This window comes from Hemicordylus capensis, chromosome 2 (genome assembly GCF_027244095.1).
Source record: "Hemicordylus capensis ecotype Gifberg chromosome 2, rHemCap1.1.pri, whole genome shotgun sequence".
NCBI lineage: Eukaryota > Metazoa > Chordata > Lepidosauria > Squamata > Cordylidae > Hemicordylus > Hemicordylus capensis.
In genome coordinates, this window is record NC_069658.1 from 156,371,549 (window position 1) to 156,513,248 (window position 141,700).

The 141,700-nt window shown below is 47.8% G+C and overlaps 4 protein-coding genes and 2 long non-coding RNA genes across 16 annotated transcripts in view; 3 read left to right on the forward strand and 3 right to left on the reverse strand.

The window, feature by feature from the left end:
- Positions 1-3,288: 3,288 nt before the first annotated feature.
- On the reverse strand, positions 3,289-13,311 carry LOC128345376 (uncharacterized). 3 transcript variants are annotated; one of them, XR_008316406.1, is made up of 12 exons: positions 12,956-13,311; positions 10,618-10,827; positions 10,431-10,471; positions 10,058-10,150; positions 9,833-9,912; positions 9,229-9,336; positions 8,986-9,072; positions 8,387-8,491; positions 8,158-8,200; positions 7,758-7,869; positions 5,781-5,936; positions 3,289-5,214 (listed from the first exon to the last, which is right to left on the reverse strand). XR_008316406.1 is itself a non-coding variant. In XM_053297243.1 (8 exons), the coding sequence occupies exons 1-7, from the start codon at positions 12,960-12,962 to the stop codon at positions 8,988-8,990; spliced, it is 624 nt and encodes a 207-aa protein (XP_053153218.1). In that variant the 5' UTR covers positions 12,963-13,311; the 3' UTR covers positions 8,352-8,491; positions 8,986-8,987. The 3 variants fall into 3 exon arrangements, 1 of the variants encoding a protein (XP_053153218.1); XR_008316405.1 differs by lacking the exon at positions 5,781-5,936; XM_053297243.1 differs by lacking the exons at positions 3,289-5,214; positions 5,781-5,936; positions 7,758-7,869; positions 8,158-8,200 and having other exon boundaries at positions 8,352-8,491.
- A 1,718-nt stretch (positions 13,312-15,029) lies between these two features.
- Positions 15,030-31,312, reverse strand: LOC128345367 (uncharacterized). Of its 5 annotated transcripts, none has more exons than XM_053297224.1 (4): positions 31,018-31,312; positions 26,733-26,794; positions 22,827-22,901; positions 15,030-18,014 (listed from the first exon to the last, which is right to left on the reverse strand). In XM_053297224.1, the coding sequence occupies exon 4, from the start codon at positions 17,394-17,396 to the stop codon at positions 16,047-16,049; it is 1,350 nt and encodes a 449-aa protein (XP_053153199.1). In that variant the 5' UTR covers positions 17,397-18,014; positions 22,827-22,901; positions 26,733-26,794; positions 31,018-31,312; the 3' UTR covers positions 15,030-16,046. The 5 variants fall into 5 exon arrangements, with proteins under 5 accessions (XP_053153199.1, XP_053153197.1, XP_053153200.1 ...); XM_053297222.1 differs by lacking the exon at positions 31,018-31,312 and adding an exon at positions 28,757-30,128; XM_053297225.1 differs by lacking the exons at positions 22,827-22,901; positions 26,733-26,794; positions 31,018-31,312 and adding exons at positions 19,167-19,416; positions 20,256-21,474.
- Positions 31,313-52,404: 21,092 nt separating this feature from the next.
- LOC128343690 (rap1 GTPase-activating protein 1-like) lies at positions 52,405-81,871 on the forward strand. The gene is made up of 8 exons (XM_053293125.1): positions 52,405-52,540; positions 53,476-55,493; positions 64,659-64,716; positions 68,497-68,626; positions 68,874-69,029; positions 72,740-72,874; positions 80,310-80,607; positions 81,840-81,871. The coding sequence occupies exons 2-8, from the start codon at positions 55,472-55,474 to the stop codon at positions 81,869-81,871; spliced, it is 831 nt and encodes a 276-aa protein (XP_053149100.1). The 5' UTR covers positions 52,405-52,540; positions 53,476-55,471.
- A 3,250-nt stretch (positions 81,872-85,121) lies between these two features.
- Positions 85,122-87,764, forward strand: LOC128345389 (uncharacterized). 2 transcript variants are annotated; one of them, XR_008316428.1, is made up of 5 exons: positions 85,122-85,317; positions 86,162-86,249; positions 86,424-86,525; positions 87,220-87,305; positions 87,429-87,764. It is a non-coding gene; the product is annotated as an uncharacterized LOC128345389 (long non-coding RNA). The 2 variants fall into 2 exon arrangements; XR_008316427.1 differs by lacking the exons at positions 85,122-85,317; positions 86,162-86,249 and having other exon boundaries at positions 86,272-86,525.
- A 19,142-nt stretch (positions 87,765-106,906) lies between these two features.
- LOC128345369 (uncharacterized) lies at positions 106,907-117,894 on the reverse strand. Of its 2 annotated transcripts, none has more exons than XM_053297229.1 (3): positions 117,790-117,894; positions 109,397-109,470; positions 106,907-108,959 (listed from the first exon to the last, which is right to left on the reverse strand). In XM_053297229.1, exon 3 carries the CDS (start codon positions 108,116-108,118, stop codon positions 107,087-107,089), a length of 1,032 nt encoding a protein of 343 aa, XP_053153204.1. In that variant the 5' UTR covers positions 108,119-108,959; positions 109,397-109,470; positions 117,790-117,894; the 3' UTR covers positions 106,907-107,086. The 2 variants fall into 2 exon arrangements, with proteins under 2 accessions (XP_053153204.1, XP_053153205.1); XM_053297230.1 differs by lacking the exon at positions 117,790-117,894 and adding an exon at positions 114,393-114,682.
- Positions 117,895-139,558: 21,664 nt separating this feature from the next.
- Positions 139,559-141,700, forward strand: part of LOC128345382 (uncharacterized) — a 15,297-nt gene continuing 13,155 nt past the window's right edge. The window contains exons 1-2 of one of the 3 annotated variants that reach the window (XR_008316414.1): positions 139,559-139,830; positions 141,381-141,540. This is a non-coding gene — a long non-coding RNA (uncharacterized LOC128345382). The other 2 variants (XR_008316415.1, XR_008316413.1) reach the window with 2 other exon arrangements.

The following is a 141,700-nucleotide window of genomic DNA, read 5'->3' on the forward strand; positions in this document are numbered from 1 at the left end:
TGGCAGGCCGAGAAGAAGCAAGGAGCCAAGAAGAGGCAGCGGCGGCCGGGGCCATCCATCCAAGGGCCCAGACTGGTGGCGGAGGCCGGCGGCGGAGTAGAGGCCAGCGGCAGTAGGGAGACCTGGACCTCGGCCTCCCCGTCACCCTCACCCCGCCCGCCTCCCCCGCAATTGCCGGCTGGCTCTAGCAGCCGAGTCACTCCCTGGAGTGTCCTGGGCATCTGCCGCTGCTGGCGCCCTTGGTGATTGCCTGGCAATGCCCATTCCTCGGGAAAGCAACAGGGAGGGATGGAGGGTGGTTGTGCAAGGCAGACTTCCCCCTTCCCGGTCCCTGGATGCCGAGGAGGAGGAGAATGAGGGGCCACGAGAGGAGCCACAGCGGCGCCGTCTCCTGGGCTCCAGCCGCCTCTGCTTACTAGGCACAGGGCTGCTTTTCCAGACCACACCTGGGGCGGATCACTCACCTTGGTTGCCTTCTGAGGAGGTGCCTCTTTCAAACTTTGTGGGGTCCCGTCAGATTGCAGCCCCGTCCTTGGCTTTCTAAAAGCAAAGCCTACTCAGAAGAAGAACGGGACATGATCCATCCATCAAACAAAAATAAACATAAAACAGAAGCATCCTTCCTGGACCATGAGACCCCTTTCAGGCAACTCGGCATGATTCTAAAGGTCACGGGCGAAGCAGCTTTGTATTCTTTTAAGAGGCACAGGCAGCATTTGCCACGATGGTTTAATCATAATTGATCAGGGAAGCCGTTTCCTCTTCCCATCCCTTCTGTCTGAATATTACTCTGTTGCAGTGGGTGAGAGCAGTGATATCAAGGATAGAGTACAGCGACTAGCATTCATTCATGGAGTGAACCCAAACTTTGAAATCACACAGGAGCTTTCAATCCATGCATGCAGGGGCGTAGCTAGGGGAGAGGGGGCCTGTGTTCACCCCTCTCTCTGGCAGCTCCTCAAAGTAAGGGAGAGAATGAAGAAAATAGGGAAGGGTGGAGCTGAGGGGCCCTCAGGAGCTGGGGGCCCGGGTTCTTTGAACCCTTTCACTCCATTATAGCTACACCCCTGCATGCATGGGCATGCAACCGGTGAGGCAATGGGCAAAGAAATAATTTCAGTTTTGCAGGGATTACAGTTACCTGCAGAGAAACTTGCAGGTGTCTGCACTGATGGTGGACCATGTATGACAGGCCAAAAAAGGGTGCTGTAACTGTCCCACTCTTTTTTTCTGTCCAGTCTCCAACATTAGGCAGTACCACTGCATTATACATCAGGAGTCCCTCTGTAGCCAAGTGCTGAAATTCACTCATGTCATGACTGTTGTGGTGACCACGGTAAACTCCCTCAGAAGCAGAAGCCTTATTGACTGCAAATTTCAGGAATATCTGAGGGAGATTGAGGTGGTGTATCAAGACATTCTATATCACTCTGAGGTGCGCGGGCTCAGTTGGAGCAATGTGTTGCAGCGTTTTGTGGCACTCCGGACAGAGATTTATGTCTTCCTGGAACGTGAAGGCAAACCTGTGCCAGAACTGAAGCAGGAGGAGTGGATCAGTCATTTGGCTTTGGTGACAGACATCACATGCCACTCCAACCGCCTTAATACCAATCTGCAAGGTGCAGATCTACTCTTAACGGGCATGATGACCTCTGTGGCAGCATCTATCTATGTAATTAATTCTCCAAGATGGGCCATGCGGGCCATGCAAGGGGATGGGGTAGAAAGGAGGCGGTTGGCTGACAGAAGGGGAGAGAGCTCTGGAGCAGCAAGGAGTTGGGAGGGCAGCTGGAAAGCAGTTTGATCGTTGGCTCAGGGGGGAGAGGGCACCGTGAAGCGGCAGGGAGTGTTCCTCAATCTTACGTAAGAATGACGTACAGAGTATGCCTGTTTTTGTCAGTCTTGCTTAATGGCCATTGAGATTATCTGCAAGTGGAAGGTCACTACACTCACATCACAGGAATTTGGGATACAATATCTTATTCAGTTCCTTTACATCCTTTTCCAGACCAATCATGTCCATATTTTCAGGCTTTGATGATATTTTTCAAAATATCCAATGGATATTTTCCATTTGCCTTTTGAAGTTTGTAGCCCCAACATGGATGTTTCAGAAAGAACCTCAGTACTTGCTGGTACATTTTATCTCTCCAATGGAAATAGCCAGCTATTTCTAAGTTAGCCCCAGGTTAGATTGGATTCATTTGCCAATATACTTTATGGACATTTTTATACTCAATGCATATAGACAAGACCATCATGAATTGGATTATTGGATGATGATTATGATGATGATGGTGGTGGTGATGATGTAGCTCCAGTTGCTCCTGAGCCCACCTACCAGACGGAACATGCAGCTTAACTCCTGCCCCTTTTAAACATGACATTTAACACATGGAGGAAACCTGTTTTCCCTGGGGTCCATCCCATGGTGCTGCTAATGTAATGAAAGGCCCACAACCAATGGGCAGGGCTCATTGCACAGCAGCTTCACACAAACCTGTTGCCCCCGATCTCAGTCAGGCAGCCATTTTGCATCAGGGAACTGCCCAGCTGGACCTGCTTTGTCCAGCTGGCGGCAGGCTTTTCAACTTGACAGTAGAGCTGAGCCACCAACCCACAGAATTGCAGCACCTACCAGATCAAGATCATTTTGAAAGGGAATCCATTTTACAGTCAACGTGAAGAATCAGGCTTGAAAGAACATTGCTTATTCTCTAGTGTTTGTTGTATATAAGAATGCTCATGTCATCGAATTTGCTAAGACCCCAAGCATCAACATTCACCAGTACTCATTTTGTGCCTGAGGAGATGGCTCAGGCACAAAACGAGCACAAGATTAGAGACTAACAAGACCCTGAGCTTGATAACAGATGCATCCATGGCACTGAGGGCTGGGACACGACGCCTCTGGATAGAAGGGACATTTCCCCTTCAGAGCAATCGCGTTTCCAAGTGCAGCACTGTACATTTGCCCATTGGAGTGGACAGAAATGGTGCATTGATATGGAGGAAAGTGAGGAGGTGCACTCAGGCACGTCAGTGGGGTGACAGCTAAACCAAAACCAAGCCTGCTCCTATCTGCATGGCCCCATCATGGATTCTGCTTCTTAGCATGCTACAGTTCAACAGAAGGTTGAGAAATCAGTAGCTTTATTCGTATGTTATGTTCAATATCTGTACAATGAGGGTACAGTGTACGCAGGTAAAGATCTGTGTACAGTTAGAGTGATACACATATTACATTGAACACAAGGACAGCAGTACACTTCCTATCTGTATCATACATTTGAGGGTCCAGTACCCAGGTTCCCTTTAAAAATGAACCCCATACAGTCATTCACAGAAAACCATCTACAAGTGTACAGAGATCTTGAATGAGTACAACATAATGTCTGAATAGGGCTTCTGAGGTATCTGTGCACATCAATGTTGTGTGAGGACGAGGGCACAAAACATTCTCCCTGTAAGATTTTGTGGTAAATTTGCATTGCAGACACTTTAAAAGGAGGGGTTCCCCAAGAGGAGCAAAAGACTACAGACAAGCAGTTGTATACTATCCACCAGTCTTGCCAAACTTGTGCTTTAGTAGTAATCCTGCCTTCTGAAATACTGGGAAAATATCGGTTGTGTAGTCCTGAACAAAAAACCCCAAGTCCACATCATTGCTGTAATGAATAATATTTGCAGATCCTTGAATCATGAGCTGTACATCGATGGTTTAGATTTGTGATATACTGATGGTTTAGATTTGGGATGTTGGGCTTTTCCCAATGAGTCCTGTCTTTTTTGAAATTCGGAGATCTGAGAAGGATGAAGGGAATGATTGGCCGAGGGAGAGTAGTTGGAAGGACAAAATGATGTTGCAGAAGAAGAGCAGGAATATTTGTTACCCCTTGAAAAATTGTAGGCAGCTTGCTGAGAGTTCATAGATTTCCCTGTCTTTCTCAGTTTGTGTATCCTTTCCAACAAGAGCCTGGCCATCAAGAGGAAAGTTCTCTCTTTGTCGTAAATCTGTCAGGCTAGCCAGACGAAGCACAACAGAGGCAGAAGCAGAAGAGCAAAATATAACAGGAATCCATTCTCCAAACCAGGTCCAGTCTGAATCAATCCAACAGAGTCCAAAGCCAAATCCACAGGCAAGGTCAACACAGTGCAGGCTCCAAACACAGTCCAAATAATACACAAACACAGCCGATTAGCTCGCAGGAAACTCTTGTTGCTATCAGCAGGGTAGCATCTTATGTAGGCTGACCCCCGGTGCTGTTAATTAAGAGTTGCTGAGTCAGCACCTTTGCCTGTTCTTCTACGCACTCGGCTCCTTAACTCTTGCTGTCTCGTGGACCGGCGCATCTCCACAGCTGAGACTGGTCACGCCTCCTCCACAAGAGCTGCCTCACCCAGCTCTCTCATCTTCGACTCCTTGTGCGTCGGACCCACTCTCCTTTGCAACTTCTGGTCCTTGCCTACCCTCCTCTGCTCTCAGCTCTGTCTCCACTTCCAACTCCTCCTTGGAGTCTTCCAGCATGCCCACGACACTATTCTTGTTCTTGTTTCAGGTGCCAAGCTAGTTGAACACATCCATCTGTGCTGGTGCAGAGCTACCACCGCAGATATTGAATGAATCATACTGTCAGTGCCAAAAGCATTCTGTTCTTTGAATGGAACTGAGCAGTTTCAACTGTCATGGAGTTAGGAGTAGGATGGTGCAGAAGGAATTGACTGTCCCTAGCTTGAACCTTGTAAAAACCTTCCAGCTTCCTAGAAGTAGGTGACTACGATGCAGGTTTCCCCCAGCAAGCTTTGACAATGTCCATTCAAGCAGAGTTCAGTGGTAGGAAGTTAGAGTGCCAAGTGTCCACATCAATTGGCCCAAAAATGGGATCAGGAGAAGATTTAGGAGGTTTGTTCATCTGGATATATAAAGAGTTAGCCATATGGACCACTTGGTCTGTGATGTTGGTGTGGCTTCTCTGGTCTCCCTTTTTTGGGACTGGAGTAGTCTCTGGAGGCTCTGTTGAGTTCATAATCATCCATGTCTCGGACTGGAAGTCCCGGTTCAGACTTAGGTAGAAAACACTTTTTTGGAATCAGAGCCGATGACTGAGATTTTTTTGGACTGTAGGCAGTTGAGATATCAGGGTTGGAGTGAAGAGCTGCTCCAGTGTGTGCATTGGCTTAGAAAGGTCTTCATTTTTAATTGGCTGGAAAACTCTGAGAAGAGAAAGAAAGTCAGAAAAAACTATTTAGTTAGGACACGTATTCCAAAGTCCCAGGGCAACCCTTGAAAAGGCCCGATTTCAGGTTGCCACCAACTGAGCCAGTAGCCACTACAACCAGACCTCCCAGATGGTCTTCATAGGCAGCGGGGTTCATGAAGAAGATGGCTTGCTTGTTAATACATTGGGCCGAAGCCATTCAGGGCTTTATAGGTAATAACCAGCACCTTGTATTTATCCTGGAAACTTATGGGCAACCAATGTTGTTATTTTAGAACGGGTGTAATATGATCTCTTTGGGTAACACCAGAGACCAAGCTGGCTGTTGCATTATGTACCAACTGCAATTCTTGGAATACATACAAAGACAGCCCAACATACAGTGCATTAGTCAAGTCTGGATATTACCAGCAAATGCACCACTACTTTAAGGTCATTGATTTCCAGATATGGACGTAGCTGGCATATCAGCTGCACCTGATAGAAAGCCATCCTGGTCACTTCCTCAGCTTGAGAGACCAGGGAGAGGTTTGGGTCCAGAAGTACTCCCAGACTACATACCTACTCTTTCTGGGGGAGTGTAACCCCTTCCAGAACAGACAGATCTAAGCCACTTCCTATATTCCAATCATCTTCCTTTATTCAACCTCAGTTTGTTTTCCCTCATCCAGCCCATTACTGACTCCAGGTAAGCATTTAGGGAAGATAGGCTATTTCCTAATGAAGTTGACATGGAGAAAATAGATTTGGTTATCATCCGCATATGGATAACTCCCTGAACCAAATCCCCCATGATCTCTCCCCGCAGTTTCATGTAGATGTTAAAGAGCATTGGAGATTGAATGGAGCCCTGCGGAACCCCATACAATAGCTTTTGTTTTGAAGAGCAACAATCTCCAAGCAAGACCATCTGGAACCTACAAGAGAGGTAGGAACAGAGCCACTGCAAAGCGCTGCCTCCCACTCCCAACCCCCTTCAGGCACTCCAGGAGGATACCATGATCAATGATATTAAAAACTACCAAGACTCGAAAGATCCAAAAAGATCCACAGAGCCACAAGAGAGGAATTGGTTAAAACAACTATGATAAAGTGGGCTCAAGATGTTGGACATAATATAGAAATCGCAGCCTGGGAAAAGTTATGGAAGAATGATTTAAAATTCACTGCTTGTTATACTTTGAAGGAAAATTATTATAAAATGATGTACAGATGGTATTTGACACCAAAAAAACTGGCATTAATGTAGAAAAATGTTTCAAACAAATGTTGTAAGTGTGGGGATTCTGAAGGTACTTTTTTTCACATGTGGTGGACTTGTGGGAAGGCTAAGGCCTATTGGGACATGATATATAATGAATTAAAGAAAATATGTAAAGTGACATTTCCTAAGAAGCCAGAATCCTTCCTGCTAGGAATAACACAAGGAGAAATTCCTACAAATAGCTTAATTTTTTCCCTGTATGCTTCTACGGCGGCTAGAATAACATATGCACAGAAATGGAAAACTAATGAACTGCCTTCAAAAGAAGATTGGCTGATAAAAACTATGGAATATGCAGAGATGGCAAAACTTACAACACTGATAAAAGATCAAAGCTTAGAACGTTTCAGGGAAGATTGGAAACCTTTTTTGATGTATTTAAAGAATTATTTTCCTAATATGGATCTTACAGCTGGATTTGAACTTTGAAATGCAGGTTGGGTAGACTAATGGTTTTTACTTTTTCTTTATGCTTTAAATTAGTGTTTTTTAAATTTATATTATAATAAGGTAAACTTTATAGTTTTTATTTCACGAAAAGAGGTGCGCAGGAAGTCCAATTGTGTTTATTATGGATGTTATTATTATTGTTAAAAATTAATAAAAATTAAATTTCAAAAAAACAAACAAAAACAAAAACAAAAAGATCCACAGAGCCTATAGATTCCTATTTGGAGATCATCCAACTGGCCGACCAAATTAAAAGAATGCACCCCCCCATCCCCAACAGCAAGCAATATTAAAGGCTAATTCATACACACATATTCATCACTTGATGCAGCTATGACGTGGCTTTTTCCTTGAATTCGAGCCTCAAGAGAGGCCTCATCGGGGTACATCGGAAAGAGAGGGGAAGATTTCTGTGTTTTGTATGTATGTATGTATGTATGTATGTATGTATGTATTAGAAACATTTGATATACTGCCCACTACAAAGACTCCGGGCAGTGCACAAAAACATGCAAGCAAGACAACATTAAACATGACATTCTGAATTAAAAACGAAAGTAACTAACCAAAAGCAAATAGGTCAACTACAGGGCAAAACCCTGGCGAAAAAGAAACGTCTTCAATAGAGATTTGAAGATCAGTAAGGAAGGGGCTAAACGAATCTGCAGGGGAAGAGATTCCCTTTCAAAAGCTGCTTCTTACTACCTCTCTGTGATAGATTTTGATTTTTGAAACTCTCTGGAAGGGTTGTAAAAGTTGTAAAAACCACATTTGCAAGATGCAGTCAACTGGAGAACACATCTTGGACAATTCCCTGCACCAACCTTGGTTTAATTGTTGTGCTGTGGACACAAGTTCTTGTTCTTATGATTCTTCTTATGAAATGTTCTTTTTCTTATGCACAAGTTCTTTTTCTTATGCTTCTTATCTCTCAGCCTACAAAACAGAAAACAAAACATTAAGTCTCTGGCTTATATATCAAATGGCTATTCAATCATTCCCACTCTCTCCTTTCTGATTCTCATACATTTTCCAAACTCCTCCTCCTCATCGAACTCTTCCAACACAAGGTCATCTGAGGTGAAGAGAAGAGGAATTGATTTTCTTATTTGAACTGACTTTGATAAGAGGTAAGGAGGGACTTGTGCATATTGAATCAATGAAGGAGGGTCTACAGGGATACAGTTCCGCCCTCCCCACTTCCCTGGAAATAGCCCATGTTACCTTGGATGTTGCTCTTTATTTCTTTTGGCTTCAGTGTTGTCAGCTGTAGAAATAGAGATGCATTTTATTGATTCAATATCTGGACTTCTTTTTCCATCTCTATGAGTATCAAAAGGCAGCCGCAGGGTGACCAGAGACCAAAGGAGGTCTTCTTCTGAACCTGGAACCTGAGAGGGGTGCCAGAGGATTCTGAAGAAGAGCCAAGTCATGTCCACAGAGGGGGACTTACATGAAAAGCTGGCAGGCTGGCCGCATGTTGCAGGAGACAGCTGCAGGCTTCCTGGGCCAGAGCCTGCAGTTGGGGCTCCTGAGCAGTGCTGTACCTTTGGAGCTCCTGTGGGTTGAAAGAGCAGCTCAGTCATTGCACTGGCCTCAATCATCCCTGGCCATGCTACTGAGAGCTAAGCCTGGAAGGAATTTGCCCCATTACAGGATACCCATTGACTGACTGCCCAAACAAGTTTCAGAGGGATCTATTCCTGTACAAACATCCCCCCCAATTCAGTTCAGTCAAGGATGAAGACAGAAGCCTGATTCACACCTGATCTTCAACATTTGAACGGCGAGTGGACAGTGCACAGCTGCAGAAGTGTACACAGGGACAGCTATACAGACAGGCGGTGGAAGACAGGCACTGCTAGGCACTTTCCATTTGTAGCATGCCTTGGAGGAGCCTCTACCTCGGTTCACTTTTTAAAGGAATGCAACTACAGTCATGCACACAAAATCAGGTCCAAGTGTTCAGACTCCTATGCACACATACTGCCTAATGTCTGAATAGGGCACATTACTCATTCAATTGCACGTTACACATTAAACTGCACTTACCGTCAAGATGCTGGCCAAATTGTGAGCCAAGAGGGCCTCCTCCAGAAACCCCCTAAGCATCCTTTGGAGACATTGAAAAGTATCATTCTAGGGGGAAGAGAGAAGATCAGTCATGAGTAGGAGAGACAACCTGTCTTAAGAACACAATACTGAAAAAGCACTCATACTTACGGCAGTATCGTGTTTGATTCCAGTAGGGCCAAGAAAAAAACAGGATATTTGGAAGTTGGAAAGGCCACTCACAATGATCCCGGAAGAAGAGCTTGCACGTTATATCTCAGAAATGTAAGGAAGAACCTCTGCAGGCAGTCAAACCATTGCATGGACCCCAGGAGTAGAAGCAGCAGGAGCCTGTGCCACAGGAGGAAAAAGCTCAATGAGAATTTACCTGGGTCCCTGGGTCCAGGTAGTTGGCCCCGGACACCGCCACGTGCAGCACTGCTGACCGGAGCGCATGGGGCAACGCCGGCTTGATTGTGCTGGAAGGGGGAGAGGGGAATATAAGATTTCATAGAGTGAGCAGGGCTGGTGATTCAGCCAAGGGAAGCTCATGTAGAGAAGAGGAACAGGGCAACAAAGCAAGTGTCAAGATGATTGTTCTGTAACGGTTTCTCCTCTTTTTTCAAAAATGTCCAATCCACGCCTGGGGAGGCTCTGATGCAGATAAGGCTACCTCTAGCCTTATCTGCCTCTAGCCTTATAACTTAAGAAGATTTTACAAAACCCCTTAGAATTCATTGTCATCTTTTTAGAAGGGGCAGATCCAGTTACAGATCTTGTCTAGTTTGCCACTGCCCTTTCCTGACACAAACCCCTCCGATTTAATCCCTGATGACTATGAGTCTACCTCAGCTCCGTGACGGTGTCCAGGGTTTTCCTGAAGAAGGAGCCAGGGTCCGGATGCGCTGTAACATCCTCCATTATCTCCTGGGAGAAGGTAAAGAGCAGAGGAGAGTTGATCAGTACCCATGGACTTCATTGGGATAGCTCCAACAACAACATTTTCACACTGTTTTTCAACAGAGGTTTCCAAAGTGGTTTACATAGAGAAAACGGCTTTCACAGCCATCACCTTGCCGAATTCCACTGGATACTCCCACCAGGACTCAGCGTCATGCACTCTCTCCACAATGGAATTCAGCAAGGTTGTCCACCAGAGGATGACCTGAAAATTAGAAGCATTGAGCGGTTAGTGATGGAAGGACTTCTCTGTGACTTCCTGGAAATGGACCAGACACCCTTACTTTGTGGGTCGCTTCAAGTCCTTTCTTGAGAACCCACCCCCTCCATGGATTATTCTGCTGCTTCTCAGGGAGACTGCAGCAGAACTGGGAAAGGGATCAGAGCAGAGGGTGGGTGCTCCCAGATCCCCTATGGGGCAAATGCCTCTCACAGAAATGACCTGGGCTCTGTGGAGGACTGCCCTTTACTCCATGATACCCTACCTGATCTCGTTCTCTTATCTTCTCTGCTGCAGGGCTCAAGTCTGGAAGGGAAGAAGACATTCAGGCCCCTCAATTTTAAATGAAGGTTCACAAATCTGCCTGTTTGCTAAGAAATAGCTATCCCACCCTCCTCAAACAGTCACCCCCAGTCCCAACCATTCCCCAGGAGCCTGGGGCACCTCCTCACCGATGGTGACTCCCGAAGATGCCTGGTACCCCCTTGTGGAACTGGAGAAGATGGAGTTGGCGGAGAAGCCAGAGTTGGAGGGGGAGCCGGAGAGGGCCCATCCGGTTCCTCCTCTGCCAGAACCTCCATCTGGGGGACTTGCAGGTGATGGAATCACATGAGGGGGAGGCTTGAAACAGCTCCCTGCAGCAGCTGCAGACCCTTCGCAACCTAGAAGAGAGCGGAGAGAAGGTGAGCAAGAGACCTTTAAGCAGACATTTGGAGGAGAGGGGGCCAATGGGACAGGGAAGGATTGCAGAACAGCCAGGGCAGCAAGACAAGTAGTCTAATATGTTTCCAGCTATTGCATTGTCTTCTTTCCGGCTGAGGAATTAAGTAGAGACAGCTGCCAAAACGCATTGGTGCAGAGACATTGTGTGCGGTTCTGCTCAACCCAACGGACCAAGCTTATGTTAGTGCTTGGAAAGGTATAGTAAAGGACCATGAAAGAGCTCAGGGGTGCAGCTCCTTCCCGGAAGGGAAAAGGTGGAGGCAACTGGGACCTTTTCATTTAGAAAGAAGAAAAGAATGGGGGGGGGGCATGACAGAGGTGCACCATCGTGCATCATGTTTGGGATGGGTTTTTGGAGTATGCCACCACAAGATGAAGTGAAGGCCAGTGCCTTAGCCAGGAGTCACTTTTCACTTGCAACTAACACTGGTGTGCCGGCTGCATTGGCGCTGCTAGGGACACCATGCTGCTGGACTAGGAAGTGGAGATGACACTGCTGCTGGGTGTGGACGGCATACTAGAAGTTGGCACTGCATTGTCAAATCGATTCTGTTTAACCTCAGAGAGCTGGTCTACCCATTAGAACAATTGGTAGAGCAGTTCTTCCCAGAAAAACAGTGCTATGTCAAGGACCATTTTTCTGGGGAGAGCTGGTCTACCAGTTGGGTTAATGGTTAGACTAGTCCTCCCAGAACACCAACTGGTAGACCAGCTCTCCCCACATTGAATTTTATCTTACAGTCTTCACACTTGATGAGACATGATGGGACCCATAGATTGATGGGACCCATGTTGGAAATGTGACTGCATAAGCATCAATTCTCAGCACTCATAGATTAGGAACAGAGGCAGAGAGTGTAGGACTGTCCCCTTGTTCGCTTGCTCTGTCCATCTCTGAGTTTCATCTGATGGGCTGACACTCCTGGTACCCTCCCTCCCTCCCTCCCTCCCCATGAGCTAGTTAGTACAGGGTGCAGGCTTTCTATCTAAGTTTGTAACTTCTTTGAAACAAACCCTTGCTGTTTTAGACTTTAAAAAACACTCATCTCCAGACCTCCTCTCTGAGCTCTGTTCTCATCCAACTGCTAAATGAGGGGTGGAGTCAAATTCTCCCCTAGAATTGGGACATCTGTGGAGCACATCACAATAGGCGTCTTCACGGCTGTTGCCCTTCCTAATTGGGTGGGCAGGGGACTCTAGTCAGACCTGGCCCAGGAACAGAGGGAGACAGGCAAAGCTGTGATGAAATCCAACTTACATTGCAAAGAATTCTTACCTCATCTTCTCCCCCATTTCCTTCCCTATCTAACTCTTCCCCCCTGACTAACTATCCCTCCTGTTACTAAAAGCTGACTATCCCTCCCTCCCCCCCAGACCCCTCCCAAAACCACCCCAAACAAACAAACAAACAACAATATAACACTAACACTAACTGTAACACTGAATAAATAAATAAATTGATAAATAAATGAATGGATGAATAAATAGATGGATAAATAGATGGATGGCTGGATGGATGGATAAATAAATAAATTTGACAAACAGAAACAGACTCTCTAATACTCTCTTTCCTCTCTATCTCTCCAGCTCCTCTCCACCTCGCCTAACTCACCCACAAAGAGCAGCTGAGCCCCGGAAGTGTCATAAAAGAGGATGTGTCACGAGCCTCAGCAATGGCCATTGGTCCTCTTGCCTCTAGAGGTTGCTTCAGGACTTGGGGGCATCTCCTGCCAACTGGGCAAGAGGACCCCAAGTGGAGGGCAAAGTGGGGATTCTCTTCATGGAGCAGGGGAGGGGAGCACTTGGCTCTTTCTACCCCCTGCACAGTAACCCTCCAGTGATGGTTGCTGGTGTCTATTTTATGTTTCTTTTTAGATTGTTCTCTCGCTTTGGGGACTGGGAATCCATCTTTCTTTCTTTATTATTACTCTTTCTTTCTTCTTATTATTACCTTTCTTTATTATTATTACATAAACTATTTTGGAAACTTGTGTCAAAATGTGGAATATATGTAGTAGTAGTAGTAGTAGTAGTAGTAGTAGTAGTAATGGTTCTTTCAAACCTCACCCTTCATGTTCTTCTATCTGTTTGTCTGAGAAATCAGAGGGCTCTCTTGCCCACCCTGTTTAAAGCGACACCACCACCACCACAGGCCCCTCAGAGCAGACACCCACACCTCCATCCACTGCCATTCATCCAAACAGCTACCTTTGTGGCTGGGGTCTGCTCTTAAGTCTCTTAAGTCTTTCTCTCTCTCTCCCCCACCAAGACTGCTCCATTCTCTCTCTCTCTCTCTCTCTCACCCACCAAGACTGTTCCATTCTCTCTCTCTCTCACACACACACACACCAAGACTGTTCCATTCTCTCTCTCTCACACACACACACACACCAAGACTGCTCCATTCTCTCTCTCTCTCTCACCCACCAAGACTGCTCCATTCTCTCTCTCCCTCTCTCCCTCTCTCTCTCTCTCTCTCTCCTAGACTGCTCCATTCTCTCTCTCTCTCCGGCCAAGCCTCCTGCTGCATCCTTTCCATCTTTCTTTCCCTTTCTCCATTCTTTTCCAAAATTATGAGAAGAGGTTCTCTCCCCCCCACCTTAAAAGTGTTCCATGTTTTGTGTGATAATTTGGCAGAGGTGTTCTTCCGAACAATGCATTTTATTATGTATTTTGTACAGATTGTATAATATTTATATTATTAGAATGAATTTTAATTTAACTTATTTCATATTAATTTAAATCAGTCTTGGCCTGCCAGAACATCAAAAGTTAAATATTGATTAAATTAATTTTAAATTCATTTTTAATTCATTTCACTTTAATTCAGTTGATTGGTTGATATTAAGTGTTACTCTAATAATCAGCACCCTCGGAATTTACCTCGGCCCCCATGAAACAAGTCACGGTTGGTTTCGGCCCGCCAGGTCATTTGAGTTGTGCAGGCCTGAACTAGAGTGTGTCAGATAAGATGAAGAAATGTAATTTAATCTCTCTCCCCACCCCGACCAATCTTACTTTAAAAAAACCCAAAAAGAATCTTGTTTTTTTACCTAGGTTCAATGCTGCTCTTACATTTATTTCTCCTTTCAGCAACCTCTAGCTTCTTTTCTGCGTTTGATTGACAGGCTGCCATTTTATGAAGTGTTTCCTAGTTTTGCAGTTCAGCCTGACAAAGATTTTTTTTAAAATCTGGAGTTCTACAAACTTTTTTTTTTTTTAAGTGTGTTTAGTGTTTTGGTGGGAAGGAATTCATAAATGAAGAGATGTTTTAAGTGTAAGGCAGGCAGACATCCAACACAGACATATTTAGTGTAGCTAAAGGTCTTTGTCTAGAAGCATGATTTCTATCCTGTTTTTTCAATAAAATATTCTCAAGCTGGGGCGTGGCTACAATTGAACAATGGGGGACAAAGGTCCCTGAAGCCCAGGGGGAGAGGGACCCACCGGCTTTGGTGACAGCTTGTCCTTTGCTTTCCCACTCATGCCTCTCTGAAGAAGAGGTGGGGTGGGGTGGGGGTAGGGGCAGGGGCCCATATTCACTTTTTAGCCAGGGCCCTCTTCAATTTGCCATGCCCCTGTTCACAGGGCAGCTGGATTTTGCATCTCATTCTCAAACGAATTATTGCACAACATGTTTCTTCATCTGAACTTGATATATCCAGCAGCATAGACAGAATTTTATAGCATTATACGTTGTGTCAATGGAGCAGCTTCTTTCTCGAGCAGATTGAGGTAAGTGAATCTGTGGCAGTGTAGTCTCTGATGGTATATACAGTTCCTACTAACACCCCTCCCTCCCTCCCTCCCTCCCCGAAAACATCAGTGTCTCCAGTCCAGCACAGAAGAGGTTCTCCTAGGTTTCCTTTGCCTTCCTGCTACGATCAGCATGAGCAAACGACCATACATTACAGACGATTTGGAGAATAATTCACCCGAGTCCACCCCACAACAGAGATGAAAGTTCATACATCTCCTCATCCCAGCATTTGTTCCACAAATTGTGTGTGTTTGTGTGGGGGGTACTTTAATATTTGGAATGCATGTAGAGGGGTAGTTAGGAGCTGTTAACTAACATGTTACTATCTACTTGGTAGATGATAGAAAATTTTGTACGTACCAAGGAGGAGAAAACTTTATAGTTCCAAGAAGCTTTATTGAATGCTGCAGAGTTAACAAAGTGGCCATCTAGGGGATAGCTCCCAAAGACAAGACGGACCCAAGATGGTGTCTGTCCAAAGCTTGATACATCTGAACACATCATCATTCACAACAAGCCAGCCAAGTAGTCCGGTAGTACAACTCCATATTAGGCCATCAGGCTTACAATACTTGTTGGAAATTCTCTGTGGTGAGAGAATCCCTTTCTCATTATAGCAGAGTGCACAGAGGCACAACACAGCAGATTTAGTTAAGAATGCGTGTTTGCAGAGAGTAAAATAACTTGGAGCCAATTCATAGTTTCAAATCAATATAAAAGGCATTTATTAAGGAACTCCATTCTAGATAGATTAGAGATCCTAACTCCTCACTTTCCTATCTATCTAGCTAGATGCAGATGGATTCTGCATCTTCTCTGCACATATGGTGCAGGGAGAGAGGCTTGCCATGTTGCAAGGTAGACGGGCAGGTAGGAAGTGGGAGAGAGAGGAAGGAAGTTGAATCCCTAAGAGTAGCAATATACATATTTATTTATTTATTTTTATTTTTACATTTCTATACCGCCTTTCGTTAAAAGAAAACCCCAAGGCGGTTTACAAAAATTAAAACATACAATAAAAGCAATAAAAACATCAGGCAATAAAAACATCAAGCTAAAAACATATAAAACAAGCATAAAAACAAGACAACAGAGGGCCGAGCAGTAGTCCCCCAGCAGCACCTTCTGGACCCTCCCCTCCGATTCCCATGCCTCCGATTCCCATACTCGAGAGGCGGCCCAGAAGGATACCATGGTCGATGGTATCGAACGCCGCCGAGAGGTCCAGCAGAACCAACAGGGACGCACTCCCCCTGTCTAGTTCCCGGCGTAGGTCATCCACTAGAGCGACCAAGGCAGTCTCAGTCCCATACCTGGGGCGGAAGCCAGATTGCAAAGGGTCCAGATAATCCGTATCACCCAAGACCCTCTGCAGCTGGGACGCCACCACACACTCCATCACCTTGCCCAAAAAGGGAAGGTTAGACACAGGTCTATAGTTATCCAGGTTGGAGGGATCAAGGGAGGTCTTACCACCGCCTCCTTGAGGCACGATGGCATCCTGCCCTCCCTTAACGAAGCATTAACGATCACCTCCAACCATCTGCCTGTCCCCTCCCTGGCAGCTTTTATTAGCCATGAAGGCCAAGGGTCAAGAGCGCACGAAGTCGCACGCACACTGCCCAGGATCTTGTCCACATCCTCAGGCCACACCAACTGAAAAGAATCCAACACAATGGGACAAGATGGTACCAAAGGCACGTCTGCCGGAACTGCCAAAACTCTGGAGTCCAGGTCAGCACGGATGCAAGTGACTTTATCTGCAAAGCGACAGGCAAACCGATCACACAGAGCTGTAGATGACTCCTCCCCCATTGTCTGGGGGGATGTGTGGAGCAAGGTTTTCACCACACGAAACAGCTCTGTTTGTCTGCACTGAGCAGATGCAATGGAGGCGGAGAAAAAGCATTTCTTCGCCGCCCCCACCGCCACGGAGTAGTCCCTAAAATGGGCTCTAGCCCGTGTTCGGTCGGATTTGTGACGACTCTTCCTCCAGCGTCGTTCCAGCTGTCGTCCAAGTTGCTTCATCGCCTTAAGCTCTGAGGAAAACCAAGGAGCAGAACGGGCTCCACTAAGCCGGAGAGGTCGTTTAGGAGCAACCGTGTCAACAGCCCGGGCCATCTCTCCATTCCAGAGATCAACCAAGGCCTCGACAGGGTCACCAGCAATGGACACTGGAAACTCCCCAAGGGCCGTCTGGAATCCAAGCGGATCCATAAGCCTCCGGGGTTGGACCATCTTAATCGGCCCACCCCCCCTGCAGAGGGCAGACGGAGCAGTCAAACTAAACCCCACCAGGTGATGATCTGTCCATGACAAGGGAGTGGTCTCAAATTCCCCCACCTCCAGATCATTTATTTCCCGGTCGGCAAAAACCAGATCCAGAGTGTGTCCCGCCACGTGGGTAGGGCCCGATACCAATTGAGACAGGCCCATGGTTGCCATGAAATCCTGAGCCGCACCCACTAGGGGGGCCTTGGTGTGGACATTGAAATCCCCCAAAGCAATAAGCCTGGGGGAACCCAAGGCCACCTCCGAGACCACCCCCGCCAGCTCAGGTAGGGAGACTGAAGTGCAGCAGGGTGGTCGGTACACCAACAGAATCCCCAGCCTATCTCGGCGGCCCACCCTCAAGGACAAACACTCGAAATTCTGAGATTGCCTGACCGGGCATCTGGAAACGGGGAGGGTCTCTCGAAAGATGACTGCAACGCCTCCTCCCCGACCCTCGAGGCGGGGCCGCTGCATGATCTGGAAAGCTGGAGGACAAAGCTGAGAGAGACCAACCCCGCCCAGCGCATCCAACCAGGTCTCCGTCACACATACCAGGTCAGCACGCTCATCCACAATCAAATCGTGGATGAGAGATATTTTTGCGTTAACTGACCTGGCATTCAGCAGCAGCACCCTAATCCTCGAAGGAGTGTTCACAGAGCTCCCTAGGGTCAAAGGGTTGGGAGAAGGGCTGGGAAAAGGAACAGGCCTCAATTGCCTGGACCGTTTCCCCCTGTAATGGCCTGCCCAACTCCCACCGCCATACCTCCCTCTGCCCGCTACCTATGATATTGCTGCCCCCACTCCAGACCCACTTTTTGCTCTCCCAGACACATCTCCCCAGACTAACCCACCATGGATTCTTGGCTTAATTAAAAAAAACAAAACCAGACTTGCATAATCTCCTGCTGACTTCTTAATTGTAGGAAGACGGATCTTCATGGCAGAAGGAGAGAGATCTTCTGGGCCTCAGGCAGTTCGCCCCACGGCAGAGAGCCACAAGGACGAGAGCCCTTGGGCTAGCCTGCCCTATATAGCAGCAGCAGCAGCAGCCAAAGCCCCAGCAGCAGCCCAAGGAGATGTTACACACACCTGAGGAAAGGTGGGGCAGAGGCAAAGACAGCAGTCAGTCAGTGCCCCACCCAAGCTGTTCCATCTGTCTTCTTCCCCTATCAAAGGGATAGCATCAGAGAAGTGGAGAAGTGATGACAAATATCCTGACCCTCTAGCCCTCTAACTTACTAGTCTGTCCTCCACTGTCTGAGGCAAAGAGATAGCGCAAAGTCCTTTAACTTCCAACAATACTACCATTGTTAAAGGAGTGCTTATGCAGCCTCTAGGAGGCAGTTCAGATACCAGCATCATCACCTCTCCTGACCAGCAGGCCAGAACAAAGCAAGGCATAGAGAATACATATTATGTTGCAGCTTGCAAGGTCTGCTTAGTATGAGAACCAAAGCATACTAAGCAGGTTCTTTCCCACTGACATACGTTCAGGAATACAAGATGGAGGGAACTCTCTTCAGCTACCATCAAAATGGTGTAGCAAGAGCTCAGTTCTCCATTAACGACATACCCTAGGATCAATACATAGAGATCAATATGAAATGCTTAGATTCACAGGTTCAAAGGCTGCAGGGTGCCGCTTTAAGAGTGGGGAAGGGTACACTTACCCCTCCCACCACTTCCTCCTGCCGGAGTAGTTTGCTTAGAAAGCTCATCGGGGCAGCAGCGCATCTCCCTGCCACCCCATTGCCCCCATTGGCCGGACGTCCCTGATGTGCCTGCGCGCACCAGCATGCACACACGCCCACGTGTGCAGGCACGTCAGGGACTTCCAGCCATAAACGGCCAACGGGGTGGCAGGGAGGTATGCTGCCGCCTCGATTAGCTTTCTAAACAGAGGACGCCTGCAGGGGGAAGTGGCAGGAAGGGTAAGTGCACCCTCCCCCACTCTTAAAGCGGCACCCCTGCCGCCTTTGAACTGCCCTGCCACAGTTCCATGCGCATCCCCAATCCTAACTGCCCCTCTGCACTCTGGGACAATAAAATCCTAGGGTGCAAATGCTGTGCGTGGGATAAGCTAATCATCTCTAGTTCATTCAATATTCCTGATTCCACTTGACTGCCTTGTCCTTGCATACCACACTTTCCCTTGGATTCTAAAGCACGTACTCTTCCATATCACCCCTCCACACACGCTGCAAAACCCTGTTTAAACATTCAGATGATCACCATTTACACCTGAGTAACGGACGTGGAGAACATGTCTGCATATCCTTGAATGACCTAGAGGTGGGTACATTCGTGACAAGGCTTCGTGACAAGGCTCCAGTCTTATCACATGTAGAAGGGGTGTTGCTGGACTGAGGTTCATCTGAACCAGCTCTGTCTTTTAAATGGATTTTTAGTTCCTTGTTTAGGCATAAAGTGCTCCCACCATAATTTCCCCTGACTCAAATATTTATTTCAGAAATACATATCTGTCTGCAGACTGTAAAATACAACATTAAAAATAAAATTACAATATGGAAATATTTTTAAATAATTGGGTTGGGGGACTATAATTGAAAAGAATCTTAAGCATACCTAAGGTTTTAGGCTACCTTTGATTTAATTACAGTGGTCCCTCGACTTACGAACTTAATCCGTTCCGAATGCATACTCGTAGGTCGAAAAGTTCGTAAGTCGAAAAGCGGTTTCCCATAGGAATGCATTGGAAACGGATTAATTCGTTCTGGAGCGAAAAGGGGGGGGCTTTACTCACCCCTTCCATGAAAGTAAGGCACTGTACTGTACTGTATTCCTTGTAGTAATTGGGCGGCAGGGTGCCGCCCGCTTCAATCTCCCTCAGCGCGGGCTCCCGCTTCTCGTAGCCATAATCGGGGCGGCAGGATCGCTCCCAGTCCCTGCTGCCCCCTTCAAGCTCAGTCCCCCTCGGCTGGCGGCCGCCTCCTGAAGCTCCCCAGAGGTCCCCCGCCGCCCCCTTGTTTCCTTGCAACATGGCAAGTTCCTCTCCCTGGAATCAAATGTTTGATTCCTCTGTGTGTGTGTGTGTCTTTTGGGGGGCAATATATATGAGTGGAGCAGTCACCCACTTCCTTCTCTGGGGTCATCGACCTCCTCCTCCATTGAGCCCTGCAGCTGAGGTTGCTGCTAGGCATGATGGCTGGGCTCTGCCCTCTTCACTGAGCCTGGCAGCTGGGTCGCTGTTGAGCACGAGACCAAGGTTCCAGGTATAGAAAAAGCCAGCCCCCAAATGTGAGGGGAAAAGACAGTGCCCAAATGGGAAGAAGCAGAGAATGGAAGAGGAAATAGAAACATTGGACCTACCGTGAAGGGTTCTTTCTCCTCTGAAGTAGGAGGTCACGGCTCACAAAGGGTTAACTTCCACTCCTTCCTCCCGATAGACAGGAAATCTCAGGTGCTTTTCAAGTAGCTCAAGTCCATCCCCCTTCTCCCAGCATGCTCAGGTGTGATTCCCCAGTTCCGACTGTTGTGTTTCATGATTGGGCTGCAGAACTCCACAGTGTTGTGGAACTAGAGGTTAGCACTCAAAGGGAGTAGGATAGAGGACGGAAGCCCTAAGATATTAATCAAGGTAGAAACGGAGGTTGTTCCAAGGTTAGCATCGGAACAATTAGTCCCAAAGGTTGGCGCAGAGAGGCATGGCCTGACACCACACTAGTCCCTGATCCACGGGTGGGCCGTGTGACCTCCTACTTCAGAGGAGAAAGAACCCTTCACGGTATTGGAAGATAAAGGACTTTGCACTGTCTCTTGCCTCAGACAGTGGAGGACAGACTAGTAAGTCAGAGGGCTAGAGGGTCAAGACATTTGTCATCACTTCTCCACTGCTCTGGTGCTATCCCTTTGAAATGTAGATTGCTAATCTCAGGGGATTCAACTTCCTTCCTCCTTCTCTCTTCTCTTGCTACCTGGCCGTTTACCTTGCAACATGGCAAGTTCCTCTCCCTGCACCAAATGTGCAGAGAGGATGCAGAATCCAACTGCATCCACTTAGATAGATAGATTAGAGATCCTAAATCCTCACTTTCCTATCTAGAATGGAGTTCCTTAATAAATGCCTTTTATATTGATTTGAAACTATAAATTGGCTCCAAGTTACTTTACTCTCAGCACACACGCATGCCTAACTAATCTACCGCTGTGTTGTGCCTCTGTGCACTCTGCTATATTGAGAAAGGAATTCTCTCACCACAGAGAATTTCCAACACACGGTAGGTCCAATGTTTCTTTCTCCCTTGAAGTAGGTGGTCACGGCTCACAAAGGGACTTACCAGAGCAGTTAAAAGTTACCATGGGCGGTGGGGAAGTGGATCAGTTCTGGACCACTTGCTGGAACACCCATCCCCCAATTTTGTAGTGCTTGAGAAAGGGAGAAATGGCGGGCCATGTGGATGCCTGGCATATTTCCCCTAGCAGCGCCTGTGCTGTGAAAGCCACCAAGGTGGCTGCCCTGTGGTAGAGTGTGCTATGATGCCCCATAGAAGCTGTGTTGACGGGGCTTGGTAGGCTGTGGTGATGCATGCCCTCGGCCAACAAGCTAAGGTCACCTTAGGCGCCTTAGAGCCCTGTGAAGTCACGTGGAGTCACGCGGAGGGCCTCGGACCGCCTTAGGTCCTTTGTCCTTTGAATGTAGGTGCGTCAGGCCCTGCAACCCTCCAGGGAATGCCAACTGTTTACAAGCGTACAAGCAAATGTATGGGCTTGGAAGACTTAGTTTGTTAATATATTTAATTATTTATTTTGACCAAGGTAGGGTCGAAGAACCCTACGTCTTAAGGACCACCACGTCTGGCTGGAAGACGCAGAGCTCCCTTCGAACCAAAATCACCCCCTGATTCCGATACTCTGTGTGCCAGAGTGATCATCACTAGAAGAGGACCTTGTTGGATAGATACTTTAGCGGGATAGATGAAATTGGTTCAAAGGGGGCCCATGTGAGGGCATTCAGTACCTTATTGAGGTTCCATGAAGGAAGGCGATCAATCAGTGGAAGAGCGATATTGGTAGCTCCTCGAAAAAACAAGAGAGGTGGGGGTGGAGTTGAATACTCCCTGCTCTCCTCAGGCTCAGGACCGAAGCTAATACTGTCTGTTTCAGAGTAATGGGTCTCAGACCCTGGTCCAGGCCTGCCTGCGGGAAGGGAAGGCCGGGTCTTGGGGGACTTTGGCCAAGCATATCTCAACTTTTTATGCCTAGCCCATCTAAGGCGGCCTTTCTGAGGAAGACGGCCCAAGTCATCTGGTAATTCCTGTTGGTGCTTTGGCGCCAAGTGGCCCAGATTGTGTCTTGCACCATCCTGGAATAGCCCTCTCTTCGCTAACTGCGTGCGGTTAACTCCAAGCATGTAGTAGAGCCATGCCCAGTCTGGCTGAAGCAACAGGCCTTGGGTCAGAAGGTCTGGCCGTTGCAGCAGAGGCATTGAGGCCGTGACAGAGAGGGGTACCAGTCCAGCGAACCATGGTCGCCTTAGAGAGGGGCCCCTAGATTACCTGTGCCCTTCTCTGTCGGAGTTGTGCCATCAGCCTTGGACGACGACCTACCGGGGTGAGGCCGTCCAGGAGACCCTGCGACTAAGGAGAGTCGAGTGCGTCCATGTCCTCCGCGAGGTGGTGGTGAAGCACTGAGTGAACCTGAGACCTAGAGGATTAGCACAGCCACAGGGGTTGAGGCAGGGATCAAGATAAAGGGCCCCACCAGGGGCTGCTGCCTGTTGGAAAGGACAGGGAGAAAACCAGCCCTTTTCCCCCCGAGTGTAAACTTGGGAGGTAGGGGGGAAACCCCTTCATTAAGTGGCTGCTTCCGCGGAATAACAGTGAGGACGATATTAGGCTTGAGCCATTTAGACTTGAGCCATTTATTTATTTACTTACTTACACATTTATATCCCGCTGTTCCTCCAAGGATCCCAGAGCGGTGTATTACATACTTGAGTTTCTCCTCACAACAACCCTGTGAAGTAGGTTAAGCGGAGAGGGAAGTGTGAAGTAGGTTAGGCTGAGAGAGAAGTGACTGTCCCAGAGTCAAACAGCTAGTATCATGGCTGAATGGGGATTTGAACTAGGGTCTCCCTGGTCCTAGTCCAGCACTCTAACCACTGTGCAGGAGGGAGGTGAGGCTGTAGCTGCTGCAGCAGGCAGGAGGAGACCTCACCTCACACTCACCCTCAGAGGAGTTCTCAGGAGCAATCGAGACTCTCAGTCTGAGGAGTGAAAAAAGCAGTTAGGGTCCCTTGTTTCTCCCCCCCCACCGTTTCTTGGGGGGGGTTCTTTTCTTTGGGGGGAATGGGAATCCTGGGGGAATCCCAGGGGAATCGCGGCGGCACTGTTTAAGGGCCTTCTTTTGACCACCCCCGCCCCCATGCTTTCTATGGGAACCTGCTAAGGTGTCCCCAGGTTGCTAGCTGCCCATGCCCAGTTGTAGAAAGGAGAGAGGCCCATCGGTAGTAGGATGAATTTGGTGGCCCGGGTTTTTCTAATCCGTTTGCTCAATGGTGGCTCCGCCCCGATCCAACTAACACTTCCCAACTGCACTGATAGTTAGCTGAGAAGTGGTGTTACCTCTCACTACACTTGTTGGAAGTGAAGGACTTTGTGCTGTCTCTTGTCTCAAAGACAGTGGAGGACAGACTAGTGAGTCAGAAGACTAGAGGGTCAAGACATTGGTCATCCCTTCTCTACTGCTCTGACACTATCACTTTGGAATTGAGATTGCTACTCTCAGGGACACTTCCTGCCTGCCTGTCACTTCCTCTCTCCCTTCCTTCTCCCTTGCAACATGCAAGCTCCTCTCTCCCTCCACCATGTGTGCAGAGATGCAGAATCCATCTGCATCCAGCTAGATAGACAGAGATCCTATCTCTTCACTTTCCTATCTAGAATGGAGTTCTCTAATCAATACTCCTGATATTGGTTTGAAACTATGAACTGGCTCCAAGTTATTTTACTCTCAGCATACACGCATGCCTAAGCAAATTCCGCTGTGTTGTGCCTCTGTGCACTCTGCTGTCATGAATAAGGGTTTCTCTTACCAGAGGGAATTCCGAACAGCACTGGTGATTCCTTGCTGTGTATGTCAGCTTGATTAATTTCATGTGTTACATTATTGTGAAACAGAAAACAATAGAAAACATTACACAATTGAAACAATATAGGTCTCAATATTCTACTACCAGAAATATATGACTACCCCACTTAATATGTCATCCTTTCTTTCTGTCTATAATTCATCATATTTCTGCTTATATTCCAGTCCAAGAGAAATCTATTCAACACATTGAGATTATTTTGTGTTTACAAGGGAAGCAATTTTAAAGTATTTGGTGAATTTTGAGCCAGCTATGCGTGCAAGCCTGAAAAGCTTGTGACTGTCTCTGCATCTTCATTTCATTGCATTACTGGGCCTACATTCCTGAACTACTGCATTCTAATATTGGGAATGCAGGAAATACTCCTGGCACTGCCATATATTTACAAACAGCACAAACGGAGTTAGCTAGATTCAGAAAATGAAGCAACGATCCACAGAGAATCCAATTACGTCCCTAAAACATACATAAATGTAATGTATGCCATCGGGTCGATGCCAGCTCCTGTCGACCACAGAGCCCTGAGGTGGTCTTTGGTAGAATACAGGAGGGGTTTACCATTGCCACCTCTCGCTCACTACGAGATTATGCCTTTCAGCATCTTCCTATATCACTGCTGCCTGATACAGATGTTTCCCATAGCCTGGGAAACATACCAGTGGGGATTAAATACATATAAATTGGCACTTTTATGACAAATTATACTTTATAAAAACAGTTATTAAAAACATAAAACATACACAATTAAACACTAGAAATAAATACAAAGCGTATCTAGAACACAGTCCACCGTATCCAAAGAGAGATCAAATTAGAGTCAACGCTTCTTGAATCCATGAAGAGATATAGCCACAGACTTCCTTATTACTGTTCATGACGATACATTCCAAAGTAAGGTATCGTATTTGTAGTGAGATTTCTAGGCTTTACTTGTTTGTGTTGGATCTTTTTGATAACTGCCATGTTATACTTAGTATTGTTGACTGTGAATAATTCATGGACTGATCCACTAAAACCCTTCATTCTGCGTTCATATTCAGACATCAGACCCATTCACATGTTATGTTCAGCACTTGCACAATGAGTGCTCAAGGAGCACAGGGCAGACACAACTCTGTACAGGGACAGCTATCAAATGTTATGTTGCACATAGGCACAGCAGTACCTTCCTATCTGTAGTATACATTGGAGGGGCCTGTACCCAGGTTCACTTTTTAAATGAATGTGGGCACAGAGCCATTCACACAGACACATGTGGTACGAGTGTACAGACATCTCTAGGCTTCTGCAGCTTAGTGCACTGCACCCTGACTGCATATGGGGATTGTTTTTACTCTGTATTTAAATTTAAAACCATCTTTGAAGAATCAGCTGTAATACTTCACAGGACAGTTTGAAATTATATACATGAAAGGTTAACTGATACTGATGAACAAGAATCCTCAGCAGTATAGTGGCAAGAGTGATTAACCTGGATCAAATCGACCTGGTTTAAGTTGCTGCTCTATCAAGTTGCTTGCTGAGTCACCTTCAGCAAGAGCTTTTTCAGGGAGCATCTTCACTTTGGGAGGGTTGGTGTGCGGCCACATATCGGCCCGATGAACCCAAAGTGCCTGAAATATTTCAGAGAGCACTTCACACACCATTCAGGGGTTTCCCTCCATATTGGAACCTAGCCCGGTTGATGTCCAGGGTTAAAAATTCCTCTTCTTGCATCGGCATATCCGTTATGCCCCAAACTTGCAGCAAAGCCTCGTGGTAAGGCCTGCTGTCTAAAAAGTCTCCCGGATGCTTTCCAGACTGGACACAACAACAGTGTCACTACATGGCCATTAATTGTCCTTCCGCACTGCCTGGGTTTCTACATCGCAGTCCCTGCGCTGTCAGCAAGGTGCCGTCCACATTTCCAATGCCTTCTTTCAGGTTTTCTCTTTGCAATACGGTGCTACAACCTTGTAAATAGATAGCTGTATTTTCCCAATGCAAAAGTTTCATGCAAGCTAGAAAAGACTGCTCCCCTGGTGTTGGATTTGCGCAACAACCGCTATTTACGATTTCAAAACGATTTTGCCAAGCTGAAGTCAACTACCGCTGTTCAGCAGGTAATCTGGAAAATGCCCTGGGAGCTTTCCAGATGACACCTTTCTGACAGCACAGGGTTTGCAATGTCGAAACACAGGCAGTATAGAAGCACACTTGACAGTAGTGACACTTTTGTAGTGTGTACTCTGGAAAGCGCCCTGGTCAATTTCTCTTCCTCTCAGTCTAATCTCTCGTGCAGAATTGTTGTGAGGATAAAGTTGAATAACCCTGTATTCTGCACTGAAGTCCTTAGAGGAAGAGCAGGCTATCAGTATGAGAAATAAAGAAGGAAAAATTAAACATTTTCTTTGAGAAAATGAGTTTTTTCTCTTTTTAAAAACAGGAAGCCAGCACAAATGTAGTGGAACATGAGCATAAAAGAAAGTATCACTAGCATGTTTTTGGAGAAGTTTACCAGGTCTTTACTCCAAAGAAGAGGAACTTGAGCGACTAACTATTTATTCCATGTTATCCATGTTCAAGACCGTGTTCCAAATGACTAGTATATGAATGAGATGAATGAGATTTTCTCAATCAATGTTTGCTGGAGAAAAGTACGTGGATTTTGTCTCTAAAAATAAGAGCTGTACATTGAATAAAGATTAAGCAAGTACCTGGATTATCTGTGCGTCTGAAAGATTTAACAGATTCCATTCAGATTGTCTGCTGCTTCAAACTGTCATCAAGATGCAAACAAAATATGGGAGTTCAGTCAAAGCAGGGTTGTCACAACCAAAAGATGCTTTTCATCTAGAGGTGTTGCTGCAGTTCATATTTCCTTCAGAAATATGGGCCCTGCGAGCTCCTAATGCTCACTTCAAATATTTGAATCGGAGGCAGGCATTTGTATCTGAAGGGGAATTTCCCCCGTCCTTCCAGAATAGGCAACTTCCAACCCCAATTATGGTTGGAATTTGCTCCTGGTTGCGAACCAGCCGCCTCCTCTAGGGGCTCCAGCCCCCTCCTCCTGGCTGCGACCCAGCCTCTTCCCCTTGGCTTGCCTAACACATTCCACCAGGTAGTGTCTCCACCTGGGTGACAGCTTTTCCCTTCAAAGAGACAGGATGGGACATGCCATGCCAATGCAACCAAGAGGTTTGCCATGCCGATGCACCCAAGAGGTGTCTGAGCCCATCCACCACTGCAGTCCTCAGCCTTGTGGCACTTCCAAGAGAGCAGCAAAGGTCCGGAACCAGGGGGTGTCCCAGGGTGGACACTGAGGCTGGCTATGAGCCCCAGCAGGGCCTGTGTGGTGGGAGCCCCCTATTGCACCTGGCCTTTCCCTCCTGGAGGCCAAGCGCATCCTGCACGGCCCGGTGGAAAGTGTGCACAACACCACAGAAGTGCACCAGTTGACCATGCTTTGCAGCCCTGGCTGTGTTGGCTGCATTGTCAGTGAGCAGGAAGCCTTGCTGGAGGGCTGGCTCCCCAGGAACCCTAGAATCCACCTACTGGGCCATGGCTGCTGGCAGCTCATCTGACGTGTGGTCTGTGTCCATAGCCTCCACATGCAGCACAGCCCCCCAGGGTCATGCTGCACGGGAAGAGGTGTCCACGCCACCAGCGCCAGAGGCTCCCCATCTCTCCTGCCCCCACCAGTGCACAGTGAGGGCCTGGAAGGCAGTGTGCAGCCCACTACAACTGGCCCACAGAGCTGCTGCATCACCATCGCCCAAGTCACTCTGGGTCCTTTGCCCTGCTGACCCATGCCCTGCAGTGGGAAGAGTCACTAAGGCAGAGCTCCAAGTGATCTCACACCGTGCTGCCATGATGCTCACCGGCCACCATGCTCACCAGCCCTGCTCACAGCCCTTTTCAGTGGTGGTGGGGCTGCTGCTTCCTTCAGGGACACCTCCATCACCACTCTTGGTCTGGAGCTGAGCAGGTCCAGGAATGAGAAGAATGATGACTTCCTCCTCACCCTCTGACTGGGGGCTTGCACTGCTAAGGGGGATTGGGAGGATGGTGAGACCCATCTGGCTGGGCTAGCAGCCAAACAGTCTGCACCTCCTCCACAGTTGCCACCGGAAGAGCATCTTCCCTGACAGGGTAGGACCTCCCGCCAACTCCTGTTCAGCCAAAACTATTGGCTGTGCTTCTGCTTCATCCGAGTAGATGTGCCTGCATAGAGCCGGCAAAAGCAGGAGCAGGGTTGACTTGGGGAGAAGGCACCTGTCACTGCCCAAGGGGCGTAACGATAGGGGGGGCAGGTGCCCTGGGCGCCACTCTGTTTGATCACGTGGGGGGTGCCAAAAAGTGCCCCCGTCAAGCTCCTGCCTTTCCGGAAATTTTTTTTTTGTTCGGAATTTTTTGTGTGTGCGCGCAGCAGGCAGTGTGGGACGCATTGAGCAGTCCCCCTCCCCCTCCCCGGGTCCCGGTGCCCCCCCCATTGCTCCTGGGCGCCGCAGCGCGGGCGCCTAAAGTTGCACAGCAGTGCCTGCCTGCTTGCTGCTTGCTTCGGCGAATCGGCGTCACCGTCATTTCATTCATCATATATCACTCCGCTCGCTAACGCTCTCACTTCCCGCCCCGCGGCACCACCTCCCCCACCAGTCGCACATGCCTGTCTGGCCCTCCCCTCCCTTACAAAAAGGGCGCTTGGCGCTTGCCTTCGTCACTTGGCTTCGTCCGTTCTAACCTTGTGGAGTGGAGTTTATGATCAGGCCCTCTAGTGGCTTGCCGCTGGCCAGGGTCTCTCTCCCACTCACACATGCACGCAAGCAACTTTCTGAGCATGCGTGAGTCCTCCCAGCTCGCCTTCTGCACGTGGCATCGGCGACGAGGCAGGGTGGGCCTGGGAGAGCGTTGCTGCTGCTGGCTGGGCGCAGGCACAGGAGGACAACAACATTAAGAGGGATGCGAACAAGAAAAGGTTTGTGTGCCTTAAATTAATCTGTATTTGGTGCGGTGGCCTTGGCTGGGGCGGCGGTTGTTCTCCTGGCTGGGGCTCGAAGATGGTCTTAACGCGGCAGGGACAGTGCAGCCCCTGCCGTCATCGGTTGAGCAGCACCAGGCAGGCAGCAGTTCCTGGGTCTCCATCCTTTCCCTCAGGCGGAGGTGCAAACACTTGGGAGCCCCGAGGGAGCGCAGAGGCTGTGTTGGTTTCCCCCACCCCTTCCTCCACGCTGCTTCCCCGTTGCCTTCCTTCTTTATTCCATTTTGAATTAACTGTTGGATGAGGGCTGCGCTCCTTCCTAAGCCCTGTGTGAGTGCGTGTGTGTGTGTGTGTTGGTTGGTTCCCCGCCCCGTCCCTTCCTCCACGCTGCTTCCCGTTGCATTCCTCCTCTAATCCATTTTAAATTAGCTGTAGGATGAGGGGTGCGCTCCTTCCTAAGCCGTGTGTGTGTGTGTGTGTGTGTGTGTGTGTGTGTGTGTGTGTGTTGGTTCCCCCCCCCCAGTTACGCCGTGTTCCCTAGTTACGCCTCTGGGTGTGTTTGTGTGTGTGTGTGTGTGTGTGTGTGTGTAGGAACTTGATTATGGAAGTTGGCTGAGTGTCAGGATGGGACAGGTGTCTTGTGTGTGTGCTGCAGTAGTATTTAGGAACACAGGAAGCTGCCATATACGGAGTCAGACCATTGGTCTATCTAGCTCAGTATTGTCTACCCAGTCTGGCAGCGGCTTCCCCAAGGTTGCAGGCAGGAGTCTCTTGCAGCCCTATCTTGGAGATGCTGCCATGGAGGGAACTTGGGACCTAGATGCTCTTCCCAGAGTGGCTCCATCTCCTGAGGGGAATATCTTCCAGTGCTCACACTTCTAGTCTCCCATTCAAATGCAAACCAGGGTGGACCCTGCTTAGCTAAGGGGGCGGCGGGGGTGGGGTGGGCGCAATTTCAGTGCTTGCCCCGGGCGCCGTTTCCCCTAGTTACGCCTCTGCACTGCCCCCCAACTGCGACCAGCATCACCCCTTCCTCTCCCTGGCAGTCTGCTCATAGATCTTCCTCCTACCCGCCCAGACATCTTTGGGGTGTAAATTGAATCACCAATTCTAGACGGGGGAGGGGGCATCAAAGAAAGGGTGGGGGGCGGTCTATATTTTTGCTGTGTTTGCCACACACATGGTGCTATAGTACTAAAGTGTACACACACACACACACACACACACACGAGTAAAAAAAAACAAAAAAACACCCCACCCCAAATAAAAAGCAGGTCTTATATCCGGGGAGGCCATTTGGGTGGGGACAAATGGTCAAGCAACAACAATGGGCCGAGTCTAGTGGTGGGGTCTCCCACTGAAGTCTCCCCACTGCAAATTAAGCACCATCCCCCTACACACACACAAATTAAGTCCCCCCAAATAAAAAGCAGGCCTTAAATGTGGGGAGGCCATTTCCGTAGGAGGAAAGATCAAGCAACAACTATGGGGTGAGTCCACTGCAAATTCAGCATCATCCCCCTACACTCACACACACAGTATTCTTACGTGGCTTCTAGAGAGAACAAACAAGTATATTTAAGCAAATATGCTTAAATGTGACTGAACAAAAGTGTTTTTAAAAGAAAAATTATGAAGACGATACTTCCCACTGAACTGCACACACCCTATTTTGCATTGAGAGTCCTGTCCTTAAATGAGCTGAATGCACTATTTTTACACCCCCTAAATAATCTCCTCTTTTGAGAGGGAGAAGATGCAGACCACACAGCAGAAACAGAGGCTGAAAAGCAGATCGCAGAAGCAAAGGGAGATGGGAGTCAACCTAGAAAGAAGCATTTTCTTTTTCTTCCTGTTTCTTTGGCAGTTTCCTTCTCCCTCCTCCCATTCCCCGCTAAACAGATGGATCCGAATATGTACCTCCTGAGTGGCATCTCTATAGCTCTTTCCTTGGGATGGAATCCCACCCCCCAATTCTCACACCATCAGGAAGGAAGAGGAAAACACAGGCTCTGCTCTCAAACCTTCAGCAGACGATTGTCTTGTACACCCTTCACCTCAGGGAGAAACAGATCTTATGCAACATGTGTCAAGCTGGAGACGGGTTGAAGCTGTGAAGAGAGAAGAGGAGACCTGAACTTGAAAGCTATGCCCAAAGCAAAAGATGCAGAGCTGACCCTGGGAAGAAGAGAGTGAAACAGCTTCCAAGCAGAGCAGAGCAGGGGCAAGAAGAAGGGCAAAGGCAAAGGCAATCTGGAGCTGCCTGCCTCCCTGGACACTCTCTGCGCCTTCCTCCCTGCTGCAGGGAAGAGAGGAGCTTGCATGTTGCAAGGGAGAAGGGAAGGAGGAGGAAAAGAAGAGGAAGTGGCCAGGCAGGCAGGAAGTGTCCCTGAGAGTAGCAATCTCAATTCCAAAGTGATAGTGTCAGAGCAGTAAAGAAGTGATGGCCAATGTCTTGACCCCTCTTGCCCTCTGACTCACTAGTCTGTGTCCCCCTCTCTCATTGAGACATGAGCCAGTGCAAAGTCCTTCACTTCCAGCACAAAGAAGTCTTTCCTCATCTTCTCCCCCGTTTCCCTCCCTCCTTTTTCTACCTAACTAACTATCCCTCCTCTTACTAAAAGCTGACTGGCCCTCCCCCCAGATCCCCCCAAAATGACCCCAAACAACAAAACAAACACACTCCAACACTAACTGTATCACTGAATAAATAAATAAATAAATGGATGGATGGATAAATAAATATGACACAAGGACAAGACACACACACACAGACAGACAGACAGACAAGAAAAGAGACACACAGACAGACTTTCAAACACACACACACACACACAGACACAAACAGAAATGGACTCCCACACTCTCTTTCCTCTCTATCTCTCCAACTCCTCTCCACCTTGCCTCCTCCCTCCTCGCCTAACTCACCCACAAAGAGCAGCTGAGCCCCGAAGGTGTCATAAAAGAGGATGTGTCACGAGCCTCAGCAATGGCCATTGATCCTCTTGCCTCTAAAGGTCTCTTAACAGGTGCCTCTTTGCCCAGTTGGCAGGAGATGTCTCCAAGTCCTGAAAAGTGGCGATTCTCTTCATTGCACAGAGGTGGGGGTGCAGTTGGCCCTATCCACCCCTGCATAGTAACCCTCCAGTGACAGTTGCTGGTGTCTGTCTTAGGTTTCTTTGTAGATTGTGTGACTTTGGGGGATAGGGATCCATCTTTATTCCTTTATTCTTACTCTGTGCAAACTGCTTTGGAAACTTGTGAGTCAGCGTGGTGTAGTGGCTAGAGTGCTGGACTAGGACCGGGGAGACCCCAGTGCAAAATCCCCATTCAGCCATGAGACTAGCTGGGTGACTCTGGGCCAGTCACTTCTCTCTCAGCCTAACCTACTTCACAGGGTTGTTGTGAGCAAAAACTTCAGTATGTAGTACACCGCTCTGGGCTCCTTGGAGGAAAAGCAGGATATAAAATGTAAAAATAAAAAACAAATTAATCAATAAAGTGGTATATGGCAACTTGTGTCGAAAAGTGGTATATAAATAGTAGTAATGGAAGTTTTTCAAACCTCACCCTTCATGTTCTTCTCTCTGTTTATCTGAGGAATCAGAGGACTCTCTTCACTACCCTGTTTAAAGCGACACCACCACAGGCCCCTCAGAGCAGACCCCTCCACATCTATTCATCCAAGGAGCCACCTTGGTTGCTGCCATGTGCTCTTGTTTCAGCAAGACACGGGGACTCACATTCCTTCAGGGCAATCTTGACACTGCTTCACATCTGAGGGGGCACACATCGGTTTGCTGGCTTTGCCCTCTGGGCACCGCTCTCTGTTCTTCCCAGAGTGTGGCGATGCTGTCACTTGCCTGCCAGAAGGCAGCGTGGAGCAAGTCGGGGGCTGTTTGGCCTCCTCCACTCTGCCTCTTCATCACTGACTCTTCATCATTCTCCAGCTGAGGGTGGCACAAGCAGCAGCAGCAGCAGCAGGATTCTCCATCCTTCCCTTCCTTTGGGTCTCAAAGCAAAGAGCTGATGCCCCAAGTGGAAGGCAACTCAGAGCAGCTGCCTGGTGCCCCCCCCCATCTTGTTTTGGCAACAGCAGGGCTCTCTGTCTCTCACTTACAATGGGGCTCCTTCAGTGGAAGTGAAGGAGGGAGGATGCTGCTGATACTGCAGCAGTCAGCAACAGAGCAGCAGCCACTGGTCTTCTCCATGCTGCCTCTCACCAGGTGCCCCATGCAAAGAGCCAGCACGTTCAGCAGAGCAAAATAGGGTATTTCTTGTATCCCCCATCTAAACCAGCTACCCTCTAACCACCCACTAGTACTAGCTAGCTAACGGGGATCCCCATTTAAACTCTAAAGCTAAACAGAACACCTATTTAAGCTGATTCTAAAGAGCACACAGGCAGGTAGCAGTGATTCTCTCAGCAGTAGCAGGAAGAATGGGCGGGGTGGGGGGGGGGAGGTGGAATCCAATTCTCCTCTCTTCCAATTCTCTCAAAACAAAAACAAACAAAAAGCAAAAAAAGGAAGGAGAGAATCCACCCCAGCCCAGGATGGCATAGTTGGCAGGCTGGCAAGGCAGAACAATGAATGGTTAAAAAAAAGAAGATGGAATTCTCTTCTTCTCGCCCAATTCTCTTTTTGAAGCAGCAGCAGCAGTAGCAGCAGGAGAAAAGGCAGGCTGCCAGCAAGGCTGAACAATGATGGAGGCAAGGCTGAACAATTAGGCAAAACCTCTCTCTTCTCCCATGCACACCCCTGAGAAAAGCCCTCCGAAAATTTCCACCACCCTTGCTGTTCTTTGACCTCCCCCTGGCCAATGGGGGTAAATTTTACTCTTGCAAAGCCTTAAAAGGAAGGAGGAGGCAATTGCCGGCAGATCAGCCCATGCTTTCGCTGACCAATCTGCAGGCTGGAAGGGCGGGAAATTCAAACTGGCATCCAAACCCAAAATGGAGACTGAAGGAGACAGACTACCAGAGATCGCAAAATGGAGATCTGAAGCAACAAATCTTCTGGAACCCAAACAGGGGTGATTTGTTTCAGCTACAAAACTTTCAGATTTGGACATCGGGCAATTCGTTTTGTATACAAATCGCCCGAAACAGCCCATCTCAGGTACAAATTGTTTTGTACCAGAAACCTTTCACATATCCCTGATCACCAGGTAGGGCTGAGAGAGACTCCTGCCTGAAACCTTGGAGTCACTGCCAGTCCGTGTAGACATTACTGAACTAGATGGACCAACGGTCTGACTCGGTATAAGACAGCTTCCGATATTCCTAGGACACTGGACACTTTGCATAGGTCCTGATTCTGTAATATTATTTCAATTGTTATTATTCCAGAGGTTATGATAGCATGCCTTTAAAAAAGAAAAGAAATGAAAAATAGACCATACAGAGTCTCAATCCAACCTGACAAAAAGAACAGCAGAAGGGAGAATTCTCTTTTTCTAATATTGCAGTCTAAAAGATGCAATGTAAGGCATCTCAGCTAAGTACTGTATTAGCACAGGCATTCTCCAAAGAGCTTATGCTTTGATGAAAGATGGAACAATCAGTATGTGAAGAAGTTCCTCGGGAGTGTCTATGACGTTAAGAAAAAAATGATACCAAAATAGAATCCATTGATTTTTTAAAAAAACAACCCTATCAGTATTGTGTTGGGACTCATAATAATGGGTTGTAGAATTCTATTTTTCCTCATGTATGTGCAATGGGAAGGTCATCAGGGGAGGAAAGACATATTGGAGGGGGGAGCAGGTCCCAGGATTCATTACTTGTTTTGTGTGAATCACCATGGAGGCTCAACCATCCTCTCAGGGTTGGAGACCAAGAAGAGAGGCCTGAAGGGCCCATTCCTCCCAGCTATAGCTGTTCATGGCGGCATCTCCCAAAGGAATGTGTGTGAAGAGCGTTGGCTCTCTAAGACGTGCCTTCTTATGTGGGGACAGATGAGCAGCCATTCGACTGGGCTTATCATAGCTGCTGGTGAGGCAGAGCAAGGTGAGGCTGCAGGGCCCTGTAGCAGTCCAAGGGAGCAAGCTGACTCAACAGCAGTCAGAAGCAGATGAAGCCCTCACATCACTCTGAACTCAGACTGCCCCTCCTGGACTCAGCCTCCCTGCCTGGAGAGTGGAAGCCCCAAAGGGGCAGCCTTCTGGGAGCCAGCACTACGACTTCACTCCATCAACACCTGCCAAGCTTGTTGCCAGCACTGACAAGCAGATATTGGGGGGTGCAATGGTGTGGTTGAGGCCAGAGTACTGCCTCAGGTGTCATGATCCCAGGCCCTGGGAAATCCAGGGGAAGAGACCGAGCAGAAGGCACAAGGTGACCTTGTGCCACTAGGACCTCCCAGATGGAGAGAACCAGCGTCCCCACCAAAACCTGAGGGCACAACTCTGCCATCGTCCACCAATTCGGAAGGGACCTACTGGTCATAATGGAGCCCCACACAATCAGAACAAGCACTTGAAAAACTCGGCAAGGCCCCTTTAAGAACCAAAGCTTCCTTATGGAAGGAGCAGAACCAAGTCGCCCTACCTATAAAACCCAGCAGTCTGCTGAAACAACATCCTGTCTCTGCCATTGTAACCCAGCTCCTGTATTTCCTATTAGCTGTAGTTGAGGTCCTGACTTTTCCCCCCTGGAGCAATCCAAGGTCTGGTGCATCCCTGATCTGTACCTCGGAGAATACTCTGGCTGAGCCTGGAGCAAGACACTCTGGCCCTGAAGGAACTACCTCAGGAGCATCTCCTTTTCCACCTTGAGAGACGCCTTCCTGTTCATTTTTGTCCCAGACTGGGGTTGCACAGCCTGGCCCAGATGAGCCCCAAACCACCTACCCCGCTAACAACTGCTTTAACCTTTGGGGCCTGCCTCATCTGGGCCTGAGGAGCCATTTTTAGCACCTCCTGAGAACAAGAGCGCCAAATGCACTCAGCATAGAATAGTCAGGTGAGCTCCTCCACCCGCCACCTTTCCCAGGTTTGGCCCACTCCAGGGCTCCAGGTATGCTATGAATGCTCCTGTGTGGCCAGCCATCATGGGCCTCCTTAGAGAGATTCCTTGAAGGAGATCAGGAATGCAGCATCACAGCCTAGAAGTGCTTGCCCCACTATCAAAACAAACAAAGCTTTCCATGTTTTCTTCGCAGAATTCAAAAAGAAAAATAGCACTTAAGATACACCTTATCATCACCTGTCACTGGGAGAGTCACTGTGGCACGAAGAGTCCACATTTCCCATTGGGAAGTCCCTACTTTAGATATTGTCTCTTCCACAAAAGGCATAAGGAGAGCTTAGACATACCCCAGTGCCTGAGTCATCCCATCTGTGAGATAGGGCCAACGAGACTCACCTACCCTACAGGGCTGTTGTATGAGTTGCAACAAGACACAAGGGTCAGGATTCTCCATTGCCTCTCAACAATTCCCCAGGGACCCAGTATTCTACTCACCTTCATTCTCTTCCTCTTCTCACTCTTCTTTCTGGGCACTTTTACATCTAGTTCCTTAAATATTTCCCAATTGTGTAGGGCTTCTCCACATCTGAGGGCCCCTCAGTGGCAATGTCGGTGTCCTCATCCAAGGATGCTTCAGGGTGTAAGTTAGGGTGGATACTGACATCCAACCCAATTCCTCCTTGGTGTTCCACAAGCTCTTTGGGTGAATATTTGCTCCTTTACCCTGAAGGAAGGAGACTCCCATCTCCTTTGTCCCCCCATCTTCATCCATATGAGACATGGAAAGGACTTGAGCTATTGACGTGATCCTTCCTATGCACCTTCCTTTCCCACCGAGTGGTCCTCACCAGCTCTTCTTACTTTAATGTCCCCCCACTTAACCCAGACATCCCTTGCTTTCTTTCCCCGTCTCCTCTAATAATAAGCATCTAGTCAGTTAAGCACATACACTTAAGGCCCATTCACATGTTATGTTCAACACTCATACGACGAGTGTACAATGTACACAGATAAAGATCTGTACACAGGACAGTCATTCACATGTTATGCTGAGTGCAGTACAGAAGCACACTTCCTATCTGTACCATAATAGAGAACAGATTTGAAGGAAATACTACTACTACTACTAATAATAATAATAATAAAAATAAAAATAATAACAAACAAACAAACTTTATTTGTTAGCTGCCCCATAACAAATTGTTCTCTGGCCTATATCCAGGTTCACTTTTAAAATAAACACAGGCACAGCCATTCACACAAACAAGTGAACAGGTGTACAGACATCTGTACACTCGTAACACATAATGTCTGAATCAGACTTTAGACAGTAATGCTGTATTAGTGGCCAGACACGTGAAACATCTTGCGTGATCTGTGTCATGTGGAAATGTCATGTGTGTTTCTTTAGATACAAGTCAAGCCTCTCTTTTGAATTCAATAACACATATTTTTATTTCTATTTTAAACCTGTGGGTGGTCAGTTCTTTTGAGAAGTGGTCTATAACTGTGACTCGCTGATTTTTTTTTGTTGAACCCTGTTTGCTCTTTGTGACATCACTCTCTGTGACATTACCAACTGCCCTCTCAACTGACTCAACTGCTCAGAAATTTCTGGTGGGAGCAAAAGGGGTTGATTTCTGCCATTCCTGGAGCCGTGCCCATCACTGAATGAGAGAGAGGAGCTGGGAGAGGAGCTGCTTCCTTCTCGCCTCTGCTTTCCTCTGCCGGGATTAGCAGAAAGGTTGATCTCCAGATGATGCAGTTAAGGGCTTCAAGGACACCAGCAGGCCTTTCTCTCCTGGGCGCCTTCAGCGTCATGCCAGGTGCAGGATAAAGATCATGATGGAGGGTAAGGGGCTTCTCTTCTGTGCTGGGAAGCGTTTCATCAAGTGGTGAGGAGTTTCAAGGGCAGCCCTGGCTTTCCTCTGTTCCCTTTGGAGGAGAAAGTAGAGCCTGAACCAGCTGCACCCAATAAGGGCTGAAGAGACCAGCTACAGGGTGGAGACCTGCAGGCCCCCATTTAAGCCCTGCTGAGTCTAGATGGCCCTTGCTACAAGAGCATGTTTAGCTGTGTTTTCTAATGTCTGAGTCTCTGTCTGTCCAGCATCCAGGCTCTGCTGGCTTGTCTCCTGGGGCATTTGTCTTTTCCTGTTATTCCTTTCTGCAGGAGTTCTCTGGTCCTTGTCCAAACTGTCTTCCTCTCCTCTTTTTAGGCCTGGTCTCCACTTGGCCTAGCAGCCTTCCCTGAGCAGGGCCTGTGCCAAAGTAAAAGTGCCCAGGAGAAGGAGTGGGAATCGGAAAAGAATGAAGGCGAAGCAAGCAATGGAGGATCCTGATAGCTGTGTCTCCTGATCCATACTACAGTCCTGTAAGGTAGGCGAGTCTTGTTGGTTCCATATCACAGATGGGATAACTGAGGCATTCGGGGTTTGCCTGAAGTCTTCTGAGGCCAGATCCAAAGCAGGGACTTCCAGATGAGTCATCCAGACTCCTGGTCAGCCGGTCCTAGTAGCTCTCCTAGTTACAGAGAGGGCTTTGGGAAGAAGCTGGGTCTGTCTTAGAGAAAGTAGGTGCTCTTTGTGTCTCTGAATTCTGTGGGGGAAACATGGAAAACTCTGCTGTGTTTGGGTTGTGGGGCAAGCACTGCTGGGCTGTGATGCTGCGTTCCTGGTCTCTTCCAAGGAATCTCTCCAAAGATTGGGGAAAGGAGGCTTGTCTTCTCCCCATGGCTCTGTTCTATGCTGAGAGCATTTGGGGCTCTTTCCCCCAGCAAGTGCTCCAAGATGGCCCCTGAGGCCCACGAGAGGTAGGCCCCAAAGTTAAACCAGCTGTCACTGGGGTAGGTGGTGTGGGGCTCATCTGCGCCAGGCCGTGCAATCCCAGTCTGGGAGCAAAATGAGCAGGTGTGGGGAAGAGATGCCCCTGAGGCCCGTGGGGAGTTGCAGGGAGGGAAGGAGAATCGTGTGGAGTGTCTCTTGTTTCAATCTGCCAATCAGCCCTATAGGGTAGGCAAGTCTCCTCCGGCAGATGGGAATCCTGAGGCCCTGGGGTTTTCCTGATAGAGGCAGCATCCAGTGGGGGCTGTCAGACTGCTAGTGCAGCCTCTTGGCCCTGTGCTACTCCAGTCTCCAAGTTCTGAAGAGGGCCTTGGTGAGAAGAAATTGGGGGGTTTTTTAGCCTCTCTTAATGTCTCTCTGCCATTTAAGTAAAATACATTTAAAAAATATTGCACAAAGTTGACTGAAATGCAGCAAACTGGAAGGAGGTGGCAGCTAGCAGGCGGTCCTGGGACTGGATTTGTGGAAAGTGCTACAGAAGTCAAGTGTGTGGAGGGGGTTGCAGGAAGGCCTGGTCCCTGCAGCTGTGTGGAAGACAAGGGCCAGATCGCAATGCTCAGTAGCAGTGAATGGGCCCCGTGAGCAGGGGGGGCTGGTCAGTAAGGGCAGGGGGGCTCTTCCCCCTCACCCCCCAGAATCCCAGGAGGACGGGGGCAGAGGGGAGCATCTCCAGTCAGTGTCCCAGGAGCAGAAAAGGAAGGACTTGCCTAACTGATGTACCAGGCTAGAAGGACTCAGTATCACTTACTGCCTGGCTTTGTGTTTTCATGTTTGAATTCCTGTGTGTCTCCTTGGTTCCCTGTGCCTGCCTCTCAATTAGTGTGCCAAGGTAGGCTTGAGGTGAATATGCCCCAAATATTCTGTTTTCTCAGTATATTCTCACGGGGGCTGGGGGTGGGAATAGGAAATTGTGAGTAATTCCTACTGAGCATTAAAATATTTGGAAAACATTCTCCAAATAATTCTCCCAGCAGCCTCATTGGCAAATGAGAGCTGAACTTTTAATCTGCTTAGAAATGCAGATACAGTTAATTCCCCAGCAGTTATAGCCCATTATTGCTGTGACACCTCCTCCTCTCCCATACTTAATTTACAGATTCACTGTAAAACTGACTCCTGATTCAGTAAGAATTTCCCTTTTTTGTTACTTTGATTTTTAAAATTAATCTCAGCCTGTTCAGAATCATCATAGCATGAATGTTAGCATTGAGGAACAGGAGCAGCCCATCAAGACACACGTTTATGTCCTCTTTTCTGCAAACTGACCTTGGAAAAGCAGAATTAAACACAAAATTGTGAAATGTAAAACCCCACATTTGGTGTGCTGATTGTGCTGTGTCTGTTTACCACAAGACAACTGGAGTATGACTCAGGGAGGCGTGAGTTTGAATCCCACACTCAGCCATGAAAGCCACTGTGTGTGACTGTGGGCCCACATGCTTGTCTCTCAGCCCAAACTACATCTCTGATGGTTGTGAGGATAATAATCATCATGTAAAAATACGACGATGGATATTCATATATTGCTTTTCAACAGCAGTTCCCAAAGCGATTTACAAAGAGAAATAAAAATAAAGATGGATCCCTGTCCCCAAAGGGCTCACAATCGAAAAAGAAACCTAAGGCAGACACCAGCAACAGCCACTGGAGGGATGCTGTGCCTGGGTTGGATGGGGCCTGTTGCTTACCCCCTGCAATGGTAAACCCAAAGAAAACCACAGGGCTCTGTGGGCGCCAGGAGTCAAAATTGACTTGACGGCACACTTTACCCTGCCATAGAAATATATGGCACTGTCTATATTGCACTGTCCTCTTTGCCTTCTCCATACTCCATAATCTTAATCTTGACCCATCCCAAACTGAAAGAAGTGTGCACACAAATTCTAAACTTCAGACAAAGATCTTCATAAAGAGAAGAATAGGCAGCAGACACTTACCCATTGTTCCAAGAAAAGAGGTCAATCTCTCTCTCTCTCTGTATTAAGATTAAGAGAGGCTAGAAAACATCCCGTTCCTTTTTACCAAGGCCCTCTTCATAACGTGGAGTAGCACAGGGCCAAGAGGCTGCACTAGCAGTCTGACAGCCCCCACTGGATGCTGCCTCTATCAGGAAAACCCCAGGGCCTCAGGCTTCCCATCTGCCAGAGGGACTTACCTACCCTATAGGGTTGATTTGCAGATTGAAACAAGAGACACTCCACACGATTCTCCTTCCCTCCCTGCAACTCTCATGGGCCTCCAGAGCATCTCTTCCCCACACCTGCTCATTTTGGTCCCAGACAGGGATTGCACGGCCTGGCTCAGATAAGCCCTGTGCAGTAGTCCTGTTCAGGTGTTACATCAACCGTAGATGCTGAAACCAAGATGTACTGGTTTCAATACTAGTACTGGTTTCAGTGCTAGATGTACTGAAACCAAGTACAGCATCCTCTAGAGCAGAGATTCTCAACATTGGGTCCCCAGATGTTATTGGACTTCAACTCCCATAATCCCCAGCCAAAGGCCACTGGGCCTGGGGATTATGGGAGTTGAAGTCCAATAACATCTGGAGACCCAACGTTGAGAATCCCTGCTCTAGAATATGCTCTGTTCCTCACGTCCACACTCCATCCCCACACTATCCATGAGTACAACATTCAAATACTATAGTCACAGATTGTGTGGGCTAAAGAACACGTCAGTGTGAGGATGAGGTGTGCTACTGGAGAATGCTGTAGCTGGGTACAGCATCCATGCTTATATAAGACCTGTACAGGGCTAGTGAATACAGTACCTATGATGCAGAAACTGGCACTTACCCAGATCACAATGGAATGTGGAGAATCTATGCATCTTTGATTGTGTTGAAAATTAGGATATCCCCATGGATATGGTGGGCTCTGCACTACTTCCTGCACATTGCTACATCCCTAAGGATGCTCTGGACACTGCTCTTAGACCCATCCAAAGATATGTTCTTGCCTAGAAATCCTGACAGTTGCATTTGTAAAACAATAGCAATAGAGAGATGGGAGGGGGGATAAGAAGAATGCCTTAGCTCAATGCTTTATCTGCATACATCCACAGTAGTTAGGGTACAATGTAAAGGGACTGAAGTGAAACTTCATTTACATGTCAGAAATGTGGTACTTCTCTAGGCCATGACTGGACACTAGGAACCAAGCAGGAATCTCCCACAGCTTATTTGGGGGCTCTCCTGTCAGCCTGCACAGCTTTTCTGAGGGAGAAGCGAGGCCGATTTTCTCCTCGGAAACGAGCTTTTCTGATTAGGGCTCTCTCTAGCTGGGAGGTTTTTTTCATGCGAGTTTGCATTAGCTTATGCAAGGAATGGCACGGGGAGACAAGACTAGGGCCCTATACCTAGCAGTCCTTGCACTGGTTCATCCCACTATGTTCTGTCCACACCAGGGCAAGGTGTAGGGAGCTTCTTGGGTTGGGGTTGCTCACCTGCTCCTCCCTTTGAGGTTTAATCTTTTAAAATGGAGGTATCTTGTAGGTAGGGATGTGCACGGAACCGCCAAGCTGCGGTGTGGACCTGGGGTGGGGGTAGCTTTAAGAGCGGCGGGAGGGCTTACTTACTCCTCCCGCCGCTTTCCCGCTCTGGCGCCGTAAGTTTAGTAGTAATTGGGGCGGCAGGATACCTCCCTGCCGCCCCTTCCCCACTGGTGCTGTAAAACTCCCAGGAGTCCTTTGCGTGCACACGCGCACATCGTGCGCGCGCTTCACGTCTCTGTGACGTGCACGCGCGCAAAGGACTCCTGGGAGTTTTAAAGCAACAGCGGGGAAGGGGTGGCAGGGAGGTATCCTGCCGCCCCAATTACTCGTAACATTACGGCACCAGAGCGGGAAAGAGTCGGGAGGGGTAAGTAAGCCCTCCCGCCGCTCTTAAAGCTACCCCCCCCCCACCTGAACCGGAACGCCAAGGTCCGGACCGTTCCGGGCCCATCCCTACTTGTAGGGATGTGGATGAATCAAGATCTGTGCACAGATTCACAGCACCGTTTTGGCCCCTTTAAAAGGGAGGAGAGAGCAGGTGCCTGCCTATTCCTCCACCTCTCCATGCTGCTTCCTACTGCGATGGCGCTACCCCCAGTAGCCCTGGTGCAGCGGAGCAGCAGCAGCAGCAGCAGCACACACATGGCCTCTGCACATCTTGGTTTGTGCACATCCCTAGTATGTTGCTGCCCCTGCTAACTGAGGAAAGAGGCACCACCTTTTCAAGAGGTGACTTGGTCATATTGAGCAGTGGGTGGAGCAATTCTTCCTATCCAATTCCAGCATAACACCCCTCCATAGTAGTAAACCACTATGGCCTGGTTTACACAGTCATTTGAAGCTAGGTCTAATGTGGGTTACCAGCATTGAAGTGATTGTGTGAACCAAGGTGTTAACCTGAGATTCCCACCTTGACATGGGTTCATGCAATCACACTAATGCTGGTAACCCACATTAAACCTAGATTCAGACTATTCTGTGAACAAGCCATATGTTGTTGTTGTGTTAAGATTTTTTTAAGATTTTGAGCCCTTTGGAGAAAGGCAACCATCTTTTTCCTTTTTTCTATGTAATGATGATAATAATAATAATAATAATTCAATTTCTATACTGCCCTTCCAAAAATGGCTCAGGGTGGTTTACAAAGAGAAATAACAAACAAATAAGATGGCTCCCTGTCCCCAAAGGGCTCACATTCTAAAAAGAAACATAAGACACACACCAGCAACAGTCACTGGAAGTACTGTGCGGGGGGTGAATAGGGCCTGTTACTCTCCCCCTGCTAAATAAAGAGAATCACCACGGTAAAAGGTGCCTCCTTGCCAAGTTAGCAAGGGTTCCTTTAAAACCCTTGTTGCCAGGTGCGTAACAAGGATCCGGCAAGGGGAGACAGTTGTCTAGGGGCCCCACTGCCTGGAGGGGCACCCCAGGGGCACCTCATGTGACTCCCAATTGCCCCCTGCCCAGCCCCATATCCTCTCAGCCACTTGCCCTCTTCGCCGTCTCTCCTGCTTGTTCTGCTGGCCGCAATCGAAGCAGCAGGCAAGCTGCCAAGAGCTCCTTTTCTCCCTTTTCTCTCAGCTGATCGGCGGCTGGGCGGGGCTTCCAGGGAGGCCTCCGTGTAGGCCGCAGTGAAGCCTGAACTCGAGTAGGGCCCAAGCCAGCCAGGAAGGAGGAGGCAGCCAGAGTGTTCTCTGCAGCAGAAGACCCCTTGCTGCCCTGCTTAACCCAGACCAGCATTTGCCAGGTAGAGTGTGAACTCCTTTTTGTGGTTACCTTTCCCGCCCCCCCCCCCCATATATAGGGATCTGCTTGCCATAGGGCTTGGATATGGGGGGGGGGAGGGACCGAGAAGTCTCTGAATATTTATTTTGAAACAACTTGGAAAATTTGCTGACTTAAAAAAAACTATCTAAAAAGTCCTATAAGTGGCTTGTTTCATGGCAGAAAATTGCAAAAACTTCTGGAACAGTATTTTATTAATTTTATTTATTCATTCATTCATTTATAAATGCACTTATGTTCAAGTTGTTTTGCAACGCAGAAGGTCTGAGTGAGAACTGTGAAGCATGTGTGGTGCTTTTATTTTATTTTCCTTGTGTGTGAACTGCTCCCCAATAACTTGCAGGGACTTCAGGGTAAATCTGGCCAACATGTGAATGCAGCACCTCCATTCCAGAGGAGATGTGTCTTAAAGGGCTTTAAAAGCCTCCTGTGAAAAACCTCCTGCAATCAAACTTTACTGAATTTGTTCAGAATTCTGGGAAAACAAACATAGGTTCACCCTGCATGGTTGAAAGTCCCCTTTGCTAATCTGCAGCGAGGGGCCCATTTTAATAATTCATCTTTCTAGTGTGTTCTAGGCATTAAAAGTAAAACAAATGTATAGTACTCAATGTATATCACTATATATTGTGATGTGTGTGTGTGTATTCAGTGAAATGTATTTGCAGGGAGCATACTTATTTTGGAATATCAGACTTAAATCCTTGGGGGCCTGGGGTGTGCGGAGGCCCTGGACCTTGGGGGGGGGGCATTTTAAAATCTTGTCTCTGGGCCCACTCCAACCTTGCTACGCCCCTGCTTGTTGCTCTTGTTGAAAAGTGATATAGAAATATTTGACATTGTAGTTGTTGCTGTGGACTTCTGGTAGTTCAGCCAATTTTGTTGCTCGTCTAGTCATCATGGTGGATGATTAGTGCTCGATTGTCTCTATTTAGCCAGTGTCTTCATTATTTCCCCACTTTTATTTCCATTTTAGCAAAACAGTGCAATAGTGACTAGAACTCCCAGCATCATTTTCTTTTCTTTTTTTAATGTAGGAACATAAGAAGCTGCCATATACTGAGTCAGACCATAGATCCATCTCTCTCACTATTGTCTACACAGACTGGCAGTGGCTTCTCCAAGGTTGCAGGCAGGACTCTCTCTCAGCCCTATCTTGGAGAAGCCAGGGAGGGAACTTGAAACCTTCTGCTCTTCCCAGAGCAGCTTCATCCCCTGAGGGGAATATCTTGCAGTGCTCACACATCAAGTCTCCCATTCATATGCAACCAGGGTAGACCCTGCTTAGCTAAGGGGACAAGTCATGCTTGCTACCACATGACCAGCCCACCTCTCTGTAGCTGCAGGATGTGTGGATTTGGATAGGGGCCAGGGTGCAGAGGGATGGGGATCCAGTCTTCTGCTCTTGTGCCAATTACCAGCTTAGATCTCCGTATTCATCACGGAAAGGAAAGCTTATGGGCATTTCCCCTTCAACAGCTAACAAATTCTGGTAGCAATTAGCATTAGGGCTATGGATTTGGGGGGAAGCATTATACCCCTCCTGCACACTACAAACGTCATCCAAATCAGCCCCTCCCTTTGTGGCTTGCTTTATTGGAGGGAGGAGAGGGCATTAGGAATTCCATAGAGATCCTGAAATACACTCCTTCTATGTTCAAATACACCCCACCCATTGAGTATTTATCCTGTCTTGAGATTCAAGGTATAAAGAGAGTCTTTGGTCCTAGCAAAAATACGTAATTTCTCCCTACAATCAGGCTCTGAAACTACAGGCTGCTTAGCTTAACTTCTGTGCCAGGTAAATTGATGGAAAGCATACTTAAGGACAAAATTGTTAAACAAATAGAAGAATAGGCCTTGCTGAATGAGAACAGGTTCATATGTGGTTTGGTAACAGAAGGCAGGAATAAATGGGCAGTTTTCACAATGGAGGGAAGTGTGAAGTGGGGTCCCCCAGAGATCTGTACTGGGACCAGTGTTATTCAACTTGTTCATAAATGATCTAGAAATTGGGGTAAGCAGCTAAGTGGCCAAATTTTCAGATGAGACTCAACGATTTCGTGTAGTGAAATGCAAAACAGATTGTGAAGAGCTCCAAAAGGATATCTCCAAACTGGGTGAGTGGGCAACAAAATGTCAAATGTGGTTCAATGTAAGCAAGTGTAAAGTGATGCATATTGGTATTTTAAAAACCCCAACTTGACATATACACTGATGGGGTCTGAGCTGTCAGTGGCTGACCAGGAGAGAGAGCTTGAGGTCATGGTGGACAGCTCATTGAAAGTGTCCTCAGTGTGCGACAGCTGTGAAAAAAGGCCAATTCTGTGCTAGGGACCATAAGGAAGGGGACGGAAAATAAAAATGTTAGTATTATAATGCCCTTATACAAATCTATGGTGTGGCCAGATTTGGAGTACTGCGCACAGTTCTGGTCACCGTATTTTAAGAAGGACATTGTCGAACTGGAAAAGGTGCAGAAGAGGGCAACCAAGACAATCAGGGGCCTAGAACTAGGGGCATATCTAGGGGAAATAGTGCCTAGGGCAAGCACTGAAATTGCACTCCTGTCCAAACAGGGATGATGGGACTTGTAGTCAACAATATCTGGAAATGCCTGTTAAAAGGAACACTGTACCATCTAGAGTAGAACACTGTACCATCTAGACATGGTTGTTGATCAAAACCTGAAAACATGAGCCATCTCTGTAAAAGACTTAGAACAGCAGTCAGGAGTTATGTGAGGATTCCAAGTTTCATTTTCGGTCTCATCTCATGCTTTAAAAAAACCAAAAACAAAACCGTGACTTTGTCCTAGAGGATCACCTGCCCAAATAGCCACTAGCAAAATAGGGGAAGAAGAAGGTGTTGGTGGTGGTGGTGGGGTGTCTATAAACCAGTGAATGATTCCTGCCAGCCTTTGTCTTGTGATGACTGTTGGCTCATGATGGGGTATATGTGCATTCACCACACTAGTGCTTACTTTGCCACCAGGAGGGAGGAGGATACATTAGTTTGCCACACGAGACAGAGGAATTTGCATTTGCAACAGGAGCAGACAGCCAAGTTCTGGCAGGGCCAAAACCAGCCCCTGCCAGACTAAGAAATCATTGTCATTTGCCCCTTCCTGTCACAAGCAGTGTGCTGTTCTTTTATTATTGACTCTAACTCTCAGATATCCCAGTCATGGATGGAAAATTCAGGGTCAATTTACAAAAGACACATTTTCTACATGGAAGTTTCTTCTGTGCAGGTGTTGTGCAGAAAGTTTTGTGTAGTGACCACCAGGGGCATAGCAAGGTTGGAATGGGCCCAGAGATGAGATTTTAAAATGGGCCCCCAGCCCCTCAAAGTCCAGGGCCTCCACACATCCCAGGCCCCCAAGGATTTAAGTCTGATATTTCAAAATAAGTATGCTGCCTGGAAATACATTTCACTGAATACACACACGCACACTTCACAGTATATAGTGATAGACATTGAGTACTATATATTTGTGCTACTTTTAATGCCTAGAACACACCAGAAACACTAATTATTAAAATGGCCTCCTCGCTGCAGATGAGCAAAGGAGACTTTCAACCATGCAGGGTGAGCCTATGTTTGTTTTCTCAGAATTCTTGAACAAATTCAGTCAAGTTTGATTCCAGGAGGTTTTTCACATGAGGCTTTTAAAGCCCTTTAACACACACCTCCTCTGGAATGGAGGTGCTGCATTCACATGTTGGCCAGATTTATCCTGAAGTCCCTACAAGTTATTGGGGAGCAGTTCACACGCAATTCAGGTTTTTCCACTGCTCGTTAGAGTGCAGCCTGATTTATATCCAGAGTATGAGAAGATGCTCTTATACAAAAGTTCTCATGTCTGAGCAAGTTACAGTCTTCATATGCTCATTGTAAGAGAGCAACTAATCATTGGTTTGACTCATGCTGTAGGACACTATGTAAACAATTGAAGAGTATTTACAGACAGTATAGATCGGGCTCAGAACACTCCCACCAATCTATTTTCAGATAAAGAAAACATACAAAAGCCGTCTCAAATTTGCTAAACATCAAGCCTCACCAAATGACAATGGATATTCATATACTGCTTTTCAACAGAAGTTCCCCAAGCGATTTACACAGAGAAATAAAAATAAAGATGGATCCCTGTCCCAAAGGGCTCACAATCGAAAAAGAACCCTAAGACAGACGCCAGCAACAGCCACTGGAGGGATGCTGTGCTGGGGTTGGATGGGGACTGTTGCTTGCCCCCTGCAGTGGTAAACCCAAAGAAAACCACAGGGCTCTGTGGGCGCCAGGAGTCAAAACTGACTTGACGGCACACTTTACCTTACAAATGCCATCGGTATATAAATATCAGAGCATCAGCACTTTAAAAGGTGTCTCTTTGCTCAGTTAGCTGGGGGAGCTGCTAATTGAGTCAAGTTAAGTAGCTAATTGCTAAACTTTATTTTCTTAAAACTACTTGCTTTCATAAAACTCCCCTGCCTTGTCTGGCACTCCTCTGTGTATATGGAGATTGTAGCAAATCCTAAGAGATCAAAGGTAAAGGTAGACTGTGCCGTCGAGTCGGTATCGACTCTTAGTGACCAGGAGTGGTTTACCATTACCATCTCCCATGCAGTACGAGATGATGCCTTTCAGCACCTTCCTGCTCCTGCCCCATATAGGTGTTCCCCATAGTCTGGGAAACATACCACCAGGGATTTGAACCGGCAACCTCTGGCAGTCATGTCATTTCCCTGCTGTGCCATTGAGTAGCTCCTAAGAGATTAGCAAAGCATAAGAAATCTTTCTCTATTTCACAGTGTTGAAGAACCTCTTGAATTTGTCTTCCCAGAAGATGGAGAGGTAAGTCTGACTCCTACCACCTCCAGAGGCCAGACTGTCAGAGAGCTACATAGGAAAAGACAGCAGTCCACAGATATCAAAGGTGTTGAAAAAGGAGCATACTTCCTCTCTGTTGCTACTGAGCGCAGCACTGAACGCTGCCAATACGAGAATGCAGGTTTAGGCTAGGCAGTAGGAATGCTTTCCCAAATGGGAGAAGGGTTGCCAAGGTCACCTCATGGAGTCCTGGGCTCCTCTTTGCTGATGGTTTTCAGACAGAAGCCAGATAACGATGATCTCCAAGGAGCCTTCCCACTCTAAAATGCCATGATTCTGCTGTGATCATCACATTGAGTCTGCAAGGGATCTGCAAGTCCCGTTCCCCCCCCCCCCCCCGACACCCAGACTGATTCTATTTGCCCCCCAAGTTGACTGCAGTTATGAGGAAGCAGATTTAAGCTAAGCCTTGAGAATAATTTCCCACGGGAGAGATGTCTGCAGAGGCACACACAACCATCCCAAGTACAGATATAGATAGTATAGAGGTACACTCGCACATATACTTGTGAAGACTTTTTTAATGTCAATAATTGGTAAAGAGGGACCAGTGATGCATGGATTTATTTTTCTGATTGAATCCCTTCCCTTGATGGGAGTTGCAGCCCAACAACATCTGGGACCAAGTTTGAGAATCTCTTGTCTGTTGGCTTCCCAGAGGCATCCAGTGAGCCCCTATGGGGAAACAGCATGCTGGATTAGATAGGCCTTGGGTCTGATCCAGCAGGGCTGTTAGGTTCTTAACAGTCAGGTATGATGGGAGTTGTAGTCCAACTTCTATTTCCAGTCATTCTCTTCAGCCTGACCTACTTTACAGGACTATTGTGAGGATAGAAGAATTGCATATTTGGAGGTCCCGGCAGTAAGGGCAGATATAAATTCCAGAAGCCAAGGGTTCTTAAAATTGGGTCCCCAGATGTTTTGGGACTAGAATTCCCATCGTCCTCAGCTACAAAACCTTGGAGGGGTATTGCATGTCTTGTTGATCAAAAGGGAATCATGCATGTTTGAAATGGAAGGGTCCTTGTAAGAGCCCTGAAAAGTCAGAAGTTAGATTACACAGAAGTTATATTAGAAGTTACAAATATTTTAAAGTTGATGCTTATGCTTTATTTTAAAAATATTTCTATATTTCATATTGAAAAGACTCTTGGTTAAAACAACGCAGGGTTGTGTACAGCCCATCGGATCCCTCTACTACCTCTTGGTTTCTCCCAAGACGTGCTCAAGAGAGATTTCCATAGAGATCTGCTTCCACAGACATTACACTTTCATCTTGCTTCTGCTTCCTTGCAATAGCTGCCACTTGGAGGGGTGGGGAGGGATAGCTATTCACAGCAATTAGCCAAGAAGCTAGGGATGACCCACCTGTAGCTCAGCAGCTGCTGTTGGACTAGAACTCGCATCATCCCCAGCTGCTGTGTTGAGACTACAGATGATCACCCCCATCAAAACAGGTGGCTGGGGATGGTAGAAGTTGTAGTATGGTGGGAGTTGTAATCCAACACTGTGATAACAAATATAGTCCCCTGATGCAAATCCATGGTGAAAAGCATCGTGAAAGAAAGCATCAGGGTTTGGGCAACAGCTTGTATAAGGGGGCTGGATAAAGAAATCAACATGAAAATAGGAAGGTTGAAACTAAGGGCCAATAAGGGAAGGCCATTAAAGTAACACATTGATCTGAATTTAAGATGCTATTACCCCAAATGATTTGATGTTAAAACTCAGGGTCACGACGTAAATTCAGAATCCTGCTGTTTTAGGTAAGTAAATGTTTAACATATATTAAACTGCCACCCATTCCTGGAGGGCCGGCCGCCCGTTGGTTCTTTCCTCCTGCCTCCCAAATGACTTGATGATAAAACTCAGGTTCATGACGTAAATTCAGAATCCTGCTGTTTTAGGTAAGTAAATGTTTAACATATATTAAACTGCCACCCATTCCTGGAGGGCCGTCCGCCCGTTCGTTCCTTCCTCCTGTTGCCGGACCCCACAAGGCTTGGCGTTCCTTCCTCCTGTTGCCGGACCCCACAAGGCTTGGCGTTCCTTCCTCCTGTTGCCGGACCCCACAAGGCTTGGCGTTCCTTCCTCCTGTTGCCGGACCCCACAAGGCTTGGCGTTCCTTCCTCCTGTTGCCGGACCCCACAAGGCTTGGCGTTCCTTCCTCCTGTTGCCGGACCCCACAAGGCTTGGCGTTCCTTCCTCCTGTTGCCGGACCCCACAAGGCTTGGCGTTCCTTCCTCCTGTTGCCGGACCCCACAAGGCTTGGCGTTCCTTCCTCCTGTTGCCGGACCCCACAAGGCTTGGCGTTCCTTCCTCCTGTTGCCGGACCCCACAAGGCTTGGCGTTCCTTCCTCCTGTTGCCGGACCCCACAAGGCTTGGCGTTCCTTCCTCCTGTTGCCGGACCCCACAAGGCTTGGCGTTCCTTCCTCCTGTTGCCGGACCCCACAAGGCTTGGCGTTCCTTCCTCCTGTTGCCGGACCCCACAAGGCTTGGCGTTCCTTCCTCCTGTTGCCGGACCCCACAAGGCTTGGCGTTCCTTCCTCCTGTTGCCGGACCCCACAAGGCTTGGCGTTCCTTCCTCCTGTTGCCGGACCCCACAAGGCTTGGCGTTCCTTCCTCCTGTTGCCGGACCCCACAAGGCTTGGCGTTCCTTCCTCCTGTTGCCGGACCCCACAAGGCTTGGCGTTCCTTCCTCCTGTTGCCGGACCCCACAAGGCTTGGCGTTCCTTCCTCCTGTTGCCGGACCCCACAAGGCTTGGCGTTCCTTCCTCCTGTTGCCGGACCCCACAAGGCTTGGCGTTCCTTCCTCCTGTTGCCGGACCCCACAAGGCTTGGCGTTCCTTCCTCCTGTTGCCGGACCCCACAAGGCTTGGCGTTCCTTCCTCCTGTTGCCGGACCCCACAAGGCTTGGCGTTCCTTCCTCCTGTTGCCGGACCCCACAAGGCTTGGCGTTCCTTCCTCCTGTTGCCGGACCCCACAAGGCTTGGCGTTCCTTCCTCCTGTTGCCGGACCCCACAAGGCTTGGCGTTCCTTCCTCCTGTTGCCGGACCCCACAAGGCTTGGCGTTCCTTCCTCCTGTTGCCGGACCCCACAAGGCTTGGCGTTCCTTCCTCCTGTTGCCGGACCCCACAAGGCTTGGCGTTCCTTCCTCCTGTTGCCGGACCCCACAAGGCTTGGCGTTCCTTCCTCCTGTTGCCGGACCCCACAAGGCTTGGCGTTCCTTCCTCCTGTTGCCGGACCCCACAAGGCTTGGCGTTCCTTCCTCCTGTTGCCGGACCCCACAAGGCTTGGCGTTCCTTCCTCCTGTTGCCGGACCCCACAAGGCTTGGCGTTCCTTCCTCCTGTTGCCGGACCCCACAAGGCTTGGCGTTCCTTCCTCCTGTTGCCGGACCCCACAAGGCTTGGCGTTCCTTCCTCCTGTTGCCGGACCCCACAAGGCTTGGCGTTCCTTCCTCCTGTTGCCGGACCCCACAAGGCTTGGCGTTCCTTCCTCCCACAAGGCTTTTCCAGTTGTTTTCTCAGGAGTGGGACAGGACTTCACTAACTCATGAACCAAGGTTGTACCAAGTATTATTTCCTTTCTCATTTTGTCTTATTTTATTTCAATTCTTGTGTCTGTCCTTGGTTCCCTTTTCTTGTTTCCCCTGGAACTATATTCGGGGCCCTTCAACTTTATTTGGGCAATGTCCCCCCAGAAGTTTTGTATGTGAAATTTTTGTACTTTTAAATTGCCTCTCTCTTAAATGGTATCTTTAAAATTTTGTACAGCCTATTGGATCCCTCTGCTGCCCTTTGATTTCTCTTGGACCAGCTCAACAAATGTTTCCACAGTAGTCTCTCCACATGTTTCATGTTTCTGCTGCTTGTTTGCTGTAGCTGCCACTTGAGCCCTCATGCTAAATATGCTAAATAAAATAAATGTGTGGTTTTGTGGGGCAGCGGGTGGGGCTATCTATTCACAGCATTTAGGCTCTGGCCGGGTGGAGTTGTGGTGTTAAGAGGGGGCAGGGCAGCAAACTGATTCTCTACAGAGCAGACATCCAAAAGCAAGAGAAATGGCACAGAGGAAGCCGAGAGGCTAGAGATTGCCCGACGCTCCCCAGCTCTTGTTGGATTACAACTCCCATCATCCCCAGCTTCTCTTGTTCAGGACTACAGCTCCCATCACCCCCTGCCATAAAGCTTGGCTGGGGATGATAGAAGCTGTCCTCCAATCACCCCCAGCCACCTTGTATTGTGGCATGAGTTGATGGGAGTTCAACAACAGCTAGAGAACCTCAGGCTGGCCACACCTGCAATAACAAATACAGTCCCCTGATGTAAATCCAGATCTTCTTATGAAGAGAACCATCACGTTTTGAGCAATGGGTTGTTGGGGGGTGGATAAATAAATCAACATGAAAACCAGGCAGTTGAAACAGAGGGTCGTGAAGAAAACACCACTTAAGTAGCTCACACTTGTTTCCTTTTTCTTCTCTCTCCGCTATACCAGCAAAGAAGAGCTTCCCTTTCAACATCTAACAAAGGATCCCATCCTTCTTCTGATGCACTGTTATCAACGCGAGTGCTGAGGGTTGCCTCGGCCGGGTAAATATCCATTGACACAATGACAAATCTCTCCGGTGGCTGAGCGGAATGGTGGGCCCTAGAGAAGGCAAGAAGAGGCTGAGGAGAGCAACCCCACAACAGATGCCCATTCCCTTTTTGACTAGGTTTGCAAAAGCCTCGTGTACACTCAAGGTCATGAGGCTTTTGCAAAGAGGGGGCATATTTTCCCGGGAAACGACTTCACCCCAGGAGTGGAATCCACACCTTAGTTCACAGAGCTCCCTTCAAACTAGTTACTGAAGTTGCAGCCCAGGTTTGCACCCATTCCCTCTGTCCCATCTCTTGATTCCGAGTCTGGGTCCCCAACCCCCCTTTCCCCTGGCTCCGCATCCAGTGCGGGGTGCAAATGTCACGTCCAGTCCTGGCAGGGTGCAAGAAACAAGGTTGGAGCCCACAGTGAACCAGTCTGTAGGGCCAAGCAGGGGGGCAGAGGGTGCGCTAGTGAAAGCGATCCCCGCCCTCTCTTGGCCTTCTGCAGGGACACCTCGGCATCCACTCACCCCCCTCAGGTGACAGTGTGGGATTAGCCGGTCGCCATTTGGGGCCGAGTAGGAATTTTCCCCATCCACCCGGATTGGCCTGGAGGTGGCTGGTTTTTTGCCTACTCTGCACTGTTGCACTGGAAGGGATTTTTGATCTGGCGGATGTTAGGAGTGGTGCCGCTAAATAGTGTAGCCCCTTGGTCACCATGGCAGGTCCGAGGAGGGGATGTAGTGCCCCACCCCATTGGTGGCAGGTGCGATTTCCCCCAGCTACACTCTAGTTCTCTGCTAAAATGAGTCAATAAAGTGATGGCCCTAGTTTCAACCCATTTCCTGTGTGCTGTCGTTTATTTCTGGGTGTGGGTGCAAAGGGACTTCATGGCAGAACGCTTGCAAGACAGTCTCAAGTAGCATTGAGTGTGAGCTATAGATCCACAAAGGCAAGCTTTACAAAGAGGCAGAATCCGAAATTCAGGAGAAGCATGAGTTGCTCCTTCTGCTCTAGCCAGGTCTTCTGCTCCTCCAACCCCACAAATGGCGGTCTGGTTCATACTCACACAATCAAGTGGCAAAGCTCTGCATAGACTGTGTCACTTCAGGCTGCAAGTGGAAGGTAGGGTTTTTAAATGCTCTCCCTCATAATAGTTTAAAAAAAAAATAGCATGTTGGGAACAAGTGTTCAACTCAGGGGTGCAAACAGAGAAAAAGCTTAAGGAGCACCTCATTAATTTTATTTTGTGGATAGGTATGGGCTATTAGAGGCACAGTGGGGAAGTAACTTGCCTAGGGAGCAAGAGGCTGCTGGTTCAAATCCCCGCTGGTATATTTCCCAGACTATGGGAAACACCGATATCGGGCAGCAGCGATATAGGAAGATGCTGAAAGGCATCATCTCATACTGCCGGGAGATGGCAATGGTCAACCCCTTCCCAATTCTACCAAAGACAACCACATGGCTCTGTGGTTGCCAGGAGTTGGCAGGTGGTGTGATAAAATGCAGGGGAAACTGCTCAATTGGTTAAGGGTGATGTGCACTCTTGGTTCAGTCTAACCCTTTCCCTTCAGAGCTATTTTTCGATGTGCAGGGATCTTCTGTGGGGAGGGATGCACAAATCACACATCTGCAGCTTGAAGTGATACAATCCAGGAAAAGGTTACTCAGTGATTTTGCTGAATGTTTCAAGTATTGTCAGCAGTCTGTCTGTGAGCACAGCAAAAAGAGAATCTGGTGTTTAGTAGGTGCCAGCATGAATTTGTCACACTGGAGTAATCTCTCCTCCTCTTTTAACAGAGTTACTAGTTTGGTAGAGGACAGGGATGCTGTGGACAAAGTGTGCCTTGATTTCTGCAAAGCATTTGACACAGTCCCCACAATATCCTCCTTGACCTCTGTGGAGAATGGGGCCAAAAACTCCATGTTGTAGGTTTTCTTGTTCTTTATTTTGATTTATATTTAAAATGGCTGTCCGTTCACCACTTGCATTGCTGGAGTAGATGAAACCTTGACCTTTTCTCTACCCCGGGGTTGTTTTTCTGGCTGGTGTTCATCCCTGCCCCACCCCCCACCCCTAAGTTCTGGTTTGTGTTTGCCCTGATTGGCTAATGCAGGGCGCTTTCCAGATTACACTCTGAAATTATGCAGGGATTGCGGTGTCACAACACAGGAAGTATGGAAGCACACTGAGCAGATCAGACATTGTTGTAGGGTTTAATCTGGAAAGCGCCCTCAGGAGGTGGGCAGAGTTCCAGGGATTCAAAGGGGAGGTTGGAACAGTTTAGGGAGCAGGAGAGCAGTTGGAGGAGCTGAATCGCAAAGAAGAGCTGAAGATCACACAGAGGAGCTGGATTGCTCTTGGAGCAGCTGGAGGAACAGATAGCAGCAGAACCAGACAAGGCAGCGCTGAGCAGAGAGAGAGCCAGTCTTGCAGGGAAGCGAAGTGGGCTGACTAAGAGCTGCTGGTGAGGTGCCTGTTAGGGCCAGCGTGGAGTGTCCGATAATCGCTGGATGGGCTTATCTCATTTTCTTCTTCTTCTTCTTCTTCTTTGCTCTTATGGTTGTTAAACATTGCAAAAGCTACGTTCAAATTGGTATTTTTCCCTCTCAAGTAAAGATTTCACCTCTTGATTAAATTCTGGTGTAGTCTCTGTCTGTGTTCTCCACCCCAGGCTTAAATGCCACACCACCCTGCCTAGATTGAGTGAGAGACGGAAGGCTGATGGGCTGCCAAGTGGAGACAGCCAGGAAACATAAGGAATTCCACTTGGGGTCAGCAGCAGTAAAGCTGGTCAAATCATGGGGCTGGTTGAGACCAGACCGTGACAATCTCTCTCATAATCTGATCTATTTAACCTAACTAGCCTTTGCCTGCTGCTGCTTCTACAATTATACTGGATTCTCTGGATAAAGCAGAGTGCAGCAAAATCCCCTCTAAAGCTTCCCTGAGAATTACTTGCCGCTTTCTGTAGCAATTCTCTCTTTCAAAAACGGAAGACCAGAATGAGCGAGGTCTATTGGTATAAAATAGCACATGGTTTCCATAGATGGTGTGTGTCTGCCATCAGGGAGCATTTATGGCTCTAGTCTGGAGAGTGCTTTCAATAGGTGGAAAGGAAAAACACATCCACTCACTCATTTCATTCCACCATTAGTGGAGATGGTTTTGTCTCTATGGCAATTACTACTGACTAATAACTTACTCCAGAGCAAGTGCACATAATGACATTCGTACCTGTAAGCCTAAATTTAATACCACAATTAGTGAAGAAGCTCTTGAAAGTTAGTTGGGTGGTAGAGCACACATTTTCATGTGCGAGGTAGCTTCAGACTTCAGTGTCTCCAATTCTGCACTCTCTCCAGGCCCATAAAAGTACGGAGGCACCTTCAGATGTGATATTGTGCATATTTTTCAGTGTTGAGAGCCAGTGTGGTGTGGGTCTTAGGGTTTTGGACTAGGAATAGGGAGACAAAGTTTAAATTCCTGTGCAGCTGTGAAATTCAGTGGGTGTACCTTCCAGGCTCGTTGTGAGGACAGACATAACATGTACTCTGCTCTGGGATCCTTGGAGGAAAGCCGGAGGTGGGGGTGGGGGAATAAAAGTAAAAACATTTGCCCATCTTATCCATCTAATGTTGTATACCTACAACAGCCCTGTAAGATAGTTTCGTATATTGCCAGTTGGGGGAGCCATGGCTAGTGGACAATGGGCTGCCAAAGGTCTGCTTCATGACTGAGTGGAGATTGGAACCAAGCATTGTTCCCTAGAAGAGGGATTCCCAGATGTTGTTGACTACAACTCCCAGAATCCCCAAGCAAAAGCCATTGCAGCTGGGGATTCTGGGAGTTGTCAACATCTGGAAATCTCTCTTAGAGGGAACACTGCAGCCAAGGGTTTTTAGCTTGTGGTTGGAACCATGACGCTGCACCAATTCTTCTGCTTGGGTCCTGATTAGTACCTGGATCATCTGAGAAGCCCATGCATGTTGCTCCAAGCTCTGAAGAGGTGGTCTGTTTTGGTATTCATTCAAGACTGAAAGAAGACGCCACGTAGCAAGCATAGGATGAAAGAAGTCCTGTGGAATGTGCAGGGCTTTGGGGAGTAGTGAGGGCGAAGGGAGGCAGGCCAAAGCTTAGGCTCGAGTTGAAGTGATTCCATCAAACAGGGCCAAAGTAAATTGGATTGCTCCCCTGAAGCATCAAACTGAATTGAGAACACATCTGAAGCACCCAGGTGATCCCCAAATCAAATCAGTGCTGATTTATTTGGCCCTGCTATCTAGCCCAGCATCCTGTTGCCCACCATGACCAACCAGAAGTCTACAAGCAGGAGGGAGAGGCTATATGCTATCTCTAGGCTCAGTAGGGTGCTGAATGGCAGTTGTGGGGAGAAACAGTGGAAGAAGGGAGGTATGCCTTCAAGACCAATATCCACTGATAGATGTGTCCTCCATGAATTTGTCTAATCCTGTTTTAAAGCCATCTAAACTAGAGACCATCAATACACCTTGTGGCAGCAAATTCCAAAGACTGATTAAGTGCTGCTGTGTGCATGAATACAGGGAAACCTCTCTATCTGCAGATCCAACACCCATGCTTTCGTGTCTCTGCTGTCAAGTCATTGACAGCCGACCTCGGCTTACGCAGGGAAAAAAGGTGAAGAACGGGTTTATTTTGCATGTCCAGGGTGGCTGGAAATGATCCCCAAAGTCATTTCCGGCTGCCATTTTGGGAGTAGGAGCCATTTTGTGGCTCTTTTTAAAAAAGAAGACAAATGGCCAATTTGGGACTAGCGGAGGGTGGGGGTGGCAGTTTTCCTGGAAGGCTGGAGACTTTGATAGGGCACTTACTTTTGCTATTTCCCCTCATTTCCTGCCATTTTTGCCCTTTCCCCAGCCTCCAGGAACCTAAGCCCCGGATTCCCATTGCCGCAATACGCCGCTATCTGTGGATAATGGGGTTCACCTGTAAGTCCTTTTGTCTGTCCTAAATCGTATGCCAATCAGTTTCATGGAATGACTCCTGTTCCATTTTTTCAAAGTCCAGCAGATGGAAGTCATTAGAATAACGTTTAAAAGGATACCATTGCTCCTGTGCAGCAGGCCTTTTAAAATTGGAATCAAAATCTGGGGTCTCTTCATTCTCAGCAGACCAGACCTCACTGGGTAATGGAATGACATCTCTTCTTTGGAGGTGCACAAAAACAGCTGCTGTGCAGCCAGCTCAGGATCCAATACCCTTGAAGTAGATGGTTTTGCATTTCACTGAGGAGGACCCAGCTTTGCTAAAAGCAGGCCAAGAAGTCCTGCAGAGAGAGGAGAATTGGGGGAATGTAGCTTCTCTGGCAACCAGTGGGTGGGACAGCAAGAATGATAAGAGGTTGCACGCAATATCGTCAGACAGAAACCAGCTTCAAAAGGTGGAAGGCAATTCAGCAATCAAGAGAAACTCCAAAAGCCAGAAGGAAACCAGAGATGTGAAGGGGGAAATCCATGGCTTGCCAGGGGGACAACTTTCATGAAATTCCAGTTCAGCAAGCAAAACAAATAGGAATGAAAAGGAGTGTCTACCCAGTGTGTGAGAAAAGCTTGAATCGCACACCAGACTTTCATGCCCATTGGAGAATGCACACAAGAGGCAGTATAATTGCATGGAATGTGAAAATTTTAATTATTTTAATTATCAATCAATGTGTACACACAGAAAAGCCATATAAATGTCTGGAATGTGGAAAGAGCTTTTCTGATCAATCATATCTTCTTAAACAGGAAAGAATCTGCACATGGAGAAAACTGGATCAATGCTTTTTAAATTTTGTATTATACACTACATTTATAGACCACCCCATCCAAAGGCTCTGGGTGGTGCACAACCAATTTAAAAAGACATAAAACACCATCTAAAACACAGTACTTAAAACAATATAAAAACAATTCAAAAGCATTTAAAATCAATTAAAACACCCCCAAACAATTTAAAAACCTTGGAAGACCAGGCCAAACAAGTTTTCAGGGCCCTCTTAAAGGCCAACAGCGAGCCTAAATTGTGGCTATCTGCTGGGAGTGCATTCCATAGGCCAGGAGCAGCTGCAGAGAAGGCCCGGTTCTGAGTCGCCACCAGACGTACCGGTGGCAACAGGAGATGGAACTTTCCAGATGACCTCATCGTGAGATAGGGATCATACAGAAGAAAGCACTCTCTAATGTAACCCAGACCCAAGCCCTTCAGGGCTTTAAAGGTAATAACTGGCACTTTGTATTTTGCCCGGAAACATATCAGCAACCAGTGCAACTCTTTAAAAACAGGCATAATCTGGTCTCTCCAGGTTACCCCAGAGACCAGTCTGGCTGCCGCATTTTGAACTAACTGAATTTTTCGTACTAGTGTAAGAGATTTTTGACTCCCCCAAAACTCCTGCAACCAGGAATAAATGAGGGCTCCAAAAATCCCCACATTCATAGACGTGGGTCCTTTCTGATGGTACTGGCTGCCAAGCATCCCAAGACCCAAGAAGACACGAGGAGAAGTGAAGAGATTATATTTAATCAAAACAGATTTATTTTCTTACCAATATTCAGATGAATCACAGCATACAGCATGCAGTAAAATTACTTCTCTCACACAAAGCAGTCACAAAACTAACAGCCTAGAGACACTGACAGATCCGCCAGACCCTTGCGGTCACAATATACTATACCCCAAGGGAACCTCGACTTGTTCCTCTTTTTGCTAGATGCTAGGTGCCGTCAAATTGATTGATCGGATCAACTTCCTCCTTTCCTCCTCCTGTGTGCCGTGCCTGAGCCACCCTCCCTGAGGGAGAGAGCCCCTTTTTTCTATCCTCAAATTAGGGTTTTAAGTATCCTCTCCTTTCCCACCTACGCATCTAATAGTGATTGGACGAAGAAGGGGTCTTGACCATTCATGACCCTCGGCTAACCTGTTCCATTTGACATTTAATATCATTGTCTAGGGGAGATGTGGAAAAGGAACAAGGCGTGGGCCAAGTGACCCCCCTTCAAATGGAACACCGAGCCTTGGCGTACTTTCGATCTGAGGTACTGAAAAATGAGGAAGTGTGCCCGAGCCAACAGGCCGATTTTCTCCAGTTTTAGACAGAAGCTCTAGATGGGGGCTGCTCTTGACAGCATGGAAAATTTGCTGGAACAGGGGAACTTGGCGTTCACTCACGGGTTCATGCCAAGATCAAGGCCTAAACTGTGTCGAGCAAACAGACTCAAGTCAAGCATCTATCTAATACAATATGGCTAACCTATCTATGCGCTAATTCAATATAAAATTGACCGGATTGGGCCTTACACTAGGTACATCACTGTTTTGAGATCATTCTCTTCAAGGAATGGACGCAGCTGTCGAATCAGCCCAAGTTGATGGACAGCACTCCTGGCCATAGCCTCCGCCTGAGATACCAGGATGAGGCCTGGATCCAAGAGCACTCCCAAGCTGCATACCTGTCCTTTCTAGGGGAGGGTAACCCCATCCAGCACAGGAAGATCTAACTCATCTCTCAGATTCCAATCCCCCACAATGAGCACCTCCATCTTGCTTGGATTCAGCTTCAATTTGTTCTCTCTCACCCACCCCATTACTGCCCATAGGTAGCCATTTAGGGAGTTAATGCCATTTCCTGATGATGACGACGACTGATAAGGAGAAATAGATTTGGGTGTCATCAGCATACTGATAACACCCTGCACCAAATCTCCTGAAGACCTCACCCAGCAGTTTCATGTAGATGTTAGAAAGCACAGGTGACAGAATGAAGCCCTGAGGGGCTCCATATAATACTTCCCATTTCAAAGAGCAACCACCACCAAACTCCACCATCTGGAATGGCAGGAGCAAAACCACTGCAAAGCAGTGCCCTCTATCGCCAACTCCTCCAGGCAATCCAGAAAGAAGGGGGAGGGCAGGAGAGGGTGGGGCAGGGGGAGAGGGGCAGGGGGAGAGGGGGAGGGCAGGAGAGGGGAGCAGGGGGGAGAGGGATGGAGGGCAGGAGAGGGTGGGGCAGGGGGGAGAGGGGAAGGGCAGGAGGGAGGGTAGGAGGGGAGGGAGGAGGGAAGAAGGGAGGGCAGGAGAGGTTGGAGCAGGGAGGAGAGTGGGGCAGGAGAGAAGAGCTGGGGGGAGGGGAGGGAGGGCAGGAGAGACTTTGGCAGGAGAGACTGGGGCAGGAGGGGGAGAGGGGGTGGGAGGGGAGGGAGGGCAGGAGAGACTGGGGCAGGAGGAGGTGAGAGGGGTGGGAGGGCAGGGGAGATGGGTGGGAGGGGGACGGAGGACAAGAGAGAGTGGGAGGGAGGGAGGGCAGGAGTGTGAGTGAGAGGGGTGGGAGGGGGAGGGAGGGGGCAAGAGAGTGGTGTGCGAGGGAGGGGCAAGAGAGTGGGGCAGGAGGGAGGGGAGGGGTAAGAGGGAGGGGAGGAGGCAACAGTGTGGGACATAAGGGGGGAGGGAGAGGGGGAGTGGGGCAGGAGGGAGGGAGGAACAGCCAGCCCCAAAGAGCACACAGATGCTTTGTGCGGGTTGGCTAGTTTCCTTGATTTCCTGACAATGAGCTCCTTTCCCTGCCTCACAGGGGCTGAGGAGCCACTGGCAGGACTACATCCTCTGGCCGTCCAAGTGTTCCTAGAGCCCCTGATGTTAGCCAGTGGCTAACATTCATTGCTTCTTTTCAGCTGATATGTTTATATAGAGATGGAGATGCTGCATTGCTAACATTGAAGCCCTGGGTGCAAAGATTGTAGGGAACACAGCAAGTTTTGCAATTTCACTTCTCCTTATTGCATCTGTAAGTTTTGGAAACTTAGCTTCGATTCCTCTGATTAATATATGGTGATTGATTGATTAAGTGCCATCAAGTCAGTGTCGACTCTTAGTGATGACATAGATAGTTCTCTCCAGGATGATCTGTCTTCAACTTGGCCTTTAAGGTCTCTCAGTGGTGCATTCTGTTGGAAGTTAAGGACTTTGCGCTGTCTCTTGTCTCAGACAGTGGAGGATAGACTAGTGAGTCAGAGGACTAGAGGGTCAAGACATTGGTCATCCCTTCTCTACTGCTCTGACACTATTCCTTTGGATATGTAGATTGCTAATCTCAGGGACTAGCTTTCTCTCTCTCTCTCTCTCTCTCTCTCTCTCTCTCTCTCCCCTAACAGCCCTTCTACCTTGCAACATGGCAAGCCTCTCTCCCTGCACCATGTGTGCAGAGAAGATGCAGAATCCATCTGCATCCAGCTAGATAGATAGATTAGAGATCCTAACTCCTCACTTTCCTATCTAGAATAGAGTTCCTTAATAAATGCCTTATATATTGATTTGAAACTATGAATTGGCTCCAAGTTACTTTACTCTCAGCATACACGCAGGCCTAACTAAATTCCGCTGTGCTGTGCCTCTGTGCACTCTGCTATAATGAGAAAGGGATTCTCTCACCACAGAGAATTTCCAACACATTCATTGCTGTTGTCATCGAGTCCATCCGCCTTGCTGCTAGTCGTCCTCTTCTCTTTCCTTCAACTTTCCCCAGCATTATGTACTTCTCCAGGGAGCTGGGTCTTTGCACAATGTGTCCAAAGTATGATAGTTTGAGCCTGGTCATTTGTGCCTCGAGTGGAAATTCTGGATTGACTGATTCTATGATCCATTTGTTTGTTTTCCTGGCTGTCCATGGTATCCTCAAAAGTCTTCTCCAGCACCAAAGTTCAAAAGCGTCAATGCTTTTTCTGTCTTGCTTCTTCAAAGTCCAGCTTTCACATCCATAGAGTGTCACGGGAAAAACCACGGTCCGAACAATTCTAATCTTTGTCGGTGTAGACACGTCATGGCATCTAAATATCCTTTCCAAGGGCTTCATTGCAACCCTACCAAGTGCTAGTCTGCGGCATATTTCTTGACTGCTGGATCCTTTACTGTTGACGGTCGATCCTAAAAGGCAGAAGCTATCTACCACTTCAATGTCTTCATTGTCAATTCTGAGGTTGGTTGCTGTACCTGTTGTCATTAGTTTAGTCTTCTTTACATTTAGTTGCAGTCCCATTTTTTTCACTGTGCTCCTTGACTTCCATTACTAGAGCTTGCAGATCATTCTCAGCTATCAGGGTGGTGTCATCAGCGTAGTGCAGCTTATTGATGTTTCTTCCTCCAACTTTAAAACAGATTGGTCTCTGGGGCAACCCGGAGAGACCATATGATGCCTGTTTTGAAACAGCTACACTGGCTGCCGATATGTTTCCGGGCAAAATACAAAGTGCTGGTTATTACCTTTAAAGCCCTGAATGGCTTAGGTCCAAGTTATCTAAGAGAGCGCCTTCTTCTACATGATCCCCACCGCACATTAAGGTCATCTGAGGAGGTCCGTCTCCAGTTGCCGTCTCCAGTTGTCTGGTGGCGACGCAGAGGCGGGCCTTCTCTGTAGCCGCTCCTGGGCTATGGAATGCACTCCCAGCAGAAATTTGTAATTTGAGATCTTTGCTGTCCTTCAAGAGAGCCCTTAAAACCTACCTGTTTGGCTTGGCCTTCCAGAGTTTTAAAGGATTAACTGTTTTAAACTGTTTTAAACTGTTGCCCTGATTTTCAGGGCTTTTAGCTGTTTTATTGGTTTTATTGTGTTTTAATAGTTTGATTTGAATTGTTAATTTGTTTTAATTGTTTTTATCATGTTGTGAACTGCCCTGAGCCATTTTGGAAGGGTGGTATATAAATCAAATAAATAAATAAATAAATAAATAGCCACACTCATCTTCTTCCAATCCAGCTTCTCTCAGTCGATGCAATCAAAGGCTTTTCTGTAGTCAATAAAGCACATATTGAGTTCTTTCTGGTATTCTTTGGCTTTCTCAGTTATCCAGGGTGCTTCAGCAATGATGTCTCTTGTTCCTCAGCCTTTTCTGAAACCAGCTTGAACATCCGGCATTTCCCTTTCTGCGTAGGGCTCTATTCTGCATTGGATGATCCTGAGCATTATTTTGTTAGCATGTGCTATTAAGGATATTGCACGATGGTCTTCGCAATCTGTTAAGTCTCTTTTCTTTAGTAGGGGTATGTAGACTGACCTCTTCCAATCTGTTGGTCTCTAGGCATCTTAGAGTTCTTAGATCTCCTTGGGGACAGAATCCAGCTGCAGGACTTCCGCGGGTAAGTACTTTTGCATTGATTCCTCCAGCACTGTCTGTCTGAGCAATTTTCAGCCCAGCCCAGAAAAATTAAAGCCTCACCTGGGGGATGGCTAAAAACAGGGGACAGGTCTGAGGAGATAAGGAAGCTAAAGGACAGGCAGCCCGCAGGCAAGGAGGCTGAGGGAAGGGGGCATAGCAGGCAGTGAACTAAGGGCCGAACTACGTGTAGCGGCGTGAGTTTTGGGTGGTATATAAGTATGGTAAATAAATAAATGTGAGAACAAGCATGCGATTAGCCCTTGTGTGCCAGCTGTACAGCAGGGAAGGGCAGTCTGGCCTGGGGCCATGGTGTGTGGGACAGGGCTGAACTCTTTGCCGCTGCCACAGTTCCCATCCAGATCAGGCCCTCCCTAAGGCTGCTCTTTGCCCTGGGAAAGAAGTTCCCATTGGCTTCAGGTGGATGATCTTCACTGGGACTGTAGCGTGAAGGGAAATGGTTACGTATCCCCTTGCTGGACGTCACTGTCCTGATTCTGGGCACCCTGTCAGATACTGTTTTAACTTTTAAAACAACAACAACAATTGCGGGGCCATACGGCGCATTACATTGACGCGCACACAAACATGGCCCTAAAAGCATGGGCTGTGAACTCAGAAATTCTCAGTCATAGATAAGTTGAGATATGGACTTACTAGTTGGCCTCCTAAGATAGTAGTTTAGATTCTTTTAGCTTCCAGTCTCCATCTGCAATATCAAGGGTATTAAATAATAATGCAGATTATAATCCAAACTGTGCTTTGGATTTCAGAGACTGCTCAGGGCCGAATATCGCACACTTCCTCTGCTTGCAAATGCCACCCGCAGTTTGACACAGAAACCGGACAAAGAGCGGTTCTTTTAAAGTTCTGCTTTAATAACAGGAATCTGACGGAGGGTGGTTGTTGTAGCGTCACTGGGAGAAGTTCTTTAAAACTGGTCAAAGTGTTATAACAATACTCGTTAAAGTGAAATAACTTGTCCCAAAACCCATCTCTGTTGATCAGGCAAAATAAAAGAAGAAAGGTAGCACAGGAAGATCTTTTATTGTCACAAGCATACTTGTAGTCTCAAGTGGAGCAAACAAAACCATGATCTACGACAGATCATCATTCTCAGAACTCTGCTTGTTTTTTCAGTAAGATTGCTTAAATCTTAAATCGTGAAGCAGAGAAGTGTGAAAGAACAAGGTGAGAGGAGAGGAGAGCTGGTCTTGTGGTAGCAAGCATGACTTATCCCGTTAGCTAAGCAGGGTCTGCCCTGGTTGCATATGAATGGCAGACTAGAAGTGTGAGCACTGTGAGATATTCCCCTCAGGGGATGGAGGTACTCTGGGAAGAGCACAAGGTTCCAACTTCCAAGTTCCCTCCCTGGATTCTTCAAGATAGGGCTGAAAGAGAGATTCCTGCCTGCAACCTTGGAGAAGCTGCTGCCAGTAAGTGAAGACAATACTGAAGCTAGACAGGTCAATGGTCTGACTCAGTATATAGAAGCTTCCTATGTTCCTATGTAACAAGTGACACAAAACTAAATGGCCATTCATTCTCAATTGATTTATTAATCATCAGCTTGGAGAACCTCCAGCTCTCAGCAGCTGCTAGATGTGATGGGCTTAGTGCTACCATGTGTAGGCACTAGAAGGCCTGGTCCAGACCTTTCTGAACTGGAACCAGGACCGGCCTTAGGGGTGGGCAAGGCAACTGGTAGCCCAGAGTGTCAACTTTAAGCAAGTGCAAAGAGCTGAGTTTGCACAAGCCACACAACTTGGCAACACTGAAAGACCAACCTGGGTTGTGTGTGTGTGTATACGTGTGTGCGTGTGCATGCCAAAAGCACTCCTCACTCCTCAAAGGTGCTGTGTATGATAGGGCCAGCCCTGCTCAGGGTACTGAGTAGTTAGCTTGTAAATATTTCCAAAAACAAATATGCAACACTCTGCGTGCAGGAGCGTGTATGTGGATGAACTAGGGGGGAAGGAAGAAGTTGGAAGATGCTGCAAGTCGTAAGAGTCTAGGTCAGGGCTGCACAACTCAAATGCCCTAGTGGGCCAGAACCACACACAACTAGGTGTGAAAGGGCCGCTGTCAATTTTTAGCACATTACATTAAAATTAAAAATATCGTTAGTTACTTGTGGACCTATTCCCCCTATCAACAGACCCATAGTTTTAACCAAGAAATAGTGGCCAGAAAATAGGTCCTGTCCCTGCTCAGTCAGTGGGGCCCCTGGAGTGCAAACCAGCCCAAAATAAATGCCAAGTCCTCTCCTCTCCCTAAATTGTCATTGCTTTCAGGCTGCAATGCTAGGCATGCTTACATGGGAGTAAGACTCACTGGGTACACCATGGAACATATTTCTGAGAAACCATGCATAGGATGGCGCTATAAGGCAGTTTTCAGCTCCTATGTTGCTGCAGGATACCTGGGGGCCAGTAAAATAGTCCCTGCAGGCCGAATCCGGCCCCTGGGCCTTATGTTGTGCAGGCCTGGTCTAGGTGGATGCACACACACCTGCCCTCTTGTGCCTTAGCCAGATTGATTTCCAAATGAAAAGGGAGAAGATGTAGACATGCTGCTGACCCAAATGGAACCTCCCCTCCTGGACAATGGCAGAGAAATCCCTGCTGTGAGAAAAACCCGTTTTTGTGTTTTTTTGGTCAGTATCCCTGCCCTGCCAGAGCACTACAGACTGGATGTGCAATTCTGTCTTCCCAAGACGTGTCTGAATGGGAGTCTAGACATGCCATCCTTGCTTCTCCTTATGCTGTTTAGAACCATATTTCTTTAGGGGCTCCATTTTGTATTGCTATCGCCTTCTTGGCTAAATGCTCTGGAATCTAACATATAGATGAAAACCATAGTCCACTGCCCTCTGCAGCACAGTGGACTATCAAGTTTTCATCTATATGTTAAATGGCAACTTGGATCACATTTCATTTCCCAACTCTGGATTTAGAGAGCCATCCCTTTTATTTGCCATTATGAGGGCATGTTATTCTGAATTATGCTCTCCCACAACTTACCTGGGTGCTCAAATGCATTCCCAGTTATACCTCAGAATGAAAGAACTGTTGGGAATTCTCTCTGGTAAGAGATACTCTCCTAATATAGCAGAGTGTACAGAGGCACAACACAGCGGAGTCTGCCCAGGCATGCGTGTATGCTAAGAGTAAAATAACCTGGAGCCAGTTCATTGTTTCAGATCAATATATGGAGCATTTATTAGTGAACTCCATTCTAGATAGTAAAGTGGAGAAATAGTATCTCTACTCTATCTAGATAGCTGGATGCAGATGGATTCTACATCTCTGCATACATAATGCAGGGAGAGAGGAGCTTGCATTGCATGTTGCAAGGAAAAAGAAAGGAAAGAGAAGGAAGAGGAAGTGGCCAGGCAGGCAGGCAGGAAGTCAATCCCTGAGAGTAGCAATCTACATACCAAAGGGATAATGTCAGAGCAGTAGAGAAAGGATGACCAATGTCTTGACCTCTCTAGCCCTCTGACCCACTAGTCTGTCCTCCTATGTCATTGAGACATGAGACAGCGCAAAGTCCTTCACTTCCAACAAGAACTTTAATCTTGCAGAAGCATTATGAAGAATTGGTAGACGTGCATTTTACAAAATGCGCCCTCACTTGACTTGTATTTCCATCTCTGAATAAAGTGTTTCTTTTTACTCTTCTCTTCTTTTTCTCCTCTTCCCCCGCTCTGCCTCGCCCCACCCCCCACCTTTCCTGAAATATGTGGGACTGATCTGCTCAGATTCCGAGGTGGCTTGGATGTTACGAGAGGTCAGACAGGAACAGAGTCTGTCTGCACCAATTTCCGTGGCAAGGAGATCATGTTCCATGTCTCTACAAAGCTACCCTTCACAGAGGGAGATGCCCAGCAGGTACCTGGTGCTTCGTGGCGCTTAGGGAGCTGCAAACTGTGGACGGGGTGGAAGAGAGAGTGATGTATGAGCATCTAGACTGGTAGCGACATATAGATATTTTAGTGTTGATGGAGCAAGCTGGGAGTGGGGTTTAGAATAGATTCAGGTTTTCAACTGAGATGGGAGGCCGGTGGGGTTAAGTAGGCCATGTTGGGCTATTTGCTGTTTGGAAGGATAACTCCCTCTCTTGTGTGCTTCCTTCCAGCTTCAGCGGAAGCGCCACATTGGGAACGATATTGTGGCCATTGTCTTCCAGGATGAAAATACTCCCTTTGTCCCTGACATGATTGCCTCCAATTTCCTGCATGCCTATGTGGCAGTGCAGCTTCATCACCATGCCCTTGGGGAGACTCTCTACAAGGTAAAATGCACACCTGGGAGCCATAAACACTTCAAAAGTAGCACCTGCTGCATCTCTGAACTTTTTCCGTTGCCTAAGCTCCTTGCTCCTGGCCATTAGGCCTGTGTAAATATTTGGCTCCAAGTAGCCAAAGTCAGATAATCCTCCGGGCCAAAGTCAAAGAACCCTTCCGAAGTGACTATCCCCATTGCCCACCTGCTCACAATGTTGCGCTGTTCCCCGCAGTGGTGGAGACCCTTAAAGATGCTGCTGGATGCTCTGGCAAACTCCAGTGGCATCTGGGAAGGCACGCAGGGAGCACTGGAAAGTGAGGAGTCCATGGGAAAGCACGGGAAGGATTCCACTTCCCAGACATTGCTGCAGCTCACCAGGGCACCTACTGGCCACGGTGGGGCTCTTCTGCTGTATTAGCAGCAGGGAGCGGCAGTCATGTGCCTGCATAACAGGGTCTTAATCTAAGTTGCACTTTGTCCCTCAAGAGGCAGGGATCAGATTGCTTTGTCATTGCTTAAAAGATGTGGAAGTGAAGCCTTTCGTGCTCACTGGTTCTGTGTATTTTGTTAAGAATGGCCAGTGTATCATGTGTGTGCCATTCTCCACCAATGCACAGGGTGCTGCTTGTTGTCCTCTGGTATCCTTAAATAAGTACCGAATTGACTTCTGTGATCACACTGGTAACGCTGACTCTGATTGGTGATAATGTGACCCATTCTTGTTTGGGGACAAGAACCTGGATAATGGCAGGCCGGTTAGTTTCTTAGTGCTGCATAAGCACCCAGCACAAATCCTGGAAGGAACAAGAGTGGGAGGCGAAGGTTGCCGAGGTGTTTTGCCACTCTGGTCTGCGATCTCTTCGAAAAAGCTAAGGAGGCTGTTCACACGAGCAGCCTGGACAGAGCTGCTTGAATGGAGCACCGGCGGTCAGAGCCGATCTTGGCGCTGCCCTGCCGGGTAGCCGAATTTCTGTCCTGGGGCTATTCTCGGGGTAGACTGGTACCCTGGAAATGTGTCTGCTGGGGCTGCCTGGAGTGGAAATCCCCCCAATGCGCCTGGCTCCTTGCGCAATGCATTGAGGGGTTTCTGGAGGCCAGGCTGTGTTCCCCAGGCCTCCAGATGGCTGTGCTGCCATGAGGAGCATGGCATTAATGGGCCTGTGAGTCGTGCAGTCCCGGAAACAGTAAAGATCATCTGGGGAAAAGGTCAGATCGATCCTGCCTTCCCCCGACCACACCCTCCCTGCCCTGCTCACAGGTTGTGAGAATGACCTGAAGGAGTTCCCTGGTGAAGAGAAATGCAGCTGATCTGATCTCTTTAGAGTTATCAAGGCATTTTTAGAGCATTGCCTAGTAAACCACAAATAAGCCCCCTTATATTATTATTATTTCTCTGTGTAAACTGCTTTGAAACTTTTGTTGAAAAGTGGTATATAAGTATTTGTTGTGGTGGTAGTAAATTTGCCGGTTAGCTGGGAATCAATGCAAAGATATTACAGTGAGGTGGGAGAAAGAATTGACAAAGGCAAGGATTAGGTGCAAAGGAAAACTTTCAAGTTGGAATTAAATAGCCAACAGTGTTGTTCTTGAATAGCACAGTGCTGAATAGCACAGGGTGTTTTTAGGCTTGCTTGGGGGTTTTTGCATGTGAGTTGCCATTTTGGAGGGGAATGGAGAGAGGGCAAGCTCTCCTCCAAGTCACTCTGCATGCAAAATGGATCCGTTTCCTGCTGCTCTGAGGCTCCAGACCCTGCCCTACACAAAGAGCCTTTCCACACAAGCAGTGTGGAGAGCCTTACCGGGCTCTGTGGGGGGAGAGTGGGCTGAGCCAGGAGCCAGGAGCCGACCCTGGGCGGCCAGATTGGCTGCCCACACAACTATGGGCTCTGTCACGAAGCCAGGAGGGGCGGTGGGGATTGGGGGCCGCCCGGCTCCTGGAAGTCCCAGGATGCCCCGTGCAAGTGCATGGGGCATTTTGGGGAGACCCCCGAGGCCGGGAGGCTGCTTGTATGTAGCCTCCCGGTCAGGGGTCTACTCATGTGTTGCTGCGCCTAGTAAAAGAGGGTTAGCAGAGTGCTAACGTGGGGGGAACTTAAGCGGGCTAAGTGAAGTAGTTTGTTTCGGAAATGCCTCAGAGTGAGGCAGAAACTCAGGTTGTGGTTAAGAATTGGTTAAAGGGTTTGCAAAGTGTTTAATTGTAAGTTGCTACAAGTCATAAATCTGTCTTGTGTTGTAATTCAGGCAAGAGGCCCCTCTCTGATATCTCCAGATAGTGAAGCGTGAAAACTAACTCCTTCAAGGACACATCTGGCTGGAAGGGGAGTAGCTGGAGCAAGATGACAAGGGGGAGAAATGCTCCATTATAATAGAGGAATGTTGTCTAATTGCAATAATGGTAATAATTGTAAAATGACGATTAAGTGATGCTGACCAATGAGGATTGTATACACTGAATACACTTAAGATGAGTATAAGACCTGAAGTCACTGATGTAATCTTCATCTCAGGTTGGGAGCTATTCCACTGAGATCATTGCTGGCAATAAATTCTGCTTTTTCTCAACTGTTGGTGTCAATTTTGCACTCTGAACCCGGGAGGGAATTCTGCTACAAGAGAGCTAGGAAAGGCCTACATGCCTAGGCCTTTCCTAGCTTCTTGCTACATCAGGAAGGAAAAAGAGGAAGAGGAAGTCTGTCTCTCAGGTGAGAGAATGAAACCTGAGACTATCAGCCTAAGAAAGGGAAAGTAGAGTAGAAAACCTGTAGTCAGATATGGGGCTCCCTTGCTCACTATCTCTACCCCTCGTGCCCCTAATGGTCAATAGGGTTACTGGGCTAAGAGTCGATGCCATCGGGAGCTGCATCTCCTCACACTTCTGGGTCTCCTCCACACAGTTTCTAACTGGTCAAAGACCAAAGAAGAGAAGTATTTATAATAGAACTTGGTACGAGTTTGCAGTTGAAGGTGGACATCCTTGGACTTTTCTAGATGGCAGGGGTGTGTGTGTGTGTGTGTTTTTAAAAAGCTTCTGCACAACTTCCTAAGCCGCCATTTTACCACTATCCAGATGCTTGCGTGGGTACCCATGCTCCTTCCTATCATGGTTTGACTCTCTGGCCACATGTTGAGCATGGACTTTGTGTGATTTTTCACAGTGCTCCCTGCCACCCAGCTCGTGGGTTCTGAGAAGAATCTGTCCCTTTTTCATTTCTGCTGAAGAGACATACGCTATGCCAAGTGCTGGCTGGGAGGTGGTGCTGTGAAAATGGGGCAAGGTCTGTGCTCAGCATGTAGCCAGAGAGTCAATGGGGAGCCCACACAAGCCGATGCTTGCATCTGGACAGTGGGCGAGATGGCATTAGGAAGTTGTGTGGAAGCTTTGAAAAGCCTTCATTTTACTGCTCTCTGGAAAAGCCCCTTGTCTCCACTTTCACCTTGCTTCTCAGTCTTAGAGTCAGAGTTTGCTAGCATGGCAGGACCTCGTTTTCTGTGTGCAGAGGCTGTTTTTGTGTGGGGGGAGCATTCAAACATGCATGCAGCCCGTAACCTGCAGCCCAGGAAAAAGGTTCCTCTGTGAATTGACTGATTGTGTAAACTGGCCCTCCTATATACTGTATATATATACTTGCCTTGTTTTCTGTTATTCTGACTTGGCTGTCTGTCTGTGCTTGTGTCCTCTTTGTTCTCCGACATGGGTGCCTTCTCTTTCTGGAGCAGGAGCGGACCCACAGTGCTCTTCTCGAGAGTCTTTATGAGGAGCTGCAGATCCGGAGACGCAGTATGATGGGCTTGGCCTCTGGAGATGATGACAAGATAGAGAATGGGGGTGGTGGCTCCTTTGAGAATTTCAAGGTGAGAGAACAGACACTTCGTTCCTTTTAGTGTAATGGTGTGTTTATCGATTTCTTGTTGTTCTGGAGAATATATGCAGTAACAACGGCAGGCTTGGGAGTATTGAAAGCACTTCACAGAAGTCCTCTTGGTTATTTCCTCTGCAAGGTAGGTTTGCAACACTTCCTCCAAGTTGTCGGTGTAAGGAGGAGGAGGGCTGAGGCCAAGGCCAAGAGACGGGGCTTACCGAAGGCAAAGGACTTCCCTGGCTCAGAGTTCAGGCTTTCCAGCCACCACTCTGCTACAATTTTGCAGTACCTGATTTCCAAAGAAAATACTTCCACATGTCTAGCTGCTTTTTGCGGGCAAGTTGTTAAGACTGGGGAAGCTATTGCACCAAGTTCTGGGGTCCCAGTGCAAGTTCTCCGAGAGGTCTCTTCCTTCCCCTTCCAGCTCACTCTTTGTTGTGCTCCCCAATGCCTGCACACTTTACAGTCCTCCTAACTTGTACAACTTGCACTCTCCCTGTCTTACTATAAAAAAATTACAATGAATGGAGGGGATGCATATTCTGTCGAATAATGAGCCCCTGGTGGCGCAGTGGTAAAACTGCCGCCCTGTAACCAGAAGGTTACAAGTTCGATCCTGACCAGGGGCTCAAGGTTGACTCAGCCTTCCATCCTTCCGAGGTCGGTAAAATGAGTACCCAGAATGTTGGGGGCAATATGCTAAATCATTGTAAACCGCTTAGAGAGCTCCGGCTAGAGAGCGGTATATAAATGTAAGTGCTATTGCTATTGCTATTGCTATTGCTATTGCTAATATTAGAAATGAAGAGTGAGGGAGGTCTGACATGCCATGATGTAAGCAACTTAGTCCGGTTTCATTGGTTGCTGTCTCCCACTACAGTCCAGGAGCAGGCAGAACAGGTTTTTGGGGTGCATAGCAATAGCACTAGCAATAGCACTTACATTTATATAGCGCTCTATAGCCGGAGCTCTCTAAGCAGTTTACAATGATTTTTTAGCATTTGCCTGGGGCTATCACGGCAAGGGCTGGGGTCCTGCTTCCCAGACCATGCACCCCAAAAACCTGTTGTGCCTGCTCCTGGACTGTAGTGGGAGACAGCAACCAATGAAACCGGACTAAGTTGCTTACATCATGGCATGTCAGACCTCCCTCACTCTTCATTTCTAATATTAGCTATAGCAATAGCAATAGCAATAGCACTTACATTTATATACCGCTCTCTAGCCGGAGCTCTCTAAGCGGTTTACAATGATTTAGCATATTGCCCCCAACATTCTGGGTACTCATTTTACCGACCTCGGAAGGATGGAAGGCTGAGTCAACCTTGAGCCCCTGGTCAGGATCGAACTTGTAACCTTCTGGTTACAGGGCGGCAGTTTTACCACTGCACCACCAGGGGCTCTTATCATGGAAATGCCATGATAACCCCAGGCAAAGTGCCTCATTGGGAGCGGGAGGATTTGCATGGAACTTGTTGGAAGTGTGAATGGGATCAAGGCTGGAGGATTTCATACCCTGTTTTGTACAACGCTGGGGGAGTCCACAAGAAGAACCTTTGCATCAGCCGCAGTTGTCAACTAAAGTGTTGTGTCCTGGAGCTGGGCACATCCACAGCCTTTGGGTACATCCAAGTTTGTAACTTGTCACATCACCTTGCAGCCACCTAATGGCACAGGAGGGAAGTAACGTGCCTAGGGAGCACGAGGTTGCTGTTTCGAATCCCCACTGGTATGTTTCCAAGACTAGTATGGGAAACACCTGTATTGGGCAGCAGAGATATAGGAAGGTGCTGAAAGGCATCATCTCACACTGCACGGGAGATGGCAATGGTTAAATCCCCCCCTGTATTCTCCCCAAGACAACCACAGGGCTCTGTGGTCTCCTGGAGTCGACACTGACTCGACGGCACCACCTGACTTTCCTTGACATCCCCTGGGCAGTTTCCATCTTGCTTTCCCAGGCTTTGATGGAGCTGCCCCTGCCCAGGACTGGAGAAATGCTTGTGGGGCTTCCTTCCACTGGCCGAAGAGAGGAGGACAAAGGTCTGTGGGGACCGAGTTCCTTTTCTCCAGATGCTTCTGGGCAGACTCTGCGAATAATCTTTACTTCAGCAAGAAAGAGAGGTTTCTAGTCCCTCCCGGTAGTTGTAGATATTCCTCTATATTCCAAGCTTCTTTTTCTTCCGAAAAGAGAAGCCTAGTAAGAGTAAGTCAAAAGCAACCTTGAAGAAGAGAGATGATTTTTTCATACTTACAAGCCCCTCGTGGCAGTTGCAGCTTCTCCTGCAGAATGCTCCTGTTCCACCCATCAGCAATGGCAGCTAAATCAAGCCTCCATGGGCAGAGACAGTATTCTTATACCAACTGCTGAATACCAAATACCACAGAACTATCACCTTAAAGGGGTGCGGGGTGGGGGGATACCTAATATCATTCTCTCTGCCCTTAAGTTTTTTGTGTTTTTTTTTAAAGACTGAGCCTCCGGCTGTTACCGGCAGTGACTAACCAATTGCACACAGACAGGCAGGTGGGGAAACAGCCCTCCCTTCTTCTTTGTCCCCAGCATTTGGTATTCAGCAGCATACTGCCTCTGCCCATGGAGGCTTGATCTAGTGGTCAGTACTGCTGGTGGAACAGGCAGGAGGAGTTTTGAGTGGGGAGAGAGAAGTGGATGGAGGTGTGGGAGTGGCTTGTAGCACCCCCACTTTTTGGAGGGCCCAGCTGCCCCTGGCACAGGGAGGGGCACAATGGTTTTGCAAGACCAACACAAAAAAATTAGGAACTAGATCAGTGGTTCCCAACCTGGGTTCCTCCAGAAGTTGTTGATCTAAACTCCCAGCATCCCCAGCCATAATAAATTGTAGCCAGGAATGATGGGAGTTGTAGTTCAGCAACATTGGGAAGAACCCAGGCTGGGAACCACGGATCTAGATTAAAGGGAGGGAGGGGGGTGCATCAGTGGGAGGAGGGATGCTGTTCTTATGAGCGTGTTCTGGTCTGCTCCTCCTTCTCTCGCTACCTCTCCTGCTAGCCCTGCTCCACCTGGACTTGAGAGCGCTGTGAGCCATCTGCAATGCAAGGGTGATGGAGCTGAGGGAGCTAATTGAGCCAGGAAAAGAATCAAGTAGGGAGTAACCTAATGGCCCAGCAGGGAAGTAACTTGCCTACGGAGCAAGAGGTTGTTGGGCTGAATCCCTGCTGGTATATTTCCCAGATAATGGGAAACTCCTATATTGGGCAGCAGCGATATAGGAAGATGCTGCAAGGCATCATCTCATACTGCGCGGGAGGATGCCATGGTAAACCCCTCCTGTATTCTACCAAAGAAAACTGCAGGGCTCTGTGGCTGCCAGGAGTCGACACTGACTCGATGGCACAACTTTACTTTAAGAGGAGATAGCAGCCAAGTCTTCTAAATAGCAGCACGGGGGAAGAAGAAATTGGCTCCATTGTTTTGGCAGGAAGCAGCCTACCTGCTAGTCATGATGAGGTCAGATGCCACTACTGTCTGAGTGCCTTACCTCGGGGATGAGATCACATATCTGTTATTCTTGGTTATTTCTGGAGTGTAAAAGGCAGGAGCTTGAAAGAAATGAGAATATTGGACAGGAAATGATGTAATGCCCTGAAGCATGCAACTCCTGCTTTTTCATGATGGTTGGCAATCATCTGGCACTCCCCCAAAAGGTGCAGAGTTTCAGGGGCAGCACTAAAGGGTTTAATTTCCTTTGGATGAAAAAGAACACAGGTGACTTCTCTTGTCTTGGTAGTAATTGCTTCATTTACAAAAATGCAAGCAGAGTATTATGAAAGCAAACGAATGTTCTTATAGCAACAGCAGATCCAGTAACCCTCAGTCAGAACCTCAGAGAGAGCCTGCGTGTCCCAAAGATGCTTCAGCCAATTTATCGTCCTGTTTCTCCTGTTCAGCAAGTTGTATGTGGAATGTAAACAGCAGGGAGAGCAGTCTTGCAGAAATTAACAACCTGAAAAAACAGCAACTTTCTTAAACCGGATATGCGACGTCATAGCACGATATCGCAGTGATTAAATTCAAAACAAGGCACTGGAAATGTGAACGGCAGGCATCCTGCTGTCTGCAAAGGGACTGCGGTGTCACGACGCAGGAAGTGTGGAAGCACACTTCAGAGATACGCCGTGACCCCGTTGCCGGGTCTAATCTGGAAAGTGCCCTGGATTCAAACTATAAACTGGTTCCAAATTGTTTTCTCTGTGCCCTGCCAACAGTTAGAAGGTATCGCCTTTCCAATTCTGATGGCTATTGCATTCCATGGACTGGAGAGAGACTTACAGATGGAACATTAAACATCCTTCTGCTGTTTAGATCCCCGACTCCTTGGTTAGACACAATAATAATTATCCCTCTCTCACTGCACTAGAATGAGGGGTCATCCCATGTAACTGAATGCTGATCAATTTAGGACCAACGAAAGGAGGTACTTTTTTTACACAGCACATAATTAATCTATGGAATCCTCTGCCATGGGATGTGGTGATGGCCACTAGCTTAGATGGCTTTAAAGGGGCTTAGATAAATCCAGGGAGGAGAGGGCTATCGACGGCTACTGGTCTGAGGGCTATAAGCCACCTCTAGCCTCAGAGGCAAAATAAATACCTAAATACCAGTTGCAGGGGAGCAACAGAAGGAGAAAGGGCATGCCTTCATCTCTTGTCTGTGGACCTCTCAGAGGCATTTGGTGGGCCACTCTGTGAAATAGGTTGCTGGACTAGATAGGGGCCTTGGGCTTGATCCAGCAGGGCTGTTCTTATAAGGATAGACCCATACACAGTAATCAAGATGACCAAACATACAGCAAAACTTGTAGCCCAGTCACCCAATGGCTATGTTTCCCACAATGTAATAATCATCCCTACCCAAAAACAGTGATGTAGGAAGGAATGCAGAAACTTTGCAATAAAAAAAGCCAAAAAATGTCCTATCCTAAGGAAACCCATCTTATGCAATATGTGTACATTACAAAAGTGAAGTATGTATTCCCGTATTCTGCACAATTTTGTTCTGATTTTGCTAGAAGCACTGAGCCATGCAAGGCATTGGAGCCCCCTTTCCTAGCCCACGAGCATTCTACTGATACCTCTGCCTCCGTTCCCTCTAGCTAGCCTGGCTTTGGGTATCTCATGAGTAGGCGTTGCCTGCTTGACTGAACTGGCCAGCTCTAAGGCTCTGGAACCTGCTTTTCTGTTCACAGAGATGACCCGGATGCTGAATTCCTGCCAATACCAGCAGCTTGTCTGTACTTGCACAGAATTGTGGCGCTCTGAGTAGGCCCTCCTACTGCAGGCGTGTCCATAGCATATATCTAGACCAGGGCCAGACAACTTCCTGCCCTCCAGCTGGTGTTGGACTTCGATGCCCATCATCCCTAGCCACAGTGGCCAGTAGTCGGGGATGATGAGTTTTGTACTCCAACAGCTGGAAGGCTGCAGCCCTAATCTAGAGAGTGCATTTTAAACCCCTCAACAAGCTCCATCAGACCCTGTGGTACTTCTGCAGGAGATGCTGATATTTCCGCTTAGCTCTTGCTAGGGAAAGGGATCAGGCAAGAATCAACGAGGCAATCTGCATTACTGGCTTTTCACTAAGAAAATGAGGATGGGAAGCAGCAGGGCAAAGGGTCTCTTTCTATGATGGACTCTTTCCCTGCCTCTGATTTGGAGAGAAAAATGCATACTCAATGCCCTCATTCAGGGTATCAGTTGTTGGGATGCACCACTGTAGAGTGTGGGGAATGCGGGGGCACTGAATCTAGTGGCAGACCATATCAACGCCACTGACTTAAATGGGTTTGATATTCATTTTCCCAGGGAACCCTTAGAAATGTAATTGTTTCCCCCTGGAGTGAGAATGGAACCTGTTCAGTGCATGATATTGTTGATCCTGTAACATGTGAAATGTCTATACGAGGAAAGAGGCACCTCTTCCCAATGGCACCAAATTAGTTCCCGAGCTGGCCACCCTGTTTAGCGAAACTCAGGGCTGACAAAAACCAAGGAGGCTGGCCACAAGCTCTTCGTAACCTCTGCTCTTGTGATACAGGTGCTGCAGTCGACAGCACATCCTGTAACCTGCCGCTGTTTAGTGCTCTCCGTCTTGGGGCTTTTTGCAATATAGACACATCCTGAATTCTTCTCTCCTTTGTAGAAGATCTGTCCCACTCAGGTCTGGTGCTTATTGATGGCCCTTATGGATAATCACTGACTCTGCTTTCTGCTTGTGCTGTACATGATAGTCCATGGCTAAAGTTTCCGTCTTAAGGGCATTTTCACTTGAAAGCAGATTCCATTCAAAGCAAGGAGACTGAACCACAAATGTGCTTAGAACTGGGGTACAAGCAGGAATGGGCTCTAGAGCTGGTAAGATTCTGGACTGCATGACTTCTGTGGCAGGTGAACTTTTGAATGACTTTTCACTTAACAAAACAGAACCACCTCCCTCTATCTAGTATACTAGAGTCACAGGGCAAGGCTTGTGCTGAACTTTACTGCCTTATATCCTAATATTGTGTATGCATGGTTGGGTTTGGTTTTGTTTGCTGCGGGGTGGGCCGCATTCAGAAATGCAATCCTCCACCTGCAGTTTAAAGTGGCATAATTTTGCCACATCAGCACGAACAAAAGTGAAAAATGACTCACAAAGAAAAGTAGCATAAACAAAATAAAGCCCCTTGAACTAAACTAGGTACCCCCCTCTACAATAACTGAGCAATAACGGAAAACACAGGAACAAAGAACGAACAGAACAAGGACGGGCTGAAACAAGAAAGGCTGAATAAGTCTTAAGTACGGACACTGTCTGCGATAGGCAACGTTGCTGACAGTGTTGACTTAGGAACCGCGTCGGCTTGATATAGGGCTCGAGATAACCAGCAGCCAACCAGGCTTTCCTGACTCAGCATTTCTATTGCCTCTTCTGTGAGATCTTGCTCCTGCGTGTCTCCCACTGAGCCTTTCTCTTGAGATGTCTTCTTAACACAGGTGAAATTCCAGCTTCCTCCTGATCAGTCTCCTCAGCCCTCATCTCTGCCAGCTGTTCAGATTGCTCTGTCTGCTGCCGTCCCAGCTCAGCTCCGGAGTCTGTTCTCACAGCCAAATCCTGCTGCTGTGCCTCTGAGCCTGTACTCTCAACCGAGTTCTCCCGCTCCTCCTCTGACTCTTCTGACTCAGAGGGCTGGGCCATGACATTGCCCCATGTATACCTGCCTGCCTTTGATATGTCATCGAGTAAAGCAAAGCAAGTGTGAAAAGAGATAAAGTATTGCTTATTCTACATTCTAAAGTGGCCTGGACACATTTGTTGGTACCCCTAGAAAAGATCATAAATAACTGAATTAGAGTGATTTTTCAAATTAGCTGTTTTCTTTAATTAGTATCACACATGTCTCCAGTTGTGCCTCCAGTCATTCCGCCTATTGAAATGGAGAAAAGCAATCACTCTGCTGTTTGGTATCATCGTGTGTCCCACAATGAACATGGACCAGAGAAAGCAAAGGAGAGAGTTGTCTGAGGAGATCAGAAAGAAAATTATAGACAAGCATGTTAAAGACAAAGGCTATAAGACCATGTCCAAGCAGTTTGATGTTCCTGTGACAACAGTTGCAAATATTATTAAGAAGTTCAAGGTCCATGGGATTGTAGCCAATCTCCCTGGACACGGCCACAAGAGGAAAACCGACCCCAGAATGGGCAGAAGGATAGTGAGAATGGTAGGCAAAAAGCCAAGGACAACTTCCAAAGAGATACAAGCTGAACTCCAAGGTACATCTGTGTCTGATCGCACCATCCATCACTTTTTGAGTGACAGTGGGGCCAATGGAAGAAGAGCCAGGAGGACTCCACTGTTGAAAGAAAAGCATAAAAAGCCAGACTGGAATTTGCTAAAATGCATATTGACAAGCCACAATGCTTCTGGGAGAATGTCCTTCGGACAAATGAGACAAAACTGGAGCTTTTTGGCAAGTCACATCAGTTCTATGTCCACAGATGAAAAAATGAAGCTTTCAAAGAAAAGAACACCCTACCTACTGTGAAACATGGAGGAGGCTCGGTTATGTTTTGGGGCTTCTTTGCTGCGTCTGGCACGGGGTGCCTTGAGTCTGTGCAGGGAACAATGAAATCTTCAGAATATCAAGACATTCTGGAGCGAAACGTACTGCTCAGTATCAGAAAGCTCTGTCTCAGTCGCAGGTCATGCATCCTCCAACAGGATAATGACCCCAAACACACAGCTAAAAGCACCCAAGAATGGCTAAGGACAAAACATTGGACTATTCTGAAGTGGCCTTCTATGAGCCCTGGTTTGAATCCTATCAAACATCTATGGAAAGAACTGCAACATGCAGTCTGGAAAAGGCACCCTTCCAACCTGACACAGCTGGAGCAGTTTGCTCAGGAAGAGTGGGCCAAACTACTTGTTGACAGGTACAGAAGTCTCACTGAGAGCTACAGGAATCGCTTGTTTGCAGTGATTGCCTCTAAAGGCAGTGCAACAAAATGTGAGATTAAGGGTCCCATCATTTTTGTCCATGCCATTTTCATTTGTGTTATTTGAAATATTATGTTGTATCAAAATTCTAAAGTAAAGTCTGTTTTTCGTTAAATGTGGAATAAACAATGATGGGTGCCAATTACGTTTGTCAGTTTCAAGGTTTTTCAGAGACCATTGTGGGTTCTTCTTTTTTTGGGGAGGGGTACCAACACATTTGTACACGTGTGTAGGAATAGCCAGAGTCTGTGGAGCGAACTAGACAAGACACTGAAGACACAGGCAGCGTCTGTTTGTTTTAGTTTTTTATTTTGAACTAAGTGTAAACTCCAAGTTTGATGAGAGCAGCAGCAGGGGGAAGAAGCGGTGTTTAGCCCTTTCCCCGTGGGCTGTTTCCCCATTCTCAATTCTGCCCCTGCTTACTTTCTCCCAGCATCTCAGATCACCAGCGGACATCCTGACTAACGAAGTGTGTGTGTGCTTCAAGGGACTGAAGGGCAGGTTGGGAGCCCTTGAAGAGTTCCCCCCTTTCCTCCTGCATGCACCCTGTTGATCCAGAGCCCTTAGAATCCAGAGCACTCCCCACACTCCAGAAGGGCTCTGCAAGATTGGAAACGCATTGCTGGCTGGGACTTGTGTAAGGGCTCCCGTCATGGCCCCACAGTCTCTTGAAGTGTGCGTACTTCATTAGTGGGGATGTCGGCCACTGTATCTTTCCCAGCCAGAAGAAAAGCAACTGGATAGAATGTTTTTGATCAAGCAAAGGGCCTGTAGGGAAGGCGTTAATCACCCCCTCCCTCATTGCTACTGCTCTGATCAAATTTAAATTAGGAACATAGGAAGCTGCCATATACTGAGTCAGACCATTGGTCTATCTAGCTCACTCAGTAGTGTCTTCACAGACTGGCAGTGGCTCCTCCAAGGTTGCAGGCAGGAATTTCTCTCAGCCCTGTCTTGGAGAAGCCAGGGAGGGAACTTGGAACCTTCTCCTCTTCCCAGAGTGGCTCCATCCCCGGAGGGGAATATCTTACAGTGCTCACACATCAAGTCTCCCATTCAGATGCAACCAGAACAGACCCTGCTTAGCTAAGGGGACAAGTCTTGCTTGCTAACACAAGACCAGTTCTTTAAATACAATAAAAATTGTTTCCAATCTTCTTTAAAACATTCTAAATTTGGGTCTCTTATCAATACTGTAAGTTTTGCCATCTCCACATATTCCAAAATTTTTATCAGCCAATCTTCTTTTGAAGGCAGTTCATTGCTCTTCCATTTCTGTGCATATATTATTCTGGCTGCCGTGGTAGCGTACATAAAGAATGTTAAGTTAGTTGTAGAAAACACTCCTTCTGTTATTCCCAGCAGGAAGGATTCTGGCTTCTTAGGAAATGTCGTTTTAAATATTTTCTTTAACTCATTATATATCATGTCCCAAAAGGCCTTAGCCTTCCTACAAGTCCACCACATATGAAAAAAGGTTCCTTCAGAGTGTCCACATTTCCAACATTTGTTTGAAACATTTTTATACATTAATGCCAATTTTTTAGTTGTCAAATACCACCTATACATCATTTTATAATAATTTTCTTTTAAAACATAACATGCAGTGAACTTTAAATCTTGGGCCCATTTTACCATAGTCGTTTTAACCACTTCGTCTCTTGTCTCCTCCAAAAGCAAGAGCTTATATATTTTAGAAACTAATTTTTCATCATTTTCACACAGCTCCTTCTCAAATCTCGACATCTGATCCTCAAATCCAACTTTAAGATCCTTCTTATAAACTTCGTTTAGCTGATGGTACTGAAACCAATCACTAACCAAATTTTGTACTTCAATTAAACTTTTTAACTTACAGTCCTTTCCTTGAAAATATAACAGATCCCTATAAGTACCCCATTGCGATTGGAGATTTACCTCTTTACGTGATAAAGCTTCAATCGGAGATACCCATAGCGGAGTTTTAGGTTCCAGCCATTTTCTATATTTTACCCATACCCTCATTAGACTCCTTCTTACATAGTGATTCAGAAAGTCTTTATGTATCTTACTTTTTTCATACCACAAATATGAATGCCATCCAAACCTTCTATCAAATCCTTCCAAATCAAGTATTCTAGGATTTCTTAATGTTATCCATTCTTTTAACCACGTCAAACAAACAGCATCAAAATACAACCTTAAGTCTGGTAGGGTAAGACCATCTCTTTCCTTTGTATCTGTTAAATTCTTAAAATTAATTCTTGGTCTTTTCCCTTGCCAAACAAATTTAGTTATGTCCTTCTGTCATTGCTTAAAACAAGTTAATGTATTGATTATAGGAATAGTCTGAAAAAGAAATAACATTTTAGGCAAGACATTCATTTTCACCACTGAAATTCTTCCCATTAAAGACAAATTCCTATTAGACCATCTTTGTAAATCAGTTTTCACTGTATTCCATATAATATAATTATTTGAGAACAACAAAGAATTATTATTTGTCAGCCAAACCCCCAGATATTTAATTTTCTTCTCCACTTCCAACTCACTTATTTCAGAGAATCTATCCTTAGATTTCTGATCCATATTTTTAGTCAAGACCTTCGTTTTAGTCTTATTTATATAAAACCCAGCCAATTGGCCAAATTGTTGTATTTTTCCCCAAGAGTCTTCCAATCTTGTCCAATGGATTTTCTAAAAAGAACACAATATCATCCGCAAAGGCTCTTAGTTTATATTCTTGTTTCCCAATTTTCGGGCCTTGTAAGCTCCACACCACAACTCATATATCTTATCACTGCCAGTTAAATTTTCTCACGGTAGAGTGGAATGCCTTCTTCCTTTAATTGGCTGACTTGATGATAGACATATTCAATAGCAAACAGCAAAACACTTCTTTCATAGACTTTCTCAAACAGAAGTGGGGGAAAAAAAGCAATAGTAATTCCCACTAATATAGGGTGTTTTTTTTAAGCTTTAAAGCTTTTAGACATCAGTTCAGTTCTTGAATTCCAGCATTTAGTAAGAAGATTGAATTTCCCTCCTTGATTTATAGTCAGAAAACTTACAGCATCAGCTTGAGTTCTGTGAACTCCTTCCAACAAAAGCAGGCACAATTCCAGCAAGTTATCCTTAATCACGCTGAGAGGTGAGCTTCTTGAACTTTAAGTAATTAATTAAATCCAAACCGTAGAGATTAGATGCCAACCAGCTTCCGTCGAAAGGATTTCCGATGGAGGAGTGAGCTTGATGTATCCCAGCCCCCACCGCTCTACTTAAAACAGAACTGCGCTCTTCAACACAGCTCTAAATTAAGGAGCCGGCTCAGGGGGAATCTGTGGGCGATCTTGATCCAAACCCTTTAATCCAGGGTGGCGTGGGGGTGGTGGTTATGAAGCCTCAAAACCCCCTTAAATTACTCCTCCTCGGTCTCCCCTGTCGGGAAGCGTGCAGCCTCGTTAGCAATCCAACCGGAAGTCCGACTATGTGGCTCTTCTGACAGATTAGCCCGTATCAAAACTGTGGTGTCTCAAAAGCAGAGAACTGGAAAGTGCTGTGATGTTTGTAGTGCGAGGAATAATGACAGAAAATTGTGCTGTTTGCTACAGAAAAGGGTCAAGAATCCTTGAGATCACTAGTCCAACTAGTGAAAAGGGGAGTCATTTCTCTGGCCTTGAGCTTCTGGAGAATCTAAATGGTCCCTACACAGCCTGGGCTGGAGGAGCGTCTGCTGATGAGCCTTATAGAAATTGTTAGCTCTTTTGGAAGGACTCTTGGCTCTGTGTAATAATCTGTTTCTCATTTCTCCTTAGCAAAGACGTTGCTGAAAGAATACAGAAGGTACTGGAGAGTCCAGGACCCTTCTTTGATCTCAAGTCAGATGGTTCCTCCAGTCCCAGTTCCCCAGAATTCCCTAACAGGAAGTGCAAGTGAGTTCCGACAAAATATTGTTGTGAAGGGAGAGGCTAGAAAAGGTTTCAGTAGAGCATAGAAAAATTGTTCATCCCTACTGTGTTGCTACCTACCAATACAGAAGACATTGGCTGACATGATGTGCAGCCCACCAACCTCTGTAAGGATGCGTTGTGGGGCTCTTGCAGTCACAGACTTCATAGGAAGCTCCAAGGTTGCCCTGAGGCAGCATCTGTGGAAGCTATGTTTCCACAGGTTTCCCCAGTTGGCACTTCCTCTCAAGGCTGCAGAGCCCCACAGTGGATCCTCCTTATGGAGGTGGTAAGCTGCGCACCATGTCAGCCATTGAGCATAGTAGTTAGAGGCTTGAGCAGTTCTGTTCTGACAGAATAGACTTTAAGATCTATATACAACAGGAAAGCTTTGTTGTAGAGATGTGCGTGAAACGGATTTTGCATTCTGTCCCAAGCTCGGAATGGAATGCAAAATTCCTGGAAAGTTCTGTCAGAACAACCAGTCGTGTCAGTTGTTCCGACGGAATGACCCTGTTTTGAGTCAGAACGCTCCGAGCACCATTTCCGACTCCCAAATGGTGGTGCTGACCACAAAAATGGCTGCCATGTGTGTGCAGAGGCCAGAAAAGCGCCATTTTGCTCTAATGTTTTGAGCTCGAGTTATTCTGTTCTGAGCTCATTTGAAGGCACTCTGCTCTGAGCTCGGAACACTTGAAATGGCTGGTTCGCAGTCAGAATGTTCCGACCATGATCCATTCTGCATATCCCTACGTTGTTGTAAGGGAATGTAACATTTTTTGATCCTGTGTTATTACAAGGGGGGTGACTGGGGCTCCTGTTCTTTCAGCAGAATCTCCTCCAGCCAGACATCCGGGTATTGTGTGATGCAGCCCCTGTCCCACTCCTCATCCAATGTGAGCAGCTGTTGCAGAAGAGTGAGTAAAAATGAAACGTCTGAGGAGGAGGAGATTGAGGCGGTCAGTGTGGGGTCTTCTGAGCCCCTTTCACTCAAGTAATTCCCCTGTCTCAACTGAGTAGATACAGCAACCCTAAAAGCTCCCTCTTAACATCTAGTGACGGGGGCCTCTTTCCCATTTCTTTTGTGCAAGAGTTGATGTGTTCCCTTGAAGGTCCCCAGAAGCAGGACACGCTGGCTCAGAGTGCGTGGTTGGACGATAATGTCTGTACACCCAGCAGTACCAGCTCACCAGGTAAAGACAGCAGGAATTCTTGTGTGTTCTTGGTCAGACTGTACATTCCAGGGGCAAGGATACAATGGATAAATGTGTGTGTAGATCGACATTGTTTGTCCAACATTGGAATGGGTCAGTCCAAGATTCTGTATACCCTTATGAATGGTTATCAATGCTATGATTTGTTAATTGAATGATTTTGATATTTCAGTTTAAACAAACTTCAACAGATTGTTCAGGTCAACTCATACAATACTCTGGCAGTCTTGTTGATGTGCAAAGTCATGGCAGGCCTCATGACACTACAATGATGACAGGAATGTTTATATTGCACAAGAAGATTTGAATCATATGGGAACGTTGCTGCCCTGATGGAAGGAGGATACCAGCATGGGAAAGACCCCATGGGTGTCCTGGCCTATTGGCATAATGTATTCCCGATTCTCCCTTCAACCTCCGACATTTCGGGAGGCGACTGAAACCTTAAAATAGCAACACCTCTTGAATTTCCCCATAAAAGATAAATAGGGTCAGCAATTTTCCAGGGACTAGTACCAGAAGATTGGGACTGTCTTAGGCACATTTAGTTAGCAGGTGATTATGATTCAGTGTCACAGTTGGGAAAAGCCTGAGTGGAAAAGGATGAATCTAAAGCTCCCCAAATATGTTGATTTAAAAACCTGCTTTTTTAAAACCCTTGGTTCTTTTTCAGTAACTCGGCTGCTCCCTTCCGGCAGCGGTGCAGGCTCTATGGAGAAGGGGAAAGGTGGCAAAGTGGATGCTCACCGTTACAGCCCAGTATGTTTCAGTTTCTCCCATGACATTCAGGAGGCAGGGAGGTGATTCGTGGGTTCTTCATATCTAGGAAACCAGGGGCAAGGGGAAGAATTTTTAAGAAACTGCCACTTCCTTGTTCCACAGGCCTCCATTTTGTGCTGTGTGTGATATCATCGCTGGAGGGGTGTCTCAGTGCATGCTGGGTAATGCACAGGTAATCCACACCCTAGGGGGCCTTGGTGCCCTAGGGTAAGGGAATAAGGGCATGTGGGGGAAAGATGACGGAAGGGAAAGGGACTCTGCCGTTCCTACACAACCAGGTAGAAAAATGTGGGTTGGAATCCAAAGTAAAACATCTTTGGGTCTGTGTTCTCCTTTGCCCCACAGCACTTCCCAATCCCTTTTCCTTGGCCCTCTTGCCACACTGTGTGGGCCATCTCTCGAGAAGATGAATATGCTCTGTTCCCTACCCAACACCATTCTCTCACGGAGCCTCCTGCATGCTTCTAACAGGCTTGGTGAACCTTTTGGCTAAATTCTCCCCCAAGTCTCTGTTCCTTACAATGCCCTTCCGTCCTCCGTCTCTCTGTGTTGCTGTGGCTTGCTGCTTTTCTGAATCTTCTCTCTGCTCAATGGCTAGTTTTGTGTGTGTCTGTCTTTGCTGCTTTCTGTCTCCTGTCATTAAGGTTGGTTGCACCCTTTTGTCAGTTTCCCAGTGTGTTTAGGGAAGTGTAAGGTGTTGAGGTCAGGAGAGGGGCAGCCAAGGCTAGGGAGGCTTTCGAATGGCACTCTGCAGCTTCTTTGATCTGTAACTCATTTTCCAGGCAATGTGCTCTTTGTCCCCTGAATACTACCTGATCTGGCACAATATTAATTTTTCGGTCTGGCTTTGCAAGAGACAAGCAGAGCGTCTTGCAGCACAATGGATGCCAGGCTATTGTGTGGGCTCCATAGATCAGGAGGATACAGGAAGCCCAGCCCACTGGACCCTGGTTAACTCATCACTTAGCTGCTTGTGCCCTAACAGGCAGTGCTTTCTGCTTTGCAGGATCAGACCCAATTGAACCCAGTGTTGATTCTGAAATCCTTCCACCATCTTTCTACCCTCTGAATATCAAGCAAGTGATTCATATGGCCACATGCAGCTAACATGCTGCTTGGCTCTGCATGACATTTGGTAAAAAGCAGTCACAGGGGAGGTCCAGAATGGGGAGGGGGATATTACCTTTTATCATGATCCCAATTCAAGTTGCAGGCTTGCGCAACTGCTATTCAGTAAACAAACCACAATGCAAACAAGATGCTTAAAATCACGTCTAGTTTAGCCCTGGTGACCAAACTTGTCATGTGATGGCATTGGTGCATCCCTGCAAACAGTCCAAATGACCTGAGTGTTTATTGCTGACTTGTGTATCAGCCCAGAGTGAGTGTGTGAATTGGCCTCCCAGCTGCATTCATAGTAAGTGCCATGTTGTTGTTCTTCCATACTTTCTACCCACAGTCCCCTCCCCCTCCTCCAGCACCAAAGGGTGTTCCCTCCAATGGGATGAGCATTCTGGGGAGCCTCTGAGCAATGTCATTAGCCTTGTAGGAAAAACCTTGTGGAAGGAGATTATTTCAGGCTGGCTAAAAAGCCCACACAGATCTCTACAGCAACCACTTGCCCCACTTGTTACCCCTGCTAACTTGGCAAAGAGGCACCTTTTAACATGGTGATTCTCTTTATTTAGCAGGGGGAGAGTAACTGGCCCTATCCACCCCCAGCACAGTACTTCCAGTGACTGTTGCTGCTGTCTCTCTTATGTTTCTTTTTAGATTATGAGCCCTTTGGGGACAGGGATCCATCTTATTGAGTTGTTATTTCTCTGTGTAAACCGCCCTGAGCCATTTTTGGAAGGGCGGTATAGAAATCAAATAAATAAATAATAATAAATAAATAATGAATCTATTTTGGGCTTAAAATAAATTTTAAAAATGATTCATGTATAGCTTCCTCAGCTGGTCACCTGAGATTTTTTTTACTCCCGCCACACACGTTGACAAGTCTGGATTCTTTACGGAGGCTGCTGGTAACTGACAGGTCACTTTCTGGCTTCTCTGCTGCAGTGCTGTCTGGTGTAATCTCCAAGAGGGGAGGGCTTTTTCTGTCTGTCCTTATTACAGCTAAAGTAAGTGTCCATGATCCAACATGGAAGGACTCTTGTACCCAACTAAGCCTTCTCAGGAAGGCAATGTCTGTGTCCCAAATTCACTCTTCAGACTCCAGGCCTCAAAAACTGAGTACTGAAAACCTTATCACTCTAAAGATTATACCCGATTTGTAAGAAGGCCTGCTCCAACAGGTGCTGCATTATGCAGCATAAATACATGTGCATATTTATTTATTTTATGTTATTGTTAAATTTATATACTGCCTTTCATTAAAGCAATCCCAAGGCGGTTTACAGCAAAAATAATTTTAACACAAGATGGTAAAAAAGACACAATTAAAATATTAAGTGTGTGGGGGGAAAAATATTAAATCCGATTAAAATTTTTAAAACAAAAAGCATAAAAGCAATAAAGATTATAAGGAGCAGCAGCAGAGAATCAAATGAATGCCTGGGCAAAAAGGCAAGATTTGACTTTTTTTTCCTAAAAGCTGTGATGGAAACTGAGGAGCGAATAGCCACCGGGAGAGCATTCCAGAGTCTGGGGGCAGCAACAGAGAAGGCCCTGTCCAGCGTGCACGACAAGAGTGTCTCCCTCATTGTCGGCACCTGGAGCAGACCCCGCTCAGATGATCTCGTCAAGCGGGCAGCAACCCTTGGGAGCAGGCGGTCCCTCAGGTATCCCGGGCCCAAACCGTTTAGGGCTTTAAAGGTCAAAACCAGCACCTTGAATTGGACCCGGAAACAAACTGGTAGCCAGGGCAGCTCTTTCAAAATGGGTGTGATGTGCTCCCACCGGGCAGCTCCGGATAAAACCCTAGCTGCCGCATTTTGCACTAGCTGCAGTTTCCGGATGTTCTTCAAGGCAGCCCCACATAGAGCATGTTACAGTAATCCAGCCTTGACGTGACTAAGGCATGGGTAACTGTGGCCAGATCTGCCTTCTCGAGAAAAGGACACAGCTAGTGCACTAGCCGAAGCCATGCAAAGGCACCCCTGGCCACCGCCTCCACCTGAGCTTCCAAAAGCAGAGCCAGGTCCAGTAATACCGCCAAGCTGCGTACTCGTTCCATTCAAGGGGAGGACAACTCCATCCAGAACCGGTAAAATCTCCTCATCCCGATTGGCTCTCCTACTGACCAACATTACCTCCGTCTTGTCTGGATTCAATTTCAGTTTATTAGCCCACATCCAACCCATCACGGCCTCCAGACCCTGATTCAGGACATCCACCGCCTCCCTAGGATCAGGTGACAAGGAGAGATAGAGCTGAGTGTCATCCGCATATTGCTGACAACTCCGTCCAAGTCCCCGGATGACCTCTCCCAGCGGTTTCATGTAGATGTTAAACAGCATGGAGGATAAGACCGAACCCTGCGGGACCCCACAGGCCAATGGCCACGGAGCTGAGCAGTAGTCCCCCAGTACCACCTTCTGGACCCTCCCTCCAAGAAATGACCAGAACCACTGCAACACAGTACCTCCGATTCCCGTACTCGAGAGGCGGCCCAGAAGGATACCATGGTAGATGGTATCGAATGCCGCCGAGAGGTCCAGCAGAACCAACAGGGACGCACTTCCCTTGTCTAGTTCCCGGCATAGGTCATCCACTAGAGCAACCAAGGCAGTCTCAGTCCCATATCCGGGCGAAAGCCAGATTGAAAAGGGTCCAGATAATCCGTATCATCCAAGACCCTCTGCAGCTGGGACACCACCACACGCTCTATCACCTTGTCCAAAAAGGGCAGATTAGAGACCAGTCTATAGTTGTTCAGGTTGGAGGAATCAAGGGAGGGCTTTTTTAATAATGGTCTCACCATCGTCTCCTTGAGGCATGATGGCATCCTGCCCTCCCTTAATGAGGCATTGATAATCACCTCCAACCATCTACCTGCCCCCTCCCTGGCAGCTTTATTAGCCATGAAGGACAAGGGTCAAGAGCACACAATGTCACCCGTACACTGCCCAGCATATGATAGCAGGAGGGGTGTGTGTTCCATTTCATAATTCATGGGACTCCTCAGATCTATGGAATTTCACTGTACATACATGTATATGTATATGTATGTGACTGTAGGGGACCAAGAGTCAAGTAGGCTAAACTTCTTAGCAGACGAAGTTCATTCTCTAAAGACAAAGTCTGAGACACACATGATAACATATAGGACAATTTTGAAACTCAGTTAAGTAGACTAACAAAACAGAAGATAGTTGAAATCTAATTGACCTATCTAGTCAGTGGGTCAGGAATGTTGAGCAGGATGCCAATAGTGGGGCCCAAAGCCTCTCCTGGAAGCCAATCTCTTGATCAGATGCAAGCTGGGCACATCAAGTTGGAGACTTTTACATATTAAGTAGCCACTCTGGCATATGGGTGGGGTGGGTGTACAGCTCTGCCAGACAGAAGCCGGAAGGCCTTGACAGCAGGTCAAGCCGGCGCTCCAGCCTGCCCCAGTCTCAAACCAGTTAAGAGGCAAACCCACACCAGGGTAACCAAACTAGGGTCATGGGAGGTAACAGGAAGTCCAAGGCCATTCCATCTGCCTTGCCAGGGCTCACCAACTGGCCCCTCTGCCTCCTGTGGAGCTTCCAGCCTAGATGAGGAGCAGCCTGCTTGTTTGCTGCCAAGTTCTAGCTGGCTGGTTGCCAGCCCCCAGATTGCTGAATATTACCACCTGTCGCCTGCCCTGGGAACTGCTTGTGGGAGGAGTGGCTGTTGGGGCTTGTCGGTTTAAAAGCAAGGAGGCCCGCCAAAGGTGTAGCTATCGCGCCGCTTATAGGCGGCCGCCAATGGGGGTCAGCCTTTGGGGCTGGGCCTTTGAGGGTGGGACTGAGGGCTGGAGGGTTGGGCTGTGCTAGGCCTTTTGCAGGTATGTGTTTGGGCTCTCTTGAATGGGATGGTGCTGGGGGTGCACCCAGCGGTTCTAGAGCAGATATTACTGTGGTGGTGGGAGATAGAAGAACTGGCGCTGGCAGAGCAGCTGGCCATTACAGGGGAAGAGAAATCAGTAATTGAGTAACTGTTTCCACTTCCAACTGCTTTGTCAACTCTCAGGCCTCGGGGAGGCCAATATCCTCATTGAGGCTGGCTTGTCATAGTTGTCAGCAGCCATGACAACTATGGGCCTATCCCAATTAGTTTCAGAACCAACTCATGTTGCCAGCCACGCACTCGATTTGGTCTTTTGTTCAGATCAGGGGGGTGTTCTGTGGGTGGGAGATCCTATGGCTTCCCCATTGTCATGGATGGTCCACTATCTGGTAAAGGTTGGTCTCACAGCCACAATCCAACGTGCAGTGGTGGTGGACCTATTCGGATGGTCCGTCCAAAAAGGCTGCTGGACCCAGTGGGATTTCCAAAGGCCTTGGAGGATTTTGATGTTGGTGCGATCAGTGATTCTGTTGATGCCCTGGTGGGAACCTGGAACAGAGAACTCATCAGGGGATTAGACACGATCGCTCCTAAGCATCCCTTCCAAACTGCTTCAAAAATGGCCCCTGAGTACACTGAGGAGTTGTGGGGGCTGAAGCAGTTGGGTAGGCGAGAAGAGCACAAGTGGTGGAGAACTCGGTTTGTATCACACAGGATGCAGCATGTAACCCATTTGAAGACTTATGCGGTGGCGGTGCAGGGAGTGAAAAAGATTTTGGTCTGCGTGCATTACGACTGCAGGTTCGTGCTCAGTGGAGCTATCCCGGATTGTGAGGAGTTTGGTTTCTGCTCCTTCCACCTCAAATCCATCCCCGGGGTCGTTCTGCTGTGATGCTTTTACTGGGTCCTTTGTGAACAAGATCTCCTGTATTTGGGCCGACTTGGATTCCACTATTTCTTCAGGGTCTATGGAGGAGGTGTCCAGTGATCCCTCTTGCAGTATTAGATTGGATCAGTTTCAATCGGACTCCTGAGGATGTGGACAAGCTGCTTGGGGTGGTGTGGCCTACCACCTGTTCTCTGGATCCTTGCCCAACTTGGCTGCTTCTATCTAGCAGGGAGATTGTTGGAGGTGACCTAGTTAATATAAGTGCATCACTGAAGGAGGGTAGGGTGCCTCCTTGTCTGAAGGAGGCAATGGTAAGACCACTTAAGAAGCCTTCCCTGAACCCCTTAGTGATAGATAGTTACAGGCCAATCTCCCTTGATTGGGCAAGGTGATTGAGAAGGTGGTGGCCGGCCAGCTCCAGGCAGTCTTGAAGGAAACTGATTATCTAGGGGATAGCTCCCAAAGACAAGATGGACCCAAGATGGTGTCTGTCCAAAGCTTGATACATCTGAATACATCATCATTCACAACAAGCCAGCCAGGTAGTCCGGCAGTACAACTCCATATTAGGCCATCAGGCTTACAATACTACCATTGTTAAAGGAGTGCTTATGCAGCCTCTAGGAGGCAGTTCAGATACCAGCATCATCACCTCTCCTGACTAGCAGGCCAGAACAAAGCAAGGCATAGAGAATGCTTATAATGTTGCAGGTTGCAAGGTCTGCTTAGTATGAGAACCAAAGCATACTACGCAGATTCTTTCCCACTGACATATGTTCAGGAATACAAGATGGAGGGGACTCTCTTCAGCTACCATCCAAATGGTGTAGCAAGAGCTCAGTTCTCCATTAACTACATACCCTAGGATCAATACATAGAGATCAATATGAAATGCTTAGATTCCCAGGTAACAGTTCAAAGGCTGCCGGGGTGCCGCCTTAAGAGTGGGGAAGGGTACACTCACCCCTCCCGCTACTTCCTCCTGCCGGGGTAGTTTGCTTAGAAAGCTAATCGGGACAGCAGCGCATCTCCCTGCCACCCCATTGCCCCCGTTGGCCGGACGTCCCTGATGTGCCTGCGCGCACCAGCATGCACACACGCCCACGTGTGCAGGCACGTCAGGGACTTCCAGCCATATCCGGCCAACGGGGTGACAGGGAGGTATGCTGCCGCCTCGATTAGCTTTCTAAACAAAGGACGCCGGCGGGGGGGAGTGGCAGGAAGGGTATGGGCACCCTCCCCCACTCTTAAAGCGGCACGCCTGCCGCCTTTGACCTGCCCCTCCACGGTTCCATGCGCATCCCTCATCCTAACTGCCCCTCTGCACTCTGGGACAATAACATCCTAGGGTGCAAATGCTGTGCGTGGGATAAGCTGATCATCTCTAGTTCATTCAATATTCCTGATTCCACTTGACTGCCTTGTCCTTGCATACCACACTTTCCCTTGGATTCTAAAGCACGTACTCTTCCATATCACCCCTCCACACACGCTGCAAAACCCTGTTTAAACATTCAGATGATCACCATTTACACCTGAGTAACGGACGTGGAGAACATGTCTGTATATCCTTGAATGACCTAGAGGTGGGTACATCCGTGGCAAGGCTCCGGTCCTATCACATGTAGAAGGGGTGCTGCTGGACTGAGGTTCATCTGAACCAGCTCTGTCTTTTAATTGGATTTTTAATTCTGTGTTTAGGCATAAAGTGCTCCCACCATAATTTTCCCTGACTCAAATATTTATTTCAGAAATACATATCTGTCTGCAGACTGTAAAATACAATATTAAAAATAAAATTAAAATATGAAAATATTTTTAAATAATTGGAGGGGGGGACTTTGATTGAAAACAATCTTAAGCATACCTAATGTTTTAGGCTACCTTTGATTGAATTATTCTGCTTCTCCAAATAATATATCTGTTTGCCTGGAATACAGACTAGGATCGTGTATATCCTTGGAAATGGCAGAAAACCCATCGATACTTGTTCTAGCTTTTTCTTTTCTTGGAAGTCTTTCTACATATTTTTGATGTGTGCTGCTTGTAGCATCACAATGTTTGCTTTCCCCTTCAAAACTTGACAAATATTGATTTCATCCATTTGACCGTTGAATGCACACCAGCCATGTTTATTGATATACACTTGATTATACCAGTCTCTTAAAAGAGATTAAAATTGGTGGTTGTTTTTTTAAAATTGGGGGGAAATCCTAAGGATACCTATCTTTTAGACTACCTTTCGTTATTCTGCTTCTCAAAAATAATATAGCAATGCATTAGTTTGCCTAGGATGCAGATTAGAATCGTGTGGGTTTTTTTATTTACACAAGGTACAAGACCTGTGTCAAAATATTATTTGAAAGGCCACATTGCCTTGGCTACTAAATTGATTTTATCTGAAAAATGATCTTTTACTCATTCATCTCCTGCAATCATTTCTGCAGAAGCGGCAGTTTTGAACCGTTTCTGAAAAGCAACATTTCCGTGAGGGGAAGAATAACTAATAATGACACAACTGGTGTGAAGAGCATCTTGAGCAAAGAAGGCCCAAAATATGCAGTGCGTCCATCCAGCTGTGATGGAGCCAACAGAAATGTTCATCCACCAAATTCCATTTGCATCTCTGCAGGCCTGTGGCTAACAAAGGGCATGTTTCTGAAATGCCACTTCTTAGTTGTAAGTCTGCAGAGATGCCAAGATTTCTGTTTCTTCTCCTCCCCAGCCCCATCTATGAGCTCTGCCACTCAAAGAAGTGCACATAACGATAACAGCCACGTTATCTTTCCAAAAGTGGATCTTCTATTACATGCACTCCCCACTTCTCCAAGTGGTGAGATATTCCAGGGACAGTGCTACCCAAATTCTGGCTTTCTCTGGAGCAGCAATGCAGGCTTATGGTGGTGTCTTTGGAATATTGAGATTATTGACAAATATGCAGAGTGAGTACTGGAGGGTAGTAGGGGCACTGCTACAGTAGATAATTAAAAGATCCAGGCCCATAGGGCCCACAGCCAGTGTTCCCTCTAAGGCAGGGCTGCTCAACTTTGGCCCTCCTGCAGCTGTTGGCCTACAACTCCCATAATCCCTGGCTATTGGCCACAGTGGTTGAGGATTATGGGAGCTGTAGTCCAAAAACAGCTGGGGGGCCTAAGTTGAGCAGGCCTGCTCTAAGGTGTGTGCCCACTGTCACATGTCTTTTGATGTCAGCTCAGTTCATTTTAGATCCCGCTCAGGCTGACTCAGGAAGGCCCAAATGAAAACATTAATTAATTGCTGTTGAAGCAATTAATCACCAGTACATGCACCTAATGGCACAGCTTGGAAATGACTTGATTAGCAAGCCAGAGGTTGCTGGTTCGAATCCCGGCTGGTGTGTTTCCCAGACTATGGGAAACAACTATTTTGGGCAGCAGCCATATAGGAAGGTGCTGAAAGGCATCGTCTCATAGTGTCCGGGAGGAGGCAATGGTAAACCCCTCCTGTATTCTAGCAAAGACTCGATGGTCCACTTTACCTTTACATCCTTGTTCTGGCATCTTTTGAGCAGGGCTTTTGCTAGAGTCCTATTAGGAGTGGGTGCTTGGTGCACATTATTTGCTTTATTATCAAATTCCCCCTCTGTTTGTAATAACTTCTTGTGGCAGCCTTGCATTTAAGTCTAATTTGTGTGGGGGGGGGGGGGAGTACTTCACATTAAAATCTCCTCAAATGTTTGATTCCTCTCTCTGTGGGTGTGTGTGTCTTTGGGGGGGGGGCAATATATATGGGTGGAGCAGTTGCCCACTTCCTTCTCTTGGGTCATCGACCTCCTCCTCCATTGAGCCCTGAAGCTGAGGTTGCTGCTAGGCATGACGGCTGGGCTCTGTCCTCTTCACTGAGCCTGGCAGCTGGGTCGCTGTTGAGCATGAGACCAAGGTTCCAGGTATAGAAAAAGCCAGCCCCCAAATGTGAGGGGAAAAGACAGTGCCCAAATGGGAAGAGGCAGAGAATGGAAGAGGAAATAGAAACATTGGAGCTACCGTGAAGGGTTCTTTCTCCTCTGAAGTAGGAGGTCATGGCTCACAAAGGGTTGACTTCCACTCCTTGCTCCCGATAGACAGGAAATCTCAGGTGTTTTTCAAGTAGCTGAAGTCCGTCCCCCTTCTCCCAGCATGCTCAGGTGTGATTCCCCAGTTCCGACTGTTGCGTTTCATGATTGGGCTGCAGAACTCCACAGTGTTGTGGAACTAGAGGTTAGCACTCAAAGGGAGTAGGATAGAGGACGGAAGCCCTGAGATATTAATCAAGGTAGAAACGGAGGTTGTTCCAAGGTTAGCATCGGAACAATTAGTCCCAAAGGTTGGCGCAGAGAGGCATGGCCTGACACCACACTAGTCCCTGATCCACGGGTGGGCTGCGAGACCTCCTACTTCAGAGGAGAAAGAACCCTTCATGGTAGGTCCAATGTTTCTTTCTCCCTCGAAGTAGGAGGTCACGGCTCACAAAGGGACTTACCAGAGCAGTTATAAGTTACCATGGGGGGTGGGGAAGTGGATCAGTTCTGTACCACTTGCTGGAGTACCCGTCCCCCAATTTTGTAGTGCTTGAGAAAGGGAGATATGGCGGGCCATGTGGATGCCCGGCATATTTCCCCTAGCAGCGCATGTGCTGTGAAAGCCGCCGAGGTGGCTGCCCTGTGGTAGAGTGTGCTATGATGCCCCATGGAAGCTGGGTTGACGGGGCTTGTTAGGCTGTGGTGACGCATGCCCTCGGCCAACGAGCTAAGGTCACCTTAGGCACCTTAGAGTCCTGTGAAGTGGTGTGGAGGGGCACGCAGAGGGCCTCGGACCGCCTTAGGTCCTTTGAATGTAGGTGCGTCAGGCCCTGTAACCCTCCAGGGAATGCCAACTGCGTACAAGCGAACGTATGGGCTTGGAAGATTGAGTTTGTTAATATATTTAATTATTTATTTTGACCGAGGTAGGGTCAAAGGACCCTACATCTTAAGGACCAGAACGTCTGGCTGGAAGACGCAGAGCTCCCTTCGAACCGAGAGCGCCCCCCAATTCCGATACTCTGTGTGCCAGAGTGATCATCACTAGGAGAGGACCTTGTCGGATAGATACTTTAGTGGGATAGATGAAATTGGTTCAAAGGGGCCCATGTGAGGGCATTCAGTACCTCTTTGAGGTTCCTAGAAGGAAGGCCATGAATCAGTGGAAGAGCGATATTGGTAGCTCCTCGAAAAAACAAGAGAGGTGGAGGTGGAGTTGAATACTCCCTGTTCTCCTCAGGCTCAGGACCGAAGCTAAGACTGAGGTCTTTTATTTCAGAGTAATGGGTCTCAGAGCCTGGCCCAGGCCTGCCTGCAGGAAGGGAAGGCCGGGTCTTGGGGGACTTTGGCCAAGCATATCCCAACTTTTTATGCCTAGCCCATCTAAGTTGGCCTTTCTGAGGAAGACGGCCCAAATCATCTGGTAATTCCTATTGGTGCTTTGGCGCCTAGTGGCCCAGATTGTGTCTTGCACCGTCCTGGAATAGCCCTCTCTTCGCTAACTGTGTACGGTTAACTCCAGGCATGTAGTAGAGCCATGCCGAGTCTTGCTGAAGCAACAGCCCTTGGGTCAGAAGGTCCGGCCGTTGCAGCAGAGGCATTGAGGCCGTGACAGAGAGGGGTACCAGTCCGGCGAACCATGGTCGCCTTAGAGCGGGGCCCCTAGATTACCTGTGCCCTTCTCTGTCGGAGTTGTGCCATCAGCCTTGGACGGCGACCTACCGGGGCGAGGCCGTCCAGGAGACCCTGCGGCTAAGGAGAGTTGAGTGCGTCCATGTCCTCTGTGAGGTGGTGGTGACACCTCGTGAAGAAGTGGAGAAGCTGGTTTATTAATTTTATCATCATCAATTTCGGCGTCAAGGGACCCGCAAGGTTGGGGGAATCCTAGGGAGGAACCACTTAGACCTCCCCTTTCTTTGTGGTCCAGAGTGGGTGGACTCAGGAGCCAGAGGGAGTCGAGCCCCATGCCCCACTGCTGACCCACCAGCCACGTGCATTCTCAGGCTTTCCGGCTGTTGCAGTGAGTCACTGCAATCGGCCTGTATCTAAATTATCTCGCTTAGTCATAGAGGGACTAACCAGGAGGGCAGGCGTCTTGGAGATGGGAGGGGGGACCACCAAATAAATACAATGCTCTTCTCCCACAGAGGTTGCAGCACGGGAACAGGCAGCTCAGCATTACAGGGCTGCATTATGGGAGCTGAAATCACGATACTCTCCACAGTGTGGCTGGTGGAGGGATCGGAGGCTGCTGGAATAAATAGCTCCATTATCGGAGCTGAAATCGCAATCACCTCCACCGGGTGGCTGGTGGGATCCGGACTTACCACCTCATGCTGTTGTCCCTGTCTGGCAGCCTCTGTGGCCCATCTGGCACATGGGTCCACGTTGTAGGTGCAGCCTGGCTGCCTGCTCATTGACCGCTGAGCACGGTAGCGCATCAAGATGCTCATTGAGCAGACGCCTCTGGTCCTCGTGGGATATGTTATGTGCCCGGTCACTTGTGGCGTGGGTGAGGGGCCAAAGGCTTCACCCAAATGCCAGCTCCCCGTGCTTGGGGAGGGGGTTGCCAACCCCAGGACAAGGCCAACCAAGGTTCTGCAACCAGGATCTGTCATGCGCCAAGGTCACCTGTGGCGTGGGTGAGAGGCGGGAGGCTTTGCCCAAACGCCAGCTCCCAGTGTTTGGGGAGGGGGCTGCCAACCCCAGATCGATGCCAACTAGGTTCTCCTCACAGCATCTGTTATGGGCCAGGACACCTGTGGCGTGGGTGAGAGGCCGAAGGCTTTGCCCAAACGCCAGCGCCCAATGTTTGGGGAGAGGTTCGCCAACCCCAGGTCGAGGTCATTCAGGTCCTCCCATGTTGGTGTCATGCCCAAAGTCCACCTTGCTGGCAGATATTCATGTCTGCATCACACCAGCTGGGCAGCTCACCCGCGTTTGAGAGGCCAGGCCAACCAAGGTGGCCAGAAGTGGGGATAAATAGGAAGCAACCTTATATTGAGCCAAATAATTCTCCAGAATTGACTGGGGGATGCTGTCAGTGGTTGAGCCTGGGAGCTTCTGCATGTTGCAGTCCTCCCACTGACAGTAATCTACCTCCCCTTTAGAGGAGGGAAGAGAGTTGGCTAAGGCAAACCAGGGCAAACTCTGCTAGGCAAAGGGGAGATATTCGCCTTTGCTATCAAGAGACAGCCTCCCCTCCCCAGCTATTAGCTGAGGGTACTTCCTCCTCATTCAAGTGCTAGCCATGCTTAGAATTCATCTGGTAAGTCCTATTGGTTGCCTCCTGAGAATTAGCATAGTAAGCTAAGTAACCCAAATAGGTGCAGTACTTCCTCCTCTTTAATAGAAGGGCGGTTGCTAGATGGGTCTAGCACTGAGTCATGGCCAAAGGTGAAGCTGAGACCTAGAGGATCAGCATAGCCACAGGGGTTGAGGCAGGGATCAAGATAAGGGGCCCCACCAGGGGCTGCTGCCTGTTGGAAAGGACAGGGGGGGAAAGCAGCCCTCTTTCCCCTGAGAGTAAACTTGAGGGGTAGGGAAAAAACCCCTCCATTAAGTGGCTGCTGCCACGGAATAACAGTGAGGACGATTTTAGGCTTGAGCCATTTAGACTATGAACTGGCTCCAAGTTATTTTACTCTCAGCCTAAGCAAATTCCGCTGCGTTGTGCCTCTGTGCACTCTGCTATCATGAATAAGGGTTTTTCCTTCCAGAGGGAATTCCCAACAGCACTGGTGATTTCTTGCTGTGTATGTCAGCTTGATTAATTTCATGTGTTACATTATCGTGAAATAGAAAACAATAGAAAGCATTACACAATTGAAACAATATAGGTCTCAATATTCTACTACCAGAAATATATGACTACCCCACTTAATATGTCATCCTTTCTTTCTATCTATAATTCATCATATTTCTGCTTTCATTCCAGTCCAAGAGAAATCTATTCAACACATTGAGATTACTTTGTGTTTACAAGGGAAGCAATTTTAAAGTATTTGGTGAATTTTGAGCCAGCTATGCGTGCGAGCCTGCAAAGCTTGTGACTGTCTCTGCATCTTCATTTCATTGCATTACTGGGCCTACATTCCTGAACTACTGCATTCTACTATTGCGAATGCAGGAAATACTCCTTCCACTGCCATATATTTACAAAAAGCACAAACGGAGTTAGCTAGATTCAGAAAATGAAGCAATGATCCACAGAGAATCCAATTACGCCCCTAAAACATACATAAATGTAATGTATGCCATCGGGTTGATGCCAGCTCCTGGCGACCACAGAGCCCTGAGGTGGTCTTTGGTAGAATACAGGAGGGGTTTACCATTGCCATCTCTCGCTCACTACGAGATTATGCCTTTCAGCATCTTCCTATATCACTACTGCCTGATACAGATGTTTCCCATAGCCTAGGAAACATACCAGTGGGGATTAAATACATATCAATTGGCACTTTTATGACAAATTATACTTTATAAAAACAGTTATTAAAAACATAAAACATACACAATTAAACACTAGAAATAAGTTGACAAAAACATAAGAATATGATTGAATCCTATAATTTATTAACAAAGTATATTCTAAGTCCAACCCCACCAACATCCACAAGGAAATATTACTGTTCATGACGATACATTCCAAAGTAAGGTATCATATTTCTAGTGAGATTTCTGGGCTTTACTTGTTTGTGTTGGATCATTTTGATAACTGCCCTGTTATACTTAGTATTGTTGACTGTGAATAATTCATGGACTGATCCACTAAAACCCTTCATTCTGTGTTCATATTCAGACATCAGACCCATTCACATGTTATGTTCAGCACTTGCACAATGAGTGCTCAAGGAGCACAGGGCAGACACAACTCTGTACAGGGACAGCTATCAAATGTTATGTTGCACATAGGCACAGCAGTACCTTCCTATCTGTAGTATACATTGGAGGGGCCTGTACCCAGGTTCACTTTTTAAATGAATGTGGGCACAGAGCCATTCACACAGACACATGTGGTACGAGTGTACAGACATCTCTAGGCTTCTGCAGCTTAGTGCACTGCACCCTGACTGCATATGGGGCTTGTTTTTACTCTGTATTTAAATTTAAAACCATCTTTGAAGAATCAGCTGTAATACTTCACAGGACAGTTTGAAATTATATACATGAAAGGTTAACTGATACTGATGAACAAGAATCCTCAGCAGTATAGTGGCAAGAGTGATTAACCTGGATCAAATCGACCTGGTTTAAGTTGCTGCTCTATCAAGCTGCTTGCTGAGTCACCTTCAGCAAGAGCTTTTTCCGGGAGCATCTTCACTTTGGGAGGGTTAGTGTGCGGCCACATATTGGCCCGATTAACCCAAAGTGCCTGAAATATTTCAGAGGGCACTTCACACACCATTCAGGGGTTTCCCTCCATATTGGAACCTAGCCCGGTTGATGTCCAGGGTTAAAAAATCCTCTTCTTGCATCGGCATATCCGTTATGCCCCAAACTTGCAGTAAGGCCTCGTGGTAAGGCCTGCTGTCTAAAAAGCCTCCCGGATGCTTTCCAGACTGGACACAACAACAGTGTCACTACATGGCCATTAATTGTCCTTCCGCACTGCCTGGGTTTCTACATCGCACTCCGTGCACTGTCAGCAAGGTGCCGTCCACATTTCCAATGCCTTCTTTCAGGTTTTCTCTTTGCAATACGGTGCTACAACCTTGTAAATAGATAGCTGTATTTTCCCAATGCAAAAGTTTCATGCAAGCTAGAAAAGACTGCTCCCCTGGTGTTGGATTTGTGCAACAACCGCTTTTTACGAGTTCAAAACGATTTTGCCAAGCTGAAGTCAACTACCGCTGTTCAGCGGGTAATCTGGAAAATGCCCTGGGAGCTTTCAAGATGACACCTTTCTGACAGCACAGGGTTTGCAATGTTGAAACACAGGCAGTATAGAAGCACACTTGACAGTAGTGACACTTTTGTAGTGTGTACTCTGGAAAGCGCCCTGGTCAATTTCTCTTCCTCTCAGTCTAATCTCTTGTGCAGCATTGTTGTGAGGATAAAGTTGAATAACCCTGTATTCTGCACTGAAGTCCTTAGAGGAAGAGCAGGCTATCAGTATGAGAAATAAAGAAGGAAAAATTAAACATTTTCTTTGAGAAAATGAGTTTTCTCTCTTTTTAAAAACAGGAAGCCAGCACAGATGTAGTGGAACATGAGCATAAAAGAAAGTATCACTAGCATGTTTTTGGAGAAGTTTACCAGGTCTTTACTCCAAAGAAGAGGAACTTGAGCTACTAACTATTTATTACATGCTATCCATGTTCAAGACCGTGTTCCAAATGACTGGTATATGAATGAGATTTTCTCAATCAATGTTTGCTGGAGAAAAGTAGGTGGATTTTGTCTCTAAAAATAAAAGCTGTGCATTGAATAAAGATTAAGCAAGCACCTGGATTATCTGTGCATCTGAAAGATTTAACGGATTCCATTAAGATTGTCTGCTGCTTCAAACTGTCATCAAGATGCAAACAAAATATGGGAGTTCGGTCAAAGCAGGGTTGTCACAACCAAAAGATGCTTTTCATCTAGAGGTGTTGCTGCAGTTCATATTTCCTTCAGAAATATGGGCCCTGGGAGCTCCTAATGCTCACTTCAAGTGTTTGAATTGGAGGCAGGCATTTGAATCTGAAGGGGAATTTCCCCCTTCCTTCCAGAATAGGCAACTTCCAACCCGAATTATGGTTGGAATTTGCTCCTGGTTGCAACCCAGCCGCCTCCTCTAGGGGCTCCAGCCCCCTCCTCCTGGTTGCAACCCAGCCTCTTCCCCTTGGCTTGCCTAACACATTCCACCAGGTAGTGTCTCCACCTGGGTGACAGCTTTCCCCTTCAAAGAGACCGGATGGGACATGCCATGCCAATGCAACCAAGAGGTTTGCCATGCCGATGCACCCAAGAGGTGTCTGAGCCCATCCACCACTGCAGTCCTCAGCCTTGTGGCACTTCCAAGAGAGCAGCAAAGGTCCGGAACCAGGGGGTGTCCCAGGGTGGACACTGAGGCTGGCTATGAGCCCCAGCAGGGCCTGTGTGGTGGGAGCCCCCTATTGCACCTGGCCTTTCCCTCCTGGAGGCCAAGCGCATCCTGCACGGCCCGGTGGAAAGTGTGCACAACACCACAGAAGTGCACCAGTGGACCATGCGTAGCAGCCCTGGCTGTGTTGGCTGCATTGTCAGTGAGCAGGAAGCCTTGCTGGAGGGCTGGCTCCCCAGGAACCCAAGAATCCACCTACTGGGCCGTGGCTGCTGGCAGCTCCTCTGACGTGTGGTCTGTGTCCATAGCCTCCACATGCAGCACAGCCCCCCAGGGTCATGCTGCACAGGAAGAGGTGTCCACGCCACCAGCGCCAGAGGCTCCCCATCTCTCCTGCCCCCACCAGTGCACAGTGAGGGCCTGGAAGGCAGTGTGCAGCCCACTGCAACTGGCCCACAGAGCTGCTGCATCACCATCGCCCAAGTCACTCTGGGTCCTTTGCCCTGCTGACCCATGCCCTGCAGTGGGAAGAGTCACTAAGGCAGAGCTCCAAGTGATCTCACACCGTGCTGCCATGATGCTGACCGGCCACCATGCTCACCAGCCCTGCTCACAGCCCTTTTCAGTGGTGGTGGGGCTGCTGCTTCCTTCAGGGACACCTCCATCACCACTCTTGGTCTGGAGCTGAGCAGGTCCAGGAATGAGGAGAGTGATGACTTCCTCCTCACCCTCAGACCGGGGGCTTGCACTGCTAAGGGGGATTGGGAGGATGGTGAGACCCATCTGGCTGGGCTAGCAGCCAAACAGTCTGCACCTCCTCCACAGTTGCCACCGGAAGAGCATCTTCCCTGACAGGGTAGGACCTCCCGCCAGCTCCTGTTCAGCCAAAACTATTGGCTGTGCTTCTGCTTCATCCGAGTAGATGTGCCTGCATAGAGCCGGCAAAATCAGGAGCAGGGGTGACTTGGGGAGAAGGCACCTGTCACTGCCCCCCAACTGCGACCAGCATCACCCCTCCCTCTCCCTGGCAGTCTGCTCATAGATCTTCCTCCTACCTGCCCAGACATCTTTGGGGTGTAAATTGAATCACCAATTCTAGACGGGGGAGGGGGCATCTAAGAAAGGGTGGGGGGCGGTCTATATTTTTGCTGTCTTTGCCACACACAAGGAGCTATAGTACTAAAGTGTACACACACACACACACACACACACACACACACACGTAAAAAAACCCCAACAAAACCCACCCCAAATAAAAAGCAGGTCTTATATCCGGGGAGGCCATTTGGGTGGGGACAAATGGTCAAGCAACAACAATGGGCCGAGTCTAGTGGTGGGGTCTCCCACTGAAGACCCCCCCCCACTGCAAATTAAGAACCATCCCCCTACACACACACAAATTAAGTCCCCCCCAAATAAAGAGCAGGCCTTATATCTGGGGAGGCCATTTCCGTAGGAGGAAAGATCAAGCAACAACTATGGGGTGAGTCCACTGCAAATTCAATATCATCCCCCTACACTCACACACACAGTATTCTTACGTGGCTTCTAGAGAGAACAAACAAGTATATTTAAGCAAATATGCTTAAATGTGACTGAACAAAAGTGTTTTTAAAAGAAAAATTATGAAGACGATACTTCCCACTGAACTGCACACACCCTATTTTGCATTGAGAGTCCTGTCCTTAAATGAGCTGAATGCACTATTTTTAAACCCTCTAAATAATCTCCTCTTTTGAGAGGGAGAAGATGCAGACCACACAGCAGAAACAGAGGCTGAAAAGCAGATCGCAGAAGCAAAGGGAGATGGGAGTCAACCTAGAAAGAAGCATTTTCTTCTTCTTCCTGTTTCTTTGGCAGTTTCCTTCTCCCTCCTCCCATTCCCCGCTAAACAGATGGATCCAAATATGTACCTCCTGAGTGGCATCTCTCTAGCTCTTTCCTTGGGATGGAATCCCACCCCCTAATTCTCACACCACCAGGAAGGAAGAGGAAAACACAGGCTCTGCTCTCAAACCTTCAGCAGACGATTGTCTTGTACACCCTTCACCTCAGGGAGAAACAGATCTTATGCAACATGTGTCAAGCTGGAGACGGGTTGAAGCTGTGAAGAGAGAAGAGGAGACCTGAACTTGAAAGCCTTGCCCAAAGCAAAAGATGCAGAGCTGACCCTGGGAAGAAGAGAGTGAAACAGCTTCCAAGCAGAGCAGAGCAGGGGCAAGAAGAAGGGCAAAGGGAAAGGCAATCTGGAGCTGCCTGCCTCCCTGGACACTCTCTGTGCTTTCCTCCCTGCTGCAGGGAAGAGAAGAGCTTGCATGTTGCAAGGGAGAACGGAAGGAGGAGGAAAAGAAGAGGAAGTGGCCAGGCAGGCAGGAAGTCAGTCCCTGAGAGGAGCAATCTACATATCAAAGGGATAGTGTCAGAGCAGTAAAGAAGTGATGGCCAATGTCTTGACCCCTCTTGCCCTCTGACTCACTAGTCTGTGTCCCCCTCTCTCATTGAGACATGAGCCAGTGCAAAGTCCTTCACTTCCAACACAAAGAAGTCTTTCCCAGAGGCGTAACTAGGGGAAACGGCGCCTAGGGCAAGCACTGAAATTGCGCCCCCCGCCGCCACCCCCCCCAACATACATCTGACTGACACACATGTTTCAGAAAACTTTTATTTTTAAAATTTAAAAAATTACAAAAATTACCAAAAATTTCAAAATGCAATAAATAACCAAAAATGCAATAAATAACCAAAAATGCAATAAATAACCAAAAATGCAGAAATTGCAACCCACACTCATTAATTTTCTAATTAGCAAACTATGACATGCCTGAAAATCATAACTTGGCCCTCCTTGCTTTCATAGATGCAAATTGGTCTATGATGCCATCAAAGTTAGTTTGGTCTGTTTCCTCTCTCTCTATGCTCAGCAGAGCAAGATCACAGAGTCTGCCTTGACCCATGGAAGCTCTCAGACTGGAAAGTATCAGCTTTAACTTGCTGAATGATCTTTCACAGCTGGCAACGGAAACTGCAATGGTCAGCATGATCTGTATAGCAATGCGGAAGTTGGGGAAGGCGGCGTCATCTCCATATTGAACTATAAATTTGAGAAGCTGTTCCGGTCCTGCTACTCTCATGTCGGTCTGTGCTGCTAGCAACATTCTGCAGTCCAAATTCGCATCATATAGCTCCACATCAACATCAGTGCTGTACATTTGGCAGAAATTTTCACAGTTCTTTAGGTTCTCTCTGTCAGCACTGTAGCACAGTCCCTCGATATCGAGAAGGAACCCAAACTTGGCATCAGTGTCATGCAGGCGAGTGAACCTTTGGTCCAGTTCTTTGTTAAGACGGTCGAGTGTTCCCTTCATGACTCTTTCCATCTCCTCCCTAGCTGTTAACCCAGCGTCTCTTGATTTCTCACCAGGCATTGGTTTTTTCCGTCTCGGATGTCTTTCAAAGTCGACATCCCATTCTTGACAGAGACGAAGTCCTACGTTGAGTGCCTCACTGACCAGCACTTCTCTCTCACCATCCAAACGATCCTGGAGGGCTTTCAAATCCACAGCAGCATCGTGGAAGTTCATGCTAGGATCCTGCAGCCTCTTTTGAACACGGTCAATTTGAATGAGGATCTTATTCCAAAAACCTAGTAGAGTCAGAAAACCATAAGTCAACAAGTGGTTGCGCAGTTGCCCTGCATCACTTCTGCTTTCAGTGTTCTCATCTTCATCATCTCTCATGTCCTGAAGAACTTGAAGTATCTCCTCCAGGTGGTTATTGCGCCACCTCTGCTTCTCCTTCTCAATCTGTGACTGAAGTTCCGCATCAATGAGTCCTCTGTTTCCAGCTATATTTCTTTCCATTTCTTTCCACTGTGCGAAGCGCTCCCGATGATTCTTGGCATTCTCATGAACAGGAATCCTTTCAGGTGCTTTCCAGTGGCTGAATCCACTTTCCTGCTCCAATGTTGACTGATGCTCTGATCGGGAAAAGAGAAGACAGCAGAAGCAAAATGCTGACCTCTTAGAAGGGGAATAGACCAGTCATTTGCGAGTCACCTCCTCACCACGGCCACTTCCCAATCTCTTCCTGAACCAAGTCTTGTTCATTGCACGGTTTTTAGTTGGTAGGAAAGGCCCCTCAGAGTTCTGGAAATACTTTGCACCCAGCTTTATCATTTCTGTTCTCGGCGTGTCGGTCTTCCAGTATCCTGGTCAAACTGCAGAAGTCCGATGTCATGCCGCTCAATCACTTCCGGCCTAACAGTTAGAGGCTCTTGGTCAGCATCCGGTTCACTGCACATAGTGTCCTCCTCCTCCTTGGGTTCAGTCTCACTCTCATCAGTAGACTCAACATCACCACCGGCTTCCCCTCCTGTCATGTCCACACAATCTGTGGCAGCTTCTTCATCTGACTGGACTTCCTCCTCCACTTGTGGCGGATGTGCGCTTGATCCACCTTCATCTGACTGGACTTCCTCCTCCACTTGTGGCGGATGTGCACTTGATCCACCTTCGGATTCCGAAAACACTGGAGCAGGTGCTGGTGACTCTGTGGAAGGTGGTGTGGAGCTACTTGTTCTGGCCCTTGTAAAGAAGGGCACGAAGAACCTGCTCGACCTCTTGGCTTCCTCTGCCTCCAACCTCCGCCTCTTCCGTCCTTCAGCTCCACTCGCCTTCTTCCGTGGCATCATGATGTTCTCATCTATAAGGGAATTTGTTCATTATGTCAACATCCCACTCTTCCTCCAAGGAGCCCAGAGCACCCCCACACCTATGTCTGCATTTGACACCCCTGGTTACACACTAATGCTTTCCAGTATACTGGAATTCTTGGGAGCCAGCACACCCCCACACCTGTTTCTGTATTGAGGTCGGGGCGTAGCAAGGTTGTATTGGGCCCAGAGACAAGATTTAAAATTCCACCCCCATCACTGAAGCTCAGCTCATGAAGAAAAGAAATATTAAATAGAACATCATCCTAAATTATATTTTAAAAGGTTTATTAAATTGTGGATGATGCAAGTCAATTAATAGTACTAGAGAAAGACATGATTGAAGTGTTTAAATTAATTCATTTACAATAAATTACACTGCTTAACATCAAATTGCATTTGACCTAGAAATGTTTGCTTTACTTACATTAGAAGGCTTGTTACTAAGCGCTGGTTTGTGGTGGTTGGTTGTGCCTGCAGTTCTTCCAGTCAGCAGAGGTGCTATTATTGTTTTTTGAGAGAAAACAGTATTTATTTTTTGTATTTCAATTTATTTATTTTTATAGTTTATATCCCGCTCTCCCTCCAAGTAGCCCAGAGTTGTGCACTACATACTTAGGTTTTTCCTCACAACAACCCTGTGAAGTAGGCTTGTGTCTCAAACATCAGAATTATGACTGTGAGATGGCAATGGTCTCAGGCCTACATTACTGTATCATAGCAGATGGACATCCAGGTCCACTCAAGGCAAGAGGTTAGCTGTATCATTGCCCCTCAGTTTTTGACATTAAAATGGGCAAAAATCCAAATCACTCACACATAGTGTAAGAAATCCTGCCCCATGTGTTGAATGCAGTATGGTATGGCTGCAAGTTTCATTGAGGTTTCTTTCATCACAAATGATCTCATCAGAAAATATGGTTTAATTAGCTGGGGGCTGGGGCTCAGAAATTAAATTCATTTATAAGCTTTCCAAGTCAGTTCAGTGAATTTAATATTCCCCATCCCTCCTCAATTACAAAATGCACAGTGAACTGTGAAGTGAAAAGGCATGCAATACAGTGTCAAGTAACAGGGGACCATAAAATGAATTTGAAATTGTGATCTGTGGAAAATGGATTGATGAATCCCCTGCTAAGTGGGCAAAGAGGCAACTTTTAACATGGTGATTCTCTTTATTTATTAGTGATTTGGTGTCCTGTGTCTCCCCCCTCCCTGCTGTGCAGACCAAAAAAGCAGAAAGACTGCTATGAAGCATGTATTGTTGCTGCTATAAGAACATACGAACAGCCCTGCTGCAACTGGGATTTAGGGGCATCTGGCCTCTGAGGCTGGAGGTGGCCCACAGCCACCAGACTAGTAGCCATTGATAGTAGCCATTGATAGTAGCCAACCTGCTCTCCATGAATTTGCCAGTTGAAGAGGCTCTCGAGTTGCAATACTGGGAAAGATCCTTTAGCAGGTAGCAGCACTGGGAAAGCAGCTGCCAGTCAGAGCAGATAATAGTGGGTTAGACAGAGCAATGGCTTGACTCAGGAGAAGGCAGCAGCTTCCAACTTTACAGCCATAGGAATCTGTTCCAACACAGATAGTTCTCCTAGGTTTCAGCAGCATCACAGTAGCTGAAGTTTAACGTTGTGTATAGCTTTCATTTAGCGAGAGTTATCGTCTTTGGAGAATAGTCCAGAGACTATAAGCTGTGTCAAGCTTAAAGGCTCCATAGCAATGAGACTATGCAATTCTTGCTAAATGAAAGCTATGCACAACATTAAATCACAGCTACTTGGCTGGGCAAATCACCTAGCGCTAGTGTTTTATTTATTTGCATGTTGTGAACAAGGACAAATCTATCTGAAACTCTTAAAACCAGTAAAGAGCCATCATTCTAAGGCAAATTTAAAATATTTAAGATTTTTTTTTATTGAATCCTTGGAGGGCACAAATTATGATTAAATACAGTTCTCCATAAAGATGTTTAATGTTGCTCATCTAAGCTCCAACAGTGAATCTTTGATTTCTGAACACTTTAGCCCATTCAAATTTGAGATATAGGATTCAGAATTCCCCTCCATAAAATTCAATTTCCCTTTTAAAACTATTGATCAGTCAGAAACTGTTTATTGTCTCACTCACAAAATGCCAAGGAATAAACAGTTAATTTAAAAATATGCCAAGAAAATGTGCCATGGTGAGCATGGGGAGGTCCAATTCTCTTCAAACGGAAAGCAAGATAAAATGTAGGCCACTTTGAAATATGTGACTTCTCAAATAAGTGATATAGGGAAACCATATCATTTTCAAAACTGAGTAATTTAGCTAATCTTTTATAAATTTAGAAGCACTTGTTCATGTGTTAATGACGTGTTTTCCTTCAATAATAACAAAACTAGATAAGAAGGGGTAGAGTTGATAAAGGAAATGTGCACTTGTTACATTCTGGAGTTTAGGAACTTGTGTGCCAACCTTTGCATGTATTCATTGCACTTAACATTGTACACATTGTCTTGATGGAGCAGACCAAAGATCCATCCTCAACAACACCCTGTCTCCAACAGTCACCAGCCTTCTCCTGATGTTTGTCCTCACATAACTAGATATGCAAGGGCATAGTCACCTTTGAGGTTAGACAGAGCAATGGCTTGACTCAGGAGAAGGCAGCAAATACTCAAGCCGAATGAAGCGCCACTGAAGCATCCTTGATCATCGTCGAGCAAATGAGACGAGTTGCCCGTTGCCAAGCTCGTTGGAAGCCCGTTGCTTCCACAGCTCTTAGCTCTAGCAAAGGAAAGCAGCGCTGGCCCGTGGGGGACCTGCCGAAAATTTCTCTGACGACTTTGCTACCTACTCAGAAGTCTGACCAGCGCCTCTCCTCCTCTCCTGTCTAGCAAAACGGCAGGAATTCCAGCCCCCCACCAGTGCTCCAGCAGAAAGCAGAGACGAGATTGATTCCCCATTGCTGGCTGCTGCTGCCCCAACCCGAGGCATCCACTCCCTGCTTTCTCTCCGCGTGCCCATCGATACATAATTCCCACCAGGGATCTGCCTGGCCCGAGCACACACCCAGCACGATTAGCAAGTGCAAGGACCAGTGCGAAGCCCGGCACCCGGAGCAAGAACTGATGCCGAAATCTGGATGGTGCTTGAGGGGCGATCCTAAGGAGGCTTTGGCGGAAGTAAGGCACGCTGGGGGACCTTCCTGCTAGCAAGTTGCGCCCAGGCTCTCTCTGCTTTGGGAAAGAGAGAGCAAAGAATGGCCACTCGCAGCCCAAGTGCCAAAGCGAAGAGCTGCGACCACCCAGCTATTCCCCCTTGACACACAAGTTAACACAGTAAATTACAAATACAAGAGAGATCATCACACACACACACACAGACACCTTGTCCTTGTCCACTACGCTTGCTTTATTGTGTTGTGATGAGGCAGGCAGGCTGAATCCTTCCTCCGCTCCTTGTCCAATGTATGTGCGCACACACAGACACAGCCCCAGGCAGCAGCAACACAAACGCTCTTGTCCGACTCCCACCCTGCCTCGTGGTCACCGCCGATGCACGCAAGACGAAGTCCACGTGCAGGCGGCGAGCTCTCCTCCCAGGCCAGACACGCATGCGCGGCGTGTCCTCCTCCCTCCTGACACGCATGCACGACTGGTGGCGGGGGGCGCCGCCGCGGGGCAGGGAGTGAACGTCAGCGGAGTGATATGAATGACGAAGAAGAAAGGGAGACGAAGAGAGGTCCGTTGATGACGCCGAAGCAGTAAGCAGGCAGGCACTGCAAACTTTAGGTGCCCGCGCCGCGGCACCCAGGAGCAATGGGGGGGGGGTCAGGACCGGGGGAAAGGGAGGGGGACTGCTGTTTGCAGACTGCCTGCTGCACACACACAACAATTTTCGCACACACAAAAATTGGGGGGAAAGGCAGGGGATCGGTGGGGGCACTTTTTTGCGCCCCCTACCGAGCGGCGCCCAGGGCATGTGCCCTGCCTGCCCCCCTATCATTACGCCCCTGGTCTTTCCTCATCTTCTCCCCATTTTCCCTCCCTGAGAAATAGTTCATTTCTCCCTAACTAACTATCCCTCCTCTTACTAAAAGCTGACTGTCCCTTCCCCCACAACCCCCCAAAATGACCCCAAACAAAACAAACACACTCCAACACTAACTTTATCACTGAAAAATAAATAAATAAATGGATGGATGGATAAATAAATAAATATGACACAAGGACAAGACAAAGACTAGAAAAGAGACACAGACAGACTTTCAAACACACACACACACACACACACACACACAGAGACACAAACAGAAATGGACTCCCACACTCTCTTTCCTCTCTATCTCTCCAACTCCTCTCCACCTTGCCTCCTCCCTCCTCGCCTAACTCTCCCACAAAGAGCAGCTGAGCCCCGAAGGTGTCATAAAAGAGGATGTGTCACGATCCTCAGCAATGGCCATTGATCCTCTTGCCTCTAAAGGTCTCTTAACAGGTGCCTCTTTGCCCAGTTGGCAGCAGATGTCTCCAAGTCCTGAAAAGTGGCGATTCTCTTCATTGCACAGAGGTGGGGGTTCAGTTGGCCCTATCCACCCCTGCATAGTAACCCTCCAGTGACAGTTGCTGGTGTCTGTCTTAGGTTTCTTTGTAGATTGTGTGACTTTGGGGGACAGGGATCCATCTTTATTCCTTTATTCTTACTCTGTGCAAACTGCTTTGGAAACTTGTGAGCCAGCATGGTGTAGTGGCTAGAGTGCTGGACTAGGACCGGGGAGACCCAAGTGCAAAATCCCCATTCAGCCATGAGACTAGCTGGGTGACTCTGGGCCAGTCACTTCTCTCTCAGCCTAACCTACTTCACAGGGTTGTTGTGAGCAGAAACTTAAGTATGTAGTACACCGCTCTGGGCTCCTTGGAGGAAAAGCGGGATATAAAATGTAAAAATAAAAAACAAATTAATCAATAATAGCACTATAGCAATAGCACTTACATTTATATACCGCTTTATAGCCAGAGCTCTCTAAGCGGTTTACAATGATTTAGCATATTGCCCCCAAATTCTGGGTACTCATTTTACCGACCTCGGAAGGATGGAAGGCTGAGTCAACCTTGAGCCCCTGGTCAGGATCAAACTTGTAACCTTCTGGTTACAGGGCAGCAGTTTTACCACTGCGCCACCAGGGTAATAAAGTGGTATATGGCAACTTGTGTCGAAAAGTGGTATATAAATAGTAGTAATGGACGTTTTTTCAAATCTCACCCTTCATGTTCTTCTCTCTGTTTATCTGAGAAATCAGAGGACTCTCTTCACCACCCTGTTTAAAGCGACACCACCACAGGCCCCTCAGAGCAGACCCCTCCACCTCCATTCATCCCAAGAGCCACCTTGGTTGCTGCCATGTACTCTTGTTTCAGCAAGACACGGGGACTCACATTCCTTCCGGGCAATCTTGACACTGCTTCACATCTGAGGGGGCACACATCGGTTTGCTGGCTTTGCCCTCTGGGCACCGCTCTCTATTCTTCCCAGAGTGTGGCGATGCTGTCACTTGCCTGCCAGGAGGCAGCGTGGAGCAAGTCGGGGGCTGTTTGGCCTCCTCCACTCTGCCTCTTCATCACTGACTCTTCCTCATTCTCCAGCTGAGGGTGGCACAAGCAGCAGCAGCAGCAGCAGGATTCTCCATCCTTCCCTTCCTTTGGGTCTCAAAGCAAAGAGCTGATGCCCCAAGTGGAAGGCAACTCAGAGCAGCTGCCTGGTGCCCCCCCCCCCATCTTGTTTTGGCAACAGCAGGGCTCTCTGTCTCTCACTTCCAATGGGGCTCCTTCAGTGGAAGTGAAGGAGGGAGGATGCTGCTGATAGTGCAACAGTCAACAACAGAGCAGCAGCCACTGGTCTTCTCCATGCTGCCTCTCACCAGGTGCCCCATGCAAAGAGCCAGCACGTTCAGCAGAGCAAAATAGGGTTTTTCTTGTATTCCCCATCTAAACCAGCTACCCTCTAACCACCCACTAGTACTAGCTAGCTAACGGGGATCCCCATTTAAACTCTAAAGCTAAACAGAACACCTATTTAAGCTGATTCTAAAGAGCACACAGGCAGGTAGCAGTGATTCTCTCAGCAGTAGCAGGAAGAATGGGCGGGGTGGGGGGGGAGGTGGAATCCAATTCTCCTCTCTTCAATTCTCTCAAAACAAAAACCACAAAAAAAAAAAAAAAAGGAAGGAGAGAATCCACCCCAGCCCAGGATGGCATAGTTGGCAGGCTGGCAAGGCAGAACAATGAATGGTTAAAAAAAGAAGATGGAATTCTCTTCTTCTCTCCCAATTCTCTTTTTGAAGCAGCAGCAGCAGCAGCAGCAGCAGCAGCAGGAGAAAAGGCAGGCTGCCGGCAAGGCTGAACAATGACGGAGGCAAGGCTGAACAATTAGGCAAAAGCTCTCTCTTCTCCCACGCACACCCCTGAGAAAAGCCCTCCGAAAATTTCCACCACCCTTGCTGTTCTTTGACCTCCCCCTGGCCAATGGGGGTAAATTTTACTCTTGCAAAGCCTTAAAAGGAAGAAGGAGGCAAGTGCCTGCAGATCAGCCCATGCTTTCGCTGACCAATCTGCAGGCTGGAAGGGCGGGAAATTCAAACTGGCATCAAAACCCAAAATGGAGACTGAAGGAGACAGACTACCAGAGATCGCAAAATGGAGATCTGAAGCAACAAATCTTCTGGAACCCAAACAGGGGCGATTTGTTTCAGCTACAAAACTTTCAGATTTGGACATTGGGCAATTCGTTTTGTATACAAATCGCCCGAAACAGCCCATCTCAGGTACAAATTGTTTTGTACCAGAAACCTTTCACATATCCCTGATCACCAGGTAGGGCTGAGAGAGACTCCTGCCTGAAACCTTGGAGTCACTGCCAGTCCGTGTAGACATGAATGAACTAGATGGACCAACGGTCTGACTCGGTATAAGACAGCTTCCGATATTCCTAGGACACTGGACACTTTGCATAGGTCCTGATTCTGTAATATTATTTCAGTTGTTATTATTCCAGAGGTTATGATAGCATGCCTTTAAAAAAGAAAAGAAATGAAAAATAAACCATACAGAGTCTCAATCCAACCTGACAAAAAGAACAGCAGAAGGGAGAATTCTCTTTTTCTAATATTGCAGTCTAAAAGATGCAATGTAAGGCATCTCAGCTAAGTACTGTATTAGCACAGGCATTCTCCAAAGAGCTTATGCTTTGATGAAAGATGGAACAATCAGTATGTGAAGAAGTTCCTCGGGAGTGTCTATGACGTTAAGAAAAAAATGATACCAAAATAGAATCCATTGATTTTTTAAAAAAACAACCCTATCAGTATTGTGTTGGGACTCATAATAATGGGTTGTATAATTCTATTTTTCCTCACGTATGTGCAATGGGAAGGTCATCAGGGGAGGAAAGACATATTGGAGGGGGGAGCAGGTCCCAGGATTCATTACTTGTTTTGTGTGACTCACCATGGAGGCTCAACCATCCTCTCAGGGTTGGAGACCAAGAAGAGAGGCCTGAAGGGCCCATTCCTCCCAGCTATAGATGTTCATGGTGGCATCTCCCAAAGGAATGTGTGTGAAGAGCGTTGGCTCTCGAAGACGTGCCTTCTTAAGTGGGGACAGATGAGCAGCCATTCGACTGGGCTTATCATAGCTGCTGGTGAGGCAGAGCAAGGTGAGGCTGCAGGGCCCTGTAGCAGTCCAAGGGAGCAAGCTGACTCAATAGCAGTCAGAAGCAGATGAAGCCCTCACATCACTCTGAACTCAGACTGCCCCTCCTGGACTCAGCCTCCCTGCCTGGAGAGTGGAAGCCCCAAAGGGGCAGCCTTCTGGGAGCCAGCACTACGAGGGCACGCCAGACCCATTGCTGCCAGCAGGAGAATGGACCCGCAGGTGAAAGGGGTCGCAGGTGCAGCAGCACCACCATCGTCCCAAGACGCTTGGGGTCCTTTCCCATCAGGGGCGTAGCAAGGTTGGAGTGGGCCCAGAGACAAGATTTTAAAATGGGCCCCTCCCCAAAGTCCAGGGCCTCCGCACACCCCAGGCCCCCAAGGATTTAAGTCTGATATTCCAAAATAAGTATGCTGCCTGCAAATACATTTCACTGAATACACACACACACACGTCACAATATATAGTGATATACATTGAGTACTATACATTTGTATTACTTTTAATGCCTAGAACACACTAGAAAGATGAATTATTAAAATGGGCCCCTCGCTGTAGATTAGCAAAGGAGACTTTCAACCATGCAGGGTGAACCTATGTTTGTTTTCTCAGAATTCTGAACAAATTCAGTCAAGTTTGATTGCAGGAGGTTTTTCACAGGAGGCTTTTAAAGCCCTTTAAGACACATCTCCTCTGGAATGGAGGTGCTGCATTCACATGTTGGCCAGATTTACCCTGAAGTCCCTGCAAGTTATTGGGGAGCAGTTCACACACAAGAAAAATAAAATAAAAGCACCACACATGCTTCACAGTTCTCACTCAGACCTTCTGGGTTGCAAAACAACTTGAACATAAGTGCATTTATAAATGAATGAATGAATAAATAAAATTAATAAAATACTGTTCCAGAAGTTTTTGCAATTTTCTGCCATGAAACAAGCCACTTATAGGACTTTTTAGATAGTTTTTTTTAAGTCAGCAAATTTTCCAAGTTGTTTCAAAATAAATATTCAGAGACTTCTCGGTCCCTCCCCCCCCCCCATATCCAAGCCCTATGGCAAGCAGATCCCTATATAAGGGGGGGGGGGGCGGGAAAGGTAACCACAAAAAGGAGTTCACACTCTACCTGGCAAATGCTGGTCTGGGTTAAGCAGGGCAGCAAGAGGTCTTCTGCTGCAGAGAACACTCTGGCTGCCTCCTCCTTCCTGGCTTGCTTGGGCCCTACTCGAGTTCAGGCTTCACTGCGGCCCACACGGAGGCCTCCGTGGAAGCCCCGCCCACCCGCCGATCAGCTGAGAGGCGGGAGAAAAGGAGCTCTTTGCAGCTTGCCTGCTGCTTCCATTGCGGGCCAGCAGAACAAGCAGGAGAGACGGCGAAGAGGGCAAGTGGCTGAGGGGCCTTGGGGCTGGGCAGGGGGCAATGGGGAGTCACGTGAGGTGCCTCTGGGGGGCCCCTCCAGGCAGTGGGGCCCCCAGACAACTGTCTCCCCTTGCCCGATCGTTGTTACTCGCCTGTTTCCCATGCTGACCCATGTAGGTGCAGACAGTATCTACTACCCACTACTACCCAGTACCTGCTACTCAGTAGGTGCAGAAAGCATGTCTATGGTCACTAAGGCAGAACTTGAAGTGATCCCACACCAGGCTGCCACCATGCTCACCGGCCCGTGGGTGGTGAGGCTGCTGGTTCCTTCGGGAACTAAACCATCACAACTGGAGACTGGCATTGCTAAGGGGGATTGGGGGCATGGTGAGACCGATCTCCAAGCGAGACCACTCTGGTTGGGCTAGCAGCCAAAGCAGTCGGCACCTCCTCCACAACATGTATTCAACATCAGTCAGTCACTGCCCATCCCTTTGTCTAGTGCACACAGAGAGATGCAGCAAGTTCTCATCATCACTGGCAAGAAGCAAGCAGCCTGGCCTCTATTGGAGGGTTTCCTTGTCTCAGCTTCAGGATTACATGTCAAAAGGATCTTCACTTTCAAAGAGTGTTCTAATCGGAGGCACCTTCAGCTCAAGATGCAAGTGCCTTACAGTTCTGTGTCCCCCTTGTGAGGAACCAGCAGGGCCGGTGCTACCATTAGGCCAACTAGGCAGCAGAGTGCAGACCTCAGGGGGGCGCAGAGTGTCGAGTGTCAATGTGTTTGCCTAGGGCGCAAAAGAGTCTGGCACCGACCCTGGGAACAAGTGCACCAACATCCTACCGTTGGTTTTTTCTGCTAGTTAGATTGTCTTCAACATGTTCCAAAGCCCAGCTTTCTAGGCCATATGGAAGTTTTGATGCTGTCCATGAGATGTATTTGACATTACGAGAGGGAGGGAGGGACAGAGAAACCTCTTCATTTGTCTCTGCTCAGGAGACTTCCGTGCTCCTTTTGAAATTGAACGTACTGTAAGGAAGTTGCTATTATTAGCTCTGCTGTGGAATACAAAACTACACTTCTCTTGAAGATTTGACCACGTTTGTTACCACATGAGATACAACAGACCGATCAGGAAGACGTGTCAATCCAGCACAGAGCAGCATGTCTTGACACCATGCAGAACTCAGTGGCGAGAATCCCAAGGAACACATTAGAAGAGAGCCTTTCATACTGGAATCCTCAACTTCAGTTAGAAACTGTTGTTACAAGCAAAGAAGTGTGTACTGTCCCTCTCCTTGATCTGTCTGACAGCCTTGAGGTGCGTCAGGGAGATGAAAGAGAAGACCATGAATGGTTTGGTGCAAGTGTCATCCGCAGTAACATGCAAGAAGCCCACATGTGCAAGCCTGTGCTGCCAAAGAGCAGAGCGGAGGGGAGGGCCAGCAGACCCACACACCTTTCTCCTCCCCCTGGTAGGCATGCTGGTCTATGCAAGTCTCTGTGCTTCTCACTCTGGTGGATGGCACCTAGCAGCCAATGCTTCACCGCACCTCGCTGAAGTTAGAGTTCAGGATGAATGTGGCAGGAGCTGGTCACCCCCGGACCAAGTTTGTAATCTCCAAAGCCACCAATTCTTCAACACAGCAACACACTCTTGCTTTTTCTGTGCAATTCTCCATTTGGTCTAGAGAACCCGTGCTATCTGAGAGCTTCCTTTAGAGCAAGGTATGACCTGCTCCCGTCGGCTGTGCAGGCGGAGAGAATAAAGAGTATACCTAGGGAAGATAGAATCTGCCCTTCTAGTTAGAGGGAGATTGAAACCATCCAACATGTATTGCTCCCTTGTCTGTTTTACAGAGAGTTAAGACCCTCCCTGATATCTCCTTGTCTGGCACCCTTTCCAGGATGCTCAGGAGATTTTTGTGTCTCTTAGGGCCAGCAACAACATGCCTCCTGGCCATGAAGGAGGAGGATCCATGGTTTGCCTATAAAGCAGAACCCTTTATAGCCCTCCCAGAGATGGTGATATGAAAGGAAACCCCTTCATTCATTCCCTGGGCCTGCTTTGGATCTTCTTTACAGATATCATGGGAGCATTGTGGAATTAAAAGGGCATGGCTGAAGTTGTCCTCAGGTTGAATTCAAACCCAGTTATCCATAGATCCTGTATCTGCATTGGGAGTAGAGGTCGTGAGTGGGGGTCTCCCTCAACTATTCTACCTGCCTCTACTCTATGACCCCTGATCTGACTCTTCCGCACTTCCTGTGCTGATGAGTCTCAATCCTTCCTTTCCCAATCAATCAGGGCGGCTGGAAGGAAGGGCACGGCCTGCTCCCCACCCGTTAAATGTGTTGAAAGTTGCTCTTTATGGAAGGAGCGGAGGCAGCAGTGCCCGGGCTGACGCCTTGCCTGCACATGCTCCAAGCGATGTGCTTGCATGATGGCCAGTTTGAAGAACTACTCCGAGAGAGAGAGAGAGAGAATAAGATTCCAGGATCAGAGTTCCAGTATCGATTGATTGATTTTATTGAACGTATTTCTGTACCACCCGAAACGTATGTCTCTGGGAGGTTTACAATAAACAGTACACATGAAAGAAAAATAAAACATGAAAATCGTGTATTGTCCTTGCTTGGTGTGAAAATGTGAAAGACACCAATTTTTGTATGATACTGAAAACAAAATCCCGCAATTAATACATCCTTGATTGGGTCTGTTGGGCAAAATGAAGAAAGCATCTCCAAAGGGAAAACCTCTTCTGGCCATGACTTCCTGATGGGGGAAAGAAGGGAAAGAAGGGCTGGATAAGAGGTGGTGATGGACTTCCTGGCCCCTGCTCAGCGGTCGCTGCAGCGGTGCTGGCGAGAGGGAAGACAGGGAATGTGGCGGCACTCACGGCAGGAATCAGCTGGACTTGCTCGGCTGCTGGACAGTGGAGCGCCACAGGATAGATCCAGCCCACGGACCCTGAGTTGGACATCCCTGTTCGAGGTTGTTGTGTCTTATAGACAGGTCAGTAGAGTTGAATGACGTCTTCCCTTTCATCAATGGGCCAGATCCCATTGGGATGTACATTGGGTAGTGAGGTCTTCCAGTCTCATGCCTTCACAGGTATCTTCTATGGTTGGCTTCGATGTACTGGAGGGCTTCACACGGTACACGTACCCTGAGTTGTATGAACTCGGTCCAACAGAGTGTGGATTTGGAAAACAGGGACCTATGTAAGATAAAGGGGAGGAGGGTTAACGCAATGCATTTTTAAAAAAAGCCTTGCCATGAACTGGAGCACAACTTCTTATGATGCTGCTATGTGGAAGAAGTGCATGCAGACAGCACTGTGTGTGCTGTCAGCCTAAACTCTGTGTGTGCACCGACAGCCTAAATTCTGCAACAGGCAAGGTTGAGTTCTGCGATGGGATAACTGGTGCAAATCAAACCACTTCCCATTATTTCTCTCACTTTGAACAAATCTATTGTGCTTCTGTTGACTATAGGAATGGAAAGGGAAGGGTACACAGCCATGAAGTTGTGGCCTCTGGAGACTGGAAATGTGTCCAGGGCCAGTTACTCTCCCCCTGCTAAATGAAGAGAATCACCATGTTAAAAAGGTGCCTCTTTGCCCCGTTAGCAGGGTCCTTCAGCATTCAAGGCCCAGGGGTCTTTCAACAGTATCAACATCCTCTTAAGAACCATTTGCGTACCTTTCTAAAATCACAGGGGCTAGAAATTGGCTTTTTCTTTCAAAGAGGGACAGAAAGCTGAGACTCAAGAAGCTGAATTCTGTAACCGGATTCTGAAGACATTTTGGCACTTTAAAAAATGCTGAAAATGGTCCCAATAACTACACAGCTCTGAAGAACATTCTTCTGCCATCCATCCTCTTGCAGTCAAAGCTCCACATGATTGACCCTTCCAAGAGAATTAACACCTCCTTGGGAATATCCTTTTTTGTATGTATGAGGGCAAGTTGGGTTCCAGCATTTTTCAAAAATGGTAGGGCATGCTATTCAGTTTGGCCCTCCCTTTCTTCGCTCCAGGTGCTGAAAGAGCTTCAGGTACTCCGAGGGAGACAGAGGCCTGGGATCTCCAATTGGATCTGAAGGTGTGGAACCCCATGCGATGTCCAGAGCTGTTTCAGCATCTTCCTCTGAGGCGGATTCTTCAGTTCAGGAATTTGGTGGTAGAGGGTCAAGGTCCGGCTGCTTAGGTGGTTGAGTTCTTTTATCTCTTGACTGAGACCAAGACCGGCAGTGCTGAGGAGAATGTGATCGGGACCGAGCGTCTGGATGGTCCAATCTCCCCGGATATTGGTTTCGATGTGGAGCCCAAGAGCAAGGGTGAAGATAGCGTCCTCTATCACCAATGCCAGATCTGTCGTCGAAGAAGTTAGTGGAACGATCAGGCATGGTCAGATGGAGAGTAGTCCCAGTGTCGAGGTTCTCAGTAGCAATATGCCGAATCCTATGGGATAGTGTTTTGGAGAGTACAGATGGTGAGGGGATTCCCTGTGGCCCGGAGAGCCTTGGTATCATGTAGGGTCTCTTCTCGATCATTGGTATCGTGCAGGAGACTCTTTTCGGTCCGGAGGCGGCCGGTCTTGAGAAGACCAGCTAGTGTTGATGGTATCATCCTCCATATGTGCTTTGTTGATGTCACCTTCAGGATCGGAGGGTGATCTTGGTGTGACTTCTCTGGGGTCTCCCTTGTTGGGAGTGGAGCGGTCTCTCGAGTCTATGTTGGGATGGTAATGATCCCTGTCTTGGCCCGGAAGTCACTGTGCAGACTTAAGGTTTGTAGATACCCAAGTCAGCTTTTTTGGAATCAGAGCTGATGACTGAGACTTTTTTGTGGACTTTAGGCAATAGAGATATCAGGGTGGGAGTGACGAGCTTCACGGTCGACACTCTATTGGCAGCACAGTGTAGTGTGTGCATTGGCTGAGGAATCTTTTCATTCGTAGTTGGTGAAAAATGCTGAGAATAGAAAGAAATATAGAAACATTTGATTTAGTTAAGATGCACATTCCAAAGTCCTGGGGAACCCTAGAAAAGGCTCGGTTTGGGGTCAGCACCAGCTGAACCAGTGGCAACTGCAACCAAACCTCCCCAGATGATCTGAATAGGAAGCAGCAGGGTTCATGAAGAAGGTAGCATTTCCTTTAATATCTTAGGCCCAAGCCCCAGAAACCAGCCTGGCTGCTGAATTCTACATACATTCTGCATACTACAGACAAAAACTGCCCAATGTACAGTGCATGGCACTAGTGCAGGATGTTACTAGCATATGCGCCACTGTTTCCAGCTGGTCTATCTCCAGGAATGGATGTAGCTGGCATATCAGCCTAAGCTGATAGAAAGCCCTCTTGGCCACTGCCTCAACCTGAGAGACCAGGAAGAGGCTTGGGTCCAGAAGTACTCCCAGACTACATACGGGCTCTTTCTGGGAGTGTCACTCCATCCAAAACAGGCAGATCTAAGCCACTTCCTAGGTCCCAACTTCCCACCATGAGTACCTTTGTCTTCCTTGGATTCAGCCTCAGTTTGTTCTCCCTCATCCGGCTCATCACGGACTCCAGGTAAGTCTTTCGGGAAGTTAGGCCATTTCCTAATGAAGTTGAGATGGAGAAAGAGGTTTGGGTGTCAGTATATGGATAACACCCTGCTCCAAATCCCGGACGATTTCCCCGCACCGTTCCATGTAGATATTAAAAAGCACTGGAGATAGAATGGAGCCCTGTGCAACCCCATACAATAGCTCTCCTTTGGAAGAGCAACAATCTCCAAGCAACAGCATCTGGGACCTACATGAGAAGTAGGAGTGGAGCCACCGCAAAGCGGTGCCTCTCACTCCCTACCCCTCTCCCTACCCCTTCATGCGCTCCAGTAGGTGCCATGATTGACTGATATCAAAAGGATCGGCTGAGAGATCCACAAGGATCCACAGGCTCACACTCCCCCTGTCAATTCCCAATTGGAGATCACCCAACCAAGGACCAAGTCCTTCTCAACCCCATAGCCCACCCGGAAGCCATTTTGAAATAGGCCCAGATCATCTCCTTCTTCCAAGACTCCTGGAGCTGAGATGGCACTACCCTCTCAGACCCCTTGCCCTACCATGGGAGGTTGGAGACAGGCCTAGAATGGGATCCAATGCAGGTTTCTTCAACAGTGGTCTAATCATGGCCTTCCTGAGGCAAGGAGGCATCCTGCCCTTCCTCAGAGAAGCATTAATGATGCTTCCAAGACCTTCTCCAATCACCTCCTTGCAAGATGGTATAAGCCATATTGGGCAAGGATCAAGAAAACAGGTAGTCAAGTGAAGTCTCCCAAGCAGCTTGTCCACATCCTCCATGCTCACAAATGGAAAATGATCCAATTTCACAGTGCAAGAGGAGCTGCCGGACACCTCCACAGTAGGCTCTGCACTACCTGTCGAGTCTAGTTCCGTTGCATGAAGAGAGTTTTCATTTAAACATCTCGTTTAAAATGTCAGAGTGGGTAACTGATGGATCCAAATACTCATTCAAGGGAGGAGGGTCATGTACTAACCCTTTCACAACTCGAGACAACTCTGCTGAACGTGAGCTAGCAGAAGCAATGCGGGCAGAAAAGAACTGCTTCTTTGTGGCACGCATGTGATTGATGGATGGAGTGCTGTCAAGTCGGTGTCAACTCTTAGCGACCACATCATTTTGATCATGGAAAGGCAAAATGTTCATAATAAAAACGATTTTGCCGTCCCATGAATTCTTTGCTTTGCATCAATTTTGGGTTTCTGTATCATGTACCTTTTTCACATAAGAAGTAATATAGCTTCTCCTGCTAACTTGGCAAAGAGGAACCTTTAACGTGGTGATTCTCTTTATTTAGCGGGGGAGAGTAACTGGCCCTATCCACCCCCAGCACAGTATCTCCAGTGACAGTTGCTGGTGTCTGTCTTATGTTTCTTTTTAGATTGTGAGCCCTTTGGGGACAGGGATCCATCTTAATGATTTATTATTTCTCTGTTTAAACCGCCCTGAGCCATTTTTGGAAGGGCGGTATAGAAATAGAATAAATTATAAAAAATAAATACTTCCAAATTGGATCTATCCGGTTTCTAAAGTCAGAAAATGAAATTAGAGCCAAAGAACATGTTTCCCATTTCAGGAGTAACCTGAAGGGTGTGTCTGTAGGGTGAGACCACTGTGCTTGGAATTTGAGCAAAAGCTCTACAGATCCTACACACGATTGCTGTCTGGAACACAAGACCGAAGGGATGGAATCAGGATGACAGAAATGGGGATCTGCTGAGTCAAAGACAGCAGCCAAGACAGGAGGTTCATTGAGGCCGGGTGGGCCAACGTATATGACGACACTTGGCTTGGTGGATCCTGGGTGGTTTAGACCTGCATTCAATGTTTGTGTACAATTCCATATGGGAACACGAACCAGTGATCCTGTTCTTACGTGTGCACGGAAGGTGTCAGGGTTTCCATATGAGAGCCACTTTCACTTTGACAAGCAACACTACCATAACACTGGGGGGGAACAAAACATAAAATTGTAACCCTCAAAAGAGTTTGCATTGGGGGAGACTTATTACTGAATGACCTCAAACCTGAAAGAAAGAGCCAGCTATTTGTACTTACATTCAATAAAATGAGAGAGAGAGAGAGACCTTTCCTCTAGGAAGTGGGATGTCTGTTTTGGAATTTGGACTGTTAGCCCATCCATCAGTAGTTCTAGCCTGTCATGAAAGAAAGAAAGAATGTCACATGATCCAGGCCAGTCAACCTAATACAGCAGAAGTGACTTTCTTTCCAACTAGTATCATAAAGGGGAGATCGAAAAATACCCAACCCACCAACCAACCCATTCACAAGAAGCAACTCCAGACGCTCATGGCACATAGGCAACTAAGCAGGGGGAAAGCATCTTTTTTCCAGAGATTTGCATCGGAGGATAAAATGGGGCACAAGCTGGGGCAAGTCCTCTCCGCCTTTCCCTGTTCTTTCTTCTGTTTTTCCTCAGCATCCAGCCCTCAGAGGGATACCTGCAATCGTTCACCGGGCTCCCCAGAGCTCACCTGTCTATCGACAGACCTATCTTCCATTAATTGGCTTAATTCTTAAGCGAAGCCGGTGGCACTCCCGACATCTCCAAGGAAATCCCGCAACATAAAGATGCACTGTGCAAAGCTGTCTGTCCTGAATCTACTGCCACTGGGTAACCAAGTTCTATTATTGTTGGAGTGGTTGTTCTCTCTCAGCCTAGAAAACCAAACAAAAAGACAAAAGATTGAGTCTCCGGCTCAAATGGCTATTCAGCCACTCCTACCCTCTCCATTCTGATACTCATACAATTCTCAAACTCCTCCTCCTCGTCGAAGTCCTCCAGGACAAGATCGTCTGAAGGGAAGAGAAGAGAAAAGATTGGGTTTTCTTCTTTCAATTGGCTAAGAGAAGAGTTAAGGAGGGACAGGTCCATGTTGAATACATGAGGAGGTTCTAATGGGTCACTTTTTGCACTGGGCTTGCCAAAGCGGAAGACAAGCATGGCTTCCAGACCTCGCACTTTAGCTGCAAGGACTTTCCCAAGAAGAACCGTGTTTGCCCATGTGAGAGGGGTTGGGAGTTTGAGACATGCCCACTTGGGAGGCCTGCCACAGAGAGGTCAGAGCAAAACTGGGGCTCCTTGGACGAATGATGACCTTTGTCACCCAGGCCCATTCTGGGATTCCAAGGAGACAGTTCTGCCCTCCCCACTTCCCTGGAAATTGGCATTACCTTTGATGGTGCTTTTAATCAAATGATGTATCAAGTCATCTTCAATGTGGGAGAGAGCCTTGTGTGTGGTCAGCTGTAGAAATTAAGACGGACATGTTTCTTTCATGTCAACGTGACACCATATCCAAAGCAGTGAAGAACTGAAGATGACCCAGTTGGGAACAAAGTTGAGGATTCCCAAAGATGGAGTGTGGCTCTTCTGGGCACTGGGCAGCCAGAAGAGACATGGGGTGGGGGCGGGTGACAGCTCTGTCCTGTTCCTCCTGTTCCTCGGTGAGCCCCAGTGGAAACAGCCCCTCTCCAGCAAGTGTGCTGCCAGGCAGCCCCCGTGTGACCAGAGACCAATGGGAGGTCTTCTTCTGAACCTGGAAGCTGACAAGGGGTCCCAGAGGATGCTGAAGCAGAGCCAAGCCATGTCCACAGCAGGGTACTTACTTCCACATTGGGAAGTCTGGCCACATGCTGCAGGACGTAGACGTAGGCTTCTCGGCCCAGAGCCTGCAGCCGAGGCTCCTCTGATTCAATATACCTGTGGAGCTCCTGTGGGTTGAAACAGCAGCTCAGAGTCATCGCACTGGCCTAAATCATCCCTTGCCATGCTACCGAGAGCTAAGCCCAGTAGGAATTTGTTCCACTACAGGAACATCCCTTGGTTGCGTCCCAATGGAGTCTAAGGAGGATCTAATTCCATATAAACATCCCCGCCCCCAATAAAGTTGACAAGATCTTCAATATTTCTGACAGTTGCTTATGGGAGTGATGGTTTTCTCTGTCTTCTCAGCCAGTTGGCTTCTAATAAGGAAGTGACCTATTTGTATCTTAAATACACCAAGAGGATGGGGTCTGCTGCCTCTTTCTGTCAGACCACGTTCAGATGTCAGAGAGGATGAAGACAGAAGCCCCATTCACACCTTATGTTGCACACTCGGACCACAAGTGGAGAGTGCACAGGGGCAGATCTGGACACAGGGACTGCAATTCATACATGCTGTTGAATACAGGCACTGCCTGACACTCCCTCTCTGTACCAGGCCTGTGAGGGGCCCGTGCCCAGGTTCACTTTGAAAAGAAATGCCACTACAGTCATGCACGTACCAGCGTTCAGACACCTGCACGCATCTACTACCTAACATCCCAATAGGGCTTTCATTGCGCTTACCTTCAAGATGCCAATGGTGCTGTAGACAGAGGGGGCCTCCTCCAGCAGCCCCCTGAGCATATCCTTAAAGGATGCCATGTTCTCCTTGGAGGGGGGAAAGAGAAGATCAGTCATGAGTAGGAGACACAACCGGTCTTGAGAATACAACATTGAAAAATCACTGGTACTGACAGTGGTATCACGTTTTCTTGGCAAGAGAAAAAAGCCCAAGAAGTACAGTATTTACCTGGGTCCCTGGGTCCACTTGGTTCAGCCCGGACACCGCCACGTTGAGGACTGCTGCCTTGAGATTGAAGGGCATAGGCAGCTTCATTTTGCTGGAGGGAGAAAGATGAGATTTCGTAGTGTGAGGCGGGCTGGTGATCCAGCCAATGGAAGCTCCTCTAGAGAAGAGGAACATGGCAACCCAGCAAGCGTCAAAAACGACGACAGGTCTGTGATGGTTTCCCTTCTTTTTTTCAAAAATGACCAATCCCCGTCTGGGGAGGCCCTGATTCACAAAAGGCCGTAGTACTTAAGAAGATTTCTTTCTAAAAGAAAAACCTTCACATTAATGGCCATCTTTTGGGAAAGGGGAGATCCAGTTACAGATCTGGCCAGGTTTGCCACTGCCCTTTCCTGACACAACCCCCTCCTATTTAATCCCCGTGGGCTATAAGCATACGTGAGTTCCGTGACGGCGTCCAGGCTTAACCGCAGCAGGAACCCAGGGTCCGGATGCTTTTTGACATCCTCCATAATTTCCTGGCAGAGATCAAAGAGCAGAAGAGAGTTGGTCACTACCCACGGACTTCCTTGGGATAGCTCCATCCCCAAACACACACTTTGGACTGAGCCCTCACTTGGGCATTCCCTTCCATTCTCTGCCGCATCTCACTCACCAATACGGCCTCCATGGCATCGTCTTTACTATAGGAAAGCATATTGGAGCCTGACGACTTGGCATCTTTAACATCCTGGATGACGGATGTCAAAAACTGGCAGCTGTAGATGACCTGAAAATTAGAAGCACTGAACTGTTAGTGATGGAAGGACTCTCCGTGCCTTCCTGGAAATGGAGCGGGCACCCTGACTTGGTGGGCTGCTCTCAAGTCCTTTCTGGGGACACCACCCGCTCCATGGAATATTCTGCAGCTGCTGCTTCTCAGGGAGACTGCAGAACTGGGAAAAGGATCAGAGCAGGGAGTGGGTGCTCCCAGATCCCGGATGGGGCAAATGCCTCTCACAGGAATGTCCTGAGCTCTGTGGAGGAAGGCGTTCTCCTCAATGGTTCCCTACCTCAGCTCTGTCCACTTCCTCCTGGATAGTTGTCAAACCTGGAAGGGAAGAAGAATGGGAAGGGAGGGGGGATTCAGGAATTCCCATGAGGAATTAAGCAAGGTGAATTCCCTTTGTTGGAATTCAGGCTGGCTCCCGGACTCCCAAGCACCAGCTGTCCCACACTCCCCAAAGAGTCAGTCCCAGTCCCAACCATTCCCCAGGAGCCTGGGGCACCTCCTCACCGATGGTGACTCCTGAGACTGCCGGGGTGACCCCTGAGGGAGTCGGGGGTGGCGCCGGATTCGGCTCAACCCGCTTGCTTCGTGGCCAGAACCTCCCTCTGGGGGGCTTGCCCTTTTCGGAGTCACTGGTGGGGGAGGTCTTAAAGAACTTTCTGCAGCATCTGCAGGCTCTTCGCAACCTAGAAGAGAGCAGGGAGAAGGTGAGAATGCGACCCTTAAGCAGACATTGGCAGGAGAGGGGGCCAAAGGGGCAGGGAAGGAGTGCAGAACAGAAGGTGGGGCAGCAATATAGGAAGCCCAATAGGCTTCCAGGTGGTGCACTGTCCTCCTTCTGGCTGAGGAATTGGGTGGAGACAGCTGCGCCAACGCTTTGGGGCGGAGACCTTTGACATATGGGGTACAGTTCTGGTCAGCCCAGTTCAGCTAGGTTATGTTAGAGCTGGGAAAGGTGCAGAAAAGGCCGGCGAAGGTGCGGAGGGGTGGAACACGGAGGCAGAATTACAGGCTCCGAAGGCAGTGCAGGGGCCACCAGGCAGCTGAACTTAGAGGTGGTGCTGCTGGTGCCGGACTGCACACTCCTAGGCGCTCCAGCCCTCTCCTCCTGCTTGCGAACCAGCTTCCTCCTCTAGGCGCTCCAGCCCCCTCCTCCTGCTTGCGACCCAGCCTCCTCCTCTACTCTGAGCTCATTTCATCGGGTTGCTCTGCTAAAGGAGGGGTTGATTCAATTATTCCCCCCTACAATCGGGACCTCCGTGAAGCACGTCACAGTAGGCATCTTCAGAGCTGATGCCCTTCCTAATCGGGCAGGTGGGCAGGCAGGCAGGCGGGGGTCTCTAGTCAGACCTGGCCCGGAACAGAGGGAGCAAGGCAAAGCTGTTATGGAATCCTACTCACCGTGCAAAGAAGCCTTTCCTCGTCTTCTCCCCCATTTCCCTCCCTGTCTAACTATTCCCCCCTGACTAACTATCCCTCCTCTTACTAAAAGCTGACTGTCCCTCCCTCCCCCCCTAGATCCCTCCCAAAACCACCCCAAACAAACAACAAACAACAAGCAACAAAATAACAAACACTAACACTAACTATAACACTGAATGGATAAATAAATGGATAAATAGATAAATAAATCAATGGATAAATAAAGAAACAGAAACAGAAACAGACTCTCTAATACACTCTTTTCTCGCTATCTCTCCAACTCCTCTCCACCTCGCCTCCTCCCTCCTCGCCTAACTCACCCACAAAGAGCAGCTGACCCCCGGAGGTGTCATAAAAGAGGATGTGTCATGAGCCTCAGCAATGGCCACTGGTCCTCTTGCCTCTAGTGGTTGCTTCAGGACTTGGAGGCATCCCCTGCCAAATGGGCAAAGAGGCACCTTTTCAAAGGGCTGATTCTCTTTATTGAACAGAGGCCGCACGGGGGAGCAGTTGGCACTACCCACCCCCTGCCCAGTAACCCTCCAGTGGTGGTTGCTGGTGTCAATCTTAGGTTTCTCTGTAGATTGTGAGCCTTTGGGGGCAGAGAGCCATCTTTATTCCTTTATTCTTACTCCACGTAAACTGCTTTGGAAAGTTGTGTCGAAAAGCGGTATATCAATAGTAGTAGTAGTAGTAGTAGTAGAAGTTCTTCCAAACCTCACCCTTCCTGTTCATATGTCTGTTGATCTGAGAAATCAGAGGACTCTCTTCCCTACCATGTTGAAAGCAAAACCACCACAGGCCCCTCAGAGCAGACCCCTCCACCTCCGCCCACTGCCATTCATCCCGAGAGCCACCTTGGTTGCTGGGATGTGCTCTTGTTTCAGCCCGACACGGGGACTCCTTCCTTCAGCGCAATCCTGACACTGATTCTCACCTGAGGGGACACACATCACTTTGCTGGCTCTGCCCTCTGGCCACTGCTCTCTGCTCTTTCCAGAGTGTGGCGATGCTGTCACTTGCCTGCCAGGAGGCAGCGTGGAGCAGGTCGGTGGCTGCTTAGCCTTCTCCACTCTGCCTCTTCATCGCTGACTTTGGCATTATTCAGCGGAGGGTGGCGGAAGACGCAGCAGCAGGATTCTCCCTCCCTCCCTCCCTCCCTCCCTCCGAGTCTCAAAGCCAAGAGCTGATGCCCCAAGTAAGGAAGCTCTGAACAGCTGCCTGGCTTCCCTCTGGACCCTCTTGTTTGGGGAACAGCAGGGCTCTCCTTCCCATGCTTGGAGAGGAGGAGACCCCGTGGAAGTGAAGGAGGGAGGAGGCTACTGACGTAATAGTGCAGCAGTCAACCACAGAGAGGCAGCCGCTTGTCTTCTCCATGCTGCCTCTGGAGTCATACTTCAAAACCTGCTTGGAGGCAATGCATCAGTCATACCTGGAGGGGCCAATTTTCAGGTAGAAGAATGAGTTCATGGATGCTGGTGTTGGTCCGTTTGGGTGCAGACCCAAGGAAGAGAAGTCTGGAAATGGCTTGAGTGAAGTGTATGTGCAGGTTTGAAGGGGTGACCTTCAACTTCTCTGAGAAGTGGGATGTCTCTTTCAGGTGGAGAGCGAAAGTTTTCTGAACTCTTAACGGCTGAGTCCTCACCAGCTCATGAGGTTTACAAGTAGAGGGAGTTCCCTGTCCTAAAAAGGGCCAGTGGGCAACCATGAGGGTCAATCTCAAGTGTTGTTTAGCTTTCCACAACTGCTTGGATACCAACATTGCTCGCTGCTATAAGCTGCAGCTACATTGCTTTCATAGGGCTGTAGAGCTGACAACTGATATTATGGTGAACAGCATAGCCATTGCCTGATGACGTTTGAAGACTTGAGGAAGTCTGTTTCCTGATGTCTGCTCTTCAGAGTCACAATGACACCAGCTTCCGGCCTGCCTTTGAACCCCAACGTGAGTGACAACATGACACTCTTTATGGTGGACTTCTCTCAGGAAAGGCACATGCTCCAGGCTTGAACGCTCATTGCGCAGATCCTAAAGGCGGCAACTGCAGAAAGAAACCTAGAGGAGGAAAACCTGGCCAGCATAGCTCCAGAGATGACTGATAGTCTGTCTACACAATAGAAAGGAGGATATCTGTTTTTCACAGACAGAGAAGCAAACAGCAGGTTGGATTGAAAGAACAGGGGAGAGAGAGAGAGAGAGAGAGAGACTGACTGACTCAAAAAGACAAGTCTTTCAATGTAGCAACCAGAAATGAGAGGAATAGTTTTGTTATTGATTCAGGCACTACCCCCAAATATTCTGAATTCCCCTCAACTGTTGATAGATTTAGACAAAAATGACAAAGTTGCTGTTTGGTTTGCTGATGGGAACAATAGTTATTCAGCCAGGAGAGGAACTGCTGAACTGTCTAGTAAGCAATTGGATGGGGAAATGGAAAAGATTTGATCCAAGATGCCCTCTTAGCCCCTGATATGGAGAGTAACTTGACCTCTGTGGGAGGTGGAGTCAATCAAAGTTGCAAAGTGACTTTGCAGGACAAAGTTTGCTACATCAGCTAAGAAGGATGATTTCATGATGACAGCCTATATGCATAAAGATGTGCTTTTTCAATTGAACTGTGTAACTGAACAGGCCAGGCTTGCAGCCTCATGCAAACACAAGAACTGTTTGACCATATGGCCTAAAAGACTAGCACTTAGGCAAATCCATGTGATAAATGAGCTTGGGAGAAATGGCTTTAGGAAGGACTTTAAAGTGGAGTCATGCAGAGAAGCTGCCACAAGGGGTCAGTGTTGCTTACTTAATCAAGGGGTGAGACCCAGCTTTTCTGCACAGACAGAGTCACAGTGTCCTTTGGAGCTAATACATTCTGATGTCATAGAAACATAGGAAGCTGCCATCTCCTGAGTCAGACCATTGGTCCATCTAGCTCAGTATTGTCTACACAGACTGGCAGCGACTTCTCCAAGGTTGCAGGCAGCAATCTCTCTCAGTCCTATCTTGGAGAAGCCAGGGAGGGGACTTGGAACCTTCCACTCTTCCGAGAGCAGCTCCATCCCCTAAGAGGAATCTCTTACAGTGCTAGCCTCCCATTCATATGCAAGCAGGGTGGACCCCAACCTTCTCCCAACCTTGGAGAAGCCGCTGCCAGTCTGTGCAGACAATACTGAGCTAGATGGACCTTTGGTCTGACTCGGTCTATGGCAGCTTCCCATGTGTTCCTAAGTCCTTGCAACTCAGATTGCCAGCCAAAGCAATAGACAAGACAACATCTGAACGATAGCTTGGGCACAAACCCTCTCTAAAGCATGTCAAAATGTTTGGATCGAAAGCTTATGCATACGTCCCAAAGGCCAGGAGAACCAAACTCAATCGCAACTGTGAACTGGGAGTGTTGGTTAGATATTCGCCTGGCCAAAAGGGATAGAGAACCTTTGATCGTACAAATGGAGAGGTCCGGATCTGCAATGTGGTGTCTTTTGAGGAGAGACAAGGGCCAACTAGGGATGATGTGCCAGAATTTGTGCCAGAGATCCAGGTGAAAGGGGCAAGATGTCTCACGATGCAAGAGCCAGTCCGTGAAGCCGAAGAATCTGTGCCACAACCAGAAGGGGCATTCCTTCTCCACCAGAAGCAGAAGATAAAGGATCTTCTCCAATGCCTGGTAGCTTCCTTGGTGCTTTGCTAAATAATCACAAAGCCCAACAACAGCCTCCTTGAAGTGAATGACCTTCACTGGGTTTGCGCATGTGTACTCGGTGAAATTACAATGCAGCAACCACATTGTAAATCGCAGTTCAATTGTCATGTTGTACACAATGCTTCTAAGTGTTAGCAACAAGATGGAGATCAGATCCTTGGAGGCCGTTTTCAGCAACAGCTCCCTGGTGAGCACCAATATCTGGTCTGACTTCTCACACTCTGATTTGCTTGCAGAAAAGCTTTGCCATATATGGGAAAAGCTTAAGTACACCAAAATATACCCGGGATACCAATAGGGCTGGCTCATTCTAAGAGAATAGCAACTGGCGCTTGTATTGTGCCAGCTCAGATGCAGCTCTTTGATTAGAACATTGAAGTCCACTCCCCTCTTCCACATCAAGCGTGATTTCTGTGCATGACAAGCCACATCAAACAGCTTGAGATATCCCATGTGCAGCCTGGCTTGCTCTGTACAGGCCTCTGCTACAGGGTAAACTTGTCCCAGGCTAGTTAGATGGTCATGAACATGTTCCAAAGCCCAGCTTTCTAGATCAAATGGAAGTTTTGATGCTGACCATGAAACTTTGATGGAAGAGAGAGAGAGAGAGAGAGAGAGAGAGAGAGAGAGAGAGAGAGAGAGAGAGAGAGAGATTCAACTCTGCACAAGAGACTCCCATGCTCCTTTGGAATTAGGTCAGAAATTGCACTTACTGTAAAGAAGCTACTACTCTTCGAGTTGGAGATGGAGTTCCAGTGCATCGAGCTTTTGCACCAGGTCTCCTAATGACCACTTGGGGTATTGGGAGTAGAGGTAGTTAGTGAGGGTCTCCTTACCTGTCCCTGCTTGCCTCTACTCTATGGTCCCTGCCTCGACTCCTCAGCTATTTCCAGTCAAGAGTCGGTCCTCTTCCTTTCCTCTTAGAGAGTAGATGGAAACATCTCTCTCCCCCTTCCTATTCATTATGTAGCTGATAGATAGGACTAGGTTTTCCCTCTCTAAATGTACTTCACCAATACATCTTTTTCGTTTAGATTGTACAACAATCTTCATGCATGTTCTTCACATAATGGCAACAACTCAACTCTGCACTCTACTCCGTAACTGGTTTGGGTAGCTTCCTTTTGGCGCCTTGCTAATAAGATCAATAAGATGCATAGCTATGTTGTGACCGGACGTCAAACCAAGACATTTCATAACCACATGTTAAGACAGAGATCTATCTAACTTGGATGCGTTTTTGATCACATTTTGTCTGTTCCCATTGCTCTTTTGGTTGCTGTTGCTGTTGTTGTTTTGTACTGAACGTGTGAAACAACCTTGAAGTGAACTAATCACAAAGTCAGATTTCTTGTGATAGCGAAAGGAAAATGATAGCTTCTGTGGACTCCACCCCACGCCTATAGGCTTTACTACCTTGAAAGAAGTTTGCTTTTGCAACGGAAGGTTGGAAGGCCATTGTGGTAGATTCAGTCTAGAACACACAGGTCTACTTGGTGGCAGTGGTTAAATGGGTCATTGGTCAGGAGATCCATGTCTGGTGTTAGCAGCAGAGCAGATCCTTCTAGGGACACACCAAGGTAATTTGGGCATCCGGACCGCCCAGCCACGAGCCCCCACCCTCACGCGAGGCTCCCCAAAACTTCCTTTGGGGGCCCCACCCCACCAAAGCTCCATTAAAAAACCAAACCAAAGACTCTAATGGTGGCTGAGGGGTGGCAGCGAGGGCGGAGGGACGGTGTCTTGAAGCAACTGAGTGTCTTGAAGCAACTGAGATGCACGCCTGTGCAGTTTAGAGATCGTCGCTAGCCCGTGACGTTACGGGGGCAACTCAAGTTGTTCGGAGGGCAACCCAAGCCATGATATTATTCAAAACTGAGCCGGCTTCATCCAGGTCAGGGTCTCCTTGGAAGTCCAACTGGCGCTTCCCCCCTCTGTGAAGGAAGGATGTTGAGAAATGGAATACAGAAGCAAACAACTACTTATCTTATTTATATCTCATGTTTCAAGGCAACTGTTCTCAAAGTGGTTTACATACAAAAAGGAGAAGAAAGTGGCCCCCTGTCCCCCAAAGAGCTCGCAATCTAAAAAGAAGCACAAGGGAGAAGCTAGTGCCAGTCACGGAAGGAATGCTCTTCTGGAGTTGTCACCTAACAGAAAACCTGAATTGGTCATAAAGGTCTGTTGCCAGTTGTTCAATGTCTCGGCATGAAATAAAGAGGGCTTGGTGCTAGCATCACCAAGTTCCAGATGTCCTCTTGTCTAATCAAGTGCTGAGCCTCCAGCAGGATTGTAAACTGAGAGCAGGAGCAAGCCCCAGATCCAGCCCTATGGCCATTGGTGCTCCTGTGGAGACAGCCTCTCATAAGGCATGACTGAGCCACCTCTCCTGGCTTCAGATTCTCTTTCAGCCATGAAACACACTGGGTGGCCGTGGGCCAGTCACTATTCTCCGCCTAGCCTACCTCAGAAGGCTGTTGCAAGGATAACATGGAGAACTCTACCCTCAGGGAGGAAGAGTGGGGTATAAGTGTAATGGGGGTGGGGTGGGGTGGGGCAGCAGTGTTGATCTGGACCCCGGCTGACATCTGTGCTCAGCCATAAACTCACGGGTGGTCTTGAGCAAGTCACACTGTGATCCTGCCTGCCCACTGGTAAAACAGCAGCTATCATGACTCGCCCAGTTATGTGCAGATTAATCCCACCAAGAAAATGGTGTGTACAATCAAAGATGTGATGTCAAGACTATCATCCAGCACTGCTGTCAGTACAGAGCTCCTCTGCAACCTCTTCTCTCCAAACCTCTTCATAACGTCAGTGTATATAGACTTATGCAATAATATACAAGACTTCCAAACGATTCGATCGGATTCCACACAACACAGCCCAAAATCAAGCAAGATCAAAAGCCTGTCCATAGAATCATTGAGAAGTTCTGCTCCACTGGGCTAGTCTGTGAATTGGAATGTTTTGGATCTTACAGCCCTGAACTGAAGTATGCTTACTCAACGTAAGCCCTATTGATTTCAAAGGGATTTACTTTCAAGCAGCCATGTTTAGGATTGCTGCTTTAATCTTTCTTCTGCCATCTATAGATGGTGTGATATGCTTCAGGGAGTAAGACATTTTAATTTCTAGTTGAGATCAATGATGCTGAAGGTAAGAGTTTCATTAAAAAGGAAGAGCTGTGAAAGTTCTTCCCTTTGGGGAGATGAATCATGTTTGTAGTAGTCCAACTGGAATAGGAGAAAGACTGAGCTGGTCCACATAAGAAGGCCCCAAACTACATCCTTCTTCGTTCTCTGCATTAGTCCTCAGCGCTCTCCTGACTGTCATTTGGAAGTAGTGTCATCTTTTCAGGTGGCCTCATCTTTTAACCAGGTCTTTTAAAAGGTCTTTTAACCTTTTAATCAATAAAGGGGAGGAGGGGTGAAGAAAAAACAAAATACAATACGGAACCATTTCAAAGTCATTGTTAAAAACAATCATGTAATATGTCTGATATGTATTCTTAAAAACATATAATACTTCTAGGCAGCTATTCTCCTAGCTTTAGGAGCATTAAAAAGAAAAGGAAACAAATGGGCGATCAGACAAACTCCTCCTTTTCATGGAAGTCCTCGAAGACAAGGCCATCAGAAGAGAAGAGAAGAGAAGAGAAGAGAAGAGAAGAGAAGAGAAGAGAAGAGAAGAGAAGAGAAGTAATATTCTGATCTTAATTGAGAGACGCCTTCCTGTTCATTTTTGTCCCAGACTGGGGTTGCACAGCCTGGCCCAGATGAGCCCCAAACCACCTACCCCGCTAACAACTGCTTTAACCTTTGGGGCCTGCCTCATCTGGGCCCGAGGAGCCATTTTTTAGCACCTCCTGGGAACAAGAGCGCCAAATGCACTCAGCATAGAATAGTCAGGTGAGCTCCTCCACCCGCCACCTTTCCCAGGTTTGGCCCACTCCAGGGCTCCAGGTATGCTATGAATGCTCCTGTGTGGCCAGCCATCATGGGCCTCCTTAGAGAGATTCCTTGAAGGAGATCAGGAATGCAGCATCACAGCCTAGAAGTGCTTGCCCCACTATCAAAACAAACAAAGCTTTCCATGTTTTCTTCGCAGAATTCAAAAAGAAAAATAGCACTTAAGATACACCTTATCATCACCTGTCACTGGGAGAGTCACTGTGGCACGAAGAGTCCACATTTCCCATTGGGAAGTCCCTACTTTAGATATTGTCTCTTCCACAAAAGGCATAAGGAGAGCTTAGACATACCCCAGTGCCTGAGTCATCCCATCTGTGAGATAGGGCCAACGAGACTCACCTACCCTACAGGGCTGTTGTATGAGTTGCAACAAGACACAAGGGTCAGGATTCTCCATTGCCTCTCAACAATTCCCCAGGGACCCAGTATTCTACTCACCTTCATTCTCTTCCTCTTCTCACTCTTCTTTCTGGGCACTTTTACATCTAGTTCCTTAAATATTTCCCAATTGTGTAGGGGTTCTCCACATCTGAGGGCCCCTCAGTGGCAATGTCGGTGTCCTTATCCAAGGATGCTTCAGGGTGTATGTTAGGGTGGATACTGACATCCAACCCAATTCCGCCTTGGTGTTCCACAAGCTCTTTGGGTGAATATTTGCTCCTTTACCCTGAAGGAAGGAGACTTCCATCTCCTTTGTCCCCCCATCTTCATCCATAGGAGACATGGAAAGGACTTGAGCTATTGATGTGATCCTTCCTATGCACCTTCCTTTCCCACTGAGTGGTCCTCACCAGCTCTTCTTACTTTAATGTCCCCCCACTTAACCCAAACATCCCTTGCTTTCTTTCCCCGTCTCCTCTAATAATAAGCATCTAGTCAGTTAAGCACATACACTTAAGGCCCATTCACATGTGATGTTCAACACTCATACGACGAGTGTACAATGTACACAGGTAAAGATCTGTACACAGGGCAGTCATTCACATGTTATGCTGAGTGCAGTACAGAAGCACACTTCCTATCTGTACCATAATAGGAAACAGATTTGAAGGAAATACCACTACTACTAATAATAACAACAAACAAACAAACTTTATTTGTTAGCTGCCCCATAACAAATTGTTCTCTGGCCTATATCTTGGCCTATATCCAGGTTCACTTTTAAAATAAACACAGGCACAGCCATTCACACAAACAAGTGAACAGGTGTACAGACATCTGTACACTCGTACCGCATAATGTCTGAATCAGACTATAGACAGTAATGCTGTATTAGTGGCCAGACACGTGAAACATCTTGCGTGATCTGTGTCATGTGGAAATGTCATGTGTGTTTCTTTAAATACAAGTCAAGCCTCTCTTTTGAATTCAATAACACATATTTTTATTTCTATTTTAAACCTGTGGGTGGTCAGTTCTTTTGAGAAGTGGTCTATAACTGTGACTCGCTGATTTTTTGTTGAACCCTGTTTGCTCTTTGTGACATCACTCTCTGTGATATTACCAACTGCCTTCTCTCAACTGACTCAACTGCTCAGAAATTTCTGGTGGGAGCAAAAGGGGTTGATTTCTGCCATTCCTGGAGCCGTTCCCATCACTGAGTGAGAGAGAGGAGCTGGGAGAGGAGCTGCTTCCTTCTCGCCTCTGCTTTCCTCTGCCGGGATTAGCAGAAAGGTTGATCTCCAGATGATGCAGTTAAGGGCTTCAAGGACACCAGCAGGCCTTTCTCTCCTGGGCGCCTTCAGCATCGTGCCAGGTGCAGGATAAAGATCATGATGGAGGGTAAGGGGCTTCTCTTCTGTGCTGTAAACCATTTCATCAAGTGGCGAGGAGTTTCAAGGGCAACCCTGGCTTCCCTCTGTTCCCTTTGGAGGAGACGTAGGGGGTTTCTGTAGAATTTCCTTTATCCGGCTGTTAGCTAGACCTTGGTCCACTGGGCCAAGAGAGGCACTTTTTAAAGTAGAGACTCTTCTTTTGAGCAGGGGGAGAGCAGTTGTCCCTCTTCAGCACGGCACAGCGCCCTTTCCAGGGCCTCCCTTGTGTCTTTTTTCCAATCATGTGGCCCTTGGGAACAGGGAACCTTTGGGGGGGGGGTCCTCCTCTTGTGCCACACAGTTTGGGAAACGGCCCTGCTCCCTGGGCCAAGAGGGACCTTTGGACGAAGTCGCAGTTCCTTTTGGGACACGGAAACATCTTCGGGCCTTCTTGTGACACACAGCTTGGCTTCCCTCCCTGCTAACTGAGCAAAACATTGTTTAAAGTGGTGTCTCGCTTATATTTCGGGGTAGGGGGGGCAGGGAGCAACTGCCCCCTAATCAACTCAGCATAGCATCCTTCTGAGGCTACTGCTGGCGTCTCTCTGGAGCTGCTGCTTGGACCGTGAGCCCCTCTGGGACAGGGAACTCTCTTCTCATTCCTTTTGCAACGTTAACTCCTTTTAGTTAAAAATGACATATCAACCTTTGTAATAATTGTGGATCGTGAGTGTGACTGGAAAGAGTGATGAGATCGCATGGTCCCTCCTCCCTGCATGAGAGGGGACTGTGGGTTAAGTGCTTACACATCTGGATGATCTGCTTTTTCTTTATGTCAAAAGAAATAGAGATACCAAAGCAGGACGTGAAAGATTTCGGGGCACAAGAGGAGAGCTGGTCTTGTGGAGGCAAGCATGACTTGTCCCTTTAGCTAAGCAGGGTCGGCCCTGGTTGCATATGAATGGGAGACTTGATGTGTGAACCCTGCAAGATATTCCCCTCAGGGGATGAAGCCGCTCTGGGAAGAGCAGAAGGTTTCAAGTTCCCTCCCTGGCTTCTCCAAGATAGGGCTGAGAGAGAGTCCTGCCTGCAACCTTGCAGAAGCCACTGCCAGTCTGTGAAGACATTACTGAGCTAGATAGACCAATGGTCTGACTCAGTATATGGCAGTTTCCTATGTTCTATGTTCCTATGTCTTTTCTTCTGTCTACCTGGAGGAAGGTCAAGCTGCACAAAGAGAATGCAGGATCCTGCAAGGAAACAGCTGACTGTGATGAGGGCATAATCAAGAAAGGTCTGGATTCTTGAACAGTAGAGCCTGAACCAGCTGCACCCAATAAGGGCTGGAGAGACCAGCTACAGGGTGGAGACCTGCAGGCCCCTATTTAAGCCCTGCTGAGTCTAGATGGCCCTTGCTACAAGAGCATGTTTAGCTGTGTTTCCTAACGTTTGAGTCTCTGTCTGTCCAGCATCCAGGCTCTGCTGGCTTATCTCCTGGGGCCTTGGTCTTTCCCTGTTGTTCCTTTCTGCAGGAGTTCTCTGGTCCTTGTCCAAACTGTCTTCCTCTCCTCTTTTTAGGCCTGGTCTCCACTTGGCCTAGCAGCCTTCCCTGAGCTGGGCCTGTGCCAAAGTAAAAGTGCCCAGGAGAAGGAGTGGGAATCGGAAAAGAATGAAGGCGAAGCAAGCAATGGAGGATCCTGATAGCTGTGTCTCCTGATCCATACTACAGTCCTGTAAGGTAGGCGAGTCTTGTTGGTTCCATATCACAGATGGGATAACTGAGGCATTCGGGGTTTGCCTGAAGTCTTCTGAGGCCAGATCCAAAGCAGGGACTTCCAGATGAGTCATCCAGACTCCTGGTCAGCCGGTCCTAGTAGCTCTCCTAGTTACAGAGAGGG

Bases quoted from the DNA above. Each gene is read 5' to 3' on its own strand.
- LOC128345376 (XM_053297243.1), bottom strand. The intron at 10,472-10,617 runs GTGAGGAGGTGC...CTTCCCTTCCAG, and splicing joins ATCTTCGGGAGTCACCATCG to ACTTGAGCCCTGCAGCAGAG. The intron at 9,913-10,057 runs GTGATGGCTGTG...ACCTTCTCCCAG, and splicing joins ATCCAGTGGAATTCGGCAAG to GAGATAATGGAGGATGTTAC.
- LOC128345367 (XM_053297224.1), bottom strand. From the start codon at position 17,396: ATGCAGCGGCCCCGCCTCGAGGGTCGGGGAGGAGGCGTTGCAGTCATC.
- LOC128343690 (XM_053293125.1), top strand. From the start codon at position 55,472: ATGGGGCCAAAAACTCCATGTT. The intron at 55,494-64,658 runs GTAGGTTTTCTT...GTTGGTCTCTAG, and splicing joins GGGGCCAAAAACTCCATGTT to GCATCTTAGAGTTCTTAGAT. The intron at 64,717-68,496 runs GTAAGTACTTTT...TGATCTGCTCAG, and splicing joins CAGCTGCAGGACTTCCGCGG to ATTCCGAGGTGGCTTGGATG.
- LOC128345369 (XM_053297229.1), bottom strand. From the start codon at position 108,118: ATGGAAAGAAATATAGCTGGAAACAGAGGACTCATTGATGCGGAACTT.